At 43.9% G+C, this 108,907-nt stretch overlaps 3 protein-coding genes and 1 long non-coding RNA gene across 4 annotated transcripts; 2 read left to right on the top strand and 2 right to left on the bottom strand.

Annotated features, from left to right (window-relative positions):
* Window positions 1-8,319: 8,319 nt before the first annotated feature.
* LOC121009167 lies at window positions 8,320-34,399 on the bottom strand. Its single transcript, XR_005780714.1, has 3 exons — window positions 33,516-34,399; window positions 14,460-14,472; window positions 8,320-8,330 (listed from the first exon to the last, which is right to left on the bottom strand). It is a non-coding gene; the product is annotated as an uncharacterized LOC121009167 (long non-coding RNA).
* Window positions 14,108-25,775, top strand: LOC121009165 (HHIP-like protein 1). Its single transcript, XM_040442080.1, has 9 exons — window positions 14,108-14,931; window positions 17,803-18,449; window positions 20,157-20,300; window positions 20,744-21,072; window positions 21,939-22,065; window positions 22,698-22,843; window positions 23,698-23,779; window positions 24,455-24,537; window positions 24,720-25,775. Exons 1-9 carry the CDS (start codon window positions 14,668-14,670, stop codon window positions 25,622-25,624), a joined length of 2,727 nt encoding a protein of 908 aa, XP_040298014.1. The 5' UTR covers window positions 14,108-14,667; the 3' UTR covers window positions 25,625-25,775.
* A 487-nt stretch (window positions 34,400-34,886) lies between the features above and the next one.
* Window positions 34,887-70,783, bottom strand: KCNK6 (potassium two pore domain channel subfamily K member 6). Its single transcript, XM_040442081.1, has 4 exons — window positions 70,461-70,783; window positions 61,605-61,921; window positions 38,684-39,079; window positions 34,887-36,072 (listed from the first exon to the last, which is right to left on the bottom strand). Exons 2-4 carry the CDS (start codon window positions 61,909-61,911, stop codon window positions 35,849-35,851), a joined length of 927 nt encoding a protein of 308 aa, XP_040298015.1. The 5' UTR covers window positions 61,912-61,921; window positions 70,461-70,783; the 3' UTR covers window positions 34,887-35,848.
* Window positions 70,784-87,038: 16,255 nt separating this feature from the next.
* YIF1B (Yip1 interacting factor homolog B, membrane trafficking protein) lies at window positions 87,039-104,556 on the top strand. The gene is made up of 8 exons (XM_040405075.1): window positions 87,039-87,189; window positions 89,933-90,159; window positions 90,336-90,440; window positions 90,677-90,755; window positions 90,861-90,918; window positions 93,288-93,443; window positions 101,856-101,949; window positions 103,428-104,556. The coding sequence occupies exons 1-8, from the start codon at window positions 87,162-87,164 to the stop codon at window positions 103,581-103,583; spliced, it is 903 nt and encodes a 300-aa protein (XP_040261009.1). The 5' UTR covers window positions 87,039-87,161; the 3' UTR covers window positions 103,584-104,556.
* The last annotated feature ends 4,351 nt before the right edge of the window (window positions 104,557-108,907 follow it).

The following is a 108,907-nucleotide window of genomic DNA, read 5'->3' as shown; positions in this document are numbered from 1 at the left end:
TGTTGTCATTGAAGCTGTTTAATGCAATAGAACAGATAGATTTCCCTTTGTCAGAAGGCTGATCACTAGTGAAGACATTGAGTCAGCAGGGAGTGATGGGAGATTTCAGCTCTGACGTGCAGAAATGTGAATGCAGCTCTAGGCTACTACACAGGCTGTAACTCGGGATCGGTAAAAGGTAGGTAATGTAATACATTTGCCATTTTTATGTAGGTAAGATCTATATATTAGCTGCAAACGTATGTCCAGTTGTGGACATACTTTTTTAGGGCTCAGTGGCTGTCCTCCAATGTTAAGCACACCTGGTGCATGCGGTAACCTTTTGCCCAAGATTTCAACTTAAAGAGGTATTCCGGTTATGTAAATGTATCCCCTATCCACAGCGATCACGAGAACGGAGCCCCTATACCTCGTGAAGGCCCCACGAAAATAATGGAGTGGCCGGTCGTGTATGCGTTGTACTCGGCTATTTCCGGAACTCTGGTAATTTCTGGGGGCCTACACGGGGTACAGGGTCCTTAATCTTGTGAACAGTGGGGGTTCCAATGGTAGGACCCCCATTGATCTAATACCCTGTCCTGTGGATAGGGAATAACTTTACATAACTGGAATACCCCTTTAATTCTCTTCCCAACAAATATGCAGGAATAATTCAGACCATGACTGGACCCATGTGCGGTCACCCTATGTGTCATGGATATGAAAGGGATCCATCTACTTGACCAGTGCTGTGAGCAAGTGTATCTTGTATATTATGCCCACTAGCATTGTGGGTGGCACCGTTCTAAATGCCAGCAGCAGGTAGACTGGGATGGATCCCCAACGGGCAGAATATTTCCCTTTACATAATATACATAATATAATTGTGAATCTTCATTGTTTCTTTTAGGTTTGGCATTCTTGGCAATCAGTGATACATTCCTTTTATTAATGCTGCTGTGTCTAGAGACAGTGCTGTTTTATATTTTTTTGATCTTAGAATAAATTTCTTCTTCCAGGTGTCTGGCACCTCATTAATCTCCTAGATGCTGAACATTTCTTTTCTCTCGCTGCATAGAGCTGGGCTGTCTACATCATGTGCAGGATGATCTGTATGGGACCCTTGGGATCATTTCGGAAAATTGGAAATCTATGGGATGTATTTTCCCCTACTTCCGTACTTCTCAATGCAGAAAAAAATGACTTGCTTAATACAGCTCCAAGGTGACGGTGTTTAGGGTCTCAACACTGGGGGCGTGCAGCCATCTTCCTTTGGAGGGGACACAGCATAAAGGCGGGTTTACATGGGCCGATGGAACGCTTCCTTCCCGACAGCTGCTCGCTTAGTGAAGGAGACCGCTGCTATTACATGCAGCGATCTCCTTCACAGTATGGGGACGAGGGATGGCTATAGCGATCCCTCGTCCCCATACTGAATCATTGTTTCTGGGCAGCAAATCACTATTTAGACAGCACGATCTGCTGCCCAGGAACGATGATTGGTGTGCCTACACGAATAACAGGATCACCCGATGAACAAGCATTTCGCTCGTTCATTGGGTGATAGGCGGCACATATAGATGGCCAGGTTATTGGGAACGAGCATTGTCACATAGTAACATAGTACATAAGGCCGAAAAAAGACATCTGTCCATCCAGTTCGGCCGGTTATCCTGCAAGTTGATTCAGAGGAAGGCAAAAAAAAAACTGTGGTAGAAGCCAATTTTCCCCACTTAAGGGGGAAAAAAAATTCCTTCCCGACTCCAATCAGGCAATCAGAATAACTCCCTGGATCAACGACCCCCCTCTAGTAGCTATAGCCTGTAATATTATTACACTCCAGAAATACATCCAGGCCCCTCTTGAATTCCTTTATTGTACTCCCCATCACCACCTCCTCAGGCAGAGAGTTCCATAGTCTCACTGCTCTTACCGTAAAGAATCCACTTCTATGTTTGTGTACAAACCTTCTTTCCTCCAGACGCAGAGGATGTCCCCTCGTCACAGTCCTGGGGATAAATAGATGATGGGAGAGATCTCTGTACTGACCCCTGATATATTTATACATAGTAATTAGATCTCCCCTCAGTCGTCTTTTTTCTAAAGTGAATAACCCTAATTTTGATCATCTTTCAGGGTACTGTAGTTGCCCCATTCCAGTTATTACTTTAGTTGCCCTCCTCTGAACCCTCTCCAGCTCTGCTATGTCTGCCTTGTTCACAGGAGCCCAGAACTGTACACAGTACTCCATGTGTGGTCTGACTAGTGATTTGTAAAGTGGTAGGACTATGTTCTCATCACGGGCATCTATGCCCCTTCTGATGCAACCCATTATCTTATTGGCTTGGCAGCAGCTGCCTGACACTGGTTTCTACAGCTTAGTTTGCTGTTTATTAAAATTTTCCATGTCAATGTTACCCAGTGTTTTACTATTTAGTATGTACGGGTGACTTGCATTATTCCTTCCCATGTGCATAACCTTACATCTGCCACTTATCTGCCCAAGCCTCCAATCTATCCAGATCCCTCTGTAGTAGTATACTGTCCTCTTCCGTGTTAATTACTTTACATGGTTTAGTGTCATCTGCAAAAAATGATATTTTACTGTGCAAGCCTTCTACAAGATCATTAATAAATACAGTGAATATAAAAAGTCTACACACCCCGGTTAAAATGTCAGGTTTCTGTGCTGTAAAAAAATGAGACAAAGATAAATTATTTCAGAGCTTTTTCCACCTTTAATGTGACCTATAAACTGTACCACTCAATTGAAAAACAAACTGAAATCTTTTAAGTGGAGGGAAGAAAACAAAAAAACTAAAATAATGTGGATGCATAAGTGTGCACACCCTCTTATAACTGGAGATGTAGCTGTGTTCAGAATTAAGCATTCACATTCAAAATCCTGTTAAATAGGAGTCAGCATACACCTGCCATCATTTAAAGTGCCTCTGATTAACCCAAAATAAAGTTCAGCTGCTCTAGTTGGTCTTTCCTGAAAACAGCAAAAGCCATGGTCCATAGAGAGCTTCCAAAGCATCAGAGGGATCTCATTGTTAAAAGGTATCAGTCAGGAGAAGGTACAAAAGAATTTCCAAGGCATTAGATCTACCATGGAACACAGTGAAGACAGTCATCATCAAGTGGAGAAAATATGGCACAACAGTGACATTACCAAGAACTGGACGTCCCTCCAAAATTGATGAAAAGATGAGAAGAAAACTGGTCTGGGAGGCGACCAAGAAACCTAAAGCAACATTAACCACCTCAGCTCCCCTACCTTAAACACCCTTAATGACCAGACCACTTTTTACACTTCTGACCTACACTACTTTCACGGTTTATTGCTCGGTCATACAACTTACCACCCAAATGAATTTTACCTCCTTTTCTTCTCACTAATAGAGCTTTCATTTGGTGGTATTTCATTGCTGCTGACATTTCTACTTTTTTTGTTATTAATAAAAATTTCCCGAAATTTTTGCAAAAAAATGACATTTTTCACTTTCAGTTGTAATTTTTTTTTTAAAAAACGACATCTATATATAAATTTTTCTCTAAATTTATTGTTCTACATGTCTTTGATAAAAAAAAAAATGTTTGGGTAAAAAAAAAAATGGTTTGGGTAAAAGTTATAGCGTTTACAATCTATGGTACAAAAATGTGAATTTTTGAGGCAGCTCTGACTTTCTGAGCACCTGCCATGTTTCCTGAGGTTCTACAATGCCCAGACAGTAGAAAAACCCCACAAATGACCCCATTTCGGAAAGTAGACACCCTAAGGTATTCGCTGATGGGCATAGTGAGTTCATAGAACTTTTTATTTTTTGTCACAAGTTAGCGGAAAATGATGATTTTTTTAGTTTATTTTCCTTACAAAGTCTCATATTCCACTAACTTGTGACAAAAAATAAAAACTTCCATGCACTCACTATGCCCATCACGAAATACCTTGGGGTGTCTTCTTTCCAAAATGGGGTCACTTGTGGGGTAGTTATACTGCCCTGGCATTTTAGGGGCCCTAGAGTGTGAGAAGTAGTTTGAAATCAAAATGTGTAAAAAATGCCCTGTGAAATCCTAAAGGTGCTCTTTGGAATGTGGGCCCCTTTGCCCACCTAGGCTGCAAAAAAGTGTCACACGTGGTATCGCCGTACTCAGGAGAAGTTGGGCAATGTGTTTTGGGGTGTAATTTTACATATACCCATGCTGGGTGAGATAAATATCTCGGTCAAATGCCAACTTTGTATAAAAAAATGGGAAAAGTTGTCTTTGGCCGAGATATTTCTCTCACCCAGCATGGGTATATGTAAAAATACACCCCAAAACACATTGCCCAACTTCTCCTGAGTACGGCGATACCACATGTGTGACACTTTTTTGCAGCCTAGATGCGCAAAGGGGCCCACATTCCTTTTAGGAGGGCATTTTTAGACATTTGGATCCCAGACTTCTTCTCACGCTTTAGGGCCCCTAAAATGCCAGGTATAAATACCCCACATGTGACCCCATTTTGGAAAGAACGCACCCCTAGGTATTCAATGAGGGGCATGGCAAGTTCATAGAAGATTTTTTTTTTTGGCACAAGTTAGCAGAAATAGTTTTTTTTTTTTTTTGTTTTGTGAGGTCTCCCTTTCCGCTAACTTGGGACAAAAAGTTCAATCTTTCATGGACTCAATATGCCCCTCAGCGAATACCTTGGGGTGTCTTCTTTCCGAAATGGGGTCACATGTGGGGTATTTATACTGCCCTGGAATTTTAGGGGCCCTAAAGCGTGAGAAGAAGTCTTTAATATAAATGTCTAAAAAAATGTACGCATTTGGATTCCGTGAGGGGTATGGTGAGTTCATGTGAGATTTTATTTTTTGTCACAAGTTAGTGGAATATGAGACTTTGTAAGAAAAAATATATATAAAAAAAATCTATTTCCGCTAACTTGTGCCAAAAAAATGTCTGAATGGCGCCTTACAGGGGGGTGATCAATGACAGGGGGGTGATCAGGGGTTAATAAGTGATAGGGGGGGGGGGGGGTGTAGTGTAGTGTGGTGCTTGGTGCTACTTCTTACAGAGCTGCCTGTGTCCTCTGGTGGTCGATCCAAGCAAAAGGGACCACCAGAGGACCAGGTAGCAGGTATATTAGACGCTGTTATCAAAACAGCGTCTAATATACCTGTTAGGGGTCAAAAAAAATCGCATCTACAGCCTGCCAGCGAACGATCGCCGATGGCAGGCTGTAGATCCACTCGCTTACCTGCAGTTCGCGCGTTCACAGGAAATCTTGCGTCTTGCGAGATGACGCGTATATGCTTATAGGAGGAATGAATCGACCGCCGCCAGGACGCATCCCTGCGTTAGGTGGTCGGTAAGCAGTTAAAGGAGCTGCAGGAATATCTGGCAAGTACTGGCCGTGTGGTACATGTGACAACAATCTCCCGTATTCTTCATATGTCTGGGCTATGGGGTAGAGTGGCAAGATGATAGCCTTTTCTTACGAAGAAAAACATCCAAGCCAGGCTACATTTTGCAAAAACACATCTGAAGTCTCCCAAAAGCATGTGGGATAAGGTGTTATGGTCTGATGAAACCAAGGTGGAACTTTTTGGCCATAATTCCAAAAGATATGTTTGGCGCAAAAACAACACTGCACATCACCAAAAGAACACCATACCCACAGTGAAGCATGGTGGTGGCAGCATCATGCCAAGGGGCTGTTTTTCTTCTGCTGGAACTGGGGCCTTAGGCTGGGTTCACACGGGCGTTGCGGGTGACATACAGGAAAAGATGCAGGTGCGTTGCGGGAAAATGCACAATTTTTCCCTCCGCGAGTGCAAAGCGTTTTAATGCGTTTTTCACTCGCGGGAGAAAAATCTGCATGTTTGGTACCCGAACCCGACTTCTTCACAAAAGTTCTGGTTGGGTGTTGTGTAGATTTTATTATTTCCCCTTATAACATGGTTATAAGGGAAAATAATAGCATTCTTTATACAGAATGCTTAGTAAAATAGGGATGGAGGGGTTAAAGAAATAAATAAATAAAAAATTAACTCACCTCATCCACTTGTTCGCGCAGCCCGACTTCTCTTCTTTCTTCTTCTTTGCTGACCTGGGAGGAAAAGGACCTTTGGTGATGTCACTGCTCTCATCACATGGTTCATCACCATGGTGATAGATCATGTGATGGACCATGTGGTGAGTGCAGTGACGTCACCACAGGTTTTTTTCCTCCTGTCATCAAAGAAGAAGACAGAAGAGAAGCCGGGCTGCGCGAACAAGTGGATGAGGTGAGTTAAATTATTTTTATTTATTTATTTAACCCCTCCATCCCTATTTTACTAAGAATTCTGTATTAAGAATGCTATTATTTTCCCTTATAACCATGTTATAAGGGAAAATAATAATGATCGGGTCCCCATCCCGATCATATCCTAGCAACCATGTGTGAAAATTGCACATGCTTGCGATTTTCACGCAGTCCCTTTCACTTCTATGGGGCCTGTGTTGCGTGAAAAACGCACAATATAGAACATGCTGCGATTTTCACCCAACGCACAAGTAATGCGTGAAAATCACCGCTCATGTGCACAGCCCCATAGAAATGAATAGGTCCGGATTCAGTGCGGGTGCAATGCGTTCACCTCACGCATTGCACCCGCGCTGAAATCTTGCCCGTGTGAAAGGGGCCTTAGTTAAGCTAGAGGGAATTATGAACAGTTCCAAATACCAGTCAATATTGGCACAAAACCTTCAGGCTTCTGCTAGAAAGCTGAACATGAAGAGGAACTTCATCTTTCAACATGACAACGACCCAAAGCATACATCCAAATCAACAAAGGAATGGCTTCACCAGAAGAAGATTAAAGCTTTGGAATGGCCCAGCCAGAGCCCAGACCTGAATCCGATTGAAAATCTGTGGGTTGATCTGAAGAGGGCTGTGCCCAGGAGATGCCCTCGCAATCTGACAGATTTGGAGTGTTTTTGCAACGAAGAGTGGGCAAATCTTGCCAAGTCAAAATGTGCCATGCTGATAGATTCATACCCAAAAAGACTGAGTGCTGTAATAAAACTTACACTTATGCAACCATATTATTTTATTTTAATATTTTTTCTTCCCTCTACCTAAAAGATTTCAGTTTGTTTTACAATTGAGTTGTACAGTTTATAGGTCACATTAAAGGTAGAAAAAATTTTTTACATCACAGAAACCTGACATTTTAACAGAGGTGTGTATACTTTTTATATCCACTGTATATTGAAGAGGATAGGGCCCAGTACTGACCCCTGAGGTACCCCACTAGTGACAGTGACCCAATCTGAGTGTGTACCATTGATAACCACCCTCTGTTTTCTATCACTCAGCCAGTTACTTACCCACATACAGACATTTTCTTCCAGTCCGAAAATTCTCATTTTATATACTAACCTTTCATGCGGTACAGCGTCAAATGCTTTGGAGCGTTCCCGATAATCTGGCCGATTATTGTTGTGTAAATCCTCCCGACGCCCTAATGGGCTGTCCAGCAGCAATCATCACACTAATGTATTTGTGTTTGATCACAGAGCGATATCACGTGTATTGTGTGTCTATGGGTTCACAAAAATTGCATTAAAAAAGTAGCAAAAATATCCAAAAATACTTGCAGATTGCGATCTCCCCTCATAGAGCTCTATTGAAACTGCGTGCAGTGTTACGATTTGGATTTTTCGACCTTTAAAAAGAAGGCCCCTCTCGTAAACTGCAGAAAATCGCAATAAATAGCAATGTACTCATGTTATACTTTTATTTTCGAGGGATTCTACTACGTGACAGCATGTCGCTATGATGTGCTGTCTCTTTCTGGTTAGTGGAGTGTCAAAGGGATTGTCTCATCTGCAAATTTATGGAATATCTATAGGAAATGCCATAAATGTCCAGTGGGTGCAAGTCCAACCTCTGGCACCCATCTCAAGAACAGGGTTCCGCCATGAATAGAAAGAACAAGTCATGCATGTGCGGCTTTCTCTATTCACTGCTGTGGGACTTTCAAAAACGAGCAGAGCGCTGACTTTTCTATTTTCAGAAGTCCTTTAGCAGTGAATGGAAAGGATACTGTACATGCGTGCCGTGCTCTCAGTTCGCAGTGAGGCCCTGCTCTTGACATGTGAGCAAATCCCAACATTGGGACAAGCACCTATTGGACATGTACTTATAGCACATCCTATGGATTTACCATAAATGTCCAGATGAGGCAGTCTCTTTAAGGTGCCCACACACCTTTGATAGCTGTTGGCTGAACGCACATTTTGCTGAACTCCCCCATATACATGCATGCAGGAGAAGAGTAAACCACCGCCAGACACTGCTGGTGGCAGGTTATCTCCTTGTGGAACAAAGGATCGGTCACGATAACATTAAACATGTCTGGTCCTTCCTGACATCATCTGTCCGAGGAGTCAGGAGTCCTCATCCACGTAAAATTGTCGGCTAGCCCTGCAAAAATCAGGGGGTTCAACTAGCTTTTTCAGGGGATATCCATCTTTGCAGTGTATAGGGTGAAATTCATGGCAGATATGCAAGATTTCCATCGCAGAATCGCAAGAAAATCCTCCCCATGTGGCCCCACCCTTAGTGTATGGAAAAAAAAATAATATGTCTGTATCAGCGTCGCCTCAGAGCACTGAAATGTAAAGACTGAGATTTCTTCATATTTTTTTTTGTTATCCATTAGAACATTCTTCATGCATGAACACAAGCAATGCATTAGACATGACCTCCCCCAGGTCACTGACTCATGTCAGGAGCAGTAGATGTTCTCAGAACAAAGAGGGGGGGAGGGGGTTGCACAGACAACAAAATGACATTTTTGGCCCCTGGAATAAGTTCAGGTCATACACTGTATTAACCTCTTCTATGCCTGTACAGTCGATATATACACTCACCTAAAGAATTATTAGGAACACCTGTTCTATTTCTCATTAATGCAATTATCTAGTCAACCAATCACATGGCAGTTGCTTCAATGCATTTAGGGGGGTGGTCCTGGTCAAGACAATCTCCTGAACTCCAAACTGAATGTCAGAATGGGAAAGAAAGGTGATTTAAGCTATTTTGAGCACGGCATGGTTGTTGGTGCCAGATGGGCTGGTCTGAGTATTTCACAATCTGCTCAGTTACTGGGATTTTCACGCACAACCATTTCTAGGGTTTACAAAGAATGGAGTGAAAAGGGAAAAACATCCAGTATGCGGCAGTCCTGTGGGCAAAAATGCCTTGTGGATGCTAGAGGTCAGAGGAGAATGGGCCGACTGATTCAAGCTGATAGAAGAGCAACGTTGACTGAAATAACCACTCGTTACAACCGAGGTATGCAGCAAAGCATTTGTGAAGCCACAACAGGCACAACCTTGAGGCGGATGGCCTACAGCAGAAGCAGAAGACCCCACCGGGTACCACTCATCTCCACTACAAATAGGAAAAAGAGGCTACAATTTGCACGAGCTCACCAAAATTGGACTGTTGAAGACTGGAAAAATGTTGCCTGGTCTGATGAGTCTCGATTTCTGTTGAGACATTTAAATGGTAGAGTCTGAATTTGGCGTAAACAGATTGAGAACATGCACCCTATCCTCTGATGGCTACTTCCAGCAGGATAATGCACCATGTCACAAAGCTCAAATCATTTCAAATTGGTTTCTTGAACATGACAATGAGTTCACTGTACTAAAATGGCCCCCACAGTCACCAGATCTCAACCCAATAGAGCATCTTTGGGATGTGGTGGAACGGGAGCTTCGTGCCCTGGATGTGCATCCCTCAAATCTCCATCAACTGCAAGATGCTATCCTATCAATATGGGCCAACATTTCTAAAGAATGCTATCAGCACCTTGTTGAATCAATGCCACGTAGAATTAAGGCAGTTCTGAAGGCAAAAGGGGGTCCAACACCGTATTAGTATGGTGTTCCTAATAATTCTTTAGGTGAGTGTACGTATACCAGGTATCCATAGGAAACTGCATTCAAATTGGTGTATGATATGTTTGTAAAGCCGACTAAGCAATACGTGGCTGCAGGGTCAGACTACACCCAGGGTCTGTTTGTAGTCTGTAACCGTGGAGACATAAAGATCTGGACATAAGCTGCATACACAAAGGCTAATTGTCAAGTTTCTTATTTTTTGTTACATTTTTAGATGTATTGGAAGAATATAAATGATGGACTGGTCATGCAATTATGCACATAGAAAATTAAGAAAGCTGGGTTAGTGTTTGAGGATATGGCTAGCGTGAAGTATCGGGCTGAAATTGGATAGTAGAAGGTAACCTGTAACACCTGCTTAATGATTCCACTAGAAGAAGTATCAGGTTAAAGTAGGAGATGTGTTCTGGCTTGACCAAGAGTCTTATGAGTCGAACTAACAGCATGATAGAGATCTACAGTGCTGTCCATAATTATTCATACCCCTGGCAAATTTTTACTTAAAGTTACTTTTATTTAACCAGCAAGTAATTTTTTGACGGGAAATGACATAGGTGTCTCCCAAAAGATAATAAGACGATGTACAAGAGGCATTATTGTGGGGGAAAAACATTTCTCAGCTTTTATTTACATTTGAGCAAAATATACAAGATGTTCCGCACTGTGGAAAATCTCAGAGGACGTGGTCGGAAGCCAAAAGTGACACCTGTGCTGGCCAGGAGGATAGTTAGAGAGGTCAAATAGAATCCAAGGATCACCACCAAGGCCATCCTGGTGAATCTGGGCTCTGCTGGTGGCAATGTCTCAAGGCAGACAATCCAACAGATACTGCACAATGCAGACCAAGGAGGACGCCACTTCTCCACATAAGGCAGACAAAAGCTCGCTTGGCCTTTGCAAAAGCTCATCTGGACAAAGAAGAAGACTTCTGGTCTTCTGTGTTATGGTCAGATGAAACAAAAATTGAATTGTTTGGTCACAATGATGTTTCCTTCATTTGGCGTAAAAAAGAAGAAGCCTTTAACCCAAAGAACACCATCCCCACTGTCAAACATGGTGGTGGGAACCTAATGCTTTGGGGGTGTTTTTCAGCCAATGGACCAGGGAACCTAATCACAGTAAACGGCACCATGAAAAAAGAGCAATACATGAGGATTCTCAACGACAACATCAGGCAGTCTGCAGAGAAACTTATCCTTGGGCACCAGTGGACATTTCAGCATGACAATGACCCAAAACACACAGCAAAAGTGGTGAAGAAATGGTTAGCAGACAACAACATTAACGTTTTGGAGTGGCCCAGCCAGAGTCCAGACTTGAATCCAATTGAGAATCTGTGGAGGGAGCTAAAGATCAGGGTGATGGCAAGAAGACCCTCCAACCTGAAAGATTTAGAGCTCATTGCTAAAGATGAATGGGTAAAAATACCTGTGGAGACATGCAAAAAGCTGGTCTGCAATTATAGGAAGCGTTTGATCGCTGTAATAGCCAATAAAGGCTTTTCTATTGATTTATTGAGAGGGGTATGAATAATTTTGGACTGGACACTTTTTGCTCAAATGTAAATAAAAGCTGAGAAATTTATTTTTTCCACAATAATGCCTCTTATACATCGTCTTATTATCTTTTCCCGTCAATATGCTGCCCTATATGAAAGTTTGAATAAAATGTCTGGGGTCTCGAGGCTTGGAAGGGGCTTGCAATGTATGCAATGAATATTGTTAAGTTTAGGTAAACTCAAAAGCATTAAACATATGCTTTCCATGTGTGGTGCCGTCTGCGCTGTTTGAATGATATGGTTTGGAGAACGTTTTCTGGAGTATTGTCGTTGGAAGATTCACTGCATATCCCTGGCAACATACGCAGCTTTCACTGAGGATTTCATCCTTTGCATTGACTACCAGTGAAAGCTCTGAAACACATTGATGGGAGGTGAAGATGGAAGTAACTAGTTTATCCTCTTATTCTACCTTTAGGGTATGGCCACACGGTCTGGTTTTTCTGATGCGTTTCGAAGACAAAATCAGAAAAGTATTAAAAAAAACTGATTTCTTTTTTTTTTCACTTCTGGTTATGGCTTCCAGGAAACCTGAATGTGTGGCCGTACCATTAGGAGCACAGTCAGGTTCCCATTTTGGGAAGCCATGTATCTGTAAATGGGTGCTATGCAGTTGCAATAAAACGGGTTGTCTTGATTCAGCAGCGGTATAAGGGCTCATGCACACGACCGTATGTATTTTGCGGTCTGCAAAACGCAGATCCGCAAAAAATACGAATGATGTCTGTGTGCATTCTGTATTTTGCGGAACGGAACAGCTGGCCCCTAAAAGAACAGTCCTATCCTTGTCTGTAATGCGGACAATAATAGGACATGTTCTATTTCTTTGCGGAACGGACATATGGAAATGGAATGCAAACGGAGTAACTTCCTTTTTTTTGCGGATCCATTGCAATGAATGGTTCCGCATACAGTCCGCAGAAAAAACGGAACGGACAGGGAAAGAAAATACGTTCGTGTGCAGGAGCCCTAACTGAGTAATTTAAAGTAACAATGCAGCTGAGGGAGCTGTAAAACTTCAGGGAGGATTCACACTGACATCAGTTTGTATATGGGCACCCTGTGTTCTGCCATAGGGCGCTTCTTTTTGGTGTTCTATACTTGCATAATGTATAAAAACTTTCCACAATTTTATGGATTCCTGGGAGGTACATACTGTCCCATAGGGGTGGCCAGCACACCGCTGTAATAACTCACAACACAACCATGGATGAGGATATTACTCATCATGAAGAATCGTTCCCATTGAAGCTCTTGAGATAAAAGAACTTCCAGAATTCAATAAACATCACGTGCAGTTGCAAAATGTCATTTTGGCTCCAACTAAGCAACAAAAACATCTTCTGAGGAGCCCTAGAATAAAACAAGCAGCATTTCATGAGAAAGGTACATTTTTCATTCAGTGTCTCTTCCTTTAAATGTCACTTCAGTTAATGCAGTGCTTCTCAAATAGTGGGGCACGCCCCCCAGGGGGGCGCCAGGCTCCGTAAAGGGGGGCTAGTTCAGGGCCGGCCTTTGGGGTGTGCGGGCTGTGCGGCCGCACAGGGCGCCATAGCAACAGGGGCGCCGGGCGGCCGACAGCTCGCAGTGTAATATGCGGCAGGGAGATGAGCGCTTCCATTGTGGAAGCGCTCATCTCCCGTCTGATCAGAGGCCGGCGCAGGCGCTGGACGCGATGTACGGAGCGGGGGCCGGGGGAGGGACTGGGAGGAGGAGCTGGGGGTCGGCAATAACGGTGGGGCGGTGCGGTCACTGTACTATAGCCCCGCCCCACCGCTCCCTCCGGTATACTAATATAAAATGTATTATTGAATTAAAAGTTATTAAACATGCCCCCCTCACTCCTAATAGTACCGTATATCCGAATTTCTTCTGTATAATGCCGGCAGGCGGGCCGGGCGGCCGGCGCGTCCCTCAGTGATGTCACGTGCCTGCGCCGCGTCCCTTAGTGACGTCACTTGTCTGCGCAGCCTGCTTCATTCATAAAGCAAGCGGCGCAGGCACGTGACATCACTGAGGGACGCGCCGGCCGCCCGGCCCGCCTGCCGGCATTATATAGAAGAAATTCGGATATACGGTACTATTAGGAGTGAGGGGGGCATGTTTAATAACTTTAAACGGCGGCGGCGGGCACACGGAATCTGTGGATGGCACAGTTAAGGGGTGGGGGTCTGTGGATGGCACTGTTATGGGCTGGGGGGGCACTGTGGATGGCACTGTTATGGGGTGGGGGGTCTGTGGATGGCACATATATAACAGTGCCAGCCACAGATCCCCCTGTAACAGTGCCAGCCACAGATCCCTCCATAAGTGTCCGTCATCCACAGATCCCCCCATAAGTGTCCGTCATCCACAGATCCCCCCATAAGTGTCCGTCATCCACAGATCCCCCCCATAAGTGTCCGTCATCCACAGATCCCCCCATAAGTGTGTGTCCGATCCACATTTCTCTCTTTTTTTATTCTCTTATACGTTAATAAGGATACAGTGTTATGCAGAGGTGTACTTATAACAATTTTATAGACAAATGATACTATTTACAGTCGCGCGGGGGGCGCGAAATGTTTTCTTCTTCCTAGGGGGGGCATGACAGAAAATAATTGAGAAGCACTGAGTTAATGAGATGATCTGCTGTCAAGAGACTACAGTGTAAGGATTTCTAGAGCAGTTCTTTTCCCAGAAGACCCCAGTCTGTGATGAAATGTAGGCTTGGAAGGTGATGAGAGACAATTGGGGCTGGATTAAAGAGGAGGAGAAGGAGGGGAGTGGATCAAATTCTGCAGCCCCATGTACAGCTGGGGAGGAAGGGAGCCTAGAAGAGTGAGCGATAGGTGTGAGAGAGACGCTGACAGATGGGGATGAGACAGACAGGAACGTGTAGGAGACACATTGCAGGAGACTGAAGAAATAGCTGGAGTCAGCCTGAACAAGTTTGAATGGGAATGACAGATTTCTGAAGATGAGGTGGCACGCTCTTCTCTATGCTGAAAGTCTGAGGCATTAGAGCAGACAGGATGGAGGGAGCTGTTCCCGCAGATATAGGGGAGGCAGGAGAAGAGAATGAGTAATTTGAGGGAGGAACAAAGAAAAGTTCAGTCGGGTTTAAGAAAAGTCAGAGGAAGCGTAGAGACCTCTGGAGTCAAAAACTGTGCCATCCGTGGATCCATCAGCTGGCACCCATGACAATCCATTCAGCTCTTACTTTCTGGCTAGTGCTGGTCACCCCCGCCTGGGTGGTGAGAGGTCACCCACAGTGTCTGGATTACAAACCCCCATTTCAGCCCTCAAAACCCCTGGCTTTTTGCACAACTTATTCCTCCTTTGGATGCTGTGATGCAGATAAGGACAAAGCTATTGCTGATAGGTTCCGCTACATCACTGAGTTCCTGGACCACACTGGGGTCAGCGTCTGTGGAGAGTACATCCGGAATATCCTGTGCCAGGTACTGATCTTCAGCAGCAACGATCTTCTCATAAAAATATCAGTGTTTTGTCTTTCTTTCTTCCATCCCAAATGTCAAAAAATGCCTTCATGTCCTTCTCACACCTTTCTCCTGTCCATCCATCCAGCCTTTTTTTGTATCTCTTATAATGTCACTGCCACCCGTCTGTCTTCCCCTCTTGGTCTTATCTTCTCGTTAGCTAATTTTTGACTTGTCTGCCCTGCTCAACAATACTTTCATGTCACACTCATTTATTTCTCCTGCCCACAAGGTTAATATTTCACCCATCCCATAGGAAGCCCAACTCTCGGACCCCCTACAACTTTCACTGAGCCCAGATCAAGTTTTATAGACAAAGCTGTTCTACCTCACATATCTCTATTCTCTTCCATGCACAACGTTTTGTCAAATCCCTCATTTCTTACATAGGCTTTACACTCTATTAAGGTCCACCCTGTGTTCACTCCTATTCGTAACCCATTAGACACCACCTTTCTCTACGTTCATACTGCTTTCTCACAACTCATTTCCATAGTTGTTTTTTTTACATGTCTCGTGTTCATTCTTCTGCCTCTCTTTCCTCTATCCTAACTTCTAGATCTCTTACACTGTGGTCTAAACTCATGTATCTGTCTTTCATGGCTTTTGCTCCATTAGCCCACTCTCCATTGTCTCTTGAATTCCCCTCACTTCCAAAATAACATCTTTCTCCTTTGAAACTGGCCAAAACCAATAGTTTTGTGACCACATAGACATGCTTGTACTTTGCCTTTCTTCCTGAGACACAGCAGTGTAGATTAATTCAGGTTTCCTATAAGTGTTGGAGTAAAGTCTTTCCAGGCCAAAATTGAGCAATGTCTAGGTGTATGGAAGAAGAATAGAGATATTTCATGGCTTCTTGTGGTCTTCTCATTTAAGGCTTATGCTGAATGTATTGTTGCAGACCCATCTTCTCTCATGGGGATCTTACCTTCCATTTTACCTCATCTGTTTTCCTTAGATGTCTACCATCCTCCTCTTCCACCCTTTTCTACCCCTCTCTCTCCTCCTCCTCCGCTTCCTCCTAAAGCAACTCCTGCCCGCAGTTTATTTTCCCACATTTAATAGCAAGTGACTCCATCCTGTCTGCCTGACCCCTACTGGTCCTGTCTCTCTCCCCTCCTTTCTGTCTCGTCACGTCTACTTGCATCTTTCGTTCGTACTTTTCCATTCTTGACATTGGTTTGAAAACTGTGAGACCTTTGTAAGACTGTGTATATGATGCACCATGTAATATAGTAATTTGTTTTTGGTTTCATTCAGACACCAGGGATAATTAATGATCTTCCCCAATCTTCCACTACGTTTTCCTGCAGCTCACAGGCAGGCAGAGCAGATTGTACGGTTAATATTACAGCTGGCGTCCGGACAGGGAATTCTGCATGTGTGAGAGGAAGCAGCACAAGGCTCCATTGTGGTCTTTAAGGAAACCCCTTGTGAGAGGATGAGAGAAAACTATGTCTGGAAGCCAAATATATACACAGGGGCCAGAGACTAGAGAAAGGGGCTGATGATCCGGGAAGGAAGGGGGGGGGGGGGGGGGAGACCCCGGGAGACCCCTGCAGGCAATGTGACCAGTAACAAGTGTTTGTTTCCGAGTATTTCCATTATAAGTGCAGGTCCCATAGTCTGTTTCATCTACTCCATGTTTGCCTGTACCTCCAGAAAAAACTATGTCACAATCCCAGCACTTTAACATACACAACTGCATAATATATGAAATGTACCTACACCTGTTACATCAAATACCTGCAGAATGCATTGTCTATATGCACATTTATAAATTTACTAGCAGTCAAAAGTCATTTACGTACCATAAAGACAGCCAATGCAGCTACAGTACTATATTTGCCACTCAAGCTGATGCCATGTTCCTCATAGTTGGTGTGAACCTGTGCTGGCCTCTCACGCTCCACAAACATGGCAAGGTCAATTAGTAATGTAGATGGGAACTGTTTAAAGGTCTCACTGCGGTTTTCTCCTACATGGAATGAGAATAAGAAATTGCAACTTGGCCTTTTATAACTTGGAAGATGGGGCTGAGGGTTGGTTCCTCAACCAACCCTTGTCCCCCATGGTTGGTGTGAACCTGTGCTGGCCTCAGACCTTACAGAACCATGGCAAGGTTATAAGTAATGGAAATGCAAAGTGTCTAAAAGTCAGTTTACCCTTTTCTCCTACATGGGATGGGAATAAGAAGTTGAAACCAAGTAACATAGCCTTCTGTATATCGGAAGATGGGGGTAAGGATTGGTTCCTCAATGAACACTTGTCTCCCATGGTTAGTGTGAACCTGAGCTGGGCTCCAACCCTCCACAATGTTGGAGGAAGGGAGCCCCCCAACATGTTGGATGGGGCTGATGGGGCTGCCCATGATTGGGGTGAACCTGTGCTGGCCTTCCACTCTCCAGAACCATGGCAAGGTTATAAGTAATGGATATGGGAAGTGTCCAAAAGTCACATTACCCTTTTCTCCTACATGGGATCGGAATAAGAAGTAACATAGCCTTCTGTATCTTGGGAGATGGGGGTAAGGGTAGTTCTTCAATGAACACTTGTCTCCCATGGTTGGTGTGAACCTTAGCTGGGCTCCCACCCTCCACAATGTTGGCAAAGTTTAATAAGTAGTGGAGAATGGAACTGTCCAAATGTCACATTGCCCTTTTCTCGTACATTGGATAGGAATAGGAAGTTGCAACTAAGTGGCCATCTATATCTACGGGGTAAGGGCTTTTTTCTCAACCAAAACTTGAACGTCTGAAAAAGTTTTCATTGTATAGTCATGGTACACCTATAAACTCCATTATAATCTGGTTTCATCTTATTTTCTAGGAATGTTCACCCTATGCAGCCCATTTATATGATGCAGAAGATGCCAACACTCCTCTTCGTGACCTCCCTGGTCTATGTGGTAATTACTGTACAGAATTCTGGTTCCGGTGCCGGTCTACACTAAGTCTGATCGTTGAGGACCAAGACCTATCAGCTATAGAAAGTGATGTTGTTAAATTCTGTCGTCTCCTGACAATAGACGATGTAAATTACTGTTACCCCAATGTCTTGACGAATGCAGAACTAAACTCTGGCCTTGGGAACATGCAGGAGGATGAAGACGGATGTCTTCAGTTGTGCTTACAAGAGATAGCCAACGGACTACGGAATCCAGTTGCTATGGTGCATGCCAGTGATGGAACCCACCGCTTCTTCATAGCAGAGCAAAAGGGCTATGTATGGGTCTATCTCCCAAATGGTTCAAGAGTGGACAAACCTTTCCTTAATGTTTCCAAAGCTGTTCTTACATCCCCTTGGGCAGGAGATGAAAGGGGATTTCTGGGTATTGCTATGCACCCCAATTTTCGACACAATGGAAAATTCTATGTTTACTACTCTATCTATGCAAAGAAGGAGGAGAGGATACGAATTTCTGAGTTCCACGTATCTACTGAAGACATGAACATGGCGGATCACAAATCCGAACGGTATTAAGGAAGGGTGGGAGAAGCTTTTCTATTCATTAGTGCACCTAAATGGTTATAATCCTAGATACAACATGAATATCGACTAATAAAACCAATTTTTAAAAGGATCAGGAGAATTTTGATGTGATCATAGAGTCCATCATGCTACCACTATGTGGCTTTTCTTCCCAATCTCATATAGTTAACATGCATCCATTCATATTATGGCTATAGCTTATAGAGGGGGATGAGATTAGAAAAAAGGTCTGTGTTTTTTTCCCTCCAGAACAGCGCCATTCATGTCTATTAGCTGTGTTTGGTATTGCAGCCCCTATTCAAGTGGTAGCGTGATGACCCGTGTCTGGAGACACATCAGTGGACATATGCACAGACCATGCACTTAACTTTCTATTTAATACTACCATATACACAAATAATTTGGACTTTCCGGCATAAGAATGACCACAGCTGTGGTATGTCACCAGTCCTTTAGCCATTGAACCCTGTGTTTACCTCATCTGGTATTTGACAATTGCAGAGTAAGGTCTGATTTATATCCAATTGTAATCCGAGAGGAGGAATGTGACGGAACTTTTCCATATTAATTGTCTGGCTGGGTGTAATCTATACTTTGTGGTGAGGAGTCTGTGTGTACTGGGCAGGAAGGGAGGATGTAGGGACAGCTCAGCATGCACGTACGCCATACACGATACCCTTGCACCTCCTCTTTTTGTGGATGGACTTTAGAGATCACTCACTGAATTTTGAAGAAAAAGTTAATACAATGCAGACAGAAACCAAGTGATTTCTAGGGCATGGTTTATGGAGGTAGACCTTATTACTATTGTTTTTGTCTCATCAGTCAGGACCACCATGAGAAATATCTGAGCCCCATATGGACAAATGTCCATCGCCTCCACTTTGTACCCAATTGCATACATCACGTTCCACTTTTCAGCCCCATAGCCCGCTGAATTTGATCTTCACTAACTGAAGCCTATAGTATAAAGTACACATCTGTGGCCACCAAATGAAGGCCACCATGTTGAGAACCTGGTCACCTCCATTTCCTAATAAATTTAGCAATTTTATTTAATAAGTGAATTTTTGTAGCCCCCATGCAGAGACTGTTGGGTAGCAACCCTAAGACAAAAGGTCCATATTTCCCTGGGCCCCTAACAGCAGTGCCTCCTTTACTGACCTGATGCCAACCTGTATTATAGTGTAGAAAAACGCATACAAAACTGCATGTAAAAACATTAAGGGGTTGTCCACTGTGGACAATCCCACATTTGTTAGAATGGCCGCCTGATCATACACTGATCACCTCGTATCCCACCGATCAGCGGTGGAGGAACCCCACAACAAGAGTTCAGTTCCACTGCAGCGCCACCACAGGGGAAGTAAAGCATTACACATTTCCCACTGAAGTCAATGAGATGTCCATGTAATGTATGACTGTGTCAGGTCCTCCAAAGAAAGGGAAGCTCTCTATAGCCACTCTCTGCTCTGAGGTTATTGAACAAGATACCTCCTCTATTATCTTAGAAGTCCCTGCAAATATTAGAAAATGAATTGTTTAAACCATGTGAAATAACTACACGTCATCTACCTATGGGCTGATATGATCACATAATACATTCATTAGGTATAGGTTGTGGCCCCTGACCTAAAGATTATGCAAATGTTATATATTACCCTGGATAACCTAATATGTCTGCTCCATAGAGTTATCATAGAGGTCACGGAGCCTGCATCTAATCACAATGGTGGCCAGATCCTGTTTGGAGTAGATGGATATTTGTACATATTCACTGGGGATGGTGGACGATCTGGAGACCCATTTGGAGAATTTGGGAATGCTCAAAACAAGTGAGTACAATTATTTCTCCATTATAAATACTAAATAAATAGTTAGAGCCTATTAACTGTAAGTAACAGAAAACGGGAGACGGGAAGAGAAAGGTCTACAGTTTTATAAAGAACCTTTGGTACCCCCAGGAAATTGAACGTATCCTGTGGAGGCAATGTATACAAACACAAGGGCTTAAGTAGAGGGAATAGAGGGCCTTCAGTTACTAACCCAGGGTTCTGAGGGAGCTTAATGTCCACAAAAGGGAAAGCGACATACGGTAACTGTGCAATGTGATAGTTGAGGGATCCCATTGAAAGTTTTTGATTAGGGTTCAGAAGCTTCTGCATGAAGATATATTTGGCAATAAATATATTTACTTTTTATGGAATAAGAAAAGGCCATGAAGGGATATCCCTACATATTGCAGATCTTCTGACTCCATGTGTGTGTGTATTAACAGGTCCTCTCTCCTGGGCAAAGTTCTACGTATTAATGTTACAGGGAATGACAAGGGCCCACCATACCGCATACCAATTGACAATCCCTTTCTGAGAGACCGTAAAGCAAGACCTGAGGTCTTCGCCTATGGTGCCAGGAACATGTGGAGATGTTCAGTGGACAGGGGAGATCCAATCACCAGGAAGGGTCATGGACGCATTATTTGTGGTGATGTGGGCCAGAACAAATTTGAGGAGGTGGATCTCATCCAGAAGGGAGGAAATTATGGCTGGAGAGCAAAGGAAGGGTTCTCTTGTTATGACAAAAAGTTGTGTAACAATGCTTCACTTGGTAAGTGACTTTAAACTGGATGGTAATCTATTGGTGTAACCTACTGGTTTGTCCAGGATAGGTGTGTGTCTGAAGAACTAGGGTTTGTCTCATCTTGGTCTTTTATAGCCGAGATGGGAAAAACCCACAGTAAGTGCCAACCTGTGAAAGGCTGAGATGGGACAACCTCTTTAAAGGCATTATCCGGGATTAGAAATACGCGGCTGCTTTCCTGTAAAAACTGTTGAGAAATATATGGGTCATATGCAAAGCATATGTAGATAAAGGGGCTGGATCAGCCCACGTACATAATTTCTAAATTTTGGGGGGCATCTTCCTTTATTCCAGTCAATGTTATTAGCCAATGCTCACTTACACCTAAGAACAGGATATTATAGACCAAGGGTTGTCCACCTTTGGCACTCCAGCTGCCATGAAATTACTATTCCCAGCAAGTGCATTTGCTTGGCTGTTTGTGTAACCGCCATAGAAATAAATATGGCATTCTGGGAGTTTGCTGATCCCTGTGATAGACTTTCACAATTGGTTTTGGCTTTGGAGTGTATTGAATGTCTGGAGATATGCCCAGTATAGTTAGCTAATATATTCCAGAGAATCACGCAATTCAGTTCGTATATTATCTGAACGGATCCAGCAAAGTCATCTGACATAAAGAGTCATGGAAAAATATTTCCTAAATCTGGAGAGGATTACACAACCTATCCACTAGTATCTTAGTGTATAATGTATCCTGACTGATCCACATCACTAGGAGTCACCACATCTGTCTATCACATGAAGAGTCTTCATTAAAGGGATTCCGATCTGCTCTTCTATACAGTTTCAGTTTTCCCCTGATATCCTGACCTCTCATTTACCTATTTCAGATGATATCTTACCAATATTTGCCTATCCACACTCACTTGGGAAGTCAGTGACCGGAGGCTATGTCTATCGTGGATGTCAAATGCCCAATCTTGTAGGACGTTACATCTTCGGGGATTTCATGAGTGGGTGAGAATAACTATCACTAACTCTACCGCAGATTACGTGGTCCCCATGTTGTCCTCTTCAAACAGCTGATCGATGGGGTATGGGAATTGGACCCCTGCCAATTTGATATTGATGACTTATGCTAAGGATAGGTCATCAATATTAAAGGGGTTGTCTCCTCTCAGACAATGGGGGCATAGCTATAGAATATGCCCCCATTGTCTGATAGGTGCGGGTCCCTATTTCGAGAAAGGAGCCCTGAAAGTGGTGGCGGGTGCGCTGTGCACGCGCAGCCACCCTCCATTCATTTTCTATGGGGCCGACGAAAATAGCCGAGCACTGCAAAGCAAGTGAATAGGAGCGGTGGCTGGTCATGTGCGGTGCGCTCCCATTCACTTCTTTAGGAAGAGCGCTTGGTGGTGGCCGGACCAGAGTCCTCCAGCCACCACTTTGTGGGGCTACGTTCCCAATATAGGTATGGGTCCCATCAGTGGGACCTTCACCTATAAGACAATAGGGACATATCCAACGATATACCCCCATTGTCTGCGATGAGACAACCCCACTAAGCACATGGACAACCCCTTTAAATACACACACATCCCCATGCTGCCATTTATCAATATGTGTTAGATTTTCTTACTTTGTTCTAGACGCCTAATGTCTCTGAGAGAGGAGAAGGATGGGAAACAGTGGAACTACACAGAAATCTGTATGGGATCCGGCCAAACCTGCAACTTCCCTAAACTGATCAATGCCTACTATACTTATATCATATCATTTGGAGAAGACGAGGCAGGTAACATGTTATATGTATATCCATATGGTATACTGTATGTAAACTCATAGAAAATATAGTATAGGTCATAGTAGCGAGTGGGTGCAGAGTTAGCAGTCGCTCCTGGGCCTTACTGCTAGGCCCAATATAAATTGCACATAGTAGGTGGAAGACCCTGTTACAGATTTAGAGTTGTGTCCCAGGAGTTTCAAGTTAGGCCCTTGAATAGTTGGAGCATATATTTAAATGTCAATATGAAATATGAGGGAACTATTGCTATCAAGCGTAATTCTTGAAGGCGAGCACATAGAAAATACAATGTGGCTATAGGGGGAGGTTGCATAGTAAAAGAAGTACAGTGTAACAGGAGATGAGAAGCAATTGGCAATATAAAATTGCAGAAAATGGTCAGTGGTCATTTGTTATTTATGGGGGAAACTGGCAGCAGCGGTTCATTTTACCTGCAGCACCTCCGCAGTTGATATGAAGAATTACATGGTGACAATTTACATCACTTGCCAGGTCCTCCAGAGAGGGAGAGACCCTTTGCAACCACTTTCAGATCCAATTATTTGTTGGAGGTCCTGAAAGAAGGATCCCCCTACTAACTCAAATAGGGAAATTGAAAAAGACCAGTTGACCACATTGAACACCAGTGAATTCTCATGACTAGTGATGAAACCATCAGGACCAATATGGCGTGTGTCAAATCAGAGACTAGCAAATGCTTTTGTTAGACCAGGCACATTTCAACCTCAATATCTTCCTCATATCAATAAATTTTGTCTTTTGGAATATGGAGGATGTGAACGCATCACAAGACGTTAGAATAAAAATGACGTATTAATCGTCCATGTTTTTTCTTCTCTTTGAAGGTGAACTGTACTTTTTGTCCACGGGAACGCCCAGTGCAGCAGTGGCAGCAGGAGTCATGTACAAAATAGTGGACCCGTCAAAGTAATATATTACTTATATCTACTATATATGAGTCAGTGTTGGACACAGTGGGTTAAAGTTGAATTTATGGGAAGAGAAAGTACAAACCATATCTTATAGTGTCCATATATTTGGTCCTTCTGCTGATATGGACCTTTCAAGACACATACATTTTTATGGTAATCCCTGCTGCTGGTAGACTAAGGTCTCATGCACACTACTGCATTGAAGATAAATGTATGGATGTGGACTGTGATTCTGTGACTCCATAGGTCTCTAATTCTATAATGAAGAACCAATATATTTTCTCATCTGCTTGTATTATGCAGGTTTTTTTTACCCCCTCGTAGTATTACATCTAGGAAAGAATATGGTGCCTAATGGGCCACCATGTGGTAATGCAGGCCCATAATGCTTTACACTAGTAATTGGTGGAGAGTTAACCAGCCACGTAAGCAAGAGTTAAAAAATGATCGATAAATGACTTATGGGAAAATGTTCCTTCTCTTACCACAAACCTCCTCCTCTCCATCTTCTACGAGAAAATAAAAATACATTGTTCACCATTGAGAGGGTTCAAGGGCAGGACAAGGCCTCTTCATTGGTGTTTTCTTACAACCCCAGCCTGTCTTGGAGACTTCCTAATTGTCTTACCAGCAATGCAGATACATTTTCTCCTCTGATTTGTCTTAACAGAAGAGCTACTCCAGGCAAATGTGCATTTAATCCTCGACCTGTCCCTGTCAAGGGAAAACTGGTGGATTTCTATCCAAAGCAAAGTGAGTAATGGTCTGTAGGACAATATCCAGACACAGGTGCAGTCATGTTGTATGTGTTTGTCTTTCCCCATCAGCTGGAAACAGCTGGAAGATGGCAAGATGTTACCTAAGGTCATTAACTTGGTCAAAATATATTCACTGACTGATGCAGAAAGGGGTTAACTTATTATTTTTCTCCACAGAACTCATTCTAAAGTCTACAACTATGACAACTGAGTCCACTCCAACCTCAAGCTCGGCCAGATTGCATGACACAACCAGATTCAGCACAACATTAAAACCTCACTTTATTGCTACATCTCCTGCAAGCACACCATACAGGAGAATGACTACCCCTGGATATGTTACAGCTGCCCCTGTCCCTAAGCCAACAACGCCAAAGAAAGGGGTAACACCAGTCCCAAGGACAGAGAAAAGTTTAGTAACTGTGGCTAAGAAAGGAGGAAAGGTTACTGTGTCCTCCCGGTCTACAAGTCAATGGATTCCCACCAAAGGTTGGCAGAGTGAACTAAAAGAGGTCTTCATCACCACCAATAAAGGAAGATCACACTCGAGCTTTACTCCCAACCAGGGAACGTCCCACTCAAGGTACACGTCCCACTTAAAGACCACATCCCCAGCTCCTACAAGAAGAACCTTGGCAGGAAGTAAGACTACAGGCAAGAAAGGCCCAGGCGTAAAACGGAAGAAGAAAATCTTGAAGAAGCAAAAAGTAAAGATCATGAAAAAAATTAAACATGGGACTGTCCGTCTGATCAATGAAGATAAAAAGCCTGACCGAGGAAGGGTGGAGATCCACATTAATGGAGAATGGGGGACCGTCTGCAATGACAGATTTGACAGCAAGGCAGGCTCCGTGGTGTGCAGGCAGTTGGGGTACCCCTATGTATTGAAGGTTTCCAGAAAAGCTGAATTTGGGGAGGGCAAGGGATTGAGAATTCTCCTGGATGAGGTGAAATGTCATGGGTGGGAGAAAACCCTTTTGGAGTGTCGAAGGTCAAAGATTGGGGAACATGACTGTGCCCACGATGAGGATGTTGGATTGGTGTGTGGGATGGAGGATAGACACTTGGATAAAGACCTATGAACATAGCAAATAACTTTTTTGATTTCTTTTTCCCGAGACTTCTAGATAGTGATAAGCTGTAGGGGCAATATTCGAATTTGCGATATTTTGTAGAATATTCGTCATATATTCATGAATTCGCGAATTCAAGATTATATTCTTGATTGCGAAAATCGGCAATGTATTTTTCGCGTAATGTGCGCGAAATACCGGCGTGGGGTAGGCTACTTTTCTATTGGTTGCTAGGGATGTTGCTAAGCTGTGACAAAGCCTTCTCATTGGCCCACAAGCTATTCACTTGAATGAGATTGAGCTGTGCCTAGGTCATGTGACCGATAAATATGATATCTCTGGCCTAGGAAGACACCTAAGTACTCACGAACAGTGATGGCCAGTTCGCATTGTTCGCCCGCGAACATATGCGGGCTGCCATCTTTTTTCACAAGTCCGGAGCGGCACAGGTAAGTCCTTACTTGTGCCTGTGCGCGAGTCGGTCTGAAAACAAATGCGGTCACCGGGAGCAGGCAGTTCCGAGAACAGCCCGATGAAGGCCCCCGGTGGCTGTTCTCGTAACTGCCTGCTCCCGCTGACCGCATTTGTTTTCACACCGCCTCGCGCACAGGCACAGGTAAGGGCTTACCTGTGCCTCGCTGGACTTGTGAAAAAAGATGGCAGCCTGCATATGTTCGCGGGCGAACAATGCGAACTGGCCATCACTGCTCACGAAGCGCCACGGCCCTTTTGAACAGTTGATCGGCTGAAGTGCCAAGAGTCGGACCCCCGCTGATCTCATATTGATGACCTATCCTGAGGATAGGCCATTAAGATGAAAATCCCAGAGAACCCCTTTAAAGTGGAAGCTGTGCTTTTATATACAGAGAGGTGTCATGATGCTACTATTCGAAAGGTGGTAAATGTCCTCAGCTGGGCTCAGGGCATTGCCACGTCCAGCTCAACCACGGGTTATCTACAGCATAGCTGACTGTAACATACACCCATTAGTAATGCAGCAGGTCTGCACTTCCTTCTCTTTTTTGCCCATCTGCTGGACTGGTGTTTTTGTTTCTTTTTGCTGATGAAAGCAGAGATAAGAAATATATGTGACCCCCCCCAGCCTCCGGCTCTCCTGTCACATGATGCACGCTCAACGTACTTTGGTCTGACTAAAGGAAAGCTGGAAATGACTCAGCTGTTTCCACAGTGCGTGGCTGGGGTGTCGGCCACATGTCAGCTGCATGCTACTGCGCGTCCTGGTGTGCACTCCTGATTGCTGCACTGGCTGCTGTGGTGACAAAGTGAACAAGTTGTCCTCTTGCTGGAATAAAATGAATAGTCAGCTGAACAATCAGAGAAGTCATTGTTTTATTTTTCCCCACTCTGGAGGCGGTTGTGTGGCCCCTACAATCACATAGGATCGCATAGCTACAAATAGCAAAAGTGGGTTTTCCCACTAAAGTAGTGGCATGACCCATTCTCATCGAGGGGATAGCACTGCCAGGACCACTGCCAATCCTTAGTATTAAGGGGGCTGCTCTGCTAAAAACCTTGGGCGTAAAAAATAACTCATGGGTCCCATAGCAAAACTTGGAATGGGACCCCGCTCCACCATGACTACTTTCAGCAATGAGTTCAGAAAAGTTTATGATTGGTTTCTCTAATGCGCAGGTCTGATGCACACAGTGATGTCACAGTACATGGTGAGTGATATAATGATAGTGGGATTATGCATGCACTAGTGTAATAATAGTGGGAAAATGCACACAGTGATTGTGTCATCCCATTATAATGACATCACTATGTACATTACCCCTGTGCTGTGACATCACTGTGTGCATTACTACTGTACTGTCACATCACTATGTACATTATCCCTGTACTGTGACATCACTGTGTGCATTACCCCTGTACTGTGACATCACTGTGTGCATTACCCCTGTACTGTGACATCACTGTGTGCATTACCTCTGTACTGTGACATCACTGTGTGCATTACCCCTGTACTGTGACATCACTGTGTGCATTACCCCTGTACTGTGACATCACTGTGTACATTACCCCTGTACTGTGACATCACTGTGTACATTACCCCTGTACTTTGACATCACTGTGTGCATTACCCCTGTACTGTGACATCACTGTGTGCATTACCCCTGTACTGTGACATCACTGTGTGCATTACCCCTGTACTGTAACATCACTGTGTGTATTTTCCCACTATTATTACTTCGCTGTCTGCGTTATCCCATTATAATTGTGTGATGTAATAATAGTGGGAAAATGCACACAGTGATGTCACAGTACTGTGATAATGTACATAGTGATGTCACAGTACAGTGATAATGTACATAGTGATGTCACAGTACAGGGGTAATACACACAGTGATGTCACAGTACAGTGATAATGTACATAGTGATGTAATTATAATGGGTAACATAGGGTAACCATGCAAATCGATGTAAAATTTAGAATGAGACCACAGTCAGTTTTCTATGCCACCTTACATACATTTCACCAGTAACTGCACCTTTTGAGTTGAGAGGGGCCCCCTTAGTTGTTGGGCCCCACAGCACCAGCTATGTCTACTAGTCTACTACCCTGGTTGTTACACTCATGTCTGTGGCACCTTCGTAGATCTCTTCTGCTCCTAGCTATTCACTTGAATGGGTCTGCACTGCAGATCTCTGTGCACCGTGAAGACAGGAGCATCGCTCTGTAGGAAAATGCCAATAAATGCCATTTCCCCGATCATTCTCTGCATGGAAGATGGGAATACCTGGGTACATACAGATGCAGCAGAGGTGAGTTTGTATTATGACGATGTCATTTGCCATAGGAATGCAGGTAACTCTAAGTTTAAAGGGGTTGTCTCTTGAAGTCAGCACCTGAAGCTAGTTGATCTCTTACTCATGCCTGGCAGCAGCTTATCCCCTCTTCCCATCCCACATGCGAGCTCGTCAAAGCCAAGTGCAGATGTGTATGAGGAAGCCAGGAGACACAATTATCTAATGTGCATGGCCACTTTTAGTAACAGGGCGATTCTTCAGATGAAACACAGTATCTTAAAAAAGCAATCAAAGGGCTATAACCGTGATGGCCAGAGGAATAGTGTGAGCTCCAGTGTAAGAACTCAGCTCTAGAGCACCACCTAATGGAAGAATGTCCATATTACAGAAATAGGCAAGGATCAAGCCTGACAAGTTGGATATTTTCATTTGTTGGGTGCAGTAGTTGGCATACTTGCAAACAAACAATAGATCAGCTGCAGTGGACATGGAGACTCCGTAAACATTTGCTGAACAAGAAATTAATCTGTGCATCAATGGGGCAATTTTTCATTTAGGATTTCATTCAATTTCAATAAACCATTAACATACTTGTCTATTCTCCTGGATTGTCCATAAATCACCTGAAATAGGCGAGCTCTACCAAACACCTGACAAGCTGGAAGCTACCACTAGGTGGCGCTAGCTGCAGATTTACGTATGTGGTCTCTATTGACTTCAATGGGGAAGACAGCCAGAATGTTATCACTAATTTCCATGGCGCCATGCTGGCACGCTTTATGGAGGGTAGGGGAACACAGGAACACATATACTAATGTATGGCCAGCTTTTTGTGCCAATAGATAATCCAGTTTTTTTATCCCAAAATGTCAGCAATTATTATTGAAATAAATATCGTCAATATGTTCCCAACTAATATGCATTTAACCAGTTAAAGACTGGGCCTTTTACGCCCAGGTACATTTTTTTTTTTTTTTTTATAGCCATAACATTTTTCTCGTTTGGTGATGTACGGTAAATCATTTTTGCACCTTTTTTTCGAGGATGCATGGGGCCTTATTTTTTTGTCTTTTTTTTTTATTTTTTATCTTTTTATAACCAGGAAAAATAGTCTGTTTTCCAATTTTTTTAAATTTATTTTCTAATAGCACATTGTTCAACTTAAAAAAAATATATATTATTAATTTTCTTTATATACTTATTATTTTTTTATTTTACACTCTGTGCTCCTATAAGGTCATACAAGACTTTTGAGGGACAATAAACATTAAATTTTTTATTTTTTTTACATTTTTACAATCGCAGTACAACCTCACTGTAGAGCTGATCTGGGTTTGCTAAGACCCAGCAGCTCATGCAGACTCCTGGCCCCCAGCTATCACATGATTGCTGGGACCAGAGAAGGAGGTGGCATTGCTGCTTCCTGATCTCTATATACAGCTCTCGTTCAGCTGTATATAGAGCGATGTGGAAGACAGGGACAATGAAAAACTGTCCTTGCCTTCTCTATGTGGAGACCTGCTGTCACCAACAGTGGACTCCCTGCCCCCGCGGCTGCATCCAATAATGCTGCTTCAAAATGTTTTTAAACATCCATTCATTTAACCATTTGATGACCGCCATGGATTAAATACATCCGGGCGGTCGGCAAGTGGTTAAATACAAAGAACAGAAGCTGCTAGACACCTCTGGAGCAAACAGTCTGACCTGACCTCATCACTTTTACTTTTCTATGTCCGATCACACAAAATACCATTTTTCTATAAGAATCCTTTTGGGAAATTTTGTATCTGAATCCAGAGCCTAGATTCTGCTGTTACCTACATGTGATGGCGCCCCCTGCTGTTCTTTCAGTTCTCTCTCAGAACGACCACCTCGCCACCACCAATGGTGATAGGGAGTGCAGATTCCTATTGGCTGGCCTGTACAGAGTCAGGAATCACTCCACCGCCCGCGTACAAGACGATCCAGGTAGACTGAGCCTGTGTGACCACCAACACTGGACACATTAGGTGGAGGTTATCAAAGGGAATAAAAAGAACACTAGGGGGCACCCTCACAAGTATGCAACAACAACAGGAGTGTTTTTTAATAATTCCAATGGAAAAAAATGAATGAAATGTAATAGTTAATGGTGCGATGTCACCTTTTTGTCTGAGGGTGCATAGAGACACCCATCAATGAACAGCTTAACGCAGTATTAAAGGAGTTACTAATATTTTATTGAACAAACATACTGCATAGACGTCAGTGACGGTAAGTAAACGGTTAAAAACTCCATGTTACAAAGTGTACAATAAATTAATGAACAGACACAGATCATCTTCTGATGAACAGCTTCAGCCCACAGTCCATTACAAAATACAACATAAAAAAGTTAACATGTGCATATCGACATATGGACCAGTAGAAGCTTAGTCAGCGCCTCTGGTCTCTACAATTATAATGCAAAATGGTAACTGTTCGAGCATGCAAGTGTATGGGGGGTTGGGAAGAACAGCTGTCGGCTGAACACTCATTGCGCCAACAGCTGTTCCTCCCAATCCCCCATGCACATGCACGCTCGGTTAGGAGCAATAAGCTGCTTCATGATACCTCTGGTGATAGCTTATCACAAAGGATTGGGCATGTTGAAATCCAAGGTGACTGATCCTTCCTTCCTCCGACATCAGCTGTCAGGGAGGAGAGACTCAGTTCACCCCTATACACATTAGATAGTCATCCGGTCCCTGCAAAAATGCTAGCATGAAAATCCTGATCAGACATGCAAGATTTTATTATGCCCAATCCTGTTCTTCTACGTGAAGATGAGACTTCTGGCTGACTTGAGCATGCAAGTTTATGGGGAGGTTGGTGGGTGGAGATATCTTATAGGTATGGCCAGCGTTAGCCGCTTCCACCCGCATAGCCTTGTGTATGGTCTGGAAGTACTTTAACGGCTATGGACACCTTTTGGAGCAATATTTTTTATGATTGCATTTTACTCATTTCGAGCTAAAAATCTTTTTTTTCAATTGGTCTTTGTTAAAAATATTCAGCTGTTCTGTCATAAAGGTGTGAATCGTACTGTTACTTTGTGCAGGTCATCTAATAAACCTAATCTCTAAATTACTAAAAAGTCATAAAAACTAAAGGGCCCTTTACACAGGCCGACAATTGAACAGATTATCGCTAACGAGCTAGTTACTAGTAATGCTTGTTAGCAATGATCTTGCGGTGTAAATGCACCGCCGAATACCCGATAAACGACTGAAACACAGTGAAAATACAGAGCCTGCTACTAGAGAATCTCAAGGCTGAACAGAGAAAGGGGCTCAAAATGTTTAATAAAGACCAATTGAAAAAATGATTTTTAGCTTAAAATGAATGCAAAGCAATAATAATAAATAAATAAAAATGCCCCACAAAGTTGTACATAGCCTTTAAGAAGATCGTTTTACCATCTGCCCCATGGGTGGAAGCAACATTTGGGGGATGAAGACTGATAGGACGGGTGAGCTGGGCCATGGATTTAGACAACATTGAAGGCCAGCACCTGAAAGAAGCAGTTTATGGAGTCCATTTGGCTCAAGTTTCAATTAAACTACAAATTATACACTGGCCTACATGTTATGGCGTCCTTCCTATAGCCCTTACTATAGTGCATATTAGTGAATGCGGGTCTTCCATTCTCCATGGGGGGCAGTAATAAAATGACCTGCCTCGCTAGCCACCAATATGTCTGTCACCAGCCATAGATTTATATGTTTTTACGTCTTGGGAAAACAAAAACAGATCTGCTGCGCCTCCTGGATATGACTCAGTTGTCTCCAGGTCCACAGCAGCCATCTTTGTGTCATGGTATATACATACAAGGATCAACATTTCACATAAGGAAGACAACAATGAAGAATGTAAAGGTAAAAAAAAATCCCAATATTATTTACTTTACAGTTTTTCTTACAGTTTAGGTCTATGACCCCCCCCCCCCCCCCCCTTCCATGGAAATCATTCCATCTAACAAAAATATAGAATCTAAGATCTGCAATCTGACTGGCCACTAGGGGCAGTATGCTTTATATTACCACTGAGTCACAGAAAGAAGTCACCCGGGCTATTATATAAGTCCATTTCAGACCCTTGGTAAGACATAGACTTACATGGTAGTCACCACCTATAGGTTGCGCTACAGTTTTCTTCCCTTTAAAGGAGAGCCATATATTCACTTTCTTTCACTTAATGAAAAAAACACAAATGTAACCTGCATAATTAACATAGTCATCTTATTGGAAGCAGATCTAAGCAGTTCACGAGGCTGCGACAAGCACTGGTCAGCTGTGATTGCTGGTGGAACCGGGCAGCAAATATTCAATTCCTCTGCAGCGCCACCGCAGGAGACATGGAGTATTACACAGTGAATGGGTTATCCGTATAATTCACAGACGTAAGGTCCTCCAGAGAGATAGATGCACATCCCGACCTATCCCTTGGTTGAACTTAATGATCTTTTTGCAACTGTATTAAAGATGTAACTACTTTTTGGCTAATAGATAAGGCTCCTGAATGCCCTCTATTAAAGGGGTGGTCCAGTTTAAAGAGGAAGGTGATCGACCTATAATGAAGAGTAGATGATTATTTACCTGACAGCTTCAGTCCTCCCGGCGGGGCTCTCATTTCCTGGCTGCAGCAGTGAAATCACATTCATCATCACATAATGATTGCTGCAGCCAATCAATCACTGGCCTCTTCAGTGCAACATTAAGCCTAGTGATTGGCTGCAGCGGTCTAATGTTGTCGACATGATGTCACTGTTGCAGCAAGGAAAACAGAGCCCTGCCGGGAGGAAAGAATGGCGTGGGATCTATCAAGTAAGTAATCTTTGATTACGTATAACTAGTCGATCCTCTGAGTCATCTGGTTTCCTCTTGGACAACCCCTTTAAATCATTTCCCTAATGGGATCTTCAGAATCAAACAACCCTTTCAATATAGGAATATAACCCTTACAATTTCAGAGTAATTGTGCAAATAACAACAGTGCCGTTATCCATGTCTCAGCATTCGCATTTTTTGGGGGGATTGTCTCAAGAATGGGACTACGAAGAGGTGCATCTTGTGAGGGCTGCGTGTCCAAGTATTAAAATGTCTACGGAAACCAATCACATTCCAGCTCTCATGTTTTAAGGAAGGCTAGAAAAGCAGCAATGTGATCATCACATCATCAGTTTTTTCTGCGCTAGTTTTCCTGCTGAATTTTTCAAACCGTCTCAAGATAATAAAAAACAACATACATCTATAAGGTATACCGTATTACCTGGAAATTGTGCAAAACACAGATATCATCTCGGAATATCGCAACATAACAATAATCTGACCCACAAACTCTGACAATAATACTCACTGCATACAGGTTAACCCCTTAGTGACAACCAATACACCTTTTTATGGTGGTCACTAAGGGGCCTAAGGCTAGACTGCCGCCGTTTTACAGAGGCCCAGTCTAAGCGCTGCAGGGGTCTCCCGTGCAGCGGACAGCGGGGGCTCGGCTCTCACATGAGAGCTGGGCTTCTGCTCTAACTGCCCGGCAGAAGCATTGATCCGGGATGTTTAACCCCTTAAATGCCGCAGTCAATAGTGACTGCAGCATCTAAACAGTTACAGAGGGAGTGGACTACCTCTGTCTCCCGTCGGCACCCCACAAATGAAATTGCAGGGTGCCGATGTCTTGGCATGGCAGCCTAGGGCCTAAGGAAGGCCCAGGTCTGCCTTCAGTGTATTCCTAGCAGGCCATGCCTCTCTGGCGCACCCCGCTGGTGGAAGTTAGTATAGCACTAACAGAATAATACATTGCATCAGCAATGCAATGTATTATACAAGGGATCAAAAGAGCACTTTATTAAAGTCCCCTTGTAGGACTAGTACATAGTTTTAAAAAGTCTTATTAAATAAAAATAATCCAATTTAAAAAAGCACCTTCTTCCTCTTTTAAATAAAAACTTTTCAATTAAAAAAATTGCTAAACTAAAATCCCCTACACATATTTGGTATTGCCGCATCTGTAATGAGCCACAGTACACAATTATCATGTAATTTATCCTGTAGGGTGAATGCCGGAAAAAAAAATTATGCCAGAATTGCTGTTTTTTGCTTATTAACCTCCAATAAAAACAAAATAAAAAGTGATCAAAAGGTGTTTTGTACCCTAAAATGATACCAATGAAAAGTTAAGTCGTCCCACAAAAATCAAGCCCCCACACAGGATCCATGAAATGGAAAAATAAAAAGGTTATGGGTCTTAAGATGCAGCCATGCAAAAACATTTTCTTTTTTTTTTTTAAATGGTTTTAATTGTGCAAAAGTGGTAAAATGAAAAAAAAAAGAAAAGTATTTATTATTACTGTAGCCATGCTGGCTCAGAGAATAAAGTTATGTTATTGATGCCAGAAAAATAAATGCCGTAAAATTTATAATGCAAAAACTCAGTGACAGTATTTCCGGGTCCCCCCCCCCTCCCTCCCGAAAGAGTTAATAAAAGTTAATCAGTAAGTTATGTGTATCCCAAAACGATGCCATTAAAAACGACAACTTGTCCCACAGAAAACAAGGCGATATAGATGGAAAAATACTAAATTTATAGATTTTTGAAGGCGACATCACTATGGGGTTAAAATGTTATTAAAAATATGTTATATTCCCTTTTTATTTGTTTCATTAAAAAAAGAAGGTGCTAATGTTTTGTAATATATTGCCGAAAAGCTTCTTCTATTACAGGACATTTAGGGGTAATAAATAAGTACACATGTGCTCTCATACTATGGCCACAGTGTTCACAGTGAATTTTACCAGGTTTTCTTCTTCTTTTTTAACCATTTTCCCTACAGCTCCTCTGCAGAGGAAATGAAATATTACACAGCTGACACTGAAATCAATGGGCTCTCTATGCAATGCTAGGTCCTCCAGAGCAAGATATATATATATATGGCATAAGCCTGGAAATTTCTATAGGTTCTGTAGTACAACTCCATTGAAATGAAAGCTTGAGCAGAGCCATAATATGGCCATGTGCATGAGGCCTTAGGACCCCCCATGAAAAAATTGACAGTCTGAGTGGTGGCAATGGCACGAGCATAATTGTTCTCCCAACATTTGGAATATATATTTAGCTATCTATTCAGTCATGGCACATAAAAATGTATGTCGGAGGGAAATGACCTGTTAAGAATATTGGGTAGTGTAAGACGCTGCTAGAACATACAGAAAGGTGAGCGTAAAAAAAAAAAAGACGTCTGGAAATAAGGCACATAATCTATGTCAAGCTCAGATCACTCCAATAGGAGATCCAATCCACATCTCCCCTACCTTCTTAATGTAAACCTATTATAATGACTTGCGGTCACACAATCTCCTTTTGTGGAAGAGTTCAGAAGGACATTATGTGCTATAGGAGAGGTTGCCTCAGTGACAGGTACAACGTGGTTCCAGGTTATCGGTTGATGGATGAATAGCTGGGTTGGGTCCCTGTAGCGAGTGGTCTTTTAGGTTCTCTGTCAATCACAGTGGAGTTTGACGTCTCCAGAATGGGTTCCTGGTCATCCTGGTCATGTAGGTGAGGGAGGTAGAAAAGATCAGTCAGTCCATGGAGATCTGCGGCTTTGTGGAATGTCTGCAGGACGAGCAGCATGGCCATGAGACCAAGCAAGAGGTAGACTGTGGCAGAAAAGAAGAGAAGACAAAAATAATAAGAGTTATTTTTTTTTTTTTTAGGTTTTTGGCATTTTAAGAGAAACATTTAGAACAGTTCAAAGAACGAGATTCACACAAATGTTGGCAACGGTTTGGTACATTAGACAGATGTCATAAAAGTCTGGCAGTGTGATTCCTTCAGGGCTGCCTTTTCGCCGTTGCTTCATAATAATTATCTTATACATTTTAATATCATGTTTAAAGGATAACTGTCACATTTAGACCCTAATTTCAATTTTCATATATGTAATTACTATTACCATGATATTCCAGAATCACTAACTATTAGACTTACTTGCCCCATATTTCAGAAGATTCAGCCCTTAGCAACCAGTCTGCATAAAACTGCAATTTCACTATTCAGTTAAGATGGCCGCCACTGCCCTCACCCTGAGGCTAATCCCGCCTGCCCTCACTACCCACAATGCATTGAGCTCCTCGTGCACTAGCTTCTGCACCTCAACCAATGGTTGCTCTCCACACTTAAACACGCCCTCCTCCTCCTTCTATCACATACACTTTAGGAACATCCCCCTCCCATAAACAGTGCCATCCACAGATCCACCCCCTAAAATGTGCCATCCACAGATCCCCCTCCCCGACGCTCACAGGAGTACATTTATAAACTGGAATCCGTAACTTTAATCATCGCTCATCTCTTTACTTGGAAACATTACTCTCAGCTCCGGTAACAGCAGGCAGTGCGGGCGGCGCTCACTCACTGATGTCACGTGCCTGCTCCTCCCACTAGGCGGCGCAGGCGCGTGACATCAGTGAGTGAGCGCCGCCCGCACTGCCTGCTGTTACCGGAGCTGAGAGTAATGTATCCAAGTAAAGAGATGAGCGATGATTACAGATTACAGTTAATAAATGTATAATCCTTTGAGCTGCGGGGCCCTGTATATTCTAACCCCCAGGCAAGCGCCCCCGTCACCATGGAAACGCCTGGGGGTTAGAATATACCATCGGATTTCAGTTTTTACAATCTCACTGAGATCGTGAAAACTCAGATCCGATGGTATATTCTAACCCCCAGGCAAGCGTCCCTGTCACCATGGGAACGCCTGGGGGTTAGAATATACCATCGGATTTGAGTTTTCACGATCTCACCGAGATCGTACTCGGCTGTACAGCGCTCTCACTTCCGGGAATGGATGTGAGCGCGCAGGCACGTAGCAGGGCAGCCTGCTCGTGCGTCTCCCGTCCTTTAGCGCAGCCAACAGATAGACGGACCTCTCCTAGCAACGCAGTTTTAGGGTAAGGTGAGAATAGGCGCTATTGGGGACAAATTGAATGATTTTAATGGTTTAGGAAGAATTAATATAAAATTTGAAGATGGCCACTAAGGTGATACTAATCACCTTTATCAAAATATGGAAAAAATAATAATATGACAGTTATACTTTAAGAGTTATTGGAGAAAGAAGGAGAAGGTTTGATCTATGACAAGTGGTAAAAACTGAAGCAAAATGGTGTTTGATCTAGAGGACATGAAAGGTTAAGACACATGACCAAGACCCAAATGGGGAGAGGTTACTAGTCTGCTGCCAGACCCATGTGAAAGAGGCTTGATTCCTGTGGGAACAAAGGATCCACAGAAAGCCAACATGGCATTTCCCTCAACATATGCCACTGGGGAAGAGTTGGTAGGTCCCTATATGTATATGATAGTTGGCCAATCCCACCGAGTAATGTTTCTGGACACCTTTGGGGTGAACATCACTTGCCTGAGTTGGATTACTATGGCCAATTGCTATTGTTTCCCCAATAAATACCTGCTGGAGGTATCAAGTTCCACTTTTCATGTCACCTGTGAAATAAGCAGGCACATTCTGCCGAGTGTCTACATTTTTTGGGAAGGCTGAGGAGATACCTGGTGGCTGAATGAGTAATCTTACAAGTAGGGCTAGCCTAATGCACTCCACCTTTTCCCTATTTTTGCTAACCTATAGATAGCAGAAGTATGGGGCACAAGGAGAAGGGAATGATCAGGACTACACACAAATAGACCATGGCATGGGTCTGCAAAGGAGCTGCAATCACAAAACGGTAGATTTTTCATGAAGATTGTTTGCAAAGCTGCTCCATTTCTTTTTACTTTGGGCAATTTGGAGAACCAAGAGGGCTCATAGAATTTACATTGATTGAATGTAGTTTTGGTGGGATTATTCTGTGTGAATAATGTACAGTATGTTCATCGGAGGAGAGTGAAGGTAATAGTTTCCAGCTGAGATACGACAGGGCTCATACATGAGGGCACAAAGCCTGTGCGGCAGCACATGGATGCCAGTAAGAGCCTCCGTGCACTGCCATACAGGATCCATCAGAGTTGTAATATGACCATGTGCATAAGCCCTTGTATATTTTGACAGCTTAAATGGGGTTAGGAGTCCCAAATCCAGTCAATTAATATTCTGACACCCAAAATGAATCTCAAATGGGATCTCCAGTGATCTGCTTGATCAACTAAAAAGAGAGAAGACTGCATTGCATTGTGAATGTGAATTTGATAAGTATGAATCAGAGTTTGTCAAGGGTAATATTATTTACAAAGGTCCACAATCCCAATACTTACAGGCCACAGATACTTTGTAGAGCTGACGGAGCCATTGGTTGTCCTGCTCCCCGGGGACGTAGTCACCAAGTCCAATTGTGCAAAGAGAGATAAAACAAAAATAAAACGCGTCCAGGAAAGTCCAAGAACTCTCTATGGTGCTAAATATGGCGGACGGCACCACAAGGAAACATATCAGCACTGCCAAAGCCAAGATCACAAGATGAACCTTTGCGACATTCTTGCGGTCAAAGCCTCTGCGAAGTTGGAAGTAGTGGATTGGCTGGTAAGTACAAATGGACATGAGGCGTTGGACAGCTGCACTGAGGAGCAGCAGTGTGAATGGGACACCAACCAGAGCATAGAAAATACAGAAGGCCTTCCCGGAGTCTGTGAGAGGAGTGGTATATCCATAACCTAAAAAAGAAAGAGCAAGGGACAGAATAATCATTAGTCTATAGACATAGTGCATTAGCATTACACACTGAGAAGTAATTTTCCGGCACCACCTTCTGAGATACATACAGTTATTGCATCAAGCTGACCCCCAAAGGTGTGAGGTCTAAGCATGGGGCAATTAAAAGAGCGATCAGTGGTGGAGGGGAGGTAACTGCAACTTTCTGTTTGAAGTTACCTAATATGTAAAGGCAAGGTAAGAGATGATATCTTGTACCTATTTTATTTTCCCCGAGTACAATACAAATAGGGAGAACTAGTGGTACTGACTTGTATAGTTGTGGTTTAACCTACTTTGTACACAGTTTTTGTCTCTTGTCAGCAGGTAATTGGCTCATCATATGATCTGTTTCCTCAAAGAAAATTTCAGTTTAGCAGTTTAGCGTTAAGTAAGACTGTACATTATTTCTTAAAGTAGAAACAGTTTACTGTGTGCAGAGGTGACATATTACTCATACCACAGACAGAAAGAGAGTAGATAGAGAGAGAAAGAAAGATTGAAAGTAAGAGAGAGAAAGAAAGATTGAAAGTAAGAGAGAGAAAGAAAGATTGAAAGTAAGAGAGAGAAAGAGCACAAGATAGAAAGATAAAGTGCAAGAGGGAGAAAAGATAGATAGAGCATGAGAGAGAAAGATCGAGTGAGAGAAAGATCACGCAAGAGAGAAAGATAAAGCTTGAGAGAGAAAAGATGGAGAAAGAAAAAAAAAAAAAAAAAGAGAGTGTGAGAGTAAGAACGCCAGAGCAAGAAAGAGTGCAAGGGAAATAGCCAGAGAGTGAGAAAAGTAGAGCGTGAGAAAGATGAGCTAGGAGAGGATAAAGAGAAAGATAGAGTAAGCAGAAGAGAAAGATAGAGAAAGAAAGCAAGAGAGAAAAAGAGCACAAGAGAGAAAGATGGAGCGTGAGAGAAAGAGCAAGCAAGAGAGAAAAAGCATGAGAGAGAAAGATGGAGCGTGTGAGAGCCAAATAGAGTGCGCAAGAGAAAAAGTGCAAGAAAGAGCACAAGAGTGAGAAAGATAGAGCTTGAGATAAAGATGGAGCGAGAGAGAGAAAGCTCAAGAGAAAGAGACTGTGAGAGAGAGAGAGAAAGACAGAACATGAGAAAGATGGCGCTGAGAGAGAGAGCAAGAGTAAGTGAGAAAATGGAGCATGAGAGAGAAAGCGCAACAGAGAGAGTGAGAGAGCGTAAGAGAGAAAGATAGAGCATGAGAAAGCATGCACGAGAGAGAAAGATAGAGCGTGCAAGAGAAAAATAGTTAGACAGAGTAAAAGACCACAAGAGGGAGCATAAGAGAGATAAAGTGCCAATGAGAAATATGGAGTGTGAGTGAGAAAGAGTGCAAGAGAGAGAGAGAAGGATAGAGTGTTTGAGAGACATAGAGTGCACGAGAGAGAATGATGGAGCATGAGAGATAGAGATAGATTGACTCAATATTGACAGCTGATGTCAGGGGAGAGAGGGATTAGGCACCATGAAAATCAACCCCCGATCCTTTTGTTTTCCGGGTAGATAAGACGCCTCTAGGTGTCTGGCAGCGGCTTTCCCTTCTCTCTCCATTGAATACACATACACACTTGTCAGAGCTGAGATTCTATGTGTATGGGGAACGATAGCTGACGACTGAATAAGTGTTTTACCGATACTGAAGGTGTATGGGCCCCGTTGTCTCCTTACGTTGTAGAGGAGACTCTGGTTTTAGGCAACAGGGCCTATGTGCAGCCGCTAGATCTGCATGCTCTACAGCTATGCCCCTGCAGGGAAGGGAACTGACTAGTCTTATGTGAGCCAAAAAATGTTAACCATAGGGGTGTCCCAATCTGGCAAGTAAAGGACACCAGCACCCCACCGCTCACGTTTCCCCTGTTTTGCCCGCTATAATTACAGCTCCATTGCATTTCTTTGCAGTCGTTCTTTAGCTATTGACCACAATGGTTGCAAAATGCTGCTGCTGCGTCCTGTCCTATAGCCCTCACCTCAGGGGTTCATAAAATACAAAGTCCAACGGTCAAAGAGACCAGTATGCTGGAAACTCTGAGGCTGAACTCAATATCATTGTGGTACTTGTGGCATCCTCCACTGTATGCATTTTTGCTGGGGATCGCCATTAGCAACGGGCCACAAGTTCAGGATTTGCTCCCCTGTATATATATGCACAACTGCATGTGGGTTTGAGCACTTCCTGCATGTTTAACCCCTTAAGGACTCAGCCCTATTTCACCTTAAGGACTTGGCCATTTTTTGCAAATCTGACCAGTGTCACTTTAAGTGCTGATAACTTTAAAACGCTTTGACTTATCCAGGCCACTCTGAGACAGTTTTTTCGTCACATATTGTACTTCATGACACTGGTAAAATGAAGTCAAAAAAATTAATTTTTATTTATAAAAAAAAATACAAAATTTACCAAAAATTTGTAAAAAATTGCAAATTTCCAAGTTTCAATTTCTCTACTTGTATAATACATAGTAATACCTCCAAAAATAGTTATTACTTTACATTCCCCATATGTCTACTTCATGTTTGGATCATTTTGGGAATGATATTTTATTTTTTGGGGATGTTAGAAGGCTTAGAAGTTTAGAAGCAAATCTTGAAATTTTTCAGAAATTTTCAAAAACCCAATTTTTAGGGACCAGTTCAGGTTTGAAGTCACTTTGCGAGGCTAACATAATAGAAACCACCTAAAAATGACCCCATTCTATAAACTACACCCCTCAAGGTATTCAAAACTGATTTTACAAACTTTTCTAACCCTTTAGGTGTTCCACAAGAATTAATGGAAAATAGAGATACAATTTCAAAATTTCACATTTTTGGCAGATTTTCCATTTTAATAATTTTTTTCCAGTTACAAATCAAGGGTTAACAGCCAAACCAAACTCAATATTTATGGCCCTGATTCTGTAGTTTACAGAAACACCCCATATGTGGTTGTAAACCGCTGTACGGGCACACGGCAGGGCGCAGAAGGAAAGGAATGCTATACGTTTTTTGGAAGGCAGGTTTTGCTGGACTGGTTTTTTGACACCATGTCCCATTTGAAGCCCCCCTGATGCACCCCTAGAGTAGAAACTCCAAAAAAGTTACCCCATTTTAGAAACTACGGGATAGGGTGGCAGTATTGTTGGCACTAGTTTAGGGTACATATGATTTTTGGTTGCTCTATATTACACTTTTTGTGAGGCAAGGTAACAAGAAATATCTGTTTTGGCACCGTTTTTATTTTTTGTTATTTACAACATTCGTCTGACAGGTTAGATCATGTGATATTTTTATAGACCAGGTTGTCACGGACGCTGCGATACCTAATATGTATACTTTTTATATATTTATGTAAGTTTTACACAATGATTTCATTTTTGAAGCAAAAAAAATAATGTTTTAGTGTTTCCATAGTCCGAGAGCCATAATTTTTTCAGTTTTTGGGTGATTACCTTGGGTAGGGTATGATTTTTGCGGGATGAGACGACTGTTTTATTGGCACTATTTTGTGACTTTTTGATCGCTTGCTATTACACTTTTTGTGATGTAAGGTGACAAAAAATTGCTTTTTTTTTTACACCGTTTTTAGTTTTATTTTTTACGGTATTCACCTGAGGGGTTAGGTCATGTGATATTTTTATAGAGCAAGTTATTACGGACGCTGCAATACCTAATATGTACACTTTTTGTGATGTAAGGTGACAAAAAATGGTTTATTTAGCACAGTTTTTATTTTTTATTTTTTACGGTGTTCATCTGAGGGGTTAGGTCATGTGATATTTTTATAGAGCCGGTCGATACGGACACGGCGATACCCAATATGTATATATTTTTTTTATTTATGTAAGTTTTACACAATAACAGCTTTTTTAAAACAAAAAATATGATGTTTTAGTGTCTCCATATTCTGAACCATAGTTTTTTTTATTTTTTGGGAGATTGTCTCAGGTAGGGGCTCATTTTTTGCGGGATGAGGTGACGGTTACATTGGTACTATTTTGGTGGGCAAACACCATTTTGATCGCTTGCTGTTGTACTTTTTGTGATGTAAGGTGACAAAAAAAATGGTTTATTTAGCACAGTTTTTATTTTAATTTTTTTACGGGGTTAGGTCATGTGATATGTTTATAGAGCCGGTCGATACAGACACAGCGATACCTATTATGTATACTCCCCCCTATTTTTTACCAATTTTATTTAACTTTATTTGGGGAAAATGACATTTTTGTTTATTTTTACTTGAAACTTGTAAATTTTTTGGGGGAAAACTTTATTTTTTGTCCCACTTTGGGACTTGAACTTTTGGGGGTCTAATCCCCTTTACAATGCATTCCAATACTTCTGTATTGGAATGCATTGGCTGTATGAGTAATACTGTGTGTATTACTCATACAGCTTCCGGCCTGTGAGATCCAGGGGGCTGGATCTGCCAGGCTCGTCACAGGAAGGCAGCGCTGATGCCTAAGGAAGGCATCGCGCTGCCTTCCATGCCATCGGGTCCCCCCTACAGCCGCATGAGGACCCGATGGCACCGCCGATCACCGCCGCAAACCTCAAGTAAAGCCGCAAACCGCAGGTCTGAATTGACCTGCGGTTTGCTGCGATCGCCGGCGTTGTGACAGGATGCCCGCTGAATGATTTCAGCGGACATCCTGTTCCGATTAACCCCCGCCGTGCTGCAATGTAGTTTTAAAGTTAGGACGTACCGGTACGTCATGGGTCCTTAAGGACTCGGCAAACATGGCGTACCGGTACGTCCTAAGTCCTTAAGGGGTTAATACCACGCCATTCTTTTCAGTTTGTTTGTATATGAAATGCCTGGAGGTCTATAAACTCCAATTTAAATGTGCCTGTTTTCCATCTACAGGTCACATTAAGGTGCACCTGTGAGGCCTGGGACATATCAGCCAGCCTTGAGTGGGACTCGCAGACTCCTCCCTCCTCCCATTGCTAGCATGGTTACATGCTGGAGGTAACTGGTGAGTTGTTTGTGAGTCGGCCTCATGCTCCTGTAATTTGCCCACTGGCCCCTGGTATTGCCCACATGGCACAGGTAGGTGAGTGTTAGGTCCCGAGCTACTTGAGAAACCTTGGCGCGGTGCTCGGGCTCAGACATGTCCTACACCGTAGGACATGTCGGCTAATCTCTCAATTTTAAAATCAGTTTGAGGGTTTAGTATGACCGCAGAGTGCACCTGTCTTTGCTATTGTTATATTGAACTCATTATCGGCTAATTTTTGCTCCAGAAACAGGATTGTCTTGTCAGGCCTGTGGAACTGGCGAGTATCAGTCATAGGGAATCTATGTTTATTAGGCTGTATTCACACTAGTGATTAATCTCCACATTATTATGGTCCATGGTTTTATTATAAAAACATAGAAAATAGATACCATTAATGGCCACATTGATTTATTTAGGCGGCCCTAGTTCAACGCTGTGGTCTCTTCATTCTCAGGATCAGTGGGAGCGATCATAAAGCGATGGCATTTCCTAGAGACATGTCATCACTCTACAAAACTGTCTAACCCTTTACAAGTCATGGCCTGTCTACCAGCAGGGGTCCAACACCCCGCACCACCACCGACCAGTGGACACAAGTGGTTACTTTAATGGAAGCAGTGCTGCAGTAACTACAGTGTCTTAAAAAAGTATTCATACCTCTTGAAATATCTCCACATTTTTTCATGTTACATTAGCAAACTTAAATTTATTTTAATTGGATTTTACATGGTAGACCAATACAGTATATATGTTATATACAATATAATAAAGTAGCAAGTATGTGTGAAGTGAAAAGAAAATGATACATGGCTTTCAGAAGTCACCTAATTAGTAAATAGAGCCCACCTTTGTGTAATTTATTCTTAACTACAGCTGTTCTGCGAAGGCCCTAGAGGTTTGTTAGAAAACATTAGTGATCAAACAGCTGTTGTGTGTGGGAGGAAAACACCACACTGAACATAGGAGGGAAAAGGGGATACCGGAATAAGGACTGGAAAACCAAGACACACCAGACAGGTCAGGGATAAAGTTGTGAAGAAGTGTAAAGCTGGGTTAGGTTATAAAAAAATATCCCAAGCTCTGAATATCTCACAGAGCACTGTTCAATCCATCACCCAAAAATGGAAAGAGTATGGCACAACTGCAAACCTACCAAGACATGGCCATCCACCTAAACTGACAGCCCAGGCAAGGACAGCAGTAATTAGAGAAGTAGCCAAGAAGCCCATGGTCACTCTGGAGGAGCTGCGGAGATCCACAGCTCAGATGGGAGAATCTGTCAACAGGACAACTATTAGTTGTGTACTATGTGTGGTGGAAAACTAACACTGCACTTCACCCTGAAGACACCATCCCCACCATGAAACATGGTGGTGGCAGCATCATGCTATGGTCAGAATTGACGGGAAGATGGATGGAGCTAAATACAGGGCAATCCTGGAGGAAAACCTGGTAGAGGCTGCAAAAGACTTGAGACTGGGGCGGAGGTTCACCTTCCACAAGGACAAAGACCCTAAACATACAGCCAGAGATACAATGGAATGGTTTAGATCAAAGCATATTCGTGTGTTAGAATGGCCCAGTCAAAGTCCAGACCTAAATCCCATTGAGAATCTGTGACAAGACTTGAAAATTGCTGTTTACAGACGCTCTCCATCCAATCGGACTAATCTCGAGCTATTTTGTAAAGAATAATGGGCAAAAATGTCAGCATCTAGATGTGCAAAGCTGGTAGAGACATACCCCAAAAGACTTGCAGCTGTAATTGCAGCGAAAGGTGGTCCTACAAAGTACTGACTCAGGGGGGATGAATACAAATGCATGCCCCACTTTCCAGATTTTTTATTTATTAAAAATGTTGAAAACCATATATCATTTTTATTTTTACTTCACACATACGTGCGACTTTGTGTTGGTCTCTATCACATAAAATCCCAACAAAATACATTTAAGTTTGTGGGTGTATCGTGAAAAATGTGGAGAAGATCAAGGGGTATGAATACTTTTTCAGGGCACTGTATAGGTCTATGACATCCTGAATATCACAGATCAATGCACTCTTTTCTTCTGCACAGTCTGAAGAACACAACTGTGAAGGTATTCCTTTTATCTCTTGTTATTATAGCCCACAGAGTCACACAAAGGTGATTTACGATAATAGTCAACCATCTGTCTGCAGATGACAGAGCAAGAACAGAGAAGCAGCCTGAGATGCCTCCAGGAGACACTGACAGCAGTCCATACAGGTCTGTAACATAGCTTTGTAGTGCTTTTGTATGTGGCCTCTGTGAGGCACCATATCTCTGACCAAATATCTCCATATTACGGCATGCCATTATTTTTTTTTCACGGATTCGTAGGGAATGACTGTATTAGGCTAGTTGCAAAGTAGCGTTCAGATCTTTGGGCAGGCTGTTCTGGCACAGGGACTGCCTGCTGGGGTTCATTATATCCAGCATAGCCAGATACTGCCATTCCTCGCCAGAGTCCACTGACTATAATGGGACTCGGCGGGCATCCAGCCTGTTTTTAGCATTAGGGCCACATGCACACAACTGTATTTTTGGTTTATGTCTATTCCAAATTTTTTGCAGATCGCACACGGACCCGCTACCTTCATCCATGTGGCTGGGCCACAAATTATAGAACCTATCCTTTTTTTCAGTTTTGTGGACAAGAATAGGCATTTTTACAGTAGGCTCCGGAAAAATTGTGAGAAGCACACGGACCACATCCGTATTTTGCGTATCCGCGATTTCCAAAACGGATACGGTCGTGTGCAGGACGCCTAGGGCTCATGCACATGGCCGTAGTTTCTGTCCGCATCAAATATGCATTTTTTTTGTGGATCGGATGCAGACCCATTCATTTGAATGGGGCCGCAAAAGATGCAGACAGCATACCGTGCTGTCCGCATCCGCACGTTTTCTCCGCAGCCCTTCAAAAAAAGCCTATAGGCCCTAAGTGCTGGGATTCAGCTGGACAAGAAATGCTGCAAGCACCGATTTCTGTCTGGCTGAATCCCGGTACAAATGCCGGAAACAGGTCAGATTCCCACTGGGTCCCATTATAGTCATTGGGTTGGGGCCTAGGGGTGTTCCTGCCCTTTCTAGCTATGCCAGATACGATGAACTCTGCAGGAACAGCCTGCTAGTGTGTACAACTAGCCTAACTTGATTATATAGTCCAGAGCTGCATTCACAATTCTGCAGACTTCATAGTAATAGCAGAGTGAGCAATAATCTGTGTCTAAATGCCCCTTTAAACAGGCAGATGATCATTTGAACAAACGACGTGAGCATAAAAAGGGTCATTTGTTGGCAGCATGATGTTTGAGCCGTCGAGAACCAATGTACTGTAGGAGATGAGAGGTATGAATGAATGATCGCAAGAACGATTGTTTATTTAAACCTAAACTAGCAGAAATCAGCTTCCTGTATCCTCAATCTATCTTGTTTGGGCATAGACTGTCATAGGACCATATTCCAGCTCTTTGTACTAATTCATCCAGAATCCAAGAGAAAATGGTGGTACTGTCCATCACATACCGTGTTCTTCACTAGAAGCAGCACCTATGGGTCGATAATACAAAACTCCATGTGCCACTGTGCATGGTCAATGCATGAAGCTTTGCCATGTGCATGAGCCTTTAGGCCAGTTTCACATGGGTGTATTACACCCATATTTCACCTAGTCCCAGTGTGGTTCTACACAGGGTCTTATCTATGGTTCTGAAGGTTCATGGGGACCAGGTATGAAGTCCTTTTGGTGTGTGGGAGGAAACCAAAGTAGTTGGACAAACATAGGTAGAACATACAAACTCCATGCTGATGCTGTCCATGCTCTGATTTGAGCAGACACTGCCTCTATGTCCTAGTTCACACAAACACCTTTGTGATCAGCGTCCTAATCTCACAGTTTAACTCAAGCCAAATCTCCAGCTCCTGAGCCCTTTACAGGAATGAAACAGAAATGAGATTTGCTCAGGAGCTGTAAACAGAGCGAGGCTTGTTCTTCTGGATCCCCATTCTCCAGACGTACATGAAAGGTTGTGACCGTCACTGTATTAATCCCGGAATTAGAGAATATCATTGGGTTTAATGAGCACCCTGCTGCTGTGCATTTAATGAAGAGGATTAGTAGAGGGGGATTAGTGACATATCTACAGCATCAGAAGCCACACCAAGAACCTATGTATCTCAAGAATAAAAGGACTTACATGTAGTTTATGCAGGTAATTACCAACATAAAGGAAACTTTTGTGTATATAAGGGGAGATAAAGTACAGTATTCATAAAGCTGGCCATAAATATGATATAAATCTACAGACAGTTGTCCTATATATATATATAAAGATGGCTACTGTTACGATGGGGGCCCTTGCTACTTTGTGTGGACACGGGTGCTGCTTCACTCACCCCGAGTCTGCTGCAGTTCCAGTGTCCCGTGTGTCTATTGGAGACATTCTTCATTGAAGCTCATCTCATTCTGCAATATTGCAAGGGTTAAACCCTTCTTTTGTTCTGTGTGCAGCTACTAGGCTGTTTCTAATGTGTAATCAGCTATATATACCCTGCTGATTTTGTCTCTCTCTCTCTCTTTGCCCAAGCAATAGGTTTACTAGCTTGCTAGAACCTGCAAAGGTGCTATAATTTTGTCTGCCATTGGACCAACTTTTGCTTGATTCCTGGATTCTGACCCTCTGCCACCTGACCTGACCTGATCATCGTACTGACCCTGTGCTGCCTGCCTTGACCTTCGGACTTGCAAAAATTCTACTTGCCCAGACCTCGGTCTGTTACCGACTACGAGTTACACGCCCCCTGAAGAAGCGAGGCGAAATGCGCGTCGGGTTGGTGCCATCATCCTCTCTCCTCTCCTGGTTAGTATTGGCTGTTATCATGTCCTCTTTTTCACCTATTGTCCCTTGCATTTGGGTTGCACTTATGTCAGTATACTGTTGACATATTGGGATTTCGTTTTTAGATCCCACACTGACTTTTATGCAGCAGCATTGCAATGGACATGATGAAATGATGACATGAGGTCAGGTATCGAACTGCTTATCACCTGTGTCGGTATATATGTATTATACAATAATATCGCAGTATTGTAGGTGTGCAATTTTTTGGACAATGCTTAACTTACCATAGGAATTGACACTGGTAGGAGGGATGGTGGTTTTTGTACTTGTCGCAGTATCCTCCTGCACTACCACTACTATATGATATCGCATTTTTTGTATTATGTATGAATTTATTCTCTTTTAATTAATAAAGATTGGGTTATACTATATGTGTGTGATTTAATGGGTTTTCTGACTAGGAGTTTTGCCTAATCCCTTGGTGCCTCGATGTCTCTGACCACTGTGGGCCATCTGTGAATCACACCAGGACTACTCCATGAGGCAGACACCTAGTGGCCACCATGCTATGAAGTCCAGATGCCCGTATAGGGGCTAAAGGGTGAATACCAGGGGACTGCCAGGATAACGCCCTTAGGTTTAGCCCAAAGTCAAACCGGTTGGTTGACACAATGGTTCCACCTATAATGTGTATTGTGGTGTCCCAACTCAAAAAATAGAAGAACTGGGCATGCTGAATTTCAACATGTCCAATTCTCTATTCTCACAGGAGGTAAGTCAATGTCAATTGTCTGATAGCTTCTTATACCCATTTCCTCAATGAGAAAACATGGATGTGTATGGGGAGGTTGGAAGGAATCGCTGCCACAAGACAAAGTTGGATACAATCACAGCATGGGAGGAATAGTTTTTTTTCACTTCCTCTGGATCAAACAGCTAAGTGAGGATGATCTTGATGGACGTGCATCTTTTCTCAACCTACGTAACTATGTAAGAGATAAAACCGAGTGACTAGGAATGAGAACTAACCACGGCTCAGCATGTAAGGTATGTATGAAATGTACAGTGACTATTATCATCTGCGAGGAGGAACACTGCATTGAAAAATGTCAAGCAGGTAGATGAGCAGACTGGAGGTGGTAGTCATATTGTGTCTTCATTATTATATGGGCAAACAGGCTGCGCTGAATCAGACAAATATTAGTCCAGGGTGTGATCAGACCGTGTCACCAGGAAGAGTCACAGTAATAAAGTCACAGCTAGCAATTACACTGCCAATACATGAAAATCTTCTGTGTTAGGTACCTACCTAACATATGCCATTTACACAACTGTTGTTGTCTTATGTGGCAGCGCGGCTTTTGGCTCAGCCACCAGTACCCGGGTGCAACTACTACCATTACACCCTTGATAGCTATGCCCCTGGGACCATCCACTTTTTGAGACGGAGACGCGTGTTAATAAAGCAGGACAGTGGAGGGGAACTCCCTGCAGTGTCCCCTACGTACAGTAGGTTGTTTTCCGACAGTCCACATTTGGCCATATATATTAGATTTCTGTCAGTGCGACCTTCCGATATTGAAAACAGTCTAACGTGGATAATGGCATCCCAAACAGAGCTACCAGGAGAAGCAAGGGTCAGACGGGTTGAATTTAAAGGGGTTCTCCCACTAATAACACGTGGGGGATAAGCATCTGAACGCTGGGGGACTCACCGTTGGGACACCCAGCGATCACGAGAAGGGGGTCTGTTAGTGTACACCCACACATGCATATCACAGCTCTGTTCTCATGGGGCAAGTCGACAGCACTTGCAGAATCTTGTTCTCATGAACAATAAGGATCCTACTCCTAGCAGTCCCCAGCGATCCAATACTTAGTCCTTATACTGCGAATACTGTTATTAGTAGGAAAACCCCTTTAAGAGTATGTTCAGACAGTGAGTATTTTTCTGCAGGAAAAACTGTCTGTGGAATCCAAGGTTGACTTTCAGATTTCTGTTGTTGGTTTTTATTATCCTGTTAAACTTTTGGGATAGCGGGAGTGCATTCTGAAACCCTGCTTCGGACGCCAAGATGGCTCATCCACTGAAATTACTACATTGTTCATTTGCTTTCTAATTTTGTGCACTCAGCACTTTATTTCTGCAGTGTACTTATCAACTGACTGCATTTTTTAAAGGCTATGTACACCTTCAGAAGCAATTTTTGTTTAGGATTGCCTTTTACTTATTTTTGGCTAAAAATCATATTTTCAATTAGCATTTATTAAAAATATTGAGCCATTCTGTCACAAACAGTAAACTGGTACTTTCACTTTCATTTTGGTAATCTAATAAACCTTATCTCTAAACTACTGAGAGGTCAAACACTTATTTAAGCCACATTCTTATCTGTAAGATAAGAACTGAGCTATAATGAGTGTCTATAATGTCAGGGAGCAGAGATAAGGAGCCCCTCAGCTCCCCAACTGACGGAAAATAGAGAAAATCTAGAGGCTGCTTTTAGAGCACCTTTGCTATGTACAGAAAAATGGATTTCATATTTTTAATAAAAACCAACTGAAAAAATGATTTTAGCTCAAAATAAGTACAATGCAAGAATTAAAAAAAATACCCTCACAGGTGTACATAGCCTTTAAGGATTTTCCGAGTTTAATGGTTGCATATTCTGCCATTACTTGTTACCTCTTATTCCATTTGAATGCTGTATTTATGGTCTCACTTTACCAGTCATCTGCAATTGCCGTTCTGACGCTGCCCAGGTCCCCGCTGCGCTTCATTTCCTGCTCCTATCCCGACACAGCAGGAAATGGCTGGGAATGCCGCTCAGCCAATCACTTCCTGCGGTGATGTCCCGCCTCAGTCAGTGATTGGCTGAGCAGCATTTCCAGATGTGTTGGAACAGGAGCAGGAAGTGGAGCGCAGCAGGAATTTGGGCACTGTCCAAACGGCAGCAGCAAGGGATCGGTGAGATGAGTATAAACTCTTTTTAAACTCTTTGCAGACCACTGCTAGCCTTTTTTTATTTGTCTGGAAAACTCCCTTTACCTGAAACAGGAGAAAATCCAACACCAAGGTAAATTCTTGAAAAAATTCAGAAGCTTATTGGGGCACATTTATTAAGACTGGTGTTTTAGAGGCTGGTCTTAATAAACCCCTAAGCTGGCGGTGGATCCGTTGGAGTTATGAAAAGGGAACTGGCCTCACCATAACTTCAGCGGATCCTCCGCCAGTTCTAAATGTAGGACAGCTTGCTTGCTGTCTTACATTTAGACCTTTTTCTTTAAATGACCCCCATTGTTTAAATTTAACATTTATTGCACCGAACCAGTGCAGCGGGTTTTAAGATATTGTGCTGGATTTTCCTTCTTTCATGTTTATTTGAAGTCTTATCTTCGGTTCCTCCATGCATGAGCGGATTTCCTGACTTGTAGATTGGTGAGCGGCCAATTTCTGTTATTTAGCAGTTTATAAAATATGAAAGAGACTCTAAATACTGTTGCTAAAGGGGATTTCCAAGGTGTCAAGGTCTCTTTAAAGGGGTTTTTAAGTGATTTTCTCTGATAACCTATCCTCTGGATAGGTCATTATCACTCTGATCTGTGGGGGTCCAGCACCCAGGACCCCCACCGATCATATACTGATGACCTATCCAGCTGTTTGAGAAGGCAGAGGCGCTAGCAGTAGCTATATCAGCTTTCCAAGCACAGTACCGTATATAGCTACGTCTAGGCGATGTGACTGACGAACATGTCGTCACTCCGCCTAGGAAAAGCTGGAGAAGGCCGCAGCGCTACTGTGAACGCTGGTGCCTTTTCAAACAGCTGATCAGCGGGGTTCTCGGGTGATGGACCCAAACTGATCAGATACTTGGAAAACCCCTATAAGGATAGAAACACATGTTGCCGCACCTGCGTGTGCCTGAAACCTCATCCACACGGTGCCAATGGCTGCATGATTTTGAAGGTAATACTTCCATTTTAGGGTCCATTCAGACAGACGTAGTGCTTTGCAGATCCGCAAAATACGGATACCGGCTATGTGTGTTCCGCACATGGCTGCAACCATAATAGAAAATGTCTAGGGCAAGCTCTATCTTTTCCCGCAAAGCCGCAGAACGGAACCACGGATGCGGACAGCACATGGTGGCCCCATTGAAATGAAATTGAAATGAGGACTCATTCATACGGCCAAAAATTTGAGGGAGCATCATGACGTGACTCGTAGATAAATTATGTCTTTTAAAAAGAGAGAAGTATTGAGGATATTAGAACGGAATAGAGACATCACAATAAAGCCCGCTGATGGGGGGGGGGGGGGCTATTGTCGTTATGGACACTGTCAAATATATAGGGGAAATACAGAGACAGCTGAATGATAGGGAGGTCTATGAAGTACTTGGAGGCAGGGGCGTAGCTATAGGGGGTGCAGAGGTAGCAGTCGCTACCGAGCCCAGGAGCCTGAGGGGCCCAAAGACCCTTGTGCCACATAAGACACTGGCATTATAGAAAGTGCATACTGGTCAATTTACACCTCTGGCTGGAGGTTTCAATGTTTGCCTCAGGCAGCAGGAAGGATATGTGCTCCCCTGCCCCTTGCCAACAAGCACTGAGGGACGGGGCCCCAAGCTGAACTCTTGCACCAGGGCCCATGAGCCAAGCACTGAGGGACGGGGGCCCAAGCTGAACTCTTGCACCAGGGCCCATGAGCTTTTAGCTACGCCCCTGCTTGGAGGGGATCCCAAATGGGATATAATGAAAGAATTGAATTCAATCATTGATGGTGCTCTTGATAAGAGACTCATCGATGATGATTTGAGTGAATACCTTAGGGTTCCACATCCCATTACTCCATTATTATATGTACTCCAAAAGATACACAAGAGTATGAAGGATCATATAGGAAAAACACTAACCTACATGATAGATTGGTCAAAACGGACATAGGGAGTACAAGGGGTGATAGGCAGACGCTTTTGGCACCGAGAAAGATGGGCAACTTTCCATGTCTAGGATGCTGTAATTGTGGTAACCTAATAAAAGGGTATATCTTTGTTCACCCATATAGTGGTAAAACATATAATATCAGGGGTCACTTTACTTGTAGATCTAGAGATGTGATCTACATGATACAATGCCCCTGTAGTCTGATCTATGTCGGCGAGACCACTATGGAAATCAGGAAAAGAATAAATAAACATAAAAGTACAATTAGGAAAAAAAATGTTGGAGAAACCTGTTGCCAAAATTTTTGTCGAGTGTGGCCATTCTGTCAACCAGTTGGGATTCAGAGTGATAGCTTCGGTGGGTGTATTGAGAAGAGGGGGTGATAAAAAACAAATCCTTAGGAAGAAGGAACTTAAATGGATCTTCACCTTGAAGTCACTGCAACCACATGGAGTCAATATTGAGTTCAACATAAGTGGCATGAATAAATTTAGGTGAGCTGGTGGTTATAGAGTATAAATGAATATGATCTGACTCCGTTATACAGCATCTATGTTTTTAGCCTTGTTTTAACTAGTCACTTTTTTTTCTCCCTCCTTTTTATAGATTCTGGGTATAATGCAACGGTGTGGACCGAGATACCTGGACTCCACTGCTGACTGACCATTGGGTAGGATTTTGTGGCCAATTAGCCATGGGGGTAGATATGCCATCTATAGATAACAACATTGGGTCCCGTGATCGGGGCTTAGTTTACTCCAGCCATTATATACTTTTTGACGCAATGTCCCCATATGTTATGCCCGCATTGAATATATGGTATGATATTGCGGGGCGGTGCGGGAGATCTCTATTTTAATTGAATTACTCCTTGCACGCTATATATGATTTGGGGAAATGCATAGGTAATGTGCGACAAGGATTTATCGCCTGTGATGGTGTCGGTATCTATGACAACAGGATGTTTTCTTATTGCATATGTCAGCTTGACAAGGCGGAGTTAAACAATCATGTGATTATCATGTGACTGTGGCTGATGACGCGATGTTTCGCGTCATCCACATTCTGGACAATTACTGAACATTCATTGAAGTACTATCAATAAAGAATATACCGGAGATGCTGACGTCGCCTTTTACTTACTTATCATTCATACGGCCGGCTGAATGAGCCCTTAGCCAAATATACAGTGAGGAACAGAAGTATTTGAACACCCTGCGATTTTGCAAGTTCTCCCACTTAGAATTTGAAATCATGGAAGGGTCTGAAATTCACATTGTAGGTGCATTCCCACTCTGAGAGACAGAATAAAAAAAATAAAAAAATCTGGAAATCACATTGTATGATTTTTAGAGAATTTATTTGTCTTGCACTGCTGAACATAAGTATTTGAACACCTGAGAAAATCAGTGTTAATATTTGGTACAGAAGCCTTTGTTTGCAATTACAGAGGTCAAACGTTTCCTGTAGTTCTTGACCAGGTTTGCACACACTGCAGCAGGGATTTTGGCCCACTCCTCCACACAGATCTCCTCTAAATCTGTCAGGTTTCGGGGCTGTCGCTGAGCAACACAGAGTTTGAGCTCCCTCCAAAGATGTTCTATTGGATTTAGGTCTAGAGACTGGCTAGGCCACTCCAGAACCTTGATATGCTTCTTCCGGAGGCACTCCTTGGTTATCCTGGCTGTGTGCTTCGGTTCGTTGTCATGTTGGAAGACCCAGCCACAACCCATCTTCAATGTTCTGACTGAGGAAAGGAGGTTGTTGCTCAAAATCTCACAATAAATGGCCCCATTCATCCTCTCCTTAATACAGTGCAGTCGTCCTGTCCCCTTCGCAGAAAAGCACCCCCAAAGCATGATGTTACCACCCCAATGCTTCACAGTAGGGATGGTGTTTTTGGGATGCAACTCATCCTTTTTCCTCCAAACATGACGAGTGAAGTTTAGACCAAAAAGTTCTACTTTGGTCTCATCTGACCACATGACTTTCTCCCATGCCTCCTCTGGATCATCCAGATGGTCATTGGCAAACTTTAGACGGGCCTAGACATGTGATGACTTGAGCAGGGGAACCTTCCGTGCAATGTATGATTTAAAAACCATGACGGCGTAGTGTTCTACCGACATTGACCTTTGAAACTGTGGTCCCATCTTTCTTCCTGTCATTGACCAGCTCCTTCCTTGTAGTTCTGGGCTGATTTCTCACCTTTCTTATCATCAGTGATACCCCACGAGGTGAGATCTTGCATGGAGCCCCAGTCCGAGGGAGACTGACAGTCGTCTTTAGCCTCTTCCATTTTCTAACAATTGCTCCAATGGTTGATCTATTTTCACCAAGCTGCTTGGCAATTGCCCCGTAGCCCTTTCCAGCCTTGCGGAGGTCCACAATTTTATCTCGGGTGTCTTTTGACAGCTCTTTGGTCTTGCCCATGGTAGTAGTTGGCGTCTGACTGACTGTGGGGTGCACATGGGTCTTTAAAGAGCTCAGACAGGTGCTACTAAGTTAGATTAATGAGTGAAGTAGAGGTGGACTTTTTAAAGGCACAGTAACAGGTCTTTTAGAGCCAGAATTCTTGCTGTTTCTCAGGTGTTCAAATGTTCAGCAGAGCAAGACAAATAAATTCTTTGAAAATCATACAATGTAATTTCCTGAATTTATTTTTATTTTTTATTCTGTCTCTCAGAGTGGGAATGCATCTACAATGTGAATTTCAGACCCCTCCATGAGAACTTGCAAAATCGCAGGGTGTTCAAATACTTCTGTTCCTCACTGTATAGTGCATCTGAGTAGGGTTGCAGCTGCACAACCTAAACCATATATCCCAACCCTAAAGACACACATTTTTATTCTCCATACGCAGGTGTGTGTATTTTTGTATTCGTGTAGGGTGAGGATATTTTCCACTGCACTGTAGCACGTGGTTAGCAGAGTTCAACTTCCACATTCTGCCTATGTTATTGGAAATTTTACAGTGAAAACTAGTAAATCCTGCCACCAGCTAAGTAGTTTCACAGTACAATGGTGACTTCTCGTTGGGGAGTGTAGCAGCACAGAGAACCTGACAAACCACCTCCCTCCCTGTGACCACAAAAATACTGAACCTGAACACACAAAAAACACTGGCTGTATGTACTGGGGGAAATTATCATAATCAGTTGAGAAATCACCTGCTTCCTCATTGGGCATGTACAAGGCCGGCCGAGCAAGTGTGACAACTTCAAATGTTGTCCTTCAATCATTATCTATAGAAATGTACACTGGTGTGTGGTAATGACAGACGCATATACCTCCAGGGAACAACTGAATAAGGCCTCTTGAACACAAACGTGTGTGTCCCGTGGCCGTATTGCGGCCAGCATATGCTGGGTCCGCAATACACGGGACACCGGCCGTGTGCATTCCGCAAATCCGGAGATGCGGTGCAGAACGGAACCACGGAACGGAAGCCCTACGGAGTGCTTCTGTGGTGTTCCGTTCCATGCTTCCATTCCGCAAAAAGATAGAACTTGTCCTATCTTTTTGCGGAACGGACGGATCGCGGACCCCATTCAAGTGAATGGGGTCGCGATCTGCATGCGGCTGCCCTGCGGACGGTGCCCGTGCTGCGGACTGCAAATTGCGTTCGTGTGCAAGAGGCCTAAAAACCAACCCAGTACAACCTACAGTCTAGAAAGAAAATGAAAGGTTCGATAAAGGCTCATGCACACGTCTGTAAGTGTTTTGCAGTCTGCAAATCGTGGATCCAGAAAAAGCGGATCCTGGCTGTGAGAAAAGTCCTATTCTTGTCCACAAAATGGACAAAAATAGGACATGTATTATTTTTTGCGGGTGCCATGGATGACTGGTTTTGTATCCGATTCGCAAAAAAAAACAAAAAACTCATTCTTGCGAACAAGAATAGGCAGTTCTATGGGGGTGCCGGCCGGGTGTATTGCGGATCTGCAATACACTATGGACGTGTGAATGGACCCTAATGCAGGGGTGCATCGCCAATGAGGCCAGGTGAGGCGATTGCCTCAGGCAGTGAGACCTAGAGATGCCTTTAACAGTAGGGCTGGGTGGAGGGTGCCACTTCAATTTTCGCCTCAGGCAGCAGAAAGGCTAGGTGCACCCCTGCTCTGATCTGACATTTGACATCTCATTTGAGCTCTACCTGCTGCAGATAATCATAAGAATACAGAAACAACATTATATAATATTCAAATACTGCATCAAAACCACTGCAAGAACAATAGAGACAAAGTGGTTTTTATTTGTAAATAGTGTTGAGCGAACTTGTGTTTTAAGTTCGGCGTCTAAAGTTCGGGTTCAGGTTATCGAAGAATCGTGTTATGGATTCCGCTACCACGGACCATAACGGAATTTAGAATCCATAACGCAATTCTTCGATAACCCCAACCCGAACTTTAAAACACAAGTTCGCTCAACACTATTTGTAAACAGACGCAATAAAAGTTATCATTCTGTATTCACGCACCTTATGCTATCCTGTGTGCCCTTAGACTACAAATTCCCTGGAATTAACCCTTGGTGGTCTCCTCCTCCTCTGTAATTGTACTGAACAACTTACGGCTACCAATTATTGCATGCCTATGGCCATAATTTTATTTTACTCGCTGTACACAATGGCATGATACAGATTTAGCTAAAATGACAATCTAGGCAAGGAACAACTTGTACATCACATGGATTTAGCGTGTTGTTTTCACTAATATGTAATATGTTTACAAGTCGGACGAGCTGCTGACCCAAGATCGGGCCCCGAGCCAAAGCACACAAATGCCTTTAAAGTGGGGGCCTGCACTAGTAGGTGCACAGTGAAGGCTTTCAGTACAGTGTTTCCAATGACGCTGAAATTTGAGATATACCAAGCTGCAGGGACAGCTTGTGTCATAATCATTTACCTACTAGCAAAGAGCCGTAACACACCAGGAATATAACCCATTTCCTAGAAATCAGAGATGGATTTTCTGAACACCGGAAATCATATTGTGCCTACTGTCCCTCCTGAGATCCATCAGCTGATGGCTTATGTGAAACCTTAGCTCCGATCTCCTGACCTCATAAACATTTATTTAACTGTTATCAGTTGGATAAGGGTTAAGCTATAATTAATTATTTTTTTCTTCAATTGTCTTTTTATTGAAAGATGTGTAAACAGACATGTAATAATAACATTTCTTTTACATGTTTTTCAAGTAAGTAAAAGTAACAGAAGGATGGCACATCCAAAGAATATATGAATCTCAGTATAATATACCGGTAAGCAAAAAAAAGAAAAGAAAGAGAGGTCGGTATCACCTCATTAGTAAAGTCCTGAGAACAGCAACATAACCAGAACCATCGGCATTTGGTTTTTAATATATAAATAACCATGAGAAAGAAAATGGTAGAACAGGACATAAAATTAAGACAAAAGGGGGAAGACAAACCTCAACAGGACAAGACACGAATAGGGAAAGATGGGCTGGTGAAGGAGATCCACTATAAGGAATACAGCTGCGAGACCGTATACGTATCCCAAGGCTGCCACGTCTTGTCAAATCTGGTCACCTGATCCGTCATAAGCGCCGTTAAGTACTCCATACGTCTAACCTCCATGATACTAGCAGTAAGGTAAGTGCTCAAGGGCCTGGCTTGGCGTTTTCCAAAAGCCAGCTATCAAGCGTCTAGCTGCTGTCAGTACACGGAGCACCAGTATAAGGACATGTTTTTTCAACACCAGAGGGGGTATGTTCAATATAATGAATTTTTATAAGGTCAAGAGAACAGAGCTAAGGCTTCACATGAGCCGTCAGCTGACGGAACTCAGGAGGGACAGTTTGAAAATAGACAGATTTTTAACTACATGTATCACAAAAACTGCAGAAATTTTTTAGTAAAGACCAACTAAATTATATATTTTTTTAACCCAAAATAAGTAAAATGCAATCATAAGAAAATTGCCCTGAAGATATCCATAGCCTTTAAGTGCTGGAATTATAGCATTTATTAGTAATGACCAAGAATAAAGTCGGCCATGCACAGGAGGTCAGCCGGCAGCTGCTACCCCAAGAGAGTCCGGAGCTCCCCTTAAACGTTAGGTTGCTGCTCAAACCCGACGTTCTCGGCAGATTTGACTGATAATTCACGAATATGTATTTAGACATGACATAGTCCTTGTAATATCAGTCTGTTTAAGATTATATTCTTAGCGCTCCGTCGATGTGTACACATGGAGATGTTTGAACAAAGATCTAGCCATTTCCCAGTACCCTGGAGGGAAATACATGGGATTATAAAGTCTGATATGGTTCCTATGTTTACTTTTACCTCCCAAGTGTAACCGGAGTGCGAATGTTCCTCCACATGGGACCGGTGTCAGGGGAAGGAGAGTTTACGAAGGGTGGAAGCGCTATATCTGTGTGCTGCGGGCTTTCCAACATTGCCTTTTGATAGTGAAGAACAGGGTAAGCCACCAGGATATTTGCCTATGTAGGTAACCCTCATCTATGCCTACACTATCAACAAAGCAAGAAAATGATCCATAACTCATTTTTGCCTTGCAAGCTCTTTGCACTTTGGTCACTGCGTCATTTCTTGACAGTATCCAAACACCAGAGCCATTATTTACTGCAGCTTAGGCTACATTCACATGGCCGTTTTCAGAACCAAAGTCTATGAGCCCAGTGAATATAGGCTGTGAAAAGATAGGACGTCCTATTTTTGGCCATTTTCACGCCAGTGGGACCCCATTGAAATCAATGGGCCGTTTTTTAATGGCTGTGTAGACAGGAGTGCAAAAACGGGTTAACGTGCCTTTCAGGGGTTAATATATATATATATATATATAAACTTCCCTCACTCATGCACATGGGGGTGGGGTTCAGGCCACCTTAAAGAGTATGTGTCATCATAAAATGATCTATTGTTTAAATCACTTTTCAATATATATATTTTTTTTTTTAATTTTTGGTGTTTTTTTAATTTTCCATGTCTATACATATATAATCTTGCAGTTTTCACACTGGTCACTAGGCCAATAATATGTTAAAATTTCCTGTTCTTTAAAAAGCAGCCCCATGGGCCAGAGACACAATGGTCAGGGGGGACCTCATTGCCTTCTATTGGAGAGCTTTCTAGGCATGCTCTGTGACCCGTGCAAAGGTCAGGAGGGAGTAGATAAGCTGTAACATCACTCATTGTGAATGGTGGATCCTGTGTTACCTATACAGAGGTGATATCTGTCGTTGTAATCCTGTCTGTAGTGATAATGGCTACTGAAAAGTTACCTGTACAGATCAGGGGATCATGACTTATTATTAGGCCTACTGGCCTGTGTGAAAATTGCAGGATTATATAAATTTTTAAAAAAATATATACATAGTGACATGGAAAATGTAAAAAAATAAAATAATTTTTTTTATGTTGACCATTAAAAACGTGATTAAACCAATAGGTCAATTTCTGATGCCACATACCCTTTAACTCAGGATGTGACAGCACACAACGTTGGGTTAGTTGTCCACCACCTTTAAGCAATTCTGATTTTTTTTAAACTTTTCATTAATTTGTTCTTATTTTATATTCATTTGTAAATGAAAAAAAAATACATTCATTACACACGAAAAGACCCTACATCTGTCACACCAAATTTACAGTTACAATTAAATCATACATGGTAGAGATGATTAACCCCATAGTACTCACCAACAGTGGTCAGCAATGTGCTGGAGAAGAAGAGGGAGGATGCAAAGTCCCAGTTGCTTTCATTAGATGCATTATACAACACTTTGATCCCAAATTTGTTGGCATTGATCACCTTCTCCAGGAGGGCCTCCAAGGTGGTTACGTTCACACATGGACTGTTTTTAAGAAACGACTGCTTTAGATCTATTAGCTCCTGCCGCAAATTTGCCTCATACGGACCTTCAATGCTGGAGACCACCAATGCACCCAGAAGAAGATAGACCACATAGCTAACTATTAGCAGTGTAAGCACCAGCCAGGACTTCATGTCAGAACAGCTAGAAAAAAAAATGAAGAGTTCTTTGAGTTGACAATTTTTTTTCTTATTTTGGTTGATCTTGGAAAAAGCTAGAAGAAAATATGTTTGAGTTTGATGACCCAAGGAATGCATGGGGAAGCACTCAGCATAGTGAATATTCCAAGTTTTATGCTATCTTAGACAAGCAGGACACATCTTAGCTCAAGGAGGCAGCAGAACATATTGTAAATCAAATCTGATTCTACTGTAAGATGGGCAGGTGGAGTCACCATCTTGGGTGATGGACCTAGGTTTATGACATTTTGTTGGAATAAGAACATGGAGTTCTGGACTTAAAAGGGAATGTGTCAGATGACGTATGTTTTACAGAAGTTTTATGTTAGGGCTTGTTCACACGAACGTATGGGTTCCGTTCCGTGCATTGGGGCAGCAATTTGCAGTCAGCAATGCACTGAGAACGTTCGTGAGGCCTCCGGGACGGATCCAGACCCATTCAACTTGGGCCCGCATCCCTTCGTTCCGGATGCTCTATCTTTCTGCGGAACGGAAGTATGGAACGGAACCCCACAGAAGGACTCCGTAGTGCTTCCGTGGGTTTCCGTTCCGTGCTTCCGTTCCGCACCGCTCCGCATCTCCGGATTTGCGCACCCATTCAAGTGATTCGGAATGCACATGGAACGGTGTCCGTTTATTGCGGATCCGCATATGCGGTCCGCAATATGGCAACAGAACCCATACATTCGTGTGAACAAGCCATTAAACATATATTTTTTAGATCTAGCTGTATTTTAAAAAAAATCCACATATCCTGCAATTTTTGCACTGGCCGCGAAATTTAATAGTAGGCTGACACCCCCTATTCCATAGAGAACGCCTATAAGCAGTAATCTTATTATCATCACAGGAAGGATTACAATGAAAGCTATAATTTACATATAGATAAAACAAGATCTAACATTCACAATAGGTAATGCTCACAGCTCACCTCCTCCCCTTCCCTGCACAATGACCTCTGCACAGGCATATGGATGCGGACAGCACATGGTGTGTTATGGGTGTTTTAGTGGCTCCATTGAAAATACGGTTGTGTGAATGGGGCCTTAAGGTGTCCATACTCCTTTAGGGTCCATTCACACGTCCGCGCAATACACTATGGACGTGTGAATGGACCCTTAATAGCTGTTAGCTGTGCACTTGTTTGGCTGACAGCTATTCTCCCCAATTCCCACATTACGACTCTACTTAGGGTCCATTCACACGTCCGCAAATGGGTCTTCATCCGTTCCGCAATATCGGGAACGGGTGTGGACCCATTCATTCTCAATGGGGCAGGAATGGATGTGGAGAGCACACTATGTGCTCTCCGCATTTCCGGAGAGCGGCCCCGAACTTCCGGGCTGCGGCTCCGCAAAAATATAGAACATGTCCTACCCGTGTTTCCCCGAAAATAAGACATCCCCGAAAATAAGGCCTACTTCTAGTTTTGCCTCTGGCTGTAATATAAGGCATCCCCCCGAAAATAAGGCCTCCCCGATAATAAAGCCACACCAGAATATAAGGCCCCCGAAGCTACGGTACCGTACGGCGTCTGCCTCCTCTGGACCGTACGGGGGCCGCCACGCAGCTCACTGATTGGCCGCAGCACAGGCGGTGCGAGGTCTCTTTAAATCAGAGAGCCCACGCCGCCACCAGGACAAGCTGCCGCCTTCTTCCGCCCGCTGCTCGCTCTGCCCTGACTGAGTCTGGCTGACTCACAACTTGGCTGGCACGGACACACAGGGGTGACAGGTAGGGGGGGGGGGGGGGAAATATCTGATGGAAGGTGGGGGATGTCTGGTGAAGGTGGGTGGGGGGGGGGGGAGACTAAATACGGTAATCCACTGGCACAGGGGAGGGGGATCATTTAAAATGACAGTGGGGTCAGAGGGGGGAATCAAAATGACACAGGAGTATCAGAAGGGGGTACTAAAATGGTACGGTAATGCCCTCCCCCCCCCCCCTCTGATTCTCCTGTGCCATTTTGATTCCCCCTTCTGATCCCCCTGTGCCATTTTAAGTGATCCCCCTCCCCACCCTGATACCCCTGAGCCATTCTTCTTGATGGAAAAATAAGACATCCCTGAAAATAAGACCTAGCGAATCTTTGGGAGCAAAAATTAATATAAGACACTGTCTTATTTTCGGGGAAACAGGGTTTTCTTGTCCACAATTGCGGACAAGAATAGGCAGTTCTATGGGGGGTGCCGGCTGGATGTATTGCGGATCCGCGATACACCACGGACGGGATATTACGGTTACAACAATTATTCCTTATCCACTGGATAAAGGATAACTCTCTCATCAGTGGGAGTCTAACGACTGGGACCACCACTGATGACGAGAACTACTGCTCCATTCAAAGTCTATTGGTCTGCTGTAGATAAATGAATGCTAGGCCTGGTCTTTCCTTCCCCCTATGAACTACCTGATGTTTCTTGTTTACTGGGCTGCACCTTTAATGAAGGAACAAGGATAATTTGTTCAAACTGCCCTTACCTACTGTATATTTCCCCCATCCCTCGCGGGCAGGGTCCTCTCTCCTTTTGTACCAGTTTGTAACTAGTCTTAAGCTACTTTCACACTTGCGTTTTTCTTTTCCGGCATAGAGTTTCGTCCTAGGGGCTCTATACCGGAAAAGAACTGATCAGTTTAATCCCCATGCATTCTGAATGGAGAGCAATCCGTTCAGGGTGCATCAGGATGTCTTCAGTTCAGTCTTTTTGCCATTTCAGGAAGGAGAAAATACCGCAGCATGCTACGGTTTTATCTCCGGCTAAAAAAACTGAAGACTTGCCTGAATGCCGGCATTTTTTTCCATAGGAATGTATTAGTGAAAATACTGGAATGCCGGATCCGTCCTTCCGGTCTGTGCATGCGCAGACTGAAAAAAAGGTGAAAGAAATAAATGCCGGATCCGTTTTGCCGGATGACACTGGAAAGACGGATCCGGCATGTCAATGCATTTTTCCGACTGATCGGGCATTTTTAAGACTGATAAGGATCCTGATCAGTACAAATGCCATCAGTTGGCATACGTTTTGCCGGCGATGGAACTGCTTGCCGGATCACTCTACCACAAGTGTGAAAGTACCCTAAAAATGTGGAAAAAAAAATTGAAACTGATCCATTTGGCCATATGATAAACGGACAGACGGATCCGTTCTTGCAATTTTTTTGTAAGACGGATCAGAATCCTGATCAGTCTTAAAATGCAATCAGTTGGCATACGTTTTGCTGGATCCAGCAGGCAGTTCCGGCGACAGAACTGCCTGCCGGATCACTCTGCTGCAAGTGTGAAAGTAGCCTTATTCATGCTTATTTCTATTGTTGTATATTATGTATGTGCACCTCTTTTCATATGTACAGGTCCGTGGAATGAATGATCCTGTAATAATAAATAATAAAAATAACAGGAATACTGGTATACTGAACTCTAAGGCCCCTTTCACACGGGCGAGTATTCCGCGCGGATGCGATGCGTGAGGTGAACGCATTGCACCCGCACTGAATACCGACCCATTCATTTCTATGGGGCTGTTCAGATGAGCGGTGATTTTCACGCATCACTTGTGCGTTGCGTGAAAATTGCAGCATGCTCTATATTCTGCGTTTTTCACGCAACGCAGGCCCCATAGAAGTGAATGGGGTTGCGTGAAAATCGCAAGCATCCGCAAGCAAGTGCGGATGCGGTGCGATTTTCACGCATGGTTGCTAGGTGACAGTCTATAAACTGTATTATTTTCCCTTATAACATGGTTATAAGGGAAAATAATAGCATTCTGAATACAGAATGCATAGTAGGTGATCAATTGAGGGTTAAAAAAAAAAAAAAAAATTAACTCACCTTCTCCTCTTGTTCGCGTAGCTCCCGGTCTCTTCTTTACTTCTCAAAAGATGAACTATCTTTGGCTAAAGGACCTTTGGTGACGTCAGGTGATGGACCATGTGATTGGAGCATGTGATCTGACATCACCACAGGTCCTTTAGCCAAAGATAGTTCATCTTTTGACAAGTAAAGAAGAGACCGGGAGCTACGCGAACAAGAGGAGAAGGTGAGTTAATATATATATTTTTTTTTAACCCTCAATTGATCACCTACTATGCATTCTGTATTCCGAATGCTATTATTTTCCCTTATAACCATGTTATAAGGGAAAATAATAAAATCTACACAACACCTAACCCAAGCCCGAACTTCTGTGAAGAAGTTCGGGTTTGGGTACCAAACATGCGTGATTTTTCTCACGCGAGTGCAAAACGCATTACAATGTTTTGCACTCGCGCAGAAAAATCGCGGGTGTTCCCGCAACGCACCCGCACATTTTCCCGCAACGCCTGTGTGAAAGAGGCCTAAGGGTAAATGCACACGTTGAGGATTTATGTGCGCACAATCCGCACTGAAATCCGCAGGTGTTCACAGGGAAATCTGTGCGGTCAATCAGCATCAATTGGTGCGGATTTGGTGTTGATTCTCTGCATGTGGAGTTTACTCTCCGTAGGTCAAAATCCGCACGGAAAAAATCTGCATTGCGTGCATGAGAATTTCAAATTCTCATAGAATACAATGTACATGATCTACGGTGCAGATTTTCTGCACACAAATCTGCGTGAAAAATCTGCACGCAATCCTGATCATGTGCATTTACCCTAAGGCTACTTTCACATCTGCGTTGTTAATTCCGGATTTGAGATCCAGGGAATGGAGACAAAGCTGAACTGTTTAATTTTGGTTTTGAGATCCTCTGCCGGATCTCAAAAACGGAATTGAAAGTAGCGTACCTTGGGGGCTCTCTAGTTCTAGTAAACCTACAACCCCAGAGCATGGTGGGAGTTGTAGTTTTCCTACAAGTGGACACTGATTTAGTTTTTCTCATTAGTATAATTCATTGTAGGGGAATTCTCTTCTATAGTGATGATAACGTAGTTGCTACTGTAAGGCATTTACCATTCTAATAACACACCTCTCACGTGGCCGGTTTGAGGAATGTTGTAATTATGCTCTTAATTAGCAGTAGAATGGCGAAAGACTTCAGTTACAAAGAAAGGAATGTCACGTCTGGTATCTAGGAGACGGAGAGGACACCACATTCTGCATCCAGGTGTGATCCCTGTTATCATACTGTAGATTTTCTATGATAGTTAACACTTCCCCATGGAGTTGTTGCCCATTGGCAATAACGCATTTATTACCCTGCGTCCCCTTATACCTGTTTTGTGAAACATCACAATGAACCATGAAATTCCTACGAATGAGCAGAGCATGCCTGTGTATCCTGAGAGATCACTGTGGGCCAAGCAAGCACCCAACCGACAGCTATCCTATGCGTATGGCCACTCATAGTTTATCTGTCCACTTCCAGTCCCACCGAAATGGGGTCGGACTGGCACACCAGAATACCAAAGGATTCTCCGGTAGGCCCAGGTTCTGAGGCATCAATGAGCCTCTAAGGCCCAGAAGGGGAAAAAAAAAAACATTTGGAGCTGCCTTTGAGTTTTTGATTCAAAACCTATTAGACATTATTAATGATATAGGTTGGACCCTGACAATAATTTCCTCTGGTGGGCCCAAGGAACCCCAATCCAAAACTGCGCCCAAATGGAGTCTGCTATGCGGCTTCTGGGGAAAGGGGGACCATACCAGGTGGGTGGTGAGATCCTGCAAAGGGACATAGCTGCAATGTTAGCAAAAAAGGAAGTGCAAACTAAAAAATCTAGACATGAAAATAGGATGGAGACACCAGAAGCTACTGTCATGGGTGGTTAGGAGTGTGGTAGTGTCAAGCAGCCCTTGAAAAGGGCTTCATTTTTATTATGGCTATGGGGTCCTCTATGTAACTTATTGCTTAAGGAACTTTGGTTACTAGAATTGGCCCTTATGGACCATGAATGGTCTGGCTTGAGGAGCAGTATGGTAGATTAGGGTCTCCTTCGTCAGCATATTATGTGTGGATGAGAGGGGATTGAGCATGCACCTGCCACTCCATTCATTGTCTATGGGGCTGACAGAAAGAGTCAAGTGTACTTGGTTGTCTAAGGCAGTCCCATGGACTTTGGAGGGAGCGGCAGAGCGCATGCACGACCGCCACACCATTCATGTTGTAAACATTAGCAAGATGGCCATCGGCCCAAGAATTCTGACCATCAGAAGAACCTGACATTATACAAGTCCTCATGGGAAAGGGAAGGCTCAGACTACAAGAAGCCTCAACAACCATTAAACGTCTTCTGGTGTATGGAAGCCTTTTAGAAAGATAGGGAGTCATTTAGGCCTCATGCACAAGACCGTTCTGTTTTTTGCGGTCCGCAAATTGCGCATCTGCAAAACACGGAAGCCGTCCGTGTGCCTTCCGCAATTTGCGGAACGGAAGAGGCGGCCCATTGTAGAAATGCCTATTCTTGTCCGCAAAACGGACAATAATAGGACATGTTAATTTTTTTTTGCGGGGCCACGGAACGGAGCAACAGATGCGGACAGCACACAGAGTGCTGTCCGCATCTTTTGCAGCCCTATTGAAGTGAATGGGTCCGCACCCGAGCCGCAAAAACTGCGGCTCGGATGCGGACCAGAACAGTGGTCGTGTGCATGAGGCCTTACTCTCAGAAATCTGCCTATTTTTGGCCTATTTCTGCCGCAGATTGCAGTGCAAAGGTAATTTGGACCGCAAACTGTGACTTTTCCCTGCTCACGTCAGATCTAGCCTGTTTTAAGTGTAGAAAATGATCTAAATTAAAGCCAGCAAGAAAGCTGGCGTAGGTTAAGACCATCAGAGGATACGCCAAAGTTATGTAGAGGCCGGCGCTTCTTCATAACTTTGTCAGATCCACCACCAGCCCAGGGGTTTAATAAAGGGTTTCTGTCACCAGATTTAACCCTATTAAACTGGATGAAATTAGCGATGTGCAAATGTCAGCGGACCCTAACTCTCCTAATCTTATGCTTCTGGAGGCCCCCGTTACTGCACAATTTTAACTTTTATAATATGCTAATTAGCCTCTTGGGGCAGGGGCCATGCCCCCCCCCCCCCCCCACTGCTCCTTGAGGCTAATTAGCATATTATAAACGTTAAAATTGTGCAGTAACGGGGGCATCCAGAAGCATAAGATTAGGAGAGTTAGGCCTAGTTCACACGAACGTATGGCTTTTTCAGTGTTTTGCGGTCCGTTTTTCACGGATTCGTTGTTCCATTTTTTGTTTCCGTTTTTCCGTATGGCATATACAGTATACAGTAATTACATAGAAAAAATTGGGCTAGGCATAAAATTTTCAATAGATGGTTCAGCAAAAACGGAACGGATACGGAATACATACGGATGCATTTCCGTATGTGTTCTGTTTTTTTTTGCGGACCCATTGACTTGAATAGAGCCACGGAACGTGATTTGCGGGCAATAATAGGACATGTTCTATCTTTCAACGGAACGGAAAAACGGAAATGGAATGCATACGGAGTACATTCCGTTTTTTTTGCGGAACCATTGACTTGAATAGAGCCACGGAACGTGATTTGCGGGCAATAATAGGACATGTTCTATCTTTCAACGGAACGGAAAAACGGAAATACGGAAACGGAATGCATACGGAGTACATTCCGTTTTTTTGGCGGAACCATTGAAATGAATGGTTCCGTATACGGAACACAAAAAAACGGCCCGTACACTCGCAAAAAAAAGTTGGTGTGAACTAGGCCTTAGGGTCCGCTGACATTAGCTAATTTCATCCAGTTTAATGGGGTTAAATCTGGTGACAGAAACCCTTTAAGACTGGAGTCTAAAACTCTGGTCTTAATAAATGACCTCCATAGTTATTAAACTGCTAGGTCTCTGATTTATTTCGAATCCTGTGGGACATCCTGATAAACATTTCCCATGGACATTATAGACCTATTTAAATGACTCCTGAAATGTTCTAGTACCAAGGACAAACTGACCCACCAGAATACCAGAGGATGCTTGGTGGGCCCAGGCTCTGAAACCATAATGGGCCCTAAAGTTCCAGGAGGAAAAGCTCTTTGGAGCCGATCACTTGTCACTATGGTCTATTGCTTTGATTTAAGCTGTATTGATGACATAAGGGGCCCTGAGAATAATTTCCTCCGGCGGGCACAAGGAACCCCAGTCCCACGCTGTCTAGTACGGAGTTGGCTTTTCTCGAGGATCGAAAAATAGATACTGGAGAGATTCTTAGTCCTGTCAAGACTATTCAGATACGTGAAATGGATATATACCGTGTATATATATATATATATATATATATATATATTATGTCTTCACCTGTACAAAGGGCAGAGAGAGTAGGAAGTTTCTCAAGGCTACATCTATTGAGGCTCCCGAGAACGAAATCTGATCTGTTGCTTGAGGGCCTGGATTGTAAAGATCTGTAGACTGAATGTGAAGTAGCAGCAGTCCTTCACAGAGCGAGACGGTTAAACTCTCAACACATATAAAATTTTAAAAAAGATAGAACATAAGCATAAAAGATGCCTAATACATGAACATATTAATATAAATCGGTCACGTACCTGCTCAGTCTCCGGTCTCTGCCAGGTCTCTCAGCACCTCCTTTTTGATAGGCAGTCTATAGCCCTATCACCCTAACCTGGCTGTCTCTTTCACATTCAGTCTTCCCTGTCTCTATGTATCCATATTTATGTCTCAGTTTTTCCAGTCTCTGCCCTTGACTCTCTCTTTGTAGCTCTGTCTCCCGTGGGCGCTCTCTCTCAGCTTGTCTACTGTGCCCACTGTCTCTCTACCTCCCTTCCCCTTCACTTTATCGCCCTCTCCACCTCTGAGCAACAAAAACTCTTGTATGAGAGGAAAAGTCAGAACTTCCTGAGAGAGCAGGGAGGGAGGAGAGACATCAGCCACTGAGAGAGGGAGGAGAGAGACCTCTGTGTGTCTGTAGGAGGAGAGACAGCGAGAAGTGAGATTGGTGTAAATGAGTCATTATAGGAAGCAAAAGACAGAGAAAGAGACGCCAGGGTTAGAAAAGAGACAGCAGGGTATGAAGTGAAAGAAAAACTAGAGTGCGATACCTCGCAGTTATATCGAATTTTGTTTTGCTGCAATTTGCATAAAGTTGCAGCAAAACTGTGTCATGTTGTGCAAATCACTGCATCATGATCTGTGGATTCTCGGGTATTGCCAGGCAGTGCATTGCACCACGGTTTTACCATACGGTTATTTGCAACTTTCTCACTTATAAAAACGACACGCCTAAAAAGCGCATTGTCAAACTGCAGCAATTCGCAGTAAAATGCATGCGTTTTTGCTGTATGTTTTTTTTTTTTTTTGAAGGTGTCACAGTCATGCGATCTTCATAGAAGAACATAGAGTACAAAAGCTGCCCCAACGTGTAGTGTTACTACAGTCTGACGCGGATTTCAGCCCTTCCATGGTCAATATGTAAGAACCTAGCCTCATAGTATAGACCTCTGATGGCTAACCTCCGGCACTCCAGCTGTGGTAAAACTACGACTCCCAAGATGCACACTTGTTTGGCTGTTCTCAGAACTCCACAGAAATAATGGAGCATGCTGGGAGTCGTATTTCACCACGGCTGGAGTGCCGGAGGTTAGCCATCACTGGTATAGATGGTACTGAAGAGAGCTCCTCTGGGCATGCTCCCCTACCCAATCTGACATCAGGCGTGGAGAGGCATAACTACAGCGCTCTAGATGGCGACCAAAATAGTCGCCAATGCGCCCTAAAATTTGCAGATGGCGACAAGACTTTTTAGCCTTGTCACCATTTGCGACAGGGCTGCCATGCTGTAGCTGAATATTGCGGCGGGGCATGGGAGCCAGTAATTCCTTGCCCCGCCACCTACGCTACAGGCCTGAGGTCTATTTGGTAATGAAATCCCAGCGCAGGCAGGCGTGATGACATGCGTCGCACCATCCTGGGCTGTACCAGAAGCTAGTGAGTGCCAGCGAAAGGACACAGGTGAGTATAAGATTTTAGCTTTTTTTTTTTCTTTAACTGCCAACATTACTGGCCATAAGGGGGGCACTGGGGGAACATTACTGGCCATAAGGGGGCACTGGGGGGACATTACTGGCCATAAGGGGGGCACTGGGGGGACATTACTGGCCATAAGGGGGGCACTGGGGGGACATTACTGGCCATAAGGGCGGCACTGGGGGACATTACTGGCCATAAGGGGGGCACTTGGGGGACATTACTGGCCATAAAGGGGACACTTGGGGGACATTACTGGCCATAAAGGGGGCACTTGGGGGACATTACTGGCCATAAAGGGGACACTTGGGGGACATTACTGGCCATAAAGGGGGCACTGGGGGACATTACTGGCCATAAAGGTGACACTTGGGGAACATTACTGGCCATAAGGGGGGCATTGGGGGACATAACTGGCCATAAGGGGGGCACTGGGGGACATTACTGGCCATAAGGGGGGCACTGGGGGGGACATTACTGGCCATAAGGGGGGCACTGGGGGACATTACTGGCCATAAGGGGGGGCACTGGGGGGACATTACTGGCCGCAAGGGGGGCACTGGGGGGACATTACTGGCTGTAAGGGGGGCACTGGGAGACATTACTAGCCATAAGGGGGCACTAGAGGACAATATGGGGGGAAATTACTACTGTGGAGCATATTTATACTGTGGGGGCAGTAATTACTATGTGTGGGGAAATTACTAAATAGGGGCAGTGTGGGATATAATTACTACATGAGGGCAGTGAGGGGGGAAGTTACTATGTGAGGGCAGTGTGGGGGGGATTAATCTAAGGTTTTATTATTACTGGGGGCACTCTAGGTGGCATTTATAATTTCTGTAAACACTATAGGGACATTATTTCTAGTGGGGGTCACTATTTTTTCAGCAGTATAGTACCTGGGGCATTGGGGAGCACCACGGGCACAGTATTAGGGGTGGCAGCAGGATGACACTGTGGGGACACCAGGATGGGGGAGTTGATGGAAAAATTGAAAAATCTAACGTGTCTGTAATAAACTCTGTAGAGACGAGATGCGGCTGAAAGAATTTGTCATGGTGGTCTGGGTCAAATGGAGGAGAAGAGGAAAGAGAAGGTCTACATGACAGGAGATGTCACTGGATGTAAGAGGTATGTGGTGCTGGCTCATTACTGTGACCTGCGTCTCATCTTCTCCAAGTCTTTTTTTTTTTATTATAATTATATATATTTTCAATTTGGCGACTAAAAATTTACTTTGGCTCCTACATTTTTCAGTTTAGGAGCCAATGGCTCCTGTTTATTTTTTTTAGTCTGGAGCACAGAACTATATGATGGCCGGTAAAGCAACCGTAGGAAGTATGGTATATGTCTGGGTGGCCCTGTCACTTGGTGAGAGGTAGGTACAGACACAGTCTCCCTGTCAATCAGGTGACAACTCTCATTTTTATTCTCTACCAGTCAAACATATTTCTGTTGAAACAAATATAAATGAGTTTCACTTGTAAAAAAAAAAGTAAAAAAAAAAAACTTGCCCAATTACTTTGTATCTCAGCAGAAACTTATGCGGTTTTTAACCACAATGTCCGGATACACCCTCAGACTACATTCACACGACGAGTGATAAAAAAACGGATGCACTGTCAGCTTTTCATGGTCATTTTGCATCAGTGTGTGCATCCATTTTCTGGACGTCTATCCAATTTTAATGGCTGTTTTTCGTCCATTTTGCATCAGTTTTTAATGGCTGTTAAAAATTGATTAATTTCATTGGCTTTTTTGGTTTAAATCCCAACCCCTGCAGTGCCCTCAGTATATATTATGTTCCCCCACTGTAAATAACGCCCCCATTCTGCAGCTGACAAAAAATACCCAGCTCATCCACTTGCACAAGAAGGAACACTTGCTCCTCACTGGAGGCACCAGGACCTGATGAACACAGTGTGATCATATAACGTCATGACGCTGGAAGGGTCCGATTCCGCTGCCTCCAGTGCGGTGCAAGTGGATGAGTCGGCACAGGCGGTCCACATGACATCACTGCTCCTGCACCAGGTCTTGCGCAATGCCTCTTGCGCGGCTCTACTGCCAGAAAATGAACAAAAAATGAAACAGAGACGTGAACCCGGCTACTTTCACACTCGCGTTTGGTGCGGATCCGTCATGGATCTGCACAGACGGATCCGTTCAGATAATACAACCGTCTGCATCCGTTCAGATCGGATCCGTTTGTATTATCTTTACCATAGCCAAGACGGATCCGTTTTCTATTGTGCCAGATTGTGTCAGTGAAAACGGATCCGTCCCCATTGACTAAGGGTACTTTCACACTAGCGTTTTTCTTTTCCAGCGCTGAGTTTCGTCCTAGGGGCTCAAATCCGGAAAAGAACTGATCAGTTTTATCCCCATGCATTCTGAATGGCGAGCAATCCGTTCAGGATTCATCAGTATGCATCTAGTTCAGTCTTTTTTACTGATCAGGCTTTTCAGAAAACCGTAGCATGTTGTATTTTCGGAACACTTTGACTGAACACCGGATCCGGCCTTTTTCCCATTGACTTGCATTAATGCCGGATCCGGCGCCGTGTGTTCCGTCAAACCGGATCCGGCTTTTGCATGTTAAACCCGAAAAATGTGCAAAAAAAGTTAAAGTCCATAAATGGCGGATCCGTTTTTTCCAATGCATTTTTTCATAGTGATCAGAATCCTGATCAGGATTCAAATGTAATCCGTTTTCACACGTTTTTCCGGATCCGGCGGGCAGTTCCGGCGAAGGAATTGCCCGCCGGATTCAAACAACGCTAGTGTGAAAGTACCCTTACATTGTGTGTCAGAACGGACCCGTTTGGCTCAGTTTCGTCAGACGGACACCAAAATGCTGCAAGCAAAGCGGAATGGAGACTGATCGGAGGCAAACTGATGCATTCTGAGCGGATCCTTTTCCATTCAGAATGCATTAGGGCAAAACTGATCCGTTTTGGAGCGCTTGTCAGAGCCCTGAACGCATCTCACAAACGGAAACCAAAACGCTAGTGTGAAAGTAGCCTAAGTTGAGCGTGTACTCCTGGTGGACATAGGTGGTACTGCAATTTTATTTGTGCACATTTATGTCAGCACATATAGTCAAGCATCTACTTGAACAATGAGGCCTCATTCCCACATCCGAGACTCACTCTTTCTTTCTTTTTCTTTTCTTTTTAAAATCAGTTTTTTATTTTCCAGTGAATTAACAGGTAAGAAAAATAGTAACATAGGCATGTGTATGAATATCCCACATCCGAGCCTCCAGATGACATCTGAAACAGCGATGGTCAGTCCATCCATGAAGGATCTATGTTTGGTCCATGTGTCCGTTTGAGCCATTTCCATCTGAGATCGTTTTTTTAAGATGGAAAAAAAAGATACTGCATACCTGACTTTTATGGATCCCTGACGGAAATTACTCAAATGGATGCCGAACGTGCATAACTGATGCACAGGATCCGTTTTTTTTTTATTTCTGTTTTTCTGTTCTTCTGATGGATCAGAATAACGGAAAAGGAAACGGTGATGTGAACCCGGCCTTACAATGTTGAGGGAAATTTGACAGGAGGGTAAGGGCTCATGCACAAGACCATATATTGGGTCCGCATCCAATCCACACAAACCCAATCATTTCAATGGGGCCGCAGCAGCACACAGATGTCATGCATGTGCTGTCCACATCTGTGCGGCTGTGCTGCAAATGATAGAAAATGCCTTATTCTTGTCTGTTTTGTGGACAAGAATAAGGTTTTATACAATAGGGTTTGTGGAAAGAGAGGGATGCACATGGCCGGGAATCTGTATTCTGCAGAAGCCGTGTGCATAAGCCCTAACACCTGAAGTCAGTTTTTGTTCGATTGTGCATTGGAGTACTTTGCACCAAATTTATTAAACATTGCATGTTTGTTTGTTTTTTTATTTGGGGCATCAGCAGATTTGTACCTATGACACTGGCTGACCTGTTACATGTGCACTTGGCAGCTGAAGACATCTGTGTTGGTCCCATGTTCATATGTGCCCGCATTGCTGAGAAAAATTAAGTTTCCTCTAGGAGCAACGGGGGTGTTGCCATTACACCTAGAGGCTCTGCTCTCTCTGCAACTGCTGCTCCCTCTCCACATTGATTGACATGGTCAGGAGTTTTTGATGTTTTTACTGCCTGACCCTGTCAATCAAACTGCAGAGGGTGCAGCAGTTGCAGAGAGAGCAGAGACTCTAGGTGTAACGGCAACGCCCCCAAATTTACCAAAAATTTTGAAAAATTTGCAATTTTCAAAATTTCTATTTCTCTGCTTTTAAAACAGAAAGTGATACCTCATACAATTTTTATTACTTAACATTCCCCATATATTTTTTTTTAGGACATTAGAAGGCTTAGGCCCCTTTCACACAGGCGAGAATTCCGCGCAGGTGCAATGTGTGAGGTGAACGCACCTGCACAAAATTCTGACCCATTCACTTCAATGGGGCTGTTCAGATGAGCGGTGATTTTCACCCATCACTTGTTCAACAGTCGTGGCCAAAAGTTTTGAGAATGACACAAATATTAGTTTTCACAAAGTTTGCTGCTAAACTGCTTTTAGATCTTTGTTTCAGTTGTTTCTGTGATGTAGTGAAATATAATTACACGCACTTCATACGTTTCAAAGGCTTTTATCGACAATTACATGACATTTATGCAAAGAGTCAGTATTTGCAGTGTTGGCCCTTCTTTTTCAGGACCTCTGCAATTCGACTGGGCATGCTCTCAATCAACTTCTGGGCCAATTCCTGACTGATAGCAACCCATTCTTTCATAATCACTTCTTGGAGTTTGTCAGAATTAGTGGGTTTTTGTTTGTCCACCCGCCTCTTGAGGATTGACCACAAGTTCTCAATGGGATTAAGATCTGGGGAGTTTCCAGGCCATGGACCCAAAATGTCAACGTTTTGGTCCCCGAGCCACTTAGTTATCACTTTTGCCTTATGGCACGGTGCTCCATCGTGCTGGAAATTACATTGTTCTTCACCAAACTGTTGTTGGCTTGTTGGAAGAAGTTGCTGTTGGAGGGTGTTTTGGTGCCATTCTTTATTCATGGCTGTGTTTTTGGGCAAAATTGTGAGTGAGCCCACTCCCTTGGATGAGAAGCAACCCCACACATGAATGGTCTCAGGATGCTTTACTGTTGGCATGACACAGGACTGATGGTAACGCTCACCTTTTCTTCTCCGGACAAGCCTTTTTCCAGATGCCCCAAACAATCGGAAAGAGGCTTCATCGGAGAATATGACTTTGCCCCAGTCCTCAGCAGTCCATTCACCATACTTTCTGCAGAAGATCAAGCTGTCCCTGATGTTTTTTTTTTGAGAGAAGTGGCTTCTTTGCTGGCCTTCTTGACACCAGGCCATCTTCCAAAAGTCTTCGCCTCACTGTGCAGGCAGATGCGCTCACACCTGCCTGCTGCCATTCCTGAGCAAGCTCTGCACTGGTGGCACTCCGATCCCGCAGCTGAATCCTCTTTAGGAGACGATCCTGGCACTTGCTGGGCTTTCTTGGACGCCCTGAAGCCTTCTTAACAAGAATTGAACCTCTTTCCTTGAAGTTCTTGATGATCCTATAAATTGTTGATTGAGGTACAATCTAAGTAGCCACAATATCCTTGCCTGTGAAGCCATTTTTATGCAACGCAATGATGGCTGCACGCGTTTCTTTGCAGGTCACCATGGTTAACAATGGAAGAACAATGATTTCAAGCATCACCCTCCTTTTAACATGTCAAGTCTGCCATTTTAACCCAATCAGCCTGACATAATGATCTCCAGCCTTGTGCTCGTCAACATTCTCACCTGAGTTAACAAGACGATTACTGAAATGATCTCAGCAGGTCCTTTAATGACAGCAATGAAATGCACTGGAAAGTTTTTTGGGGGATTAAGTTAATTTTCATGGCAAAGAAGGACTATGCAATTCATCTGATCACTCTTCAAAACATTCTGGAGTATATGCAAATTGCTATTATAAAAACTTAAGCAGCAACTTTTTCAATATTTATGTAATTCTCAAAACTTTTGGCCACGACTGTACATTCTGCGTTTTTCACGCAACGGAGGCCTCATAGAAATGAATGGGTCTGCGTGAAAATCACAAGCATCCGCAGGCAAGTGCGGAGGCGGTGCGATTTTCACGCATTGTTTCTAGGAGATGATAGGGATGAGTAACCCCATTAAAGTCTAATTACTGTATTATTTTCCCTTATAACATGGTTATAAGGGAAAATAATAGCATTCTTAATACAGAATGCTTACTAAAATGTGGCTTGAGGGGTTAAAAAATAAAAAAAAATTAACTCACTTCATACTCTTGTTCGTGCAGCCGGCATCGTCTTCTTTCAGGACCTGCAAAAGGTTGATGACGTAATCGCGTTCACCACGTGGTGAGCGCGGTGACGTTAGCGCAGGTCCTGCTGAATAAAGATAGAAGAATGCTATTATTTTCCCTTATAACCATGTTATAATGGAAAATAATAAAATCTACAGAACACCGATCCCAAACCCGAACTTCAGTGAAGAGGTTTGGGTCTGGGTACCACATTCAGTTTTTTCTCACACGCGTGCAAAACGCATTGCACTCGCGCGGAAAAAACTAAACATTGGAACGCAATTGCAGTCAAAACTGACTGATATTGCGTGCCTACTCGCGCGGGTTTCCCGCAATGCACCCAGGACGCATCCAGAGCAAATCTGGGACGCCCGTGTGAAAGAGGCCTTAGAATTTCAGAAGCAATTCTTAAAATTTTTTAAGAACATTTCCAAAACCTACTTTTTAAGGACCAGTTCAGGTCTGAAGTCACTTTGTGGGGCTTACATAGTGAAAACCACCCATAAAAGACCCCATTGTAGAAACTACACCGCTCAAGCTACTCAAAACTGATTTTACTAACTTTGTTAACCCTTTTGGTGTTCCACAAGAATTAAAGGTAAATAGAGATTACATTTCAAAATTTCACTTTTTTGGCAGATTTTCCATTTTAATAAAAAAAAATCTTTAACACATTGAGGGTTAACAGCCAAACAAAATTCAATATTTATTACCCTGATTCTGCGGTTTACAGAAACACCCCACATGTGATCGTAAACTGATGTAAGGGCACACTGCAGGGCGCAGAAGAAAAGGAACGCCATATGGTTTATGGAAGGCAGAGTTTGCTGGACTGGTTTTTAGATGCCATGTCCCATTTTAAGCCCCCCTGATGCACCCTTACAGTAGAAACTCCCAGTGACCCCATTTTGGACACGAGGGGATAAGGTGCCAGTTTTATTGGTACTATTTTGGGGTACATATGATTTTTAATTGCTCTATATTAAGTTTTTTTGTGAGGCAAGGTAACCAGAAAATGGCACCGTTTTTTATTTTATTTTTTCCAACATTCATCTGACAGGGTAGATTGTGTGCTATTTTTATCGAGCAGGTTGTTACGGACGCAATAATATTAAATATGTCTACTTTCTTTGTTTGTTTTAGTTTTACATAATAAAGCATTTCTGAAAAAAAATGTATGTTTTGTGTCTCCATTTTCTGAAAGCCATATTCTTTTTATTTTTCTGCTGATCGTCTGGTGCAGGGGCTAGTTTTTTGCAGGAAGAGTTGACGTTTTTATTGGTACCATTTTTGGGTACATATGATTTTTTGATCATTCATTATTACACTTTTAAAAAAATTGGTACTTTTGACACAGTTTTTATTAATTTATTTTTCCAGCGTTCACCTGAGGGGTTAGGTCATGTGATATTTTTATAGAGCAGATCGTTATGGACGCGGCAATACCTAATATGTCTATTATTTCACTTTAGCACAATAATAGCAGTTTTGAAGCAAAATAAATAAATCATATTTTAGTGTCTCCATTGTCTGAGAGTGACCGCTTTTTTATTTTTTGACCAATTGTCTCAGGTAGGGTCTCATTTTTTGCGGGATGAGGTGACGGTTTGATTGGTACTTTTTGGGGGGGCATACGCCTTTTTTATCCAGTTAAAATTTTTTACGGTGTTCACCTGAGGGGTAAGGTTGTTACGGATGCGGCAATACCTAATATGTATACTTTTTTTTGTTTATTTCACATTAACACAATAATAGCATATTTGAAACAAAAAAAATTATGTTTTAGTGTCTCATGTTTTGAGAACTATAGTTTTTTTTTGTGATTTTCTTATGTTGGGGCTCATTTTTTGAGGGATGAGGTGACGGGTTTTATTGGTATAATTTTGTGGGACATACGCCTTTTTGATCTCTTGGTGTTGCACTTTTTGTGATTTAAGGTGACAAAAATGGCTCTTTTTTTTTTTTTTTTTTTTAATGGTGTTTATCGGACGGCATGATATATTTATAGAGCCGGTCGTTACGGACAAGGCGATACCTAATGTGTGTGTTTTTTCTTTCTTTTTTTCAATTTATTTATTATAAAATCAGGGGAAAAGGGGCGTTTCTCTTTTTTAATTTGAAACTTTCTTTTTTTTATTAAAAACACAGTTTTTTGCTTTTATTATTTATTTATTTTCGACTTTACCTTTTGGGGGTCTGATCCCCTCTGCAATGTATTACAATACATCTGTATTGTAATGCATTGCCTGTTAGTGTATTACACAGAGTAACACACTAACAGGTTGCCTAGGAGACCGGGCCTGAGGTTGGATCTCCCTGGCACCTGTAGAAGGCAGGTCCCGATGCCTTGCAAGGCATTAGGCAGCCTCTGCACAGCATCAGGCTGCCTTCTCACCCATCGGGTCCCCGCCACAGCAGCGCGGGGACCCGATGGGCTCCCTCACCCGCAGCAAATCCCTTCTTTGTCGCAGTCAGCGCTGACTGCGGCATAGAACGGGTTAATGCGCCGGCATCAGTGTTTTCACCGATGCCGGCGCATATAGCAGGGTTCCTGCTAACGGGAACAGCCGATCCCCTGCAGCTGATTGGGTGGGCGCAGCTCCTGCACCCGCCCGATCAGCGGGCAGTAATAGTACGGCACTGGGCGTCAGGTCACGTCCCGCTACGCCGTACTATTATGGCGCTGGTCGGGAAGGGGTTAAAACGTAATATTTTTGTGTTTGTTTTTTTCCAACTTTTTTTTTTTTTTTTTACTTTCTATTTAATCTCTTAAGGACCCATGATGCAGCTGTACGTCATGGGTTCGATCCCTAAACATGCATGCGAGCGCGGCAACTCTGCTATTTTAAATAGCAGAGACCCGCGGCACATGTATGCGATCAGCAATAAGGCTGATCGCATACATCTTATCTTTCAGATGCCGTGATCTTATCTTTCAGATGCCAGTTATTGTCACCCAAGGTGACTTAAAAAAAGTAAAAAAAAAAAGTTTTACAAATATAAAAAAATATTAAAAACCTAAAAGTTCAAATCACCCCCATTTCCTTAAAATAAAAATACTTAACCAATAAAAAAATAAACATCATGGGCATCGCCGTGTGCGAAAATGCCCATACTATTAAAATATAACAATATTAAAGGCATACGGCAAATGGCGTAGAGGGAAAAAAAATAAAAACTGCCAATTTGCCAATTTTTGTCACTTCAACTACCCAATAATTTTTTAATAAAAAGTGATCAAAAAGTCACACACACTTAAAATTGGTATCACTGAAAAGAACAGATTGTCCCGCAAAAAATTAGCCCTCACACAGCCCCATACACATAGCTATAAAACAGTTATAGGGGTCAGAATATGGTTCTGAAAAAAAATATATATTTTCCTCAAAGGTTTTTTAAAAAAAATTCAGTATTAAAACGCAAGAAAAATTATACAAGTGTGGTATCGTTTGAACCGTACTGACCTGGAGAATGAAGATAACAGGTCAATTTTACTGCATAGTGTACAGTGTAAAAAAATAAAAACCTTTATCAGAATTGCGTTTTTTCCCAATTCTACCCCATTTGGAATTTTTTCCCCGCTCCCTACTACATGGTATGCAACCATAAATGGTGCCATTAGAAAGTACAACTTGTCCCGCAAAAAATAAGCCCTCATAAGGCCATGTAAATGGAAAAATAAAAAAGTTAGGACTATGGGAAGGCGGGGAGTGAAAAACGAAAACGCAAAAATGGAAAATCCTAGGGTCCTTAAGGGGTTAATAACTATTTCCCCCCTTAGGGACTAGAACCTGGGATCTTTTAATCCCTTGTCCTATTCACCCTGATAGAGCTCTATTAGAGTGAATAGGACCTCACACTCTCCCTGCTGCCCTGTGCATAGTACACACAGCAGCAGGGAGATTACCATGGCAGCCAGGGCTTCAGTAGCGTCCTGGCTGCCATGGTAACTGATCGGAGCCCCAGCATTACACTGCTGGGGCTCCGACCACAACTGCCACTGCCCCACCAATGAATGAAGAGGAGGGGAGGGGACCCATCATTGGTGGCGCAGTGGCCACAGCCCCTCCCCTCCTACCTCTTCTTATTGTCAGCAGCGGCACAGGGGGGAGGGGGGAGAGACTCCTTCTCCCCTGTGCTGCTGAGGAGAACATGGAGCTCGCTGAGAGCAGTGCGCGACATGTTCTCTGATACTTGGCTGTGCAGTAGCGCAGCCTAGTATCGGTAAATGTCAAATCCCGGTATTGAATCAATACCGGTACAAAAGTATCGATTGGGTATCGATAATTCGATACCAGGTGAAACCCTATACATAAGGGTACTTTCACACTAGCGTTAAAGTTTTCCGGTATTAAGTTCCGTCCTAGGGGCTCAATAGCGGAAAAAAACGCTTCAGTTTTGTCCTGATGCATTCTGAATGGAAAGCAATCCGTTCAGTATGCATACGGATGTCTTCAGTTCAGTTACTTTTCACAGTATTTGGCCGGACAAAATACTGCAGCATGCTGCAGTATTTTCTCCGGCCAAAATTCCGAAACACTTGCCGGAATTACGGATCCGGCATTATTACTAAGTGTTTTGGAATAACGGATCTGGTTTTCCAGTCTGCGCAAGCACAAACCCTTAAAAATGTGAAAAAAATAAATACCAGATCCGTTTTTTCTGGATGATACCGGAGAGACAGATCCGGTTTTTCAATGCATTTGTCAAACGGATCCGCATCCGGATCCGAAAACAAATGGTATCCATTTGCAAACGGATTTCCGGATCCGGCAGGCAGTTGCGGCAACGGAACTGCCTGCCGGATTCCTCTAACGCTAGTGTGAAAGTACCCTAATACATACATACATAATACAGAACAAACATGAACAAGACAAGTTACAAAGTATAGAGAGAACCCTGCCCGCGAGAGCTTACAATCTACAAGGGATGGGGGAAGGATACAGTTAGGGATGAGCGAATCCATTCGCATAAAATGGTAAAAGGTTTTTTACAGTAGAAATTAATTTCTGAAGTTATTACCCGAAGTAATAACTTCGGCTCCTCAGAGCCAATACATTCTAATACTGTACGGAGTGCTCGCTGCATACAGTATTCTAACAAAGTTTTATGCAAATCGACTTCGGATGTTTCATACGAAGTCGATTCGCTCATCCCTAGATACAGCAGGTGAGGGTAGAAGCTGCTCATATGGCGGTATAGAGGCAGCACGGTTACTGTAGGATGTAGTCTTGTCTGAAGATGTGAGTTTGAGGTTCCTCTTGAAAATCTCCAAGGCAGGTGATAGTCTGATATGTTGGGGTGGAGAGTTCCTCAGTATGGCCCCTTTCACACGGGTGAGTATTCCGCGCGGGTGCAATGCGTGAGGTGAACACATTGCACCCGCACTGAATACCAACCCATTCATTTCTATGGGGCTGTTCACATGAGCGGTGATTTTCACACATCACTTGTGCGTTGCGTGAAAATCTCAGCATGTTCTGTATTCTGCGTTTTTCACGCTACGCAGGGCCCATAGAAATTAATGGGGCTGTGTTAACATCGCATGCGATGCGATTTTGACGGATGGTTGCTAAGGAGACGAGGGATAAGTGACCCTAGACCCCATTTACTTTATTATTTTCCATTATATAATGGTTATAATGGAAAAATAATAGCATTCTTTAATACAGAATGCAAAGTCAAATGTCAATTGAGGGTTAAAAAATAAAAAAAACTTTACTCACCCCATCCACTTGATCGCGCAGCCGGGATCCTCTTATTTGTTCTTCTCGAAGGACCTGCAAAAGGACCTTCGCTGACGTCATCGCGCTCACCACCTCATGACGTCAGCGAAGGTCCTTTTTGTCTTTCTTTTGGAAAGAAGATACCCCAAGGTATTCCGTGAGGGGCATGGCGAGTTCCTAGAATTTTTTTTTTTTTTTGGCACAAGTTAGCGGAAAATGATGATTTATTTTATTTTATTTTTTTCCTTACAAAGTCTCATATTCCACTAACTTGTGACAAAAAATAAAAACTTCCATGAACTCACTATGCCCATCACGAAATACCTTGGAGTGTCTTCTTTCCAAAATGGGGTCACTTGTGGGGTAGTTATACTGCCCTGGCATTCTAGGGGCCCAAATGTGTGGTAAGTAGTTTGAAATCAAATTCTGTAAAAAATGACCAGTGAAATCCGAAAGGTGCTCTTTGGAATGTGGGCCCCTTTGCCCACCTAGGCTGCAAAAAAGTGTCACACATCTGGTATCTCCGTACTCAGGAGAAGTAGGGCAATGTGTTTTGGGGTGTCATTTTACATATACCCATGCTGGGTGAGAGAAATATCTCTGTAAAAGTCAACTTTTCCCATTTTTTTATACAAAGTTGTCATTTTAGAGAGATATTTCTCTCACCCAGCATGGGTATATGTAAAAAGACACCCCAAAACGCATTGCCCTACTTCTCCTGAGTACGGCGATACCACATGTGTGACACTTTTTTGCAGCCTAGGTGGGCAAAGGGGCCCAAATTCCTTTTAGGAGGGCATTTGGATTCCAGACTTCTTCTCACGCTTTAGGGCCCCTAAAATGCCAGGGCAGTATAAATACCCCACATGTGACTCCATTTTGTTAAGAAGACACCCCAAGGTATTCCGTGAGGGGCATGGCGAGTTCATAGACTTTTTTTTTTTGGGCACAAGTTAGCGGAAATTGATTTTTTTTCGTTTTTTCTCACAAAGTCTCCCTTTCCGCTAACTTGTGACAAAAAGTTCAATCTTTCATGGACTCAATATGCCCCTCTGCGAATACCTTGGGGTGTCTTCTTTCCGAAATGGGGTCACATGTGGGGTATTTATACTGCCCTGGCATTTTAGGGGCCCTAAAGCGTGAGAAGAAGTCTGGAATATAAATGTCAAAAAATTGGGGGTATGGTGAGTTCATGTGAGATTTTATTTTTTGTCACAAGTTAGTGGAATATGAGACTTTGTAAGAAAAAACAAACAAACAAAAAATAAAAAAATAAATTTCCGCTAACTTGTGACAAAAAAATATAAATCTTCTATGAACTCGCCATGCCCCTCAAAAGTGATCTTTTTATAGCGCCGCAGCGATTTTACAGTGTTTTTGCAGTGATCAGAAAAAAAAAATTCTGTCACTGCGGTGGGGCGGACTGAACACAAGATCAGGCCTGATCGGGCGAACACTGCGTTTTTTGTAGAGCCTATAGAACATGTCCTATTCTTGTCCGCAATTGCCGATGTCCGTGTTTTGCGGATCCGCGGTGTCCGTGTTTTGTGGATCCGCGGATCCGCAAAACACATAAGGACGTCTGAATGGAGCCTTACAGGGGGGTGATCAATGACAGGGGGGTGATCAGGGAGTCTAGGGCTCCATTCAGACGTCCGTATGTGTTTTGCGGATCCACGGATCCGTAAAACACATACTGACGTCTGAATGGAGCCTTACAGGGGGGTGATCAGGGAGTCTATATGGGGTGATCACCCCCCTGTCATTGATCACCCCCGTCAGGCTCCATTCAGACATCCGTATGTGTTTTGCGGATCCGCGAATCTGCAAAACACATACGGACGTCTGAATGGAGCCTTATAGGGGGGTAATCAATGACAGGGGGGTGATCAGTGACAGGGGGGTGATCAGGGAGTCTATATGGGGTGATCAGGGGTTAATAAGTGACAGGGGGGGGGGTGTAGTGTAGTGGTGATTGGTGCTACTTTACTGAGCTGCCTGTGTCCTCTGGTGGTCGATCCAAGCAAAAGGGACCACCAGAGGACCAGGTAGCAGGTATATTAGACGCTGTTATCAAAACAGCGTCTAATATACCTTTAAGGGGTTAAAAAAAATCGGATCTACAGCCTGCCAGCGAATGATCGCCGCTGGCAGGCTGCAGATCCACTCGATTACCTGCAGTTCCTGTGAACGCGGAAATCTCGCCTCTCGCGAGATGACGCGTATATGCGTGACTGTGCCTGAGTGAGCCGCCTCCGGAACGCGATCCTGCGTTAGGCGGTCCGGAGGCGTTTAAGTGCACCTCCATGCACCAAAAGTGCGGCCAAATTGTAGTGTGAATTTTATTTTATTTTTTTAGATGCACAGACACATTTTTGGCCCGTAAACAAAATTCTAACGCAATTCTTGTGCAGGACGTACAATACTCCAGAATTATAAAGGTCCATGCGCCAGAATAGTAAATTTGTATAATATTTAGACTGCGATTCGTAATCTCGGACAGTGCAAAATATGAGACTATTAGTAAATCATCCCCCATGTGTCTGGTATCTGCTTCACTGTGGCTGAGCTGCAATACCGCACGCAACCAGCGCACAGGGGTGGTGCTGTTGTCACCAGAAAGCGGCCATGTTTTCCTAATCGTACACAACCCCTTACAGGGGTAGTACAGATATATGGTATTCATGAAGATAGGCTTGGATTCAAATCACCATGTACATCAAGGTCCACTGTAGGTATTATTGTAATTGGTTGTCAGTGACAGACATGGTCTCCATGACAACAGTAACGAATCAGAATCAGTAGTGCAGCCTCAGGCTTTGGGCCTCTACGTACGCATACAATCTCATTCCGTATCAGGTGAAGGTCTAGTACCGCCTGACACGACAGCAAAACTCATACGGCGCACACTGCGCCAACCACAGAGCGCCTTACTGCGCCGGGTCACGTGACGCGTCCTAGCCCGGCCCCCTTTTCCATTCTCTAACGTGACGTCACACGCCCCTCCCGTGCCACATCGCAGAAGTCCACGTTCCCTTTTTTTTTTTTCTACAAGTGAACAAACTTTATTAACAATCTCTCTCGTTGCCACACGGTCCCTGCAGTCCTGTGATTCGTCAGTAGACGCGTCACCTGGTAAGGAGGAGGCGAGGTCGCGTCATCAGACCGGAGCCATGAACCGGGAGAGCAGCTTCAGGGCCCGTAAGTAATGGACGGGTCTGTGGTGTCGGTGGTGGGCGGAGCCGCCTTGTCAAGGTGAAGGGTGTAGAGAGCTGCGGCGGCTGTGGAGTAGTTGCTAGGAGTGTGTGTGAGGGGTGTTGTGCATTGTGTCGGTGGTGGAGGTAGGGGGTGCAGAAAGCCTCATGATGAGGGGGTTCTCGGGCAGTGTGATGGGGTTCACACCCCTGGAGGGGCAGGTATGGCCCTAGTGTTATTTCAGAAGATATGATCCGTAATCGCTGCTAATTTATTGGTCGAGCAACAGATTTTCCGCTTACGACCCATCTGAATATTTCAGTCTTTGTGGATCTGATAATTAGTATTACAACCTCCATCGAGCGCGGTGACAATGATGAGAGTACACATTGGTGCACATATGATGGTTGCACCGAGGCGGTGTGATCCGGATGTGACACGGTATGGGTATCGGAGACATTGAGCCTCATGCACACAGCCGTAGCTACGTTCCGCAACTGATCTCCATTTTTTGCGGATCGGCAGTAATGCCATTCACTTCAGTGGAGCTGCAAATGATTAGACGGCACACCGCGTGCTGTCCGCATCCGTATGTCGGTTCCGCGGCCCCGCAAACATATAGAGCATGTCCTATTCTTGTCTGTTTTGTGTAGAAGGATAGGAGAGATCTACAGAGGGCAGGACATACTGAACGCAGAACGCACGCGGCTGGTATCCAACGTAGCCGTGGTCAGTCTAAAAAAAAAAACGGTCCGTGGTCGGCTGCGGCTCACCTGACTGCTTCGTAGTGATTTAAAGCAGTCCGTTCGGGTCAGGGGAGCCGCGGTCGGCCCAGGAGTTGCAGCCGACATATGGACCGTGTTTCCTGGGCTCATCGCAGTCATGTGAATCAACCCCTTTTGGTGGGATTGGTTGACCCGCCACCAGTATAGATGGGAGTCTCCCAATTATCACGCATTGAATTTCAGCACCCATACCTTTTCTCCTGGGAGATAAGCGGCAATCAGCGGTGCCTAGCAGAAGCACATGAGTTTATATGGTGAAGTCAGGAGCTGTCAGTGTCCGACATGCTGCCGTCAGTGTGACAGCAGCACCTGGGCCGGACACTGCTCATCTGACCTGAACTCGCTGCATCCTAGAGATTTATTGGGCAGTGAACTCCTGCTGTACTGAAAACAACACGATGGCTGACGCCGGCCTGAATCAGTGGATGTCTGGCCATAGACGTGAGCAGATGACTGGTAGATCTAGCCTATGCCGACTTCAGCAGGACTGACCACTCCCTACTACTAGAGTTGCACCAGGTATCGACGTTTCGATACCCAATCGATACTTTTTGACCCGGATCGAAACAACACCGGGTCTTACTATTTAACGATAGTATCAGTTAGAGAACATGGCACGCGCTGCTCTCTGCGCGCTTCATGTTTTCCTCAGCAGCACAGTGGAGAAGGAGGCAGGTCCTCTCCTCTTTGGTGGTGCAGGGACAGTTGTGATCGGAGCCCCAGCAGTGAAATTGCGGGGCTCCAATCGGTTACCATGGCAGCCAGGACGCTACTGAAGCCATGGCTGCCATAGTCAGCTCCCTGCTGCTGTGTGTACTATGCACAGGGCAGCAGGGAGAGTGAGACATTCCATTCACCCTAATAGACCTCTATCAGGGTGAATAGGACACGGGATGGAAAGATCCCAGGTTCTAGCCCCTAAGGCCTCTTGCACAGGAACATTGCGCATCCGTTCCGTGCGTTGGGGACTGCAGTTTGCGGACCGCAATGCAAGGGCGGCAGCCGGGACGGATCGAGACCTATTCAACTTGAATGGGTCAGTGATCCGTGCGCACCGCAAAAAATAGAACAAGCCGCCAGCAGTACCTGACAGTAGCCAGCAGCGTGTTTCAGACGAAAATTTTCTTCCTGAAGGCCGATGCGGCTAAAGCTCAGAAAACAGTCTTTTATCCCCTGCCGGCGCGCTTCTCTAGTCATGCTTGAAGTCTAGATAACCGCGCCCCCTTCGCTGTGACTGACAGCCGGCAGTTCGGCAGGCTGCATAAGCGCTGTCAGTCACAGCGAAGGAGCAGGGAAGGGGGCGCGGTTATCTCGACTTCAAGCCTGACTAGAGAAGCGCGCCGGCAGGGGATAAAAGACCGTTTTCTGAGCTTTAGCCGCATCGGCCTTCAGGAAGAAAATTTTCGTCGGAAACCCGCTGCTGGCTACTGTCGGGTACTGCTGGCGGCTTGGGATGGTTTTTGGAGGTGACAGGTTCCCTTTAATTCGCCCCCTTTCCCAAGTCTATACATAAACAATAGAAAAATAAACATATTACATAACACCACACCCAAAAAAGTGTGAACTTTTAAAATATAAAAAATAATCTCCTATGCATTGAACACAGTTTACAGAAAGAAAAAAGAAAAGTTGCGATTTTGCCATTTTTTTGTCAACTTGTCCCCCCAAAAAATAGGATTGGACTGCTCTATTATGGGCCGGACGTTCCATAAAATGCGGAATGCACGCGGCTTTATTGGTGTTTTTATTTAAAAAATTTTGCGTGGTATCGAGTATCACAAATTTTTTTTTTTTTCATGGTATCGAAATTGAATCAAAATTTTGGTATCGTGACAACCCTACTGAGAGCATGCGCGCGCTCGGCCTACTGAGAACACACGCATGCTCGCAGGTGTATGGGGGAGTTGTAAGCAATATTTTCTTTAGTATTTATTTATTTTTGATTTATTTTTTCTCTTTTACAGCTTCAAAGCGGCGCCATCGAGGCTCCAACCCTAACATGGCCGGTCCACATCAGCTATTCGATGACACAAGTGCCGGCCCGGCGCCTCCTGGCATGGAGTACCACAACCATGGCTCCCCAGCTCTGGGCATCCCCACTCAAGCCTTTCTGTCAGAACCCATGTCCAACTTCGCCATGGCGTATGGAAGCAGCTTGGCTACCCAGGGCAAGGAGATGGTGGACAAAAACGTGAGTGCTTCGTATGGGGGGTGGGGGTATATTTCTTCACTTTCTTTTTATTTGATGCTGGGAAATGAATCGGGGGGGGGGGGGGGCCCTCCCCTATAGTTTAGATTTTTATTTTTTTATTTTTTTGTGTGTCCTGATGGGGATGGAGTGTAATCGGTTTCTTCTGTGTCTCGCAGATCGACAGGATAATCCCAGTCAACAAGCTCAAGTATTATTTTGCGGTCGATACTGTTTATGTTGGAAAAAAGATCGGGCTGCTCCTCTTCCCCTACATTCACCAGGTACGCACATGATCTGAGAGGGCAGCGGACTAAGGCCTGTATGACACCGACAGATTATCTGACCAAGCATCGGTCAGATGGGCCATTACACACACAGATCTTTTGTTATACACAGCAACTATTGGTCTGATAATCTGTTGGTGTGATACAGCCCTAATCCTGTCCATAGCGTCCGATCTGAGGGCACTCTGGCCGCGGACCTACAGAAATAATTGTTCCCTACTTGTATGTTTTAGGACTGGGAGGTCAGGTACCAGCAAGATATCCCAGTCGCGCCACGATTAGACGTCAATGCTCCGGACCTGTACATTCCAGGTAGGTTAAATATTTAGTAATAAATGTATGATATGAATTGAAATAAACTGGTAGTAAATGAAGATGTCTCTCTCTATATTGTGATCTCGCATCTTCTTCTTGCAGTCATGGCTTTTATCACATATATTCTGGTTGCTGGGCTGGCTCTGGGAACACAGAACAAGTGAGTAATGGGTTGAGTTTCTTAGAGTAAAGAACATTAGATGGGAAGATTTTTTTGTCTCTGATCTGACCGGCGGTCCAATACTTTTTTTAAAATTTAAGATGAGTACCGAACTCAACTGTTTCCGGGACTCTTATAGAGATGAATGAAGCGGCAGTTGGCATGCCCGACCTGTCGCTTTGTTCATTTTGGGGTGCCCTGAAGGGTACAGGGTCTCCGTTCTCATGATCGGTGGTGGTCTCTGCTTTAGGACCCTCACTGATCTAATAGTTAGGCCCTATCCACAGGATTTTAACAGCAGGATTACCCCTTTAACTATGAGGGTGTATATAATATAAAGACCCCAAACGAGAGTTATGATGTGAATATTGCAGCTAGAGGTGATGTCATTTTAATAGCTAATGATACCTAAAGCTCGAGTTGTGCCAGTGTTTCCTGTAAGCCAATGAGATGGTCAGTTAGGGACCTGGGTGCTACACTCTTGGATGGGCCATACATAACCCCATCTATTATTACCGTACAGCACGCTGATAAATAGCTATGACATATCCAGATATACAGGGCCACAAAGCATCCAGGCAAATGGTGTAAATAGCATTATCTAACTCGCTGAATGTCAGCATCTCTGGTGGTCTAGGGCTGTGAAGGGATTAATTCTAGTATACCTTGATACTGGTTCGTCTTCCTGTTTCCTTTCTGCACTGATCATAGAGAGGAGTTAGGCCTCATGCACACAAACGTATTTTGTTTCCGTGTCCGTCCCGTTTTTTTTTGCGGATAGGATGCAGACCCATTCATTTCAATGGTTCCGCAAAAAATGCGGACAGCGAACTGTGTGCTATCTGCATCCGTATGTCTGTTCCGTAGCCCCGCAAAAAAAATAGAACATGTCCTATTCTTGTCCGTTTTAGGCATTGTTACAATGGATCCGCAAAAAAAAACGGATGGCATACGGATGTCATCAGTTTTTTTTTTTTTTTTTGCGGATCCACAATTTGCGGACCGCAAAACACATACGGTAGTGTGCATGTAACCTGTAGAGAGGACTGTAGCTGTAATTGTACGGGTGTACAGTTGTCTGTGTGACCAAGCAGAACAATCAGGTTATTATTATTATTAAGGTGAAAGCTCAGGGAGTCTGCTGCAAAAGTTAGGGAACACAGAGATTAAAGGGGTTGTCCCAAGAAAATTATTCTACAGTTTTCAAACCAGCACCTGGATCTGAATACTTTTTATAATTGCATGTAATTAAAAATGTAGTATAGCCACTGAGTTATTCAATAAAATGTATCTGTATAGCGCCACCTGCTGTTTGTTTTTTTTGTTTTTTTTTCTTATTTCTTTGACCTGCTCGCTGAGAAGGCCGCACATGCTCAGTTTCATCCTTCAACTGCCTCCTGAGCTGTGATAGGGAGAGCTGAGACACACCTCCTGAGCTGTGATAGGGAGAGCTGACACGCCCCCTGAGCTGTGATAGGGAGAGCTGACATGCCCCCTGAGCTGTGATAGGGAGAGCTGACACGCCCCCTGAGTTGTGATAGGGAGAGCTGACACGCCCCCTGAGTTGTGATAGGGAGAGCATGGACACGCCCCCTGAGCTGCAGCAGAAAAGACACTCCCCTTGAGCTGCCAGCTTGATATAAATCTAATTACTCCGCTAATGTGGAGATCTCTGGATCCATGTGAGGTACAGGGCTGGTTCTAGCTTTGTTAGAAAGAGATTATCATGTCTTATAAGATGTCTGATGTTGATTTTTTTTTTTTTTTACATTATTCATAGCATAAACCCTTTAAGACCTTGTGAATGACTGTGTTCTTTTATGGGATGCTGTAACACAAGCGGTGTGACCACTGAAGATTTAGCCCTCAAACCACATTTTCTTGCAGTGATCACTCTCCGCCACTAGGTGTCCTCCTGATTTTGAGACTTTCAGCTCTATATTAGGGATGAGCGAACCCGTGGAAGTTCGGGTTCGGCCAAACTTCAGGTCAAAGTTCGGGGCCCGAACGTAACCCCGGACCCCATTAAAGTCAAGGGGACCCGAACTTCACTTTATTACTTTCCGTTATAACATGGTTATAACGGAAAATAATAGCATTCTTAAGACAAAATGCTAAATAAAATGAGGTGAGTTTTTAAAAAAAAAAAATTTTTTAACCCCTCCATGGCCATTTTATTTAGTATTCTGTCTTAAGAACGCTATTATTTTCCATTATAACCATGTTATAACGGAAATAATAAAATCACCCGAACTTCAGTGAAAAAGTGAAAAGTTCGGTATGAACCTAAGCTTTGCAGTTGGGGTGCGCTCAACCCTACTCTATATGTTCTTCATATCGTAATCGTGGGTTATGTTTCCAATCTGCAGCTTTTCCCCGGAGATCTTGGGCATGCAGGCCAGCTCAGCCTTAGCCTGGCTCATCGTGGAGGTATTCGCTGTCCTTCTCAGCCTCTACCTAGTGACTGTAAATACCGACCTCACCACAGTGGATCTTATAGCATTTTCTGGCTACAAATATGTGGGGTAAGTAGATAAGGTGGTGGAGGTTATTGCTTGAACCTGCATATAATGATATGGAGCTGCTATGAAGCAGGCATTGTGGGTTTTCCTGCCAGGTAGTCAGTCAGTCATTTGAAAGGGGGTGGGATCTAAGAAGGCCACCCTAAACTGTATTTTCACTTTTAAGGGTACTTTCAAACTTAGAAGACAAGTTGGCATTAGCAGGAGCTGCTCAAACCCACATGCAGTTGTGCATATATATAGGGGAGCAAATCCTGCACTTGTGGCCCGTTGCTAATGGCAATCCCCAGCAAAATGCATACGTGGAGGATGCCCGCGGCGAACCACAAGTACCACAATAGACATCCTACACAAGGTAACAAGTGCGGATGTTGTAATTAATATAACAATATGACAAAACAATAACAAATACAGGTGCACTCTGCAGTCTAACTAAACCCTCAAACTGATTTTAAAATTGAGAGATTAGTCAACATGTCCTACGGTGTAGAACATGTCTAAGCCCGGGCACCACGCCAAGGTTTCTCAAGTAGCCCGGGACCTAACACCTTGGCGTGGTGCCCGGGCTTAGACATGTTCTACACCGTAGGACATGTTGACTAATCTCTCAATTTTAAAATCAGTTTGAGGGTTTAGTTAGACTGCAGAGTGCACCTGTATTTGTTATTGTTTTGTCATATTGTTACTTTCAAACTTGCGGCAGAGTGATCCAGCAAGCAGTTCTGTCGCCGGAACTGCCTGCCGGATCCAGCAAAACGTATGCCAACTGAAGGCATTAGTAAGACTGATCAGTCAGAAAAATGCATTGAAATGCCAGATCTGTCTTTCCAGTGTCATCCGGCAAAACGGATCTGGCATTTATTTTTTTCACCTTTTTTTTTTTCGGTATGCGCATGTGCAGACCGGAAGGAGGGATCCGGCAGTCCTGTGTTTTGAATGCTGGATCCGGCACGAATACGTTCCTATGGAAAAAAAGATGCCGGATCCGGCATTCAGGCAAGTCTTCAGTTTTTTTTCGCTGGAGATAAAACCGTAGCATGCTGCGGTTTTCTCTTTTGCCTGATCAGTCAAAAAGACTGCACTGAAGACATCCTGAACAGATTACTCTCTATTCAGAATGCATGGGGATATACAGTTGCAAGAAAAAGTATGTTAACTCTTTGGAATGATTTGGATTTCTGCAGAAATTGGTCATAAAATGTGATCTGATCTTCATCTAATTCACAACAATAGACAATCACAGTCTGCTTAAACTAATAACACACAAAGAATTTAATGTTACCATGTTTTTATTGAACACACCATGTAAACATTCACAGTGCAGGTGGAAAAAGTATGTGAACCCTTAGGCTAGGTCTACACAACGACATATGTCGCACCAATGTCGCGCGACAATTTTTATAATGGCAGTCTATGGTGTCGCAATGCGACATACTGCGACGCAACAGTCGCAGAAAATCCAGTCGCAGCATGTCGCAGTGCAACACCATAGACTGCCATTATAAAAATTGTCGCGCGACATTGGTGCAACAAAATGTTGCGCGACAAATGTTGCGCCCTATTTGTCGCGCAGACCTAGCCCTAGACTAATGACATCTCCAAGAGCTAATTGGAGTGAGGTGTCAGCCAACTGGAGTCCAATCAATGAGATGAGATTGGAGGTGTTGGTTACAGCTGCCCTGCCCTATAAAAACACACACCAGTTTTGGGTTTGCTTTTCACAAGAAGCATTGCCTGATGTGAATGATGCCTCGCACAAAAGAGCTCTCAGAAGACCTATGATTAAGAATTGTTGACTTGCATAAATCTGGAAAGGGTTATAAAAGTATCTCCAAAAGCCTTGCTGTTCATCAGTCCACGGTAAGACAAATTGTCTATAAATGGAGAAAGTTCAGCACTGCTGCTACTCTCCCTAGAAGTGGCCATCCTGTAAAGATGACTGCAAGAGCACAGCGCAGACTGCTCAATGAGGTGAAGAAGAATCCTAGAGTGTCAGCTAAAGACTTACAAAAGTCTCTGGCATATGCTAACATCCCTGTCAGCGAATCTACGATACGTAAAACACTAAACAAGAATGGATTTCATGGGAGGATACCACAGAGGAAGCCACTGCTGTCCAAAAAAAAACATTGCCACACGTTTACAGTTTGCACAAGAGCACCTGGATGTTCCACAGCAGTACTGGCAAAATATTCTGTGGACAGATGAAACCAAAGTTGAGTTGTTTGGAAGAAACACACAACACTATGTGTGGAGAAAAAGAGGCACAGCACACCAACATCAAAACCTCATCCCAACTGTGAAGTATGGTGGTGGGGGCATCATGGTTTGGGGCTGCTTTGCTGCGTCAGGGCCTGGACGGATTGCTATCATCGAAGGAAAAACGAATTCCCAAGTTTATCAAGACATTTTGCAGGAGAACTTAAGGCCATCTGTCCACCAGCTGAAGCTCAACAGAAGATGGGTGTTGCAACAGGACAACGACCCAAAGCATAGAAGTAAATCAACAACAGAATGGCTTAAACATAAGAAAATACACCTTCTGGAGCGGCCCAGTCAGAGTCCTGACCTCAACCCGATTGAGATGCTGTGGCATGACCTCAAGGAAGCGATTCACACCAGACATCCCAAGAATATTGCTGAACTGAAACAGTAAAGAGGAATGGTCAAGAATTACTCCTGACCGTTGTGCACGTCTGATCTGCAACTACAGGAAACGTTTGGTTGAAGTTATTGCTGCCAAAGGAGGTTCAACCAGTTATTAAATCCAAGGGTTCACATACTTTTTCCACCTGCACTGTGAATGTTTACATGGTGTGTTCAATAAAAACATGGTAGCATTTAATTCTTTGTGTGTTATTAGTTTAACCCCTTAAGGACTTAGGACGTACCGGTACGGCATGGTTCCCGAATCCTTAAGGACCCATGACGTACCGGTACGTCATGGCTTTAATTTGCTATTCCGGCGCCGCGGGGGTTAATCGGAACGGGATTTCGGCTGAAATCATTCAGCCGGCATCCCGTAACAATGCAGGGGGGGGTCATTTGACCCCCCCCGTATCGACGATCGCAGAAAACCGCAGGTCAATTCAGACCTGCGGTTTTCTGCGTTTCCGGTCCATTTGGGTGTCCTGTGACCCGATGAACCGGAAAAAGACTGCGATCGGTGGCGTAATTATACACCACCTATCGCAGTCCGAGGATTTGGAGAGGCGGCGCTGGCCCTGGTGCTGAACGCTGCTGTCCAGGGTGCTGATTGGTGCAGGGGAGAGAGGCGCGAGATTCAAACTTCCTGCGCTCCTCTCTCCCCTCCTCTTCCTGTCCAGCACCCTGACCGTGCAGCACCATCCAGCGTCCAGCTCCTGAGTCCCCCTAATCGTAGTCCATCACCCTCCTGCACCCATCGCCACCCAGGTAGGTTAGGGTCAGTGAGGGAGAGGCACCGTTAGGAAGGGAAAGAAGGGAAAAGTTAGGAAAAAAAAAAAAAAACTTTTACTAAACTTTCTTTTCTTTCTTTCTGATCCATCTATCAGACCCCAGACCCCCCCCTGCCACTTGCCCCCCACCACCACCAGCCCCCACCTCACCACCCCCCCCCCCGCCCCCCCCCCCCCCCCTTACCACCACTTTTTTTTTTTTTTTTCTGCGTGCGCTGACTGTCCGGCACTTTTTTTGTCCGGCCACTGTTAGCGCCTCGCCCGCCCCACCGCTGATCAGCGTTGTACCGCTGATCAGCAACTTTGAACTTTTTTTTTTTTTTTCTAAACACTTGCCCCTTTTTTTTCCTTATTTAGTACGCGAACACCCGTTGCCCCCACACACACGCACATATAATAAAGTTTGCCACACACTCACACATACACGCACACACACCCATGGCCCGCCGGATGTTCTCGGCCGAGGAGGCATACGCCCAGATTGCCTCCGACTCCGAGAGCCCCAGTGAGGATGAGGATGACCCCACGTTCCTTTTGTCATCCGCATCCTCCTCATCATCATCGGATGACGATGAGCCACCAAGGCGGCGGAGACGCCGCCAGGCGGAGCCAGGGGCCCCACATGCTAGGGATCCTGTGGCCCACCCTAGTACGAGCCGCCCTGGGGTTCGTACTGGTTTCCCGGCCCACCAAATAAGTCCACCGGAGCCCCCTGCCGATGAACTTAGCTGGTGTCCCCCAGTGGACTTTGAGCCTGAGATTCCGGATTTTGCTGGCAATCCTGGAATCCAGATTCCCACAGTGGGGTTTACTGAAATTGACTATTTTAGTTTTTTTTTCAGTAACCCACTGGTGAATCTGATGGTGGAGCAGACGAATCTGTATGCCCAACAGTTCGTCGCTCAAAACCCAGGCTCATTTTTGGCTAGACCCGGTGGCTGGACGCCGGTCAGTGCAGCCGAGATGAGGACATTTTGGGGCCTCGTGCTGCATATGGGTCTAGTCCAAAAACCCAGTGTCAGGCAATACTGGAGTGGGGACGTCCTATACCAGACCCCACTGTACAGTATGGTCATGACACGTCCCCGGTTTGAGGCCATCCGGAAATGTCTGCATTATTCCGATAATGCAGCATGTCCACCCCAAGGTGATCCTGCCTATGACCGGCTGTATAAGATACGGCCGGTCATCGATCACTTTGGGGCCACATTTCAGCAGGCCTACGTACCTGGAAGGGAGGTCGCGGTTGATGAGTCTCTCGTTGCGTTCAAGGGGAGACTCAGTTTCCGCCAATATATTCCCACAAAGCGGGCGAGGTATGGCGTGAAGCTATACAAAATTTGTGAGAGTACCTCAGGGTACACTTACAAATTTCGTGTGTACGAGGGGCGAGATTCCCGGATTCAACCCCCAGAATGTCCCCCCACTCTGGGTGTTACCGGGAAACTCGTGTGGGACCTTATGTACCCACTGCTGGATAACGGTTACCACTTGTACGTGGACAACTTTTATACCAGCATTCCCTTGTTCAGGTCCCTTGCCGCCAGATCCACGTTCGCTTGTGGGACCGTGCGGAAAAATCAACGCGGCCTCCCTGCCCACCCCCTCCAGGTACCTATCCCCAGGGGTGAGACCCGTGCACTTACCAGTGGAAACCTGTTGCTGGTCAGATATAAGGACAAGAGGGATGTCCTTATGCTGTCCACAATCCACGGTAACAGCACCACCCCAGTCCCTGTGCGAGGTACCGCGGCAACGGTCCTCAAGCCCGATTGTATCGTCGACTACAATCGGTATATGGGAGGAGTTGATCTCTCTGATCAAGTCCTCAAGCCATATAATGCCATGCGCAAAACCCGGGCATGGTACAAAAAAGTTGCGGTCTACTTGGTACAGGTTGCCATGTACAACTCTTTTGTACTATCCCGAAGCGCTGGCAGCACAGGGACATTGCTCCAATTCTATGAGGCAGTCCTCAAGGACCTGATCTTTTCGGACCGGGAAAGAGCAGGCCGGAGTACCTCGGGAATTGGAGGCGCCCGGATCGTCCCTGGCCAACACTTTCCAGGTGTGGTCCCCCATACTGGGAAGAAGGGACGAACCCAAAAAAGATGCAGAGTGTGTCACAAGAGGGGGATACGGAAGGACACCACTACTCAATGTGACACGTGCCCCGATCATCCGGGCCTCTGCATTATCAATTGCTTAAGGGAGTATCACACTTCCATGGAGTACTAAATTTTTATAATCCCCAACAGTACAATAGAGAACATAAAACACTATGGCTCTCAGACTTTGGAGACACGGAAACAATTTTTTTTCCCCAAAAAAATATTAGTTTTAGAGCAGGCATCCTCAAACTGCGGCCCTCCAGATGTTGTAAAACTATAACTCCCAGCATGCCCAGACAACCTACAGCCATCAGCAGGGCATGGTGGGAATTGTAGTTTTACAACATCTGGAGGGCCGCAGTTTTTAGGATGCCTGCTTAGTGTCTCCAAAGTCTGAGAGCCATACATATTGGGCATCGTCGCGTGCGTAAAAGTCGTCGCTATAAAAATAACTTTTGACCAAACGCCTCGGATGAACGGTGTTAAAAATATAAAATAAAAACGGTGCCAAAACACCCATTTTTGGGCAAAATTTTCATTTGAATCCTTTTTGCCGGTAATAAAGCAAGGGTTAACAGCCAAACAAAACTCAATATTTATGGCCCTGATTCTGTAGTTTGCAGAAACACCCCATATGTGGTCGTAAATGGCTATATAGCCGCACGGCAGGGCATAGAACGAAGGGAACTCCATACGGTTTCTGGAAGGCAGATTTTGATGGACAGTTTTTTTTTTGACACCATGTTCCATTAGAAGCCCCCCCTGATGTAGCCTAGACTAGAAACTCCAAAAAAGTGACCCCATCTAAGAAACTACACCCCTCAAGGTATTCAAAAGTTACTTTACAAACTATGTTAACCCTTTAGGTGTTCCACAAAACTAAATAGCGAATGTAGAAACAATTTTTAATTTTTTTTTTTTTGTTACATTGCCTCAAAAAAGAGTAATGAAGAGCAACTAAAAATCATATTTACCCCTAAAATAGTCCCAAAACAACAACCACCTGATCCCGTAGTTTCCTAGATGGGGTCACTTTTATGGAGTTTCTACTCTAGGGGTGCATCAGGGGGCTTGAAAGGGTACATGATGTAAATAAACCAGTCCAGCAAAATCTGCCTTCCAAAAACCATATGACGTTCCCCTTCTTCTATGTCCTGCCGTTTAGCCAAATAGTAGTTTACGACCACATATGGGGTGTTTCTGCAAACTACAGAATCAGGGCAACCCATTTTAAGTTTTGTTTGGCAGTTAACCCTTGTTTTACTCCTGGAATAAATTGATTATATTGGAAAATTTTCCAAAAAATAGAAATTTCTAAATTGTTTCTCCATCTGTCAATAACTCTTGTGGAACACCTAAAGGGTTAACAAAGTTTGTAAACCCAGTTTTGAATACCTTGAGGGGTGTACTTTCTTAGATGGAGTCACTTTTTTGAAATTTCTATTCTAGGGGTGCAACAGGGGGCTTCAAATGGGACATGGTATAAACAAAACCAGTCCTGCAAAATCTGCCTTCCAAAAACCATATGACGTTCCCCTTCTTCTATGTGCTCCCGTTCGGCCAAACAGTAGTTTACGACCACATATGGGGTGTTTCTGCAAACTACAGAATCGGGGCAACCCATTTTGAGTTTTGTTTGGCAGTTAACCCTTGTTTTACTCCTGGAAAAAAAAATTGATTATATTGGAAAATTTTCCAAAAAATTTAAATTTCTAAATTGTTTCTCCATCTGCCATTAACTCTTGTGGAAGACCTAAAGGGTTAATAAAGTTTGAAAAAACAGTTTTGAATACCTTGAGGGGTGTAGTTTCTAGAATGGGGTCATTTTTGGGAGGTTTCTATTATCTAAGCCTCACAATATGACTTCAAACCTGAACTGGTCCATAAAAAGTGGGATTTTGAAGATTTCTGAAAATTTAAAAATTTGCTTCTAAACTTCTAAGCCTTGTAACATCCCCAAAAAATAAAATATCATTCCCAAAATGCTGCAAACATGAAGTAGACATATGGGGAATGTAAAGTCATCACAATTTTTGGGGGTATTACTATGTATTACAGAGGTAGAGAAACTGAAACTTTGAAATTTGCTAATTTTTCAAAATTTTCGGTAAAAATTGTATTCTTTTATGCAAAAAAATTAACTTTTTTGACCCAATTTTAGCAGTGTCATGAAGTACAATATGTGACGAAAAAACAATCTCAGAACGGCCTGGGTAAGTCAAAGCGTTTTAAAGTTATGAGCACTTAAAGTGACACTGGTCAGATTTGCAAAAAATGGCCAAGTCCTTAAGGTGAAATAGGGCCGAGTCCTTAAGGGGTTAAGCAGACTGTGATTGTCTATTGTTGGGACTTAGATGAAGATGAGATCACATTTATGACCAATTTGTGCAGAAATCCATATAATTCCAAAGGTTTCACATACTTTTTCTTGCAACTGTAACTGATCAGTTTTTTTCCGGCATTGAGCCCTTTTGACGGAACTCGGTGCCGGAAAAGAAAAATGCTAAGGGGTAGAGTGTCTGCTTATAATGCTGTGCCGGTATGCAGCAGGCTGTCAGCAGTTTATCAAGAGACATGAAACCTTTTTTAACCTTTTATACTCTTCCATGGAAAATTAGCAGCTTAACCCCATCAATGAAATCCTATCGCCAAACAGCTTTGTCCACGGTTCGGGCATAGAACGTGACTGCAGCAGAAAACAAATCTTGATTAAATTTTTTATTTTTCCTCTGGTTCTAATATTTTCGAGGGAGGCAGTTTAGCATTTGCACCCTTTGCAGTGATTGCACTTTATACTAAGGGGTCTACAATCTGTAAATACTTCTACTTTTGTTACGATCCCTCTCTCTTTCTACAATCCCATTCAGGATGATATCGGGAGTTCTGTCTGGCCTCCTCTTTGGGAAGACCGGATACTACATCGTCCTAAGCTGGTGTTGTGTCTCTATAGTATTTTTCATGGTAAGTACTAAATGACATCGTTCACCTCTCTTGACATGTCTGACTACGTGTATTTCCCCTGTTATAACAAGTCCAGTGGTTGGCATCCTGATGGCATGCCAGCTGCCACCCCGACATCTCTCCTAGGTACATAATGGCTGTGGCATTGTGATGCGTCTTACCTGGAAGATGTTGTTGCAGCTCTCCGGGTTACTGGATAACCAAGGAGAACAGTGCTGAAATAAAGCCTAAGACTAGTAGGCGTTGGCTGGTCGTTGCTTCAGCCAGTCAGTGCTGGGGTCGTTTTATCTCTACTCACAGGTTAACAGCACAGAAGACGGCGTAGAATAAGTAGTAGGCCATCTTTACAGTACATATAAGGCTACTTTCACACTAGCGTTCGGGTGTCCGCTCGTGCGCACCGTTTGAAGGGGCTCACGAGCGGCCCCGAACGCATCCGTCTGGCCCCAATGCATTCTCAGTGGAGGCGGATCCACTGAGAATGCATCCGCCTGCCAGCGTTCAGCCTCCGCTCCGCTCAGTGAGCGGACACCTGAACGCTGCTTGCAGCGTTCGGGTGTCCGCCTGGCCGTGCGGAGGCGAGCGGATCCGTCCACACTTACAATGTAAGTCAATGGGGACGGATCCGCTTGAAGATGACACTATATGGCTCAATCTTCAAGCGGATCCGTTCCCCATTGACTTTCAATGTAAAGTCTGAACGGATCCGCTCAGGCTACTTTCAGACTTAGGAAATTTTCTAAGTAATAATGCAGACGGATCCGTTCTGAACGGATGCAAACGTCTGCATTATCAGAGCGGATCCGTCTGATGAAACATCAGACGGATCCGCTCCGAACGCTAGTGTGAAAGTAGCCTAAGAGAAGTCACATACCAGTATATTTCCGCAACCTCTGGCACTCTAACTGTTTTAAAACTATAACTCCCAGCATGCTCTAATCACTTCTGTGGGTATTCTAAGAACAACCAAGCAAGTGTTCAGGCTGGGAGTTGTAGTTTTACAAACGCTGGAGTGCAGAAGGTTGCCGAAACCTGACAGTCATCAGAGTAGATGATCCAGAATTCTTATGGTGACGGCTCCTCTTTAAAGGGTTTATCCAGCAATAGACGTTTATCGCATATACATAGGATATACTATTAATGTCTGATAAGTGGGGGTATTGTCTCTTAAAGGGGTTGACCAGGTGTACGCTCCCACCCAATCTGACATCAGGCATGGAGAGACACCACTGTATGCCTGGTGGTTGTGTTTCAGAGGCAATCATTCAATACTCATCCAATATCATGCACAGTTTGTAGTCTAGTTAATGGGATGCATGCATTATAATAGCTGGGTGTTAGACGGTTGCCTCAGTATGTCTGGACAACCCCTTTGATGATGGAGGCAGATGGGTTCACCGTAGCTCCGGCTGCCAGTTCTAATTCTGCACCACCCCTTCATTTACCACCTTATAAATTACTTCCTTTTTCCTTCTCAGATTCGAACCTTGAGGTTAAAGATCCTGTCAGAAGCTGCAGCAGAGGGCGTCCTGGTACGCGGTGCCAGGAACCAGTTGCGTATGTACCTGACCATGGCGATCGCTGCAGTGCAGCCCCTCTTCATGTACTGGCTGACATACCACCTAGTGAGATGATTCCCTACCTGCTAAAGCGTGTTCTGAGGACAGCGGTGCCATATTGGAATTTCAGCCCTATGTCAGGGTGACTTCACTCCCACCGTCCAACAGGCATCCTTCAACTGTTTTTGTACTGTTTTCTGTGCATGGACCCCAATGCTTGGATATTAGACGTCTCAGGATCCCTACTGCATCTCTTCCTTCAGAAACATCTCGGACTGTAACATCTCAATGATCTGGGTCACTGGACGACATCCTCTTGAAATGATAGCGGGACCCTCATAGGTGCAGACTGGGGAATCTACTTTTGATGACCGCCCCCCCAGTATGAAGCTCCCACCCCTTCTTTTTGTCTTGTTTGTGCTGCTGCCTATTGTCCTAAGGATCCATTAGACATGGCCAAGCCTGTTTGTTCCCAAAGGAAGGGCCAATGAGTATTAGGAAACAGAAATAGCAAATACAACAAATTCTTTATATTTTACACATTTAATCCCAAAGTCGTTGATTCTGGCATTTTTGTTTGAAAAACTTTTATTTATGTCCTTAATTTTACACTTAGTTTACACACATCTGAAGTGTCTGTATAGTGCAAACACATCCAGCTCCTCGAAACCGTCACCCTCAACATAACAACCTGCACCCACTGGACTCGGACGGCCTGTGTGTTTTACATCACGTTGTGATCTCACTAAAGTTTAGGAAGTTTGAGAGTTAGAACTTCCCATGGACTCCTTCACACTGCAGGACTTTGCCTTATTAACCAATTCAGCAACCCAGGGAAGCGATGGGGGGGGGGAACCAAGCTTTCCTTTTTATATACAGTCAATGGACCCTGTAGGCATGATCCTGCTATTATAGGACGTAGGGTCACTATAGTGTCTGCACAGCAAAGAATTGTACAGGCGTGACTTGGAATCTTGTGTTATGTGGGAGTGTGGGCTCCAATGTCTGTATCCCATCAGTTCATTAAATAATACTTTTCCAGTGTCAAGATGGCTTCTGTTTTCCTGCAGCTATATACTGGGGCGTTCCCATCTCAGATATTTATGGCAGGTGTCTGAGATAGGAATACATGGAGTTGTGCATTAACCAAGTCTAACCATACGTATAAAAATTTGATTGTCCACAGTGCAGCCAGAATTTTTTGTATCACATTTTTGGTCGAAAGACGTCTGCAGTCGGACATCAGGAACGATTGTTCCTGTTAAATTTTCAAACAATGGGTGCCCAGAATGGTCAAAAACAGACATTTTGGCCAAATTTTATTTTATGTGTCTATAGGTGGGTTAAAGGAGCTATGAATAAAACTACTTACCTGCTCCGTGGCTCTCGGGTTGTCTTCACTGGACTTCTGATCCCCCTCACATAAACTTCTTGCATGGACGGGGTCACTTGCGCTGCTGCCACCAATGACTAGTTTCAGCGGTGAGGTGTGCCCTAGCTGCACATGACCGAGCAGTCACCTGTTGTATGGGGACACGTGACTCTGTCCATGGAAGTTTGATCAAGACAGGATGGAGATTTTTTAGAACTAAGAGGGAAGGGGGGGGGGGGGTGTTAAAAAAAAAATAAAAATTAATAAAAAATTGGAAAAATCGTGGACAATCCCTTAGGCCCCTTTCACACGGGCGAGTATTCCGCGCGGATGCGATGCGTGAGTTGAACGCATTGCACCTGCACTAAATAATGACCCATTAATTTCTATGGGGCTGTGCACACGAGCGGTGATTTTCAATTATTTTTTTTAACCCCTCCAGCCCTATTTTACTTAGCATTCTGTATTCAGAATCTACAGAACACCGATCCCAAGCCCGAACTTCTGTGAAGAAGTTCAGGTTTGGGTACCAAACATGCGGGATTTTTCTCACGCGAGTGCAAAACGCATTACAATGTTTTGCACTCACCCGGAAAAATCGCGCATGTTCCCGCAACGCACCCGCACATTTTCCCGCAACGCCCGTGTGAACTCAGCCTTAAAGCGGTTGTGCCAAGTTAAGCTATCCCCTATCCACAGGGGATAACTACCTGATCGCTGAGGATCCGACCACTGGGACCCCAACAGATCACAACAGCGGGGGGTCCTGTTACCCCCTTTTGATACATCAGTAGGTCATGCATGTGCACTGCCACTCCCTTCATTCTCTATGGGAGAGCTGGAGATGGCAGAGTACAGCACTCGCGTCAGGCAGTCCCATAGAGAATAAATAGAGCGAGAGTGCGCATGCATGACCTGCTGCTCCATCAGAACAGCGGAACGGTACCCCCATTCTCGTGATCTGTAGGGGTCACAGCGGTTGGACCCCCATCGATCAATTAGTTATGCCTTATTCACACAGTCAGTGTTCGGTCAGTGATTTTGAGCCAAAACCAGGTGCGGCTCTAAACACAGAACAGGAGCAGATCTTTCAATTATACAGTCTTGTGAAAAAATTAGGACACCCTTTGAAAGCATGTGGTTTTTTGTAACATTTTTAATAAATGGTTATTTCATCTCCGTTTCAACAATACAGAGAGATTAAAGTAATCCGACTAAACAAAGAAAACTGAAGAAAAGTCTTTTCAAGATCTTCTGTAAATGTCATTCTACAAAAATGCCTATTCTAACTGAGGAAAAAGATAGGACACCCTTGCCCCTAATAGCGAGTGTTACCTCCTTTGGCTGAAATAACTGCAGTGAGACGGTTCTTGTAGCCATCTACCAGTCTTCGACATCGGTCTGAGGAAATTTTACCCCACTCCTCAATGCAGAACTTTTTCAGCTGTGAGATGTTTGAGGGGTTTCTTGCACGTACAGCCCTTTTCAAGTCACCCCACAGCATCTCAATGGGATTCAAATCTGGACTTTGACTTGGCCATTCCAGGACTCTCCATTTCTTCTTTTTCAGCCAATCTTTGGTTGATTTACTAGTATGTTTTGGGTCATTGTCATGTTGCATGGTCCAGTTCCGCTTCAGCTTTAATTTTCTAACTGATGGTCTCACATGTTCTTCAAGCACCTTCTGATACACAGTAGAATTCATCGTGGATTCTATGATGGTGAGCTGACCAGGTCCTGCTGCAGCAAAGCAGCCCCAAACCATGACACTTCCACCTCCATGCTTCACAGTTGGTATGAGGTTCTTTTCTTGGAATGCTGTGTTTGGTTTACGCCAAACATGTCCTCTGCTGTTGTGTCCAAATAATTCAATTTTGGACTCATCTGTCCAAAGAACATTATTCCAGAAGTCCTGGTCTTTGTCAACTTTATCGCTGGCAAATGTCAGTCTGGCCTCGATGTTTCTCTTGGAAAGCAAAGGTTTCCTCCTTGCACACCTCCCATGCAAGTTAAACTTGTACAGTCTCTTTCTGATTGTAGAGGCATGTACTTCTACATCAACAGTAGCCAGAGCCTGCTGTAGTTCTCGAGATGACACTTTAGGGTTTTTGGATACCTCTTTTAGCATCTTGCGGTCTGCTCTTGGGGTGAACTTGCTGGGGCGACCAGTCCTGGGCATGTTGGCAGTTGTTTTGAAAGCCCTCCACTTGTAGACTATCTTCCAGACAGTGGAATGGCTGATTTCAAAATCTTTTGAGATCTTTTTAAATCCCTTCCCAGACTCATAGGCTGCTACAATCTTTTTTCTGAAGTCCTCTGACAGCTCTTTTGCTCTCACCATGGTGCTCACTCTCACTTCAACAGTCAGGAGCACACCAAACTAAATGTCTGAGGTTTAAATAGGGCAAGCCTCATTCAACATGCAGAGTAACGATCTACTAATTATGTGCACCTGGTGTGATATACCTGTGTGAGATCTGAGCCAATTTAAGAGGGAATACATGTGAGGGTGTCCTATCTTTTTCCTCAGTTAGAATAGGCATTTTTGTAGAATGACATTTACAGAAGATCTTGAAAAGACTTTTCTTCAGTTTTCTTTGTTTAGTTGGATTACTTTAATCTCTCTGTATTGTTGAAACGGAGATGAAATAACCATTTATTAAAAATGTTACAAAAAACCACATGCTTTCAAAGGGTGTCCTAATTTTTTCACATGACTGTACCTTATGTCTGTGGAGGCTCCAGTCCTGGTTTTGGCTCATAATCACTGATGGAAATCACTGACGTGTGAATAAAGTTTTATAGGGGATAACCTAAAATCTCGGCACAATGCCTTTTTTTCTTTTCTGCAGTCCCACAATAGAAGAGTTGCTGTCCGGCCTCCACTATAGGATTGTATGTGTGGACTTTACTCTTGGTATTCGCTCTGTTGCCACTTTCGCTTCTCTGGACTGTGGATTACAGGCATGTCTTTACATCAGGAGCAGCTTGTGTCTCTGTGACACATTATATTATATATGTGTTAAACCAGTGGTGCCCAACCATTTTTCGTCTGGCCGCACTTGACATAGTATAAATTTTGCGGGCCAGAACCAGGTAGCTTTGACAGAAAGAAATGCAAACACTGTGAGGGGGCACGTGTGAGCATTACTACTGTGAAGGGGAAAATATCTGGGCATTTTTTATGTGAAGGGGCACATCTGGGCATTTTTTACTGTGAAGGGCACATGTGAGCATTACTACTGTGAAGGGGGCACATCTGGGCATTACCCCTGTGCAGGAAACTTTCTCTAGAAATGTCTTGTGGTGCAATATTATGAGTCCTCTCTCCCTCATTAATATTGCTAAGCGCGTTCTGAGGAGCAACCCAGGCGGCCACCAGACATAGTGATAACATATTAAGAAATAGGCTCAGGTCCAATCACTTCCACCACTACCACACCTCGCCAGTCACATCCTTCATAGACCTCCTGCTCCCATCTGACTCGTCCTCACCTTCTCCTTCAACGTGCTCTGATGGCTTGCTGAGAGTCCAGAGGGGGGGCTGTACGGGCGGGTGGGTTCATTTCTTGCCTCCTCTGTGTGTATGTATGTATATGTATATATATTCCCCAGTCGTCTCCATGACAGCACAAACTGAGATTGCCTTCCTCTAATAGGACAGGAAAAAGCACACAGAGAGGTTAAAAACCCCACCCCACATCGCCAGTGTGTTTTTTCCTGTCCTGTCAAGGAAGGAATGCCAGAGAGGTGCTGGGAGCTCTTCTGGGTTCCCTAGTCCTTTTTTTCGGTTTTTACCTTTTTTCTTCTCGCCCTGCTACGGCGGGTGTCATCCGTTAGACTGGAGGTCGGTTCCGGGGTCCGGCTCTTCCCTTCTCCAGGCGCGGTCTATGCCCGGGTCACCCTCATTCATGGTGATCCCGGCGAAGTTCCCTCTGCGGCGGCCCAGACGGGCTTGAAGAAGTGCAGTAAGGGCGGCTGGAGCGACGCTATGACGCGCTTCCCTCCAGTCGCCGGGTGATGACAT

The sequence above is a fragment of the Bufo bufo genome, chromosome 8 (genome assembly GCF_905171765.1).
Source record: "Bufo bufo chromosome 8, aBufBuf1.1, whole genome shotgun sequence".
Taxonomy (NCBI): Eukaryota; Metazoa; Chordata; class Amphibia; order Anura; family Bufonidae; genus Bufo; species Bufo bufo.
This window is presented reverse-complemented; position numbering and strand designations above follow the sequence as displayed.

Excerpts from the sequence above, each read along its gene's own strand:
- LOC121009165 (XM_040442080.1), top strand. The coding sequence starts at position 14,668 with ATGACAATCCATTCAGCTCTTACTTTCTGGCTAGTGCTGGTCACCCCC. Across the intron at positions 22,066-22,697 it reads TTCGGGGATTTCATGAGTGG|ACGCCTAATGTCTCTGAGAG; the intron begins GTGAGAATAACT and ends ACTTTGTTCTAG. Across the intron at positions 24,538-24,719 it reads GGATTTCTATCCAAAGCAAA|AACTCATTCTAAAGTCTACA; the intron begins GTGAGTAATGGT and ends TTTTCTCCACAG.
- KCNK6 (XM_040442081.1), bottom strand. The coding sequence starts at position 61,911 with ATGAAGTCCTGGCTGGTGCTTACACTGCTAATAGTTAGCTATGTGGTC. Across the intron at positions 39,080-61,604 it reads CACATTGCTGACCACTGTTG|GTTATGGATATACCACTCCT; the intron begins GTGAGTACTATG and ends TTTCTTTTTTAG. Across the intron at positions 36,073-38,683 it reads CTACAAAGTATCTGTGGCCT|TCTACCTCTTGCTTGGTCTC; the intron begins GTAAGTATTGGG and ends TTTCTGCCACAG.
- YIF1B (XM_040405075.1), top strand. The coding sequence starts at position 87,162 with ATGAACCGGGAGAGCAGCTTCAGGGCCC. Across the intron at positions 90,441-90,676 it reads TCTTCCCCTACATTCACCAG|GACTGGGAGGTCAGGTACCA; the intron begins GTACGCACATGA and ends TGTATGTTTTAG. Across the intron at positions 93,444-101,855 it reads TCTGGCTACAAATATGTGGG|GATGATATCGGGAGTTCTGT; the intron begins GTAAGTAGATAA and ends AATCCCATTCAG.